Genomic DNA, 101,397 nt, shown 5'->3' with positions numbered 1-101,397 from the left:
TATTCAGAACACAGTAGCCTGCAATTACTGCAGGTTCGAGCCCGGCCCAAGGTTGACTCAGCCTTCCATCCTTTATAAGGTAGGTAAAATGAGGACCCAGATTGTTGGGGGGGCAATAAGTTGACTTTGTAAAAATATACAAATAGAATGAGACTATTGCCTTATACACTGTAAGCCGCTCTGAGTCTTCGGAGAAGGGCGGGGTATAAATGTAAACAAAAACAAAAAAAAAGATGGTCATTCACTTTTTTCATAAATTAAGTCTCTCACCTACAATTTGGCTAAGCTATCAAATCATAAAATTGTGTGTTTGTTCGTTTGACCAGAAATTAGCAGCAGTTCAGAAATAGATTGAGAGCCACATAGAAACCTGTCATAGGCTCTAGGTCAGTGATGGAGAACCTTTTTTTCCTCGGGCGCCAAAAAGCGAGTATGCGTGCATTATAGTGCACTAGCGCATGCCCACACCCATAATGTAATGCCCCCGCATGCCCAGCTCCCCTGCACATGTGCGCACAATCCCCAATGCTGTCCCGTCCCCCCACCCACGCAGGTGCATGCGACCCCCCCGCTCCTCCACCCCCGCATATGTGACCCCCCCTGTGCCCCTTTTAGGTCTAGCAGGCCTCCCTGAAGCCTTTGGTAGGCCCATTTTTCGCCCTCTGTAGACTCTGGAGGGTCTGGAGGCTTTCCTGGAGCCTCCAGGAGGGCAAAAACACCCACCCAGCCCTCTGGAGGCCATAAACAGCCCACTTCCAGACTTCTGGTAGGCCTGTTTTTCACCCTCCCAGAGCCTTTGCATGAGCCCTGTACTTACTTGAAATCCAAAATGGGCCATGTGGAGACTCCTGGGAGGTGAGGGGCAGCGTGGCCATGTATGCGCATCTCCTGCATGCGTGGCAGAGGCTCAAAAATCAGCTGGCTAGCAGGAGGTGTATATGCACAGTGGAGCTGATCTAGGGTAATGGCTCGCATGCCGGCAGAAATAGTTCCATGTGCCACCTAATAATAATAATAATAATAATAATAATAATAATATTTTAATTTGTATACCGCCCTTCTCCCGAAGGACTCCGGGCGGTGAACAGGCAGATAAAATACAAATACATACAATAATTAAAAACATCCCTTAAAAAACTAATTTAAATGCCCAAATGTTAAAAAACATACTCCCCCATAAAATCACAAAATTTTAAAAACCCATCCAATAAAGATAAAAATCAGGCTAGTCCAGCCATACGAAATAAATAAGTTTTAAGTTCGCGGCGAAAGGTCCTAAGGTCAGGTAATTGTCGAAGTCCGAGGGGAAGTTCGTTCCACAGGGTCGGAGCCCCCACAGAGAAGGCCTTCCCCCTGGGGGCCGCCAGTCGACACTGTTTGGCTGACGGCACCCTGAGGAGTCCCTCTCTGTGGGAACGTACCGGACGATGGGAGATAGAGGCCGGCAGTAGACGGTCCCGTAGATGTGTGCCATAGGTTCCCCGTCATGGCTCTAGATTGTTCATCTGGATCTGTAGCAGGAACAGGCACCAGACTGGGATGGATGATCACAAGTATCATCTGAACCATCTAGATATGAATTAGGGGGTTTACAAAATAAAACAACAAGAACAGCAACAAGTATTTCTTTGAAATCAGCAAATCCCCTTTCAGAAATAAGAATTCAGGCACATGCAGTATATGAGTATGACAAAGTAATTTTGTATGTAAAAGAAGAGAAATCAGGAAAAGAAAGAAAGAAAAAGAAGTTATCCAAACTGACAAATGTTGAGTTGACAAAGGGAAAAGTTATCTTCTGGAATTCTTGCATTCCATTTTTTATGAGCTACATGTTTACAACCTACAGAAAGCAAATATTGCAGACATCTCATATCTTCAACGCAATCATATGATAATTATTGAACTTAATGTTTCTGCCCTTGGAAACAGAATCTGTTTGATGCTTGTATATGACAGACCAGTCTTGGTGATGATAAGCCATGTTTAGATCTTGTCAGAAAGCTTCATGTTTTTCTATCTCTTTTTTTCCCTTTCAAATAGCTCATAACAATAACTTTTCCATTCTGCATAGTATCCTGTTGAGCAAAAAGAAACAAATTTCTAAAAGAGTACTTATTTCACTCATTCTTATTTCACTCTATTCAATCTTGTGTTCAGGTGATAGTACTTTCTAAAACAACTTACAATTTCAATCTATTCAAAAAGATTCTAGAAGTAGTGGAAAATAGAGGAGTTCTTGCTGTTGCTTCTGTTGCCTTATGACAATGGTAATAGGAGTGGACTCCCTCTTCTCCAGGGGCAGAGAATATTAAGCATCCCAACACAAGAAACTGTCTGATGCAGGGGTCTCCAACCTTGGCAACTTTAAGACTTGTGGACTTCAATTCCCAGAGTTCCTCAGCCAGCAAAGTCCACAAGTCTTAAAGTTGCCAAGGTTGGAGACCCCTGGTCTGATGAACAGTTCCGTAACTAAACGACAGTGTAAGCCAGGACACTGGCTACTACATCACATGGGCACTCCAATTAACTAGAATTAGTTTAATAATACAAAATCAGCTGAGAAGCAGTAGGAAAAAATAGCAGAGAAGCAGAAGGGACTAAGTGGACATTATGAATATCTGTGACGCTCGGGTGCCACACTATCTCATGAGCTTCACAAGTATTCGTAATATTCAGTTAGGCCCTTCTGTCCACCCACCGTTTGTGCCTTTTCCAAGGCCCATGTATTTCCTTCCAGAGACACCCTGACCTTAGAAAGCATGATAAATGTGTTAGTATTTAATGCAAGATCTTTGTCAAGCTTTTAAAGGGAATAAGATGGTGGATAAATACCTGTTCCTAACTATAGAACTTGCAGCTGTTTCCTTCAATTCTACCTTAAAGAAATTAGTCAATATGACCTGCCCCTGACTTGTGTATTTGTGTGTCCAGTGCCTGAATTGTGTGTGAGAATAATCTTCCTCCTTCTTTTGTCTGCCTATAGATACAACAGCAAGGTCAGTTCAAGGATAGTTAAGTGAAAGAAATCTTTTTTGCAATATTTAAATGTTTCCCAGGTAAAATCAGGTATTTCCATGACACAGTTCTATTTCTATCACCTGTCTATCATCTATTGTCTGTCTGTCTGTCTGTCTGTCTGTCTTTCTGTCTGTCTATCATATCTATCTATCTATCTATCTATCTGTCTGTCTGTCTGTCTGTCTGTCTGTCTGTCCGTCCATCCATCCATATCTATCTATCTATCTATCTATCTATCTATCTATCTATCTATCTATCTATCTATCTCTATCTAATCTAATCTAATCTATCATCTACTATATTTGCAAGCATTTTACCAAAATGTAGGAAAAGTTGAATAAGTTTTGAATAAGCCCTTGTGTCATCTAAATGTTATCTAAAGCACTTAGCTATCAGGATCTGAGGATTTCCCAAGAGTTAAATTGAGTTGAGGCTGTAAACTAAGATTTGTCAAACTTAAAAACAAAATAGAATTCCCAAATATTTGTTAAAACTTGATGTCAGACTTATTTTTATTGCTATGGGTTTTTCCTAAGTTTCCCAGGGTTTGGTTTGACTTTTTATACAGTCTTTAGCAGGGGTGAAATCCAGCAGGTTCTGACAGGTTCTGGAGAACCAGTAGCAGAAATTTTGAGCAGTTCGGAGAACCGGCAAATACCACCTCTGGCTGGCTCCAGAGTGGGGTGGGAATGGAGACTTTGCAATATCCATCCCCTGCCATGTCCACCAAGCCACGCCCACCAAGCCACACCATGCCCACCAAGCAACACCCACAGAACCGGTAGTAAAAAAAATTGGATTTCACCACTGGTTTTTAGTCCCTAAAGCTTATTTTACCTACATTTGGGAAAGATGACAAAGTAGGAAAAACATGCCAAACATTATTTCTGGATTCTTTCCAACCAGTTTGTGTTTGTCTGAATCTGCCCATTGGGAAGTATAGGATGGGTTGGGTACCCTCCCTTGTGGATCTGATTATGGAAAAAGAGAGGGGAGAGAAGAGAAGGAAGCTTAGAAAAGAACAGTTGCCACATTAAGGATGAATAAGGAGTATTTTTCCTGAAATGTTTTTCTTCCCAGCCTGATGCAGCCCACTTTCAAATTCAATCTTCCTTCTTCCCTTTCTGTATGATTTAAAAACATTTATTATACTGGTGGATAGAAGCACAACACTATCAACATAATTTCTTTCCAACATCCCATTGATTGGAAAGAGTAAAAAAGGAGTTTATTGTGTAAAGGGAAACATAGGGGAAATAAAGGAATGTTAGTATGGAGAAATCTAGATAAAATGACACAACTTCCGATAAAACCAATTCAGTCGGTCTCTTTAAGTTTTAGCACATGTTAATTGCAGAGAGGATTCTTGGAGAGCTATCATCTGGTTTTCCTACTTAGATGTTCATAGTTAAACTTCCTTTTCCTTCCTTTTTTAACTAACAATTTTGTAATGTTTGGTTTTTCTAATAATTATGTAGTTACTCTGCCTCAAGACCATTCTAATTGTCCTCCTCTAGAACTGTTTCTAGTTTTCATTTTTGCAACTGTAGGAAGTTAGCACCCACCCCTCTCCTAGAAGAATGAAATATTTTAGGAAATATTAAAAAGGCAGAATATTATATTTCCCTGGATGAGAAAAGGAGAAACCTGTTTTAAAGACAAAGCAGCTCCCTGCAGCTTCCTGCCTCCCCCCCACCTTTGTCAATGGCCATCATCTGCAACACAATAGGACCCATCTAGCAACAGAAACTCACCACATGGTAAGACTCAAGCAAGTCTTTGTAGATTGAGAGACAATCTACAAAGTTAACTAAGACCCCTAGACCACCTGGCAGTTTGACAACCAATCAGGATACATTTCTTTATACAGGAACAGGAAACACTAAGGTGGGGCCCAACAGAGGGTATAAACTCAGGCACTCTCAGCATCTTCCACTCTTCTTTTCTTTTTGGTTCTTCACCCAACACCTTGAAGCATGTGATCGCCTTTCCTATTCAGGAACTCAAGCCATGTGACTCCTGTCCACCATTAAACCATCTTTCCAAGCAGTTTCCATGTTTCCAGTGTCTTTTTCCTCATTTGGAACTGAACCCAGAAGGATATTTCTTCCAACAAAACATTGAAAGCAAAGCTGGATAAAATATTCCAACTGCACAAAGAATGAGAGCATCAGCCATTTTTAGTCTCTTTCCTAATAATCCCTAACAAGAATTTTCCTTTTACATAATGTCTGTAAGCCGCATCTGTGGTTTCTTCAAGTAATCCTGTGCAGTCCCAAGACTTCATTCCAGTTACATGATGCCAGCTTATCAGCGTAGGAAAAAAGTCCCCCAACTTATTTATATAATTATGTGATTCATCTATGAAACTCTTTTAGGAAAATAGTTTTGTCAGTTTTGATTGTTTCCCTTTTGATCCCTCCCCACACAAGTATTTTCATAAAATTTGGCCAAAGATTATTATCATGAATGCTGTGTAATAAAGAGCTGCTGTTGTGTCAAAAAGATATCTAGAGAACCCCAATATGGACAAAGCCAACAACACAATTTAAGAAGTAGTTGACCATTACAACCATAGCAACAATAGCATGGAATTAATAGCCAGCTGAAAAGTAAACAAATATGCAGCCATTTTAACCTCTGTAAGAAAGTTCCGTAACTGGGATGTTACCCATTCTTCAAAAATCCCTTTGACGTGTCTTATATTATAATCATAATGTAAACCTGTCTGAGATTCTGGATTTGAGATACACAGTTTTTGAACTGCCTTGTATTTTGTATGTTACATGTTCTATCCTTACACAGGAAGTGGATACATTACTGTCATAGAATGGGAACACATATAATAAATACTTAACTTTTTTACTAGGTCCAAATAATGTTTTAAATTTCCAGTTCTTTTATAATCTCAATATTGGGGGCTTTCCCCCTAAAATCTAATTCTGCTCTTCTGAAAGTGAACTCCAGTAACTTTGTAGGTAAGTTCTAATCCAAAGACTTTATGTGCACAATATTGTTAAGTTGTTAAATCTCTCCATAACTTCTCATGATGTTGTCTGAAAACAGTATTTTCTTGTCTGTTTCTACTCATACATGTGATTGTTTATTATCCCTATCATAATAGCTGAACAAAGGGGCTGGAAAAGCTGAACTTGCTGATAGCTGCTGTGATAGAATTAATATTTGGGCCCTTTTCAAGGTTTTATTCATAAAACTATATCCCTTTTCATCCATGTAATCCAGTATTAAAATCAATTCGTCTCTGGATCCTACTGCAGTAACTCAGACTATTACGATTGAAAGATGCTAGTTCCTGTTTTTAGTGAAGCTTAAATGCAGCTCATATTTTTCTTGTCTTCTCCTCACTCAGCTGTTTTTCTACATGCAGAGAGAGAGATACTTTTAGCAAGAGAAAAATATTCAAAATATGCAATATATGCATATTCAAAATACAGTCCCTTTTTGTCAGAAATGATCCATTGCACTAAGGATAATGGCAATGTCCTTGAGCATTGTCTCTCAAGTGTCTCTTGCCAGAGAATGTGAGTGTATGTGTTTATATGCCACACGCACACACATGTATATGTGCATGCATATGCATATGCATATTTTAGGTTTTTTGTTTTCGATCAAACCTAATTTCTGGAAGCTACCTGGACACATCTCTGCAGTGTTCTTGGCAAGGTTTTCAGGAGTGACTTGCCATTGCTGCTTTCTAGGGCTGAGATAAAGTGACTGGCCTTGTGGCTTTAGATCTAAGGCAAGCCTAGAACTCATGCTGTCCTGATTTCTAGCCAGATAACCTTTAAACTTTTTTCAAAAAAAAAATCTTCTATTGCTTTTTAAAAAATAATGGCAAAAAATGGAGAGAAAAACAAAACACAAAGGTAAAAATATATACATTCCAAACCTTAGACCAGGGGTGTCCAAACTTGGTCCCTTTAAGACTTGTGGACTTCAACTCCCAGAGTTCCTCAGCCAGCTTTGCTGGCTGAGGGACTCTGGGAGTTGAAGTCCACAAGTCTTAAAGGGACCAAGTTTGGACACCCCTGCCTTAGACCATATTCCCATATGAAAGGATCCAGCTAAGTTATCAGAATATGGTTAAATCAATACCATAAAACAGTTTTACAGTCATAATTTGAATGTTTAATATTACGGTATCTTGGTTAAAAAAAAGCCTCCCATCAATCACAAGAGACTCTCCATTTTAAATAATTTTTTTGTTTTGTTTAGGGTCTTCTGATAGTTGTTGTGCAGCTGGAAATCTAACGGGTGAACTATTTTCCTGAGTGGAAGGAGCTGGTTTAGTGAAATGCCTGCCCTTGTTGCCCCATTGAGCAATTGGGGAAGATGGGAAAACTCTTGTCTGAATCTTCTTTCCAATGAAATTGGGGAGACACCAATACAGGAATATACTGCCAGATTGTATTACTTGTTGAAATGAACAATATAAATTCCTCACCATTTTTCAACACATAGCACTTGTCAGAATCAATAAAACAATTATTAGGCGCCTTCCCAAATCAAGATGGCAGTTGTGATTGCATGACTGAAGTCTCACCTCTTTTAACTTGCATCACATTCTCAACCAATATATTAAAAAAAAGGAACAAAGCTTTGATAGGTATAATCACCATCTTGACTTTTTCTCTGACACCCTATGGACACACATCTTCAAAACAGAACAAAACTTCTAAACCTAAGAGCCATAGAATTCTATAGACAGGTTGATCTATATCCTTCTTATCTGCACTTTGTCTATCTTAAATATCATTGTTCCGAACAAATCAACGTATACTACTTTTAAAGAGATTTTTTTTCCAATTTTTTGCTTACTTCACTAAATGACACTGAGAAATTTCACAACATATTGCCACATTGTGTTTGTGTAAAAATAGGAGTGATCTGGCCAACACCATTGTTTCAGGTTAGTAGGACTTCTATAAAGTATAAAAGAACCAGATTAGGGCAGCTAAATGTTTAACTAAGAGTTTACTTTCAGGTGGACGTCAGCAAAGATAAAATAACCATGACCGTACTCTTTTGCCTAAATAGAGTTGATTGCATTGTTTAGACATGTTAGACCATGCAGTTGTAAATACCAGAGTGGACAACTTGAAATTATTTGCTTTGGACATTTATGGATGAAAAATTTACCTTTTCTGATCAATGATTAATTACCATTAATTGGAAAGAATCATATAAAACTTTGTGCTATTAATTGCCCTATAATTAGAGTTACTCCTGACTAAATTGTTCCTTTGATCCACCCTTATTAAATTTTGAGGTTATTCTTCATGTAAATGCTAGAGAACCTGACCATTCCATAAAAATATTGCATATTAATCAGATTTGGATCTGGTTAATATTTGGATGGAAGACCACCAGGAGATACTATAATTGCAGGTTAGATTGAGAAGATTTTTTAAAAAATCCTAAAGAAGGCCAACGACATGCTATTTCCATATTGTTGTCAAGAAAACAATATGAAGTCATAATGAAGTCACCAGAGATTAAGCTATCATAACAAGAACAAATAATTACCTTTGTCATGTGAAGAATCAAAAGGGATTGATTCATACTGAATAGAATCACTTCAGTGCTAGGCCTGTTGCTACACACCTTATATTTAGGTCATATCTGCAGCACCACACACTAGAGAACCCCCTCTTGGAGAGATTATCTTGGATTAGCAGTGGTGGAGTTAGAACAATGTCTGTGAAGATTCTCATTCACCCAAATCATGGTTGCCCCAAAGGTGCTTTTTCAAGAGGCAACTGGACTTCCTTGTTTTTCTTTGAATATATTTTGCTTCTCATCCAAGAAGCTTCTTCAGCTCTGACTGGATTCCATTCCCCTCCATCCAGTCAGAGCTGAAGAAGCTTCTTGGACGAGAAGCGAAACATCTTCAAAGAAAAATAAGAAAGTCCAGTTGCCTCTTGAAAAGGCATCTTTGGAGTCAAAATAATAGATTAAACCTAACTTCCCCCATTTTGATTGAATTTTATTGGATGCATACAAAACCTCAGATCCTCAACTGTAGCACTGGACAGCAACAGGTTTACATGAACTTAATTGTGTAGTTGCCATCTTCATCCAGGCCTTTAAAATAGGATGGCATTAATGCTAAAACCTATTTTCAAGTTCTATGTATTCTAGAGGCAAATGTATTCATTACTTGGATGGGAATGTACAAAACAGCTCTGTTTGCCTGCCATATTCAATCATGATATAGTTTTTCCTGATACATATCACAGAAGGTTCTCAATAATTTATTTCCCATCATATGCCCCTCAGGATCTTTGATTGTTAGACCACTGGTCCCGACAGGCCGCATGACAATAATCTGGATCTGGATTCACTTAACGACAGCATGGTTCACTTAATAGCTGCAATGATTTGCTTAACAACTGTGGCAAAAAGATTGTAAAATGGGGGGAAACTCACGTAATGACTGCCTTGCTTAGCAATAGAAATGTTGATTTCAAATGTTGTTGTACCTCAAGGGCTACTTGTATACAGTAGGTAGTAGTTAGTTTACCCTTGGCTCCTTAATTTGTCTTTTTAATTTCATAACCTAATTATTCCAGTGTTATTTAGGCATAAGCCTTTGTTCTTTTTGTAGATGACACAGAATGGAATTCATTGTTATTTTGCCCTGTGGTCACTTTGGCTTGGATACTATCACACAACTCTAAACATAACACCGAGAAAACATACATTGTTTTTTTTATCCTAATCACCCTATTATTTAATTGTTTACCCTTCTAGTTTGTTTTTAGGGTTATCAACTGTCTGCATACTTAGCTGTCATGGATCTGAGGATTCTAATAGATGATAAGCTAAGATGAACCTATATATGAAGAGAGTGGTTTTTAAAATTCTGTACATTCCAGCTTAAGAATTGCACCAGATGTACTCATTCCTGACCTTGCAGATTGCCAAGTATTGGTTCGTGCCCTGATTATTTCACATCTGTATTATTGTAGCAGTTTGTTGGCTGGATTTCCTGCTTTGATTCTTCAAGTACATTGACATACCATTCCACTGAGAAGAAGAAAAACCTCAAGAGAGCAGCTTAGAAAACCACGGTAGATGCATAAGAAGCTTTCCATTGAGCTGAGTTTAAAGGTACAAGTATGGGAAAAAAGAAGTGGGTTTAATCACCAAGGAGGTGAACCAACAAGAAGCCAGTTTCTACAGAAAATCTATTAAGCTAATGTGGAAAAAGAACTTCCCATGGTTATGTCAGTAGTAAGAGGCAGAAAAAGGGAGACATAGGGTTGCTGCTTGAAAAGATGGTAGGATAATACAGAAGGCAGAACATTACAATTCCTCTTTTGCTCTGATCTTCTCTTCAGAGGACTGATATTCAAATAGACCTAAACAGAACAATTGAATATGGAGAAAGTAGCAACCCAGATGTATAAAGAGATGGTGGGGTACATTTTGCTTCCAAGAATGAGTTGAAGTCTTCAGATGTTCTCATCAGTTACATGAGAACCCTGGTGTCCAGGGGCTGAGGGTCAAATCTGTAAAATTGTGGGCATGATATCTGATCAAAGTATACCATTTTTCTACATATATTGTACGTCATCTTGTAGATTTTGAATTCCACACCACCCCTTCCCATTAATGCCCATGTCAGATGATCTTGAATGAGCAGGTAGATGTTATTTCAGAGTTGCTTTCTGTGGGCTTTGAGAAATCACAGAGGATAAAGTTAATGAAGGAGGTTGAACATTCTATCTTTAAATTGGGTATTCAGCTTGATGTGAAAATAGGAACATTTATTTCGAACAATTTTTTGAATATGTATTATTAATATTGACAACAGTGGAATAATATACAGTATCAATGAAAAACACCTTATACCAGTTTTCTTTAAATTCTAATATTTTACAATAACATTTACTTTCCACTGATATTCCCATTGTTGCATATTGATTGTTCCATTTAAATTATTAATCATTCTGTGTCTTGTTTAGTTTCTGAATCATATTTCAGTAACTACTGAAATACATATACAAGTCCTAACAGAAGTAAGATGAATTTCATCAGGGAGAAATGCAAATATTTCATTTGGACCGAAAAAAAACAATGGCCTGAATATAGGATAGGAAAGGACCACACTGGACAGTAATTCATGCAAAATGGACCCAGATCACAAGCTCAACATGAGCCAACAAAAGCAAATGCAATTGCAAGAATGCAAGATGCATCAATAGAAGAATTTTGTCCAGATCAAGAGAGGTCAATTTTACTCTTTATTCTGCACTGATTAAGCCAGACCCACAATATCACATCGAGTTCTGGGCATTGTATTTTAGGAAGAACTTTGATATACTGAAGCACTTGGACCACAGCCAAGAAGATAAGAGGACTGGAAGGAAAAATTATAAAAAAACTGGATGGGGGGGCACCTTGTTAGGCCGTGAGCACCATGGCCCGAATGGGATGGAGCCGCAGCGGTGAAGCAAGCCAAGCCAACTGGAGGCTGGGGGTGGGGGTGGGGGCAGCTTGCTAGGTTGTAGTGCCGTGTTGGATGGAGCTTTGGCAGTGAAGCAAGCCAAGCAAGCTGGAGTCTGGGGATGGTGACGGTGAGGAGGGCAGCTAGCTAGGCTGCAGCGCTACGTGGGATGCAGCCACAGTGGCAAAGCAAGCCAGACAAGCTGGAGGCTGGGGATAGTGGTGGGGGGTGATAGCTAGCTAGGCCGTGACTCGCAGGCTTACTTACCCAGGCAGGCAGATCAGGGCCGCTCATGTGGGCTGCAGGCACCACGTGGGAAGGCAAGCAAGCCACAGAGACTGTGTGGTCAACGCAAGCGAGGAGGCTCACAGTGTGCTATGCCTGGGAGAGGAGATGAGGAGTGAGTGGGTAAGGCGGGGCAAGAGGGTGGGCAGGGCGAGTGGCAAGCGGGCAGGGGAGAGCCAGTGGCAAGCAGGAGGGCAGGGAAGCCAGAGGTGGTATTTGCCAGTTCTTCAAACTACTCAAAATTTCAGCTACCAATTCTCACAAACCAATCCGAACCAGCTGAATACCACCTCTGGATAGGAACTATAAATTAACAATGTCAACTGCATACAAAGAAAATTTATATATGATGACATTTTGCATCAGCAAGATTGGCAAAGATGTTTAAAGATAAGGCGGCTAAATGTTGGAAGTGCAACCAGATACCTGGGTCATATTATCATATGTGGTAGACATGCTCAAAAGCAAAAAAAAAATATTGGACAAAAATACATACATGGCTGGAAAAACTGATAAAGCAGCATATTGATTTAAAGCCAGAAATATTCTTGTTGAGGATTTTACCCGAAAGATATAGTAAGGGGAATGCATATTTAATTATCCATATATTAACTGCAGCTAGAATTGTATTTGCACAAAATCGGAAAAATGAAGAGATCCCCACAGATGACAATGTGATCAGGAAAATATTAGAATGTGCAGAAATGAATAGATTAACGCTAGCAATTAAGGAGAAAGAACAAACTGAATATTATATGACATGGGACTTATTTTATCAATGGTTAGATAATAAATAAGGAAGTTAGAAACAGGGAAACAAAAGAAAAAGATTAGTGAAATGAAGATATGTTAAGAGAGTGAAGAAAGTATTATGATTATTATGTTTAATATTATCATTTTAATATTATAGAATTAATGTTAATGTAATGAATTTTGTTGTAAATCTTGAGTATCATTTTACAAAGATATTAGTCTGCTAATCTCAAGTTTATCTCAGAGCCTCATGTTTCATATCCTGACTGTGATTTAGGCAAGCTTGGTCCAGCTGTTTTGATACTGCAAGATACCCAGTGGCTACAAATTGTGTAAGTAATCTGGACATGTCATGGTGCTACAGATTCTTTTTATAACACTGGATTTATAACTGGATTTCTTTGAAGTTCACTGGTTAAGCTCAGTGACACATCTCAATTGTCTAAATTGTAATGAATCATGGAATGGCATACATCGACTTGATCACTAGGTGGCACAACATAATCATTTACTAATATTAGGAAGGAGGATGCTTCATTTTTACAAATCGGTATCCAAGTATGTTTTTATATTATCTATCTAACACTAGAGATACCTCCTGGTGATATAGCTATGGCCTACTATATTTTATATATCAAGGAGATAATTTGGTTTGTGGATTGAAGGCTGGACGACAGCAGTTAAAATACAGGCTGGCCTCTAAAGAGAAGCATCAGTTTTCTGAATTATAATATTCTGAGTATAAAGTAACTTTATACCCTTTCCTTTCTTTTCCTTTCCCTTCTTTTTCCTTCCCTTCCCTTTTTAAGAGGCAATTTTATTCTCAGTCAAGAACTGCTCAAGTTTTTCAAGGTTCTTGAGAAAAACTGATTTGCATATAGATACCTATCACTTATTTTTTCATCATTTGAGTGCTAGGCTAAATACTGTTGAAACTATTGGTCATTATCTATAGTTGATTTATATTCAAATTGCACATCAAATCAGTTCAGCTATTCATCATATGATGCATCTATATAAGCTTTGAACCATAAAGGTGGGAAATTGGTGGTTTCTCTAGAATATTACTAAATTATAATTTCCAGCATCTCATTTGGATTTCTCCTCATTAGCCAATGTTGCTAAGTATTCAGCAGCATTGTGAGGATCATGTTTTCCAATCCTACAATATTTATTTAACCTGGATTAAAAATCAGAGCCTTGGTCATTTATTCTTCTTTACTCAGTGTCAGAAGACATCAGCAGGCTCAGGGGCGCTCTAAGGTTTGTAGAACACAAAATGTCTTTTTGTGAGCTCATGAAAAATGTAGGGTAATTCACTAGCTTAAATGGCTTTAAAAGGCAGTTGAGATTATTAGATCTAGATACAGTCTGTTCCCAAGTATCAGCTATTGAGAACTAATTCTAGGAATGACTTCTGGTAGACTTCGTATAAGCATCTGATTAGATAAACATTTAGACCAATCCAGCAAGCAATTGTGAAAGTAACATGGAATGGAGAGTACCATTAACTTCCCGATGAGCATTTGGTTACAATACAAAAGTTACTATCTTGCTGTTGAGGCTATTATCGTCTAATATCCTCTAACCCTCTAATATCCCCTTTGTCTTGTGTGTCACGAATATCTAAGTTTTCCTTAGAAATCTGCCCCATTTTCATATATCCCAGAATACTTCTTCAATTGTAAGGATAATATTTGGGGCATTCTTTTAAGAAAGTTTTTCACAGCCTTCAAAGCAGAATTATATAGGACTTTCCCATATAATTTCCACTGCCAGAGAGTCCATTCATCTTGGTACCAATCTCTTCTTTTACTTCTCCTGTTCTATCCAGCCTGTTTGCAATCCTTGCACTTATATATCCATTGGATCACCTGTTTAGTTTTCCAGGGGTTGTATTTATGTTTATAGTAGACTATAGGATGGAGTGTGTCAGTAGGCTAGGTGTGTGTGGGAGCAAACTGTTACAAAATTATTTTGTATGAGGGGCTATGAAGGGGGTTTCTTATTAATCCTAGGACCAGCACAGATGCACTACATTACAGTCCCTGACACAATGAAACAGTTATTGGATAATTTGGTTTAGATTCAGCATGCAGATATAACAGGAATTTCTGAAAGACATACATGGAAGTGGTTTATATTTTCTTTTACAGGGTCCCTATGGAGCTTAATGAGAAAAAAAGAATAAAACAAATCAGAAAAGGATGTTATTCTAAAAATGCTGTCACATTTAGGCAAATAAAATGTTACCTGCTGGGAAATGATACTGATCAACTTTGTTGTAATATTTTTTTACAAAGCTCTTTTGAGATTTTACACATCAGCATTTTCCTAACTTAATTGATATGCATAGAGAATATAACACAGTGGTTATGAAATATATAAAACTAATGTTTACATTAACAGATGGCTCCCAGACTTTGAATTCCTGATAAATTCAGTTCACATTGATTTTTAAAGAACATTCAGATCACAAAGAGGACGTGTTTTATATTTCATTTTTGTGGAGACAATTGTGAGAGACTTTTCGGGAAACAGAGTAAGCCTGTGATATTTTTCTATGGTGGAAAAATACAAAATTAAATATAATATGTCAAACTAACTGTGAAATTCTGTCGCCTTTAGTATTGTAATAATAATAATAGTAATAATAGAATTTTTATTGGCCAAGTATGATTGGACACACAAGGAATTTGTCTTGGTGCATATGCTCTCAGTGTACATAAAAGAAAAGATACCTTCATCAAGGTACAACATTTACAACACAAATGATGGTCATAGGGTACAATTTAACACTTAATGATACAACACTTAATGATAATCATAGGGTACAAATAAGCAATCAGGAACAATCAATATCAATATAAATCATAAGGATTACCAGCAACAAAGTTACAGTCATACAGTCATAAGTGGAAAGAGTGGTGATGGGAACGATGAGAAGATTAATAGTAGTGCACATTTACTAAATAGTTTGACAATGTTGAGGGAATTATTTGTTTAGCAGAGTGATGGCCTTGGGGAAAAAACTGTTCTTGTGTCTAGTTGTTCTGGTGTGCAGTGCTCTATAGCATCGTTTTGAGGGCAGGAGTTGAAACAGTTTATGTCCAGGATGTGAGGGATCTGTAAATATTTTCACGGCCCTCTTCTTGATTCGTGCAGTATACAGGTCCTCAATGGAAGTTGATAGCAATTATTTTTTCTGCAGTTCTAATTATCCTATGAAGTCTGTGTCTTTCTTGTTGGGTTGCAGAACTGAACCAGACAGTTATAGAGGTGCAAATGACAGACTCATTAATTCCTCTGTAGAACTGGATCAGCAGCTCCTTGGGCAGTTTGAGCTTTCTGAGTTGGTGCACAAAGAACATTCTTTGTTGTCCTTTTTTTATGATGTTTTTGATGTTAGCTGTCCATTTTAGATCTTGCGATATGATAGAACCTAGAAATTTGAAGGTTTCTACTATTGATATTGTGTTGTCTAGTATTGTGAGAGGTGGAAGTATGGAAGGGTTTCTCCTGAAGTCTACCACCATTTCTATGGTTTTGAGTGTGTTCAGTTCCAGATTGTTTCGGTCGCACCACAAGGCTAGTCGTTCGACCTCTCGTCTATATGCAGATTCGTCATTGTCTCGAATGAGACCAATCACTGTTGTGTTATCTGCGAATTTGAGTAGTTTAGCAGATGGATCATTGGAGATGCAGTCATTGGTATACAGAGAGAAGAGAAGTGGGGAGAGCACACAGCCTTGGGGGCCCCCTGTGCTAATTGTACAGGTATCTGATGTGATCCTGCTTAGCTTCACCTGCTGCTTCCTGTTTGTTAGGAAGCTTGTGCTCCACTTACAAGTCTGTTCAGGTACCTGTAGCTGGTTTAGCTTAGTTAGAAGAGTGTCTGGAATGATGGTATTGAATGCTGAACTAAAGTCTACAGAGAGGACCCTTACATAGGTCTTTGGAGATTCAAGATGTTGTAAGATGTAGTGCAAAGCCATATTAACAGCATCATCTGTTGATCTATATGCTCGGTATGCAAATTGCAAGGGGTCTAACAGCGGATCCAGGATGGCTTTCAAGTAGGAAAGCACTAGCCTTTCAAAGGTTTTCATGACTACAGATGTTAAAGCAACTGGTCTGTAGTCATTCAGTTCCTTGATGGTGGGCATCTTCGGCACTGGGATGATGGTAGAGCATTTGAAGCAAGAAGGAACATAGCACATCTCTAGTGATTTACTGAAGATATGGGTGAAGATGGGGGCCAATTGGTCAGCACAGACTTTTAAGCAAGAAGGAGTTATCTTGTCTGGGCCTGGAGCTTTTCCTGGCTTTTGTCTGTGAAATAATTCCTGCACTTCCTTTTCTGTGATCACTAGGGGTTGTGAACCCAATGGGATGGGGTCAGTTGTAGGAGGCTTGGCTGTTGTTGAAGTGTCTGAGATGGGGGTTGTGGAGATAGGTGGCTGTAGTTTCCTTTCAAACCTGCAGTAAAATTCATTCAGGTCATCTGCCAGATGTTGATTACCTTCAGCCTGGGAAGGAGGTTTGCCATAGCCGGTAATATTTTTAAGAGTTGTCTACTCTTAAGAGTTGTCTATGTATTGAGTATTGAGCAAGTATTGCCATGAGATCAGTGTTTTTCTTTAGGTGATGCCTATGGTTTAGCAAAGGATTCCTTGAACAATCCACTCATTTTAAAACACTTTTCTTGACATGTTACTCCTTGTGGAATGTGCTGTCCTGTTTCTTTTTCATCATGCATGTCATGGTACATGTGAACGGTTTTCTGCCTCTGCTTGGGTATTTTCTGAATGACTTCATCCAAATGGCAATGTAAACAAAACTCTGCTGTGTATAACCTATGATTAGAATAAATGATCCAGAATTATGTCTTAACGTGTGCAATTGCAAACTTAGATTGCACCCAGCATTATGCAAACAGACTTCCATTAATGCCAGTAGACAGTTTCTTGTCCTTCCCTTTCTACACCTTGTATTTGCTGCACACATTCCAAGCTACTCACCATCTGCAGATGGTTTGGAGTATAGAAAACTTCCAAACTTTCTGAAGTGGAACCATAGCGCCTGGAGAAGAGAAATTATGGTTTTTTTATTATACCTAGATTCAATGGTGTCCCATGTCAATGTCCAGAACAAACTCATATTTCTTTCTGGAATGTTGCCAAACCCATTCACAGAGCTATTTCAATCCTGGATTTCTGGTCTAGTTTTTTGTTGCAACAGAAATTTGTCCTTTTCCTGGAATAAATTGAAAATCTGATAAAGGTAGATACAGATTTTGATTCATTTACATTGTTTTGATTTTGTTTCTATATATGCAATGCAATTAGCAGGCTGATTCTGTTGTTGTTATTATGTGCTCTGGATTGTATCCATTCACATTTCAATCAAGGCTTTCCTCTTCCTTCTGACATGATTTCATTATTCTAAACAAAAATAATGGATAATCACATGTTAAGTTTTCTCAGTGATGCTCTGTTTGTCATTCTGACAGTTGGATAAATAGCATCTCTAGAATAATCGTCACCTTGCACTTTTCAGATAATAAATGTGCATATTTACATAGCAAACCCTTTCCAACACTAATTGCCGGTCTTGTAATTAAGGATGATGGCATGATGTAACTAGAAAGGGGAGGGGGGATTCTTTGCTTTGGAAAGATAATTTTTTTTTTAATAAGCCCCTATGAGAATTAAAATCAGATATACATTTTTGCTCAGCACAGATGCATTTTATTTATGATTGTTAACTGTGATCTGCCTGTGACAATGTATAGAAGAGGAAGCTAAACTGTATGACTGTAACTTTGTTACTTGTATCCTTACGATTTATATTGATATTGATTGTTTCCTGATTGCCTATTTGTAGCCTATGACTATCATTAAGTGTTGTATCATTAAGTGTTAAATTTGTACCCTATGACTATCATTAAGTGTTGTAAGTGTTATACCTTGATGAAGGTATCTTTTCTTTTATGTACACTGAGAGCGTATGCACCAAGACAAATTCCTTGTGTGTCCAATCATACTTGGCCAATAAAAAAATTCTATTCTATTCTAAACATGTTAGCTTTTTGGGGGGAAAAAACATAGACCTAGTTATCTCAGGAGGTGTTTGAAAGCAGGGGTCTCCAACCTTGGCAACTTTAAGACTTGTGGACTTCAACTCCCTGGGAGTTGAAGTCCACAAGTCTTAAAGTTGCCAAGGTTGGAGACCCCTGTTTTAAAGGCTAACCAATTTATTGTGGCATAAACCAGGTCCCTTCCCAAAGTCACATTTGCAAGAAGGATTTACAGCTAAATGAAATGTCAGCCAGATGCTCTGCAGCTGTGTGGAATGTCAGGAAGATATGTTCTTTAAACTTTGTCCAAAGTGTGCCCAGTGGGCAAATGGATCACTAAAGCTGTTAACTAACCTGCCTCAGAAGACTTCAGAGAAGCTGACAGTTCCTGACTGGCATGCAGTGCTTAACACAGAGATGGGAACAGTTAACTGGCAACAGGACTGAAATACTAATTGATGCATCTGGGAGACCAAGCCAGTGTGAGCTCACTGCAAACCTGAACTTTGAAGATAGCCAACACTTCAGCAAAAAATCCCTATAGCAATCGTTATGAGCAGCATGGTTGAACACATCCGTCTCTGCCAACTTAAGGCTCTCTTAGACTGAGATGTGAAAAAACAGCTCATGAACTCTTCAGAGTTATTTTTAAAAAAAATAATAATAATCACATTAAAATGCTGAAGCTATTTTTCTCTCCCCCCCCCTCCTTTTCCCTCCCAAACATTTGCCTTCTGCAAATGAATGCCAAAAAATGATGCATACTGAAATCAAAGGAAGCAGAAGAACTTCTGTTCATTTATGGCAATTTTCTTACCTTACTTATTGTATTTTTTTATATAAAGGAATGTTTTGGCATTTTAATAGTTCTGTAGTTTGGCTGCAATTTTTGTATTTTTCAGAGGTTTCATGGCAACAAGCATTTGCAAGCTTGGTACTTGGGAGATAACAGGTTTTGAAAAGAAAACACTGCCAGATCTGGCTGTAGAAATCTGTAGGGTGGCAAAGAAATACTGCCCTCCATACCTCGTTCAGATTTCTGAAGCCTTAGTCTGATAGTCCCGATTAAAAATCCGTATCCACATTTGGTGAGAAAAGCATGAGCTCTTCTTGATGCTGAATGATGGTTGAAATGAGGGGTCCTTGGTGCTCTCTGACCTTGGTTGTTTTCCTGCAGATGTTTCATCTAGGTAAGTGCTGGGGGCACTGATGATCCTACCTAGTTAGGGTAATAACTACCATTCCTGTCCTATTGTTTCCTTTCATTATATCCAATTAATATAGTTATTACATACTTATACTTATATATATGCTTTTATATTGTATAGTTATTTCATGCTTATGCTTATATATACTGTGTGACAAAATAAATAAATAAAATAAATAATGAAATAATGAAATACCTGCAAGAAAACAATTAAGCTCAGAGAGCACCAAGTATCCCACATAGGAAGACGGTAGGGAAAATGGCCTAATTAATGCTGCACTCCACTTGAAAGATGCTCTGACAGATGCTTGCTTTTTACATTCCAGATCCCTAGGGCAGGAAAGGCTGGGGATGGGTGATTTTGAGTCAAATAAATGTGTTTATATGGATCACTTCATGTAAAGAAACTGTCTGGTTATCTCTGGTATCAGAGCAAGGCCTTGGCAAAAACATGATTTGGACTGTGCTTATTAGTCAGAAGTGGGTTTCGGCAGGTTGTGACCAGTTCTGGAGAACTGGTAGCGGAAATTCTGAGTAGTTCAGAGAACCAGTAGTAAAAATTCTGACTGGCCCCACCCCCATCTATTCTCTGCCTCCCGAGTCCCAGCTGATCGGGAAGAAATGGAGATTTTACAGTATCCTTCCCCTGCCACCCCCACCAAGCCATGCCCATGAAGCCATGCCACGCCCATCAAGCCACACCCACAGAACCGGTAGCAGAAAAATTTGAAACCCACCACTGCTATTAGTATATAGAAAAGTATACCTGATGGATTTAGGATTGCAATCTATTCGTGTAGGAAAAATCTTGTGGGGAAAAGTTGAGATAACCCTCCTGTTGGAATCCTCATTCCCAGTTCATTCACTGGGCTCCATAGTTTGAAAAAATATGAAGAACAGAACCAAGCATACTGAATATTTAAAGACCAATGCTTAAAGCCTAAATGCCAAATCAGTTTTATTATGGAAGTGCCATGCTATGCCTGCATATGAGTTTCCTCTCTTCAGTTTGGGGAAAAAGAAGAAGGAGGAAGAACACAGTCTATTCTTTCTGTTGACAGCAGGCTGCAGCTTTGAGTGTTGAGGTTCCCAATAAGTCGATAAATGGTTAACTGGAAAGAGATGCTGGTTTCAGCAAAAAACCCCAACCCCATTGTTAAATACAGAAATGTGACTGCAGGATGCTGCAAACAGCTGTAAATGTGGGCTGATTATGGGTGGGTATTAGAATTCTGAATGTGAATTATTTATTTATTTAGCATATGGTATACAATTTCAGGGAAATCTATATATGCTGGATACCAATGCAGCCCCAAGCAAGTTCATCATCATCATCATCATCATCATCATCATCATCATCATCATCATCATTATTATTATTATTATTATTATTATTATTATTATTATTATTTTAATTTTTATACCGCTCTTCTCCCGAAGTACTCAGGGCGATTAACAGCCAGATAAAATAACAATCACATACAACACAATAAAACCAGAATTAAAAAATGTATTCAATTTAGCCTATAATTAAATATAAAATACATAACATCGTAAAACACCAATTAAAATCCTATTAAAACCTATTTTATGCCAGTCCTGCACGGAAGAATAAATACGTCTTCAGCTCGTGGCGAAAGGTCCAGAGGTCAGGAAGTTGATGAAGTCCTGGAGGAAGCTCATTCCAGAGGGTAGATGCCCCCACAGAGAAGGCTCTCCCCCTGGGGGTCGCCAGCCAACATTGTTTGGCTGACGGCACCCTGAGGAGACCCTCTCTGTGGGAGCGCACCGGTCGGTGGGAGGAAAGTGGTAGCAGAAGGCGGTCCCGTAAATATCCCGGTCCTAAGCCATGGAGCACTTTAAAGGTGGTAACCAATTCCTTGAAGTACACCCGGAAGACCACAGGCAGCCAGTGCAGCTTGCGCAGGATAGGTGTTATATGAGAGCCACGAGTGGCTCCTCTATCACCCGCGCAGCTGCATTCTGAACCAACTGGAGCCTCTGGGTGCTCTTCAAGGGAAGCCCCATGTAGAGAGCATTGCAGTAGTCCAGGCGAGAAGTGACGAGGGCATGAGTGACTGTGCATAGGGAATCCCGGTCTAGAAAGGGGCGCAATTGGCGGACCAGGCGTACTGGTAGAAAGTTCTCCTGGAGACGGTCATCAGGCGTTCTTCAAAGGACAACTGCCCATCCAGGAGAACGCCTAAATTGCGCACCCTCTGCATTGGGGCCAATGACTCGCCCCCAACAGTCAGCAGCGGTTGCAGCTGACTGTACCAGGATGCCGGCATCCACAGCCACTCAGTCTTGGAGGGCTTGAGCTTGAGCCTGTTTCTCCCCATCCAGACCCGCACGGCCTCCAGGCACTGAGACAACACTTCGACAGCTTCATTGGGGTGGTCAGGGGTGGAAATGTACAGCTGAGTATCATCAGCGTACAGTTGGTATCTCACCCCAAAACGACTGATGACCTCACCCAGCGGCTTCATATAGATGTTGAACAGGAGAGGCAAGAGAACCGACCCCTGCGGCACCCCACACATGAGGCGCCTAGCGGTCGATCTCTGCACCCCTGCCAACACCGTCTGCAATCGGTCGGAGAGATAGGATGAGAACCACCGAAAAATGGTGCCCCCCACTCCCAAACTCCCCAACTGACGCAGCAGGATACCATGGTCGATGGTATCAAAAGCCGCTGAGAGATCTAAGAGGACCAGGGCAGAGGAATAACCCCTGTCCCGAGCCCTCCAGAGGTCATCCACCAAAGCGACCAAAGCCGTCTCCGTGCTGTACCCGGGCCGAAAACCAGACTGGAATGGGTCTAGATAGACAGATTCATCCAGGTACTGGGGTAACTGACGTGCCACCACACTCTCAACAACCTTCGCTACAAAGCGAAGGTTGGAGACTGGACGATAGTTTCCTAAAACAGCTGGGTCCAGGGAGGGCTTCTTGAGGAGGGGCCTCACCACCGCCTCACCACTGCCTCACCACCGCCTCATACTGATTTTGGTACTTATGTGCCTATCCTTGGTGCATCACACTGCAGTGGGCGAACCAGCTTTACACCGATTAAGTAGCGGCGCTCAGGTTGCTGGCTTTTCAGGCTCCTTCACTGGTCTCGCCTCATCTCGCGTCATGTCGTGATGCCTCATGTGTGGCCAGGTCCAGCACTGGCTACCACTGTCCTCACACACAAACGCAGCTAGGTTTTTCCCACAGAAGTGGCACACGCTTATCTATTTTCAATATTGCATGGTTTTGAATTGCTGTGGGTGGGGGGTGGCAAGAGCTAAGGATCGAGCGATGGGAACTCACTCTTATCTCACAGAGCTGGGCTCAAGCCATTTCTGTCCGGCAGACTGGCGTAGTGTCAGTAAAACTGATGCTTATTGTAGTCTAGCAACAGCAAGGTCTGTTGTAACTTTGAACAGTCACTAAATGAGCAGTCATAAGTTGAAGACTACATGTACAAATAATGGGTCAGAGACCATGTCTTGAATTTTGAAAGTTACAATTATAAAGATTTAACAAGAATATTTTTCTTAGTGAGTATTGTCAACCTCTGACTGCTTTCTGGAATCTGCTGCGGTGGTTATGGAAATCTCATTGGCTCCAGAATGTGATTTCCTCTGAACTGTATTAGATACCTAATATTACATCTCTTAAGCATATGTGAAAATTATTTCTTTGTCCATGACTGATTATATTGGGAGGCTTTTGAATTGTTTTTCTGTAAAATTAGGGCTAAACCTCATGGCCTCACAACCCAAGTTTTTTCCCTAGAAAATAAGAAGTGATAAGAAGGTGTGTTGAGTGCATGGGTGTGTTGAGCCCAGTGGATTTACACCCTTTTCCCTAGAACATCTCTCTCTTCCTATTTTAATAATTGTTGAGGATAACTAACCAGTCATAATGCATTTTTAAATACATCAGTTTTATATAAGTGCCTAGCCCCAAGTAGATGTATTAAACTTCAAACCAGCAGAAACAATTCCATATTTTTGCAGCAGTCATATGCTGCCATTATTGAAGTGAAATTAAAATTTTATTTATTTTGTCAATCATATATAAGATAACAGGTAAAAGTATAAACATAATTTGGATACATGAAAAGAGTAAGTAAAAAAGGAATATTAGGACAGGGATGGTAGGCACACAGGTGCACTTATGCACGCCCCTTACAAAGCTTTCAAAAGCTGACAAAGCTGACTATTCAAAATCACCTTTTTTCCCTTTTGTTCTACATTCTTTTATCCTGGAATATCAAAATATGTTAGTTGTATGCTTTGCAATTAAAGCTATAGCTATAGCACCTAAAAAGGGGCCCCAAGCACACTATAAAATCCAAAGTTTAAAACAATGTTCTGTAGTTGTTCCATTGGCTCAGGAAAGAACGCCTTGTCTTATTGTCTGTGAGTCAGCCTGTCACTGGAAGTTCAAACAAATGAGCAGAAAAGAAGAAAGTGACACATTTATCTAATGCTGCTGCATTTGATCTTGGAAAGATTAAAGCTGGTGTTGTATACATGCTTACTTCAAAATAGATTTTACTGAGCTGGGCTGATTTGTTTTTGCAAACTTGTGCAATAAGATAGCACTATACAGTATGACAGCAAAGGCCAAGTCCCTTATTTCCTTTGTGATTTCCCATCAATCGTCTTTGGGTTCATGAATATAGGTAAACATGACTTGAAAAAAAAAATCATTCTTACGGGGTTAATTGCTTGAAGCATTTTTAGCAGATGGGTTATTTTTTACAAAAGAGAAACAAAGAAAAAGGAAGGCTCCATCGATTTGATGGCAATTACTTTATGTGTAAACATGGAGGAAACCAAAGAATGCTAAATTCTACAGAAACATAGATGGAATTTATTAAAATCCAGCTGTATAGAGTGGGTGATTAAGATATCTCAGCTAACTTTTTGGAGAAAATTGTAAAACTACAATTTGAAGGAATACTTGTCAAGAGCTCAATAAAAAACATAAACCAATCACAATCTTTTCCATAATTTCATTCTCCTTCTACTGCCTTTCCATGTTTCTCTTATGAGATTTATTTCTTCAGATCCTCCAAATCTGCATGTGTGCATGTGTTTATTACTTCCATTTTGGATAAAATTGTGTGGGAGGTCCCCAGTTGAATTTTTTATTAATGGGAAAGAAGGCCACATAGTAAGGAGACTGCGTGGTTTTGTTGAATAGTATTGCTAAGCATTGGCTATACTGGTGAGATTACTGGGCGTTGAAATTCTCTTTTTTACTTCTGTATCACAGAGGTAAAAGATCAGAAATACAAATTTTAAGTTAAATGATTTCTAGAAGATGGGAACCATTTTTTTTTATTTATTGGATTTTTTGTCACGAGCACTTCATTTATAGAAAATAAAATGAATGCATGATACCAATATTAGGAAGCTGGATGGAACAGCTGCAAGTCATTTGAAAATGTAATCAACTTCACCACTGTGAAGAAGAGGCCCCAGAAGTGCTACGAACATGCAGTAGCAACAAAAGGCCTCATTTCTATTGCACAGAAAAAGGAAAGAATTTAAAAACCAAGCAGCAGTCCTGGCTTCTTTCCTGTCAAGGAGATGTTTTGAATCCATTTTTATTGTGCTATGTTCTTGTACAGTATGGGGGCGTGATGGATCAGCGGTTAAAGACACTGAGCTTGTCAGCTGGAGAGCTGACAGACTGGGTTCAAGACCTGAGCTCCACGTAACAGGGTGAGCTCCCATTACTTGCTCTAGCTCCTGCCCACCTAGCAGTTGAAAAGCATGCAAATACAAGTAAATTAATAAGTACCACTTCAATGGGAAGGCAACAGTGTTCCATGAGCCTTTGACTTATAGCCATACTGGCCATATGACCACAGAAAATAACTTTGGACAATGCTGGCTTCCTCGGTTAAGAAACGGAAATGAGCACCGTACCCTAGAATCATTCACAACTGACAGGGAAACCTTTACTTTTTATTATTAACTTTTATTCATTAAATATGAAACTTAGTCAACTGAACATTTAAAAATGTGTCACAAATATGATTGACTGGTGCGATAGGTTGCTGCCAGCATCCTAGGTATCAACCAAGTATCTTCTTAAAATATATGATGTTCCGATTAGCACAGTTTTTTGCAGTTCTGCTGATGTTATTGCAGGAAGCTGCAATTTCTTGATGCAATTTCAAGAAATTATTCATTAATTTTGTCATCTCTTTTTATTGTTCTAATCATCATCAAATAAATTTAGGTCTGTAAAGAAAGATGAAACTGACCAAATTGTGTCAATTTCGCTTCCCATTTTGCCTTGCTACTTTTGAGGGGTTGAGATCTCCTTCAAGATCTGGGCTCCCTTTGTAGCTGTCTGACTGAGCTAATCATGGTCTCAACCTATCTTATCCGGTTGTTGCTATGGGCATAAAATGGAGGCCCCTATGTAAGTCAATTTGTACTTCTGGATTAAAAAAAAAGAGAGAGAAATATAAATCAGTAACAAAAACAATTCTTCCATCAATTTTACTTTTTTCCCAGTGCTCTCATCCTTGCTGGTGTATTTTGTAGCACAAAACACTATGCCTTTCAACAGTACCTCTACACCAGAGGTCTCCAACCTTGGTCCCTTTAAGACTTGTGGACTTCAACTCTTCAGCTTTGCTTTGCTGAGGGACTCTGGGAGTTAAAGTCCACAAGTCTTAAAGGGACCAAGGTTGGAGACCCCTGCTCTACACAGTTTCTGATGAGATTCAGCTATAATTCTGCAAGATGTTGGCAATGACAGAGAAGACATTGGGATATACCGAAACATGTTGCTTTTATTTCTGTGAAATAAAAAGTTAGTCGGCTTAGCCTGAAAATTTGCACCTGAAAATAAAACAAAGGCTCAAACATGCTATGAGAAATACATTCTGGGTAATATCAGGAATTTTATATAACAAAATTATGAGAAAAACTAATAACAATTGCATTAAAAAGTAATATTGACACAGCTTTAAATTAATGCAATATACAATAATTTCATTAGTGTTATATAATTGACAACTTGGTATGCATTATAAATATAACTTATAATTAGCATTATAAATATAACATGAAGTTTCTTTCAAACACGAATTCTAATTTTATGGAGACTTTAATGATTTTTAAATATTAAATACAATAAAAAGAGATTTCTACATCAATCCATCCCTTTGGTATTCCCATTTAGGTTCAAACAAATAATCAAGTATTTTATCTTTGGTTACATTTAGTAACATTGTAAATCAGTTTTCCCAATGTGATTTCCCCCAGAGAAGTTGAATTATCTCTCTCTTCAGTCCTAACCCATTTAGATTGTGCTGGAGATTTCTTTATTTATTTGTCCAATTTATTGGCCGCCCATCTTCCCACAGGGTAATGTTGGGCAGTTTACAATATTAAATGAGATGGTAGGAGTTCTCCAAGAAGAGCTTCAAAATTCTGCGCTAAACAATGGCCCACTTCACAGCCAGTCATTGCGCCTAAGCCTGATGTTCAGTGACAGAAAACCCAAATTAATGGTCAACCAAAACAATAGTTTGGATCCTAGGGAATGTCTTTAAATGCTTAATATTTTCAAGAGTTCCTCACCATAGAAAGCCTACATTGATTTGGGATTATCTTTTTGCAACAGTGAAATAAAAATAATTTTAGCAAATGTTCTAGTATGCATTTCAGTTTAATGTTCATCGTATTGTTTAGTATGTACTGTTTACAATGCCAAGAGAAATAGCTACCATGGCCTGCATAAATGACAACACTGAAGAATATTATGTAAACTAGCGGTCCTCGAATATATAGTTCCCCTCATAGATTTAGACTACAACTCAGACAGACCAGCCTTGCAGAATCTGAATCCTAATATATCTGTAGGGCACAAATTTAGGGAACGCTGGCTTTATTCATTTCCTTTTTTTAAGACAAAACGGACTTCCACCAGCATATCTCAAAAGAAAAAAAAAGAATTGCACTGTATTTGGAGTTATTCTACAAATCCCATATTTTTATAATTACCCTTATGATTCTGCCAAAACTAATTTATTCAAAGCCCTATTGAATTATGCAAGTGTCTCCAGGATTTGCTAAGGCATCTAACTCCATATGTACATGATGTAACGAACACATACTAATTACTGACTCACGTATAACCAAGCCCACTAGCTACTGAAATGGGCTTCCTATTACATTGTCTCCCATCTGCCTCTAAAGTGTTGTAACTTCTAGATCTTGTAATGGATTGACGTTAACTACTGTAATTATTATGTTCTTAACATCACACGTTGCTTGGTTGCTTGTATTTTATGCAGACAACAGAACAATTATGGAATCATGCAATATATAATTTTTTTAAAAAAACGAGGAGTATAAAACATTGAATATTCTTGTAATAAAGCAGTTATGGTGCATAGGCATTCGTCAAAGTCATATCATAAAACTGAATTACATAAGCATGCAGTAATTGCCCTGTGTTCAGCCTTTGGAAATTAAAGCGCATTGCTCAAATACAAGGTAGATATAGTTTGTAGCAACTTGTTTTTGCAAATTACATTTCCCACAAGTGCACTAGAAAACACAAGACCATAGCAGGTCTAAGCAATGCAAGGAACTCTTGTTTGGGAAATTGGTAAGGCTTATCTCAAGTAATTGAAGTACTGAAGCACAGTTGTCCTTTTCCTCTGATAAACAGTTCACATAAAAGAAATGTCAATCTAGGGATATGGGTAAATTATTTGTTTTTCATATTTTTCCCTCTATGAGAATTCCTGTAACACTCTAGTCCAGGGGTGTCAAACTCGCGGTGTCATGTGACGTATCAGAACTATTTCCCCTTCCCTGGTGTGACCAGCACGTGATGCATCCGGTCCAAGGCCCATGAGTTTGACAGTCCTGCTCTAGACTATTTTACTAGACTATTTTATAGTCCTGCTCTAGACTATTTTACCATGTGAGTTTAAGAGTTTAGACCTCTCTACTCTTTGATAACAGAAATTATCACACAAACATACGGTTCTGTTCCTGCCACTTCTAAATTCTGTTTCTGTTGTTTTCAAAATAGTGATTCTGACCACTGCAAAAAGTGGATTTATTTGTCTCTAAAAAGATGCCATGAGGATTTCCTAACTGTCCTGGGTTATAAAGTTCAAAACCCTAAGCAAGGGGTCCCTCAGCATTATTTTCTAATTTAGCACCCCATTGAAACACCCCATGTTGATAGTGGAATCCGTTATTTATTGGATAATAAACAAAATGCAACATCATATTAAGGTATTCTTTAAATCCCATGTTAATATGGTAATTATTCAACTATGAAAGGTATCTTTTACTGAGGTAGGATTGATATTAAAATTTATAACAGTAAATGAATATGCAAAAATGATCCAGATTATCACAAATAATAATCTGCCTGACTATGTAACTGTCGTATTAACATATGTATCTTTTATGGCCAAAGGAATGGAGGTGTTAAAAAAGAAAGGAACAAAATCACACAGTTGTAAACTTACAACATGGACCATTTTGGGGGAGTTGGTTTGATCACATTAATCAAAACATAATTTTCTGGCCTTTTCTTTTTCTTTAATTATGATAATGAATGTTGAAGTTATGAAAGAGTAGATGTGTGTTCACCACATTGAGTTATTTATAAAAATAATAATGGCAGGCTATAATAGATAGATAGATAGATAGATAGATAGATAGATAGATAGATAGATAGATAGATAGATAGAGTAAGTAAGTAAGTAAGTTTTATATAATAAAGTCAAATGTTAAAAGTTCAAAATAAGTCCAATATAAATAATACACAAGGCTTAAGTGTGTGATTAGGTTTTGAATGAAATAAGTTAAAAGTTGTATATAAAATATTCGGAAAAGTGCCCTTTACAAAGATGATATTTTCATGACAGGGGTTAAAGAAAAGTTATTAAAAGGATAAAAAGGGATGAAATGGAACATTATTTTATGAAGTTTAGATCAAGAATTTTGTCAAATTAAAGTGATGAATTACTGTTTCATAAGTCTGAGGTGGAGAAATCAATGCAATTAATTGTATAATATTTCAAGGAGTTTTTAATCTGAGTACATTTGAGTTGATTAAAAAGTCATGTACTGTATTTATTAAAATTATCTTTATATTGTCTATATAAAAGAACTAAGGAGAACAATTCTTAACTGGACTTCGCATAGTTTAGCTTGGTCCTTCTGTATATATTCACAATAGTTCTTAGCTAAAGTTATCTTATAAATATGGTTTATTTTCAGTGCAGTCTCCTGCATGGGTATTGACATAACAGTTTCCTCAATATATACTTGCCAAAGCAAAAACCAAACAATTCATACCTAAATCAATGACTTATGGACTTATGATATGGAGCAGCATGTATGATTACTATATATTTACCTGAAGGCTCTTAATATTTTTTTCTTGGCTAATCATAAAAATAGACTATGAAGATGTGAGGTTCATTTGTAAAACAATTTTTCATGAGGTTATTAGTTTATAGCCATGCCTCAGGAAAGAAATGCTTTTCTAAAGGCCAGAATAGAAAAAAATGCTCATCATGATAATGTTTTAAACTTTTAAATATTATACAAAATGAATGAGCCAATCTAGTCTAGAATAATGTATCCAGGAAGAGAGGAAATATACCCTATTAAAAACCCACTGAATAAACCATGGATGAGGAAGCAAGGCCAGTCAGAAGGTGATTGAAGCCAAGTTTTATTGTCAAAAGAGGGGGAGGTATCAAAAGCTAGTGAGAAAACTGGGTTTTGGTACCTTGCCTACTGAACCAGAAGTGGTGCCTTCTACTTTGCACTATTGTGGACAAGATGAGGGGAGGGTTACTAGAGGAGGAACTTTTTCCTCACAACAGCAAAAGATAGGATGGTGTTGACATCTCAAACAGCCAACCTACCTCTCCATGAAGATGAAGGAATGTGAAGAGGAGGCAGATGCTACATTAAAACCATGCTGAGCTCCATCTGTCCCAACACCAGAACCCCCAGTCTGCTTTCCTGATGGAGATTCAGGAAGTCATTCAGCGTGAAATCAGTGACTCTAATTATTGTGATTCGCAAGGTGCTCTGATAGCCCCATAATAGCTAAACACAGCAAATTATCATCAATGTAGTTCAGTCATGGTTCCTTCTGAAGTTATAGACAAACAGTTTACTTTGGTTTGACTCTATCTTTGGATTTTTTAAAAAAGAATTTTGAATGAATTCAAAAATCAGAGATTCAGTGTGGCTGGCTACAGTGATGAAATCTGAACTGGTTTGCTGGCTGCACATGCGTGCTGTGCGCCAAGCACACGCTGCGCGTGTGTATGTGCACCAAACACCTGTTGCAGTGTGGACCAAACACGCTCTGTATGCGCAGTGCGCGCCAAACACATGCTGCATGTTTAAAAAGCTATTGGTTCGGTTGAACCAGTAGTTAGCTACCGGTTCAGTTGAACCGGTAGTTTAAAAAGCTACTGGTTCGGTTGAACTGGCAGATAAAAAAGCTACGGTCTGATGATCACCTGTGCCGCACCAAAAGGAGGCTTGAGAAGGTAAGTAGAACAGCGAGGGGGGGGGAATCAGTTGTGGCGCACAGTTGAGCAATTTAGCTTCTCTAGAAAACAGGAAATACTAGCAAAGCTAAACTAGCAAAGCTAAACTGCACAGCACAGGTGATCGTCGTATTGTAGCTTTTTTTAGCTACCAGTTCAACCAAACCGGTAGCTTTTTTTTTTTACTAGTGATTCACCCAAACCGGTAGTTTTTATCACTACCAAACCGGAGCAAACCAGTAGCATTTCACCCCAGTTGGCTAGCTTTTGGAGTATTGGCTGTGGTGTTTGTGTCACTGTATATCCACCCATGTACCCTCTGCATTATGAATTCTTTGTACATAAGTATGCATTCATCCTCTTGTGCACTGTAGACTGCACATAAGTTTTTAAACAGAGCCATCTGGTGGGAATCTGAGGCTTCTGGAAGGTGTTAGACTAGATGATTTCCAAATTCCCTTCCAACCATATATTTCTGCGATGCAGGTAGTGGTGCATTCTGCTGCAAAGCTTTTGAAGTTTGTTTGATGGTTGTGGCAGATTTTCTGTAGAAATTCAAGTGTCAAAACTGCTGAGAAAATTGAATTTAGCATGGATGGCAGCCAGCAAGGAGATACTATTTCTCAGAACTGTTATGTCTAGCTTTCTTTCATATAGAAACTACAATCCCACCCCCTTTTTTTGTAGGAGTAGGAAGGGGATGCCACCAGGCCACAAGATAAATTTTCTTTTTTGGGGTAAATATTTAAAGAACCTGACTCTTCAGTCCAATGATCAGTTAATGGCAACAAAAATTTAAGAGTTTTTCGGAATCTATTTATAATTATCTAGATGCTCCCCTTGACTTTTGGACCCTGAAAATATCACATGCTATGTCTGTATAATCCAAAACTGCTTTGGATTCCAGTTTTATGGAAAACATTGTGATACCAGATTTGTAAAAAATAAATAGATCAGGCATCCATGACAAAACTTGCAAATCAAATTATGTTCTGTGCAGGAAACAAAGCACATTTTGTGCATGAACACCTCTGTTGTTTCAATAAACATTCAATAAACATTAATTATATATTGTTAAGGGTTTTTCTATAGGTAAATCACAGACTGAGGGGCCCTTGGTCTCTCTGAGTTTGGTTGTTTTCTTGCAGACTATTCATTACTCAAACTAGGGAACATCATCAGTGCACTGATGATATTTCCTAGTTTGGGTAATGAAATGTCTGCAAGAAAACAGCCAAGCTCAAAGAGCATCAAGGACCCCCTCATTTCAACTCTGAGCTACAAATATTCTGGTTCTATCAGAAATCACAGACTGCTAGAAGGAGCTCAGCATCATTAGAACATAAAAATTCTAGACTAAAATAATGGATGTCATAGACAAGCGAAGAAGAATATGCAGGGGTGAGCTTCAAAAATTTTAGCAAGGGGTTCTCTGCCTGGTTGCTGGGTGGGCATGGCCATGGTGGGCGTGGCCTAGTCAGCTTCCTGCACCACAGCGGGGGGCATTTTTGCCCTCCCTGGGCTCTGGAGGCTTTCCTTGAGCCTCCAGGAGGGCAAAAACGGCCTCCCCAGGCTCCAGGGGCCCTCTGGAGGCTGGAAAGGGGCCATTTCTGGCCTTCCTGAACTTCCGGTCGGCCCATTTTTCACCCTTCCCAAGCCTCTGCATGCGCCCTGCACTTACCTGCATCCAAAATGGACCAGGTGGGGACTCTTAGGAAGGGTGGGGCAGGGTGGGAGGGGCCAGCCAGGAGTGGGATTTGGGGGTTCTCTGAACTGCACAGAATCTTAGCTAGAGGTTCTCCCGAACCCCTGTGAACCTTCAGCAGCCCACCCGTTAGAATGCCTGCAATAAGTAACTTTAGGAAATCAGTTTAAAAGAAAGCTTTACAGTGCAATTCTATCCACAGTCACCCTGCTGAAATCAGTTTACTTCTGACTGATATGAAGAGACTGTATGAATAGTCTTAAAAGTTTTTGGTCTTCCGTTCATCTTCTTCCAGTATCATTGCAACCCTTACCATATATCGTATCAGCTAGCTCTGAAAGTTGGTGCTTTCACTTTCCACTTCAAACAAATTAAACTTTCCTGCTTGGCCGGAAGAAAGTAATTGAATTTATCAATGCTGAATATCTTGCCTTCAATTTTAAGCAAGCTGAAATTTGGAAGCTCATATCTATAGTGAAAGAATGTGAATGGGACTGATGAGTTTTTGACAAATGGCTACTCATAACAATTTATAGAATTTCCCAGTACTTGACATGGAAATACAGCTTCTGAGCAACTTTTCCAACCTATCACAACAGACTGGCTGTTATAATTACCACAAATTAAAAATATAATTGTATACATGCAAACATTGCTCTAGAACTATGGTATAAGGCTGCCCTATTTTTCTGGATTTTCATTTTGTAGGGGAAACTGATGGATTAATTTTAGTTTAGTAGGAATTTATTTTAAAAATACTTTAAATACTAATGATAGGTTTGCTAATAGAGAGTTAAGTAGTTTGAATGTGAAATATTACATTTGCCTACAAAAAATTCTTTTGTCATGTTAATTAGTCTGCTTCTCTTTCTCAAAATCTAAAAATTTAAAATTAAATCCACTTTATAATCAGAAATTCTATAGATTATGTTGTAAGCTTTAGAAATCTATAAGGATTTGTAATTATTAAAAAGAGGTACTCAAGTGACATTGTTATAGTTGGCTTTAAAAAAAAACAGCAACCAGTAAACAAAGTCATTTAGATGTTAGAAAAGTTAGTTTAAGAATATTTATCTGGAAAATGTTAAAGTGGAAACAATTTTTTCTCCATGAAAAGTAAAGATAAACATCTTAAATAACAGAAGAATTCACCATATTTTTTTAAAAATAAAGCCCTTTTCTGTTAACATGTTCTGTTCAACAAGCAACTACCGCCAAAGTCACTTTAACTTTTGGCTTCATTTTAAGGTCTCTCAGTATCTTATCAGAAGCTTGAGTAAACCTCATATCACAATTCATTTGCATCACAATTGCTTACATCAAGAGGGTTTCCATGGGACTCATCAGAATGATACTGAGATCAAGTTTTGCTTAATGGATTACATGGGAGATGAGGAGGGAGCATGAATGCTCATCATCCCTTGTGGACTACCTGGGAATAAAAGGGTGAATTGCCTCTGAGCCCCTACTGAAGTGGTTGGGGAATTCTTCAAGTTGCCAAGGTTGAAAAACACCATCCTAGTGGATTGTTCCCCATTTCTTCACAACATAAATGTAAGCTTTAGCCTTGCAGAAATGATTTTACACAGAGACAAGTATTTTGCTTCAGTATGGCAGGTAAAGTTACATGCAACCTACGGTTGAGTCATATTTTAAAAAATAAAAATGTATTTTGTAGAGATTAAAACATTTTTTTCAAAAAAAATCAGACAATCGAAGTAGATTAGCGCATGACTGGCAGAAGGTAATAGTTATGGTTGATTAGAACTATTCCCTTTACAATTTTGTTTTAGAGGTTCAAGTAATAATAGGTCATTTAAATATAAATGGATTGGACATAGTATTATAAATTCAGGTAGACAATCAGTATCTTAAACTGGGAATATACTATTTATACAATACAGGCTTTGTGTGTACTTAAATTGTGAGATTGAGGGAAATCTGCACTTACTATAAACTGTTCTAAGAATTTTTTTCCATAATCAAACTTGCTTTGTATATACATTTTACTATATAGCAGAGAGAGGTAGAAATAACCTTTAAACTAAAGAATCCAGCATGCTTTTAAATATGAATGAGATATGTCCAAACCAACAGCAAAGCCGAAAAGACATTCATTGTCAGCAGTAACAAATCTAACATTTGTAAATAATACAGTATACAGAATATAGTTTAAAGAACATTTTATGTAAGTGTGCTTTTTTACTATAAATCTTTTTTAATTTTTAAAAAAGTCTATTGTCCATAAATAAGAAAGTGGGAATCAGCATCAGTCCTATTCTATTGCTCCCTTGGCTGTAATACTGAACAGTACAAGGGGTATCAGTTCATATTGCTTATGGAAGACTTATTGGCTGCGGCTTTGCTGTGTTTGTAGATTAGACAGTTTGAGATCTTTGCTGTTGAACTTTTAGCATAATGTGAATACCAATCTCTTTCAAACACAGCTTTAAGTTGCTTAATTATGCTGGTTTTGTTCCCTGTATCTGCATGGTTGATGACAAGACCAGCTCCAGCATTCTGATTAAAATAGGTCCCAACCCAGTCAAAATTACCTATAAAGTAAATGAAAGGACAATTACAGTTATGTAATGATTGGAAAACATTCCTCAAGAACAACTCTTTTTCTTAATTAAACTTCAGCCTGAACACTTTATATTTAATATGAAGGCAGATTGAATTTACTTTCTCCATGAGAATCTCAGCTTCATATGTAAGCAGATTATGTCACCATGGTAATTTTTTTCAAATCTAGTGTTTACTAATAAAACAAGATTTTATATTATATTATATTATATCAATTAGGTTTTCATTCTTCAAATGCTCTATATTTAATCAGTTATTCTCAATTCAAAGCTACAAAGAGTATACAAATAATCAGACTGGAACTGGCTCATTCAATTCTTTACTTACCAATATAAGCAGCTCTTTCAGTCACCACATATTTATTGCGATTTAACTTGAGCAGAGAAGAGTTTTTTGGCTCCTTAATAAAACATGCACTTTCTGATTCAAGATCAAAGAATTTCTGCATTAAATGAAAAAAACCTCACTTAGAGATAGCTAATCTCCACTTTGCTGAAGGAACTTGAAATTTAAACATGCCGACCTATCAGATTTGGAAAAGGGAAAATAAAATCTATAAAAACATTATGAAATAACCTAAATGTAAAGAGGAGTTATGATTGCATTTTGGAAAATTTGCACATTAATAGATAAGCTGATTTTCAAAAGCTTGATACTTTATTGCTAGTTGTGATTATGTAAACAGTAAGTACAGGTAGTTCTTGAGTTATGACAACAATTGAGCCAAAAATTTCTGTTGCTAAGTGAAAGTTTTGGCCCATTTTACCACATTTCCTGCCACAGTTGTTAAGTGAATCATTCAAGTTGTTTAGTTAGTAACATGATTGTTAAGTGAATCTGGCTTCCCCATTGACTTTCTTTGTCAGAAGGTCGCAAAAGGGGATCACATGAGCCCGGGACATTGCAACCGTCATAAATATGAGCAAGTTGCCAAGCGTCTGAATTTTGAATACATGACCATGGGAATGCTGCAATGCTTGTAAGTATGAAAAACAGTCATAAGTTATCTTTTTCACATTGTAACTTTGAACAGTCACTAAATGAACTGTTGTAAGTCGAGGACTCCCTATAATTCATAAAGGCAGTAAGTAGCATGTCCTCAAACTGATACTCTAATTCCCCACTGTTACTTTGATACAGCCAAAGTAAGAAACTGAAAGATTTTCAGTTACAATTCATTGATATTATTAGCTTTATTTTTTTTTCTGGATTAGAGAAGCAAGCAATTTCCTAAACCACAAACAGTTTTTCTAAATCACATTGAAAATCTAACCCAGTTTGTCTGAGATTGGACATAACTTTAGTTTAAATTAGTTTAAAAAGAATCAAATCCTTCCTCTTTAAAATGCAAGAGAAAGCTGTGCTGCACTAATGGGTGCGGGGAATTACAATAGTTCTGTTTAGGACTTTGCTATAGAGGAATCATATTACTGAACTATACATCTGAACAATTTGTTAGATTTTAGGTAAAGTGGAAACAATATTCTGAGATGACTTCATATTATGAAGAAAATTATGAAAAATTCATAGAATCAAAGAATCAACATATACCACAATTGTAGCCATGCTTAACTGGCAAGAGGGGAACCAAACACAATCTGAGCAGAGAATGGGCAGTGAGAATAATATGGAAACCTGAAATAATTTCCCTCGCTTTCCATTATTATATTAAGAGGGAAAAAAACCCATGTTTTATTTTGCTGTGGATTTACATTGGCATTCATATGATTGAGAGTCAACAAGATTGCTAAAGAAATGTACTAGAATATTGTTTTAGCTATATAAACAAACAACACGAGGAATACTTACAACTTTTAAACTACAATCAGAAACATCAGTGCAAATTGCTTTAAGAGATGAAATAAAGTTAAAAGTGAGGGGATTTGTTTCTTTGGAGAAACTTATAAGGAGTCGCACTTTAATATTGCGTAGAATCAGTGCTTCTCGGATCTTTCCATCCAAAAAAGGCCAATACCTATAAAAAAAGCAGCCTATGTTATTCAGTTGTTGTTGTTTTTTAATGAAAAGCCAGGATTTATGATATAAAAACAAAAACAAAACCCTAAACAAGCAGTTCTGAAGTACCATGACTCTCAAACAATCTCTCACATTGAAACAGGTAGATCTTATCAATGTCTTGAGAAACAAAAACGTATAGTAGCATTGTCCAGGTCAAATTGTATGGCTAGACAATGAAGTGGAAGTCCAAGAATGGACAAAAGTTGAGCTAGGAATGTGATAAATGATCCTGGTTGTGTTCGTTAAAGTAGAAGTATTATAGGAGAACTTTCTGTGATCAATCTGGTAATATGATATGGTATTTTTATCTTATTTTTCAGTCACAATTTCAAATAGTATTAGTCAAGGGGTCAAGCACAACGGCATCTTATCAAATTTATTAGGACTTTTAGAATTGGGGATAGTGGTGTTGTTGTTTTTTTTCTTGCATAGAAAAAATTTAGAATTTCTCATGGTTATACTGACTCAGGGATATGAGGGCTGGTTAGATCGCTTTTTCCTTAAGATTTCATGTGCACATAAGAAAACAGTGATTCTGCTAGAAATCATTTTTAATTGAAAGGTCACATTAGGAAATCAAGTTATATGTTTTCCCATTGAAAACTTAACATGTGATAACAAGTCTGAATAAATGATGTATTAAAAATAAACATTGTTGGAAAATTAGGAAATAAATTACATTTTTGATAGTACATGACCAGTTGCTAATCAACATAATAAAATATGCTAGCTACAGAACTGCAAAGAAAGAAAAAAAATTTTTTGCAGGATTTGTGACTGAATCTCAGACGTGCTCAGCAAAATCTACAAAATCTTTAAACCTTTGCAGATTTGCTACTTTTCAGTTTAGTTGGGATTTAACATCTTCTACAGTTTCTAGACAATAAATTATCACAGGAATTCTGGAAACAGAAGTCCAATTACTATTAGAATAAATTAGATTTAGATGTATATTTAGATTTATATGTTGAATTTTGTCCCAGGAATTCCAGGGAATACATAAGATGTTATTTCATTCCATTCTTATAATAAACCTATTAAGTAGGTAGTTGGCTTAAAGTTATCCAGTGAATTTGAATGCTTGAGGGTGGGTTTGAAATTGTTTCTCTTCAATCTTAGTCCTAACATTTTAATCACTCTACAACATAAGCTCCTGAATGTGCTAAACTGGGAAAGAGTTCTTACCAAATGCTTTTCTCAGAAAATACAATGTATTTAAATTAATATAACAATACTTAATGAAGATTTCTGGTGTCTACTCACCTTGTCTCATTTATTATATTAACAATAGGCAGATAATCCATAACAGCTATATATATAAACTGTTCCGCATTATCTACCACACTATAGATTGCATCAGTATCCAAAGTCCTGTCTTTAGGGCATAGGAGTTTTGGAGAATTCTGTGGAGAGAAAGTTAAAAAGATATTAACAGAAATATAGAAGATCTCACTTCAGGGTTTTTTTTTGGTGTGGAATTATAAAATTATTGCACTCACACCTGTAACAAGATGGCCTTTATAACTTTTAATATTTTAATAGTGTTTATCATGTCTTATCCAGTGGTGGGTTTCGAAATTTTTTACTACTGGCTTGGTGGGTGTGGCATGGCTTGGTGGGTGTAGCAGGGGAAGGATCCTGTAAAATCTCCATTCCCACCCCACTCCAGGGGAAGGATACTGTAAAATCTCCATTCCCTCCCCAATCCAGGGGAAAGTTACTACAAAATCCCTATTTCCTCCCAATCAGCTGGGAATTGGGAGGCAGAGAATAGATGGGGATGGGGCCAGTCAGAATTTTTACTACTTGTTCTCCGAACGACTCAAAATTTCCATTTCTCCAGAACTGCTCAGAACCTGCTGAAACACACCTCTGGTCTTATCGATATATTTTATGTTACTTATATGCTACCGTGAAAGTATTTCTGTTATGAAAAGCAGGATATAATTGTTATCTCTGATTTCTCTAATACGGGTGTTGGTTGAATTCATAATTATTCTGCATTAAATAAATAATGCAGAAGTTATTTAAATCATGTAGTTGCTAATTTCATCATTTGCTGTAATGGAGTCTTGAATATAATTAAAAATATTTGTTTGCAACTACAAAATTCATAATTTTCTCCGGATAAATTGGGGATACTCCAGAGTAAATGCTGGAAGGGCAGGAATGAAAAAAACTGAAGATAATTCCATTTGTGTGACCAGACAGGTTCTTGTGTTATTTAATTCATTTCTAATTGAAATCAAAAGATTCTGGGGGAGTTCACATCAGAGTAAAATAAAAATAAATTTAAAAATAAAAAAAATTAAAAAGACTTCAGTAATACCATTAGCCAAAAATACTTAATGGTATGGTATAAGGCAAAAATATAATTTTCTATTAATTATGCTTTAGTTGTAGTGCAAGATTTATTATGTTGCAGCTTCTGTCTTCTGGACACCTGGCTCCCATCTGTATGACATTTAGGAAATTACTAAAAATTCGTTGTTCTTCCAGGTCTTGGCGTAGGGCAATAGGGAGCACCATAATTATACACATGAGTTTGCACACAGAGAAATACTTTAAAATCCATCTTTCCCTTTTAAAGACGGGAAGAAGTTTCAAATCAGCAATGACCTTAGGTATCAAATACTTCTATGGCTTTTGTCCTTGAACAATGTCTGTAACTGAACAAGAATTAAAAAGGAATAGAAATATTACATATCGATGTTCATCAGGGCAGCTTTCAGACGCTCAATACATTCCCTGATAGGTGTCTGACCTGAGTTTCAAACTTGGAGGGATTCACCTGTGCCTTGGTTAAGCTGAAATAGAATCTTTCCTTTCAATTGCAGGCTACCTTCAACAAATTTATGGGAGTTTTCTAATAATACCGCTTGTTATTGAGATAAAGGTACCACACAATAATATCCAACATTTTCCCTTATGATCACCTGGAGGGCCAATATTAGGATTACAAGATAAAATTACACTTTAGGTTGCAGCCAAGAAAGACTGTTTTGCAAAGAAAAGGATTTAGCTGTTGTTTGTATTTTGGCTAAAATACAATTGATTAGCATCATGAGTAGCCCGATCAATATAATAGTACCTTGGCTTCTAAATCTTATAATTTAAGTATCTATTAAGGAAAGAAATATTTTAAGGCTGTAACTAAGGTAAGAAATATTTTAAAGGCAAAGAAAGAGGAAAGAGAAGGGGAAAAATGTAGTATTCACTTATAATTACAAAAAAAAATATCAGTAACAGAACTGTGTTTGATTTGGTTAATGTATTTTTTCTTAGAACAAAGATACTATTTTCTGCCTTTCATAGGCCCAAAAGATTTCAAAGGAGGGCTGCTATATTATACCAAGACAGTTCCTTGCTTTACTAATAAGGCATATATTAGATGTATCTGCACCTCCTTAGAATCACATCTTCTCCTTTAAGTTCATTTTTATTCCTTATTGCTGCCATAATTTTTCTGGGTAAAAGGAAATCATTGAAAAGTAGACTCTGAGGACATCCCATATCGTATACCAACAAACTTCCTTCTCACACATAAAGGTGCAGGACTTCACTACAGGAATATGTTGCTTCCTGCTAACAATGTTTACATGCTAATGGCATCTATAAGGGTAATGGCATCACATAAGTGTGGTTAAGAAGTTTGGTGTATAAATAAATAAATTTATTGCACTACTGGGTTTGCAAATATTGAGTATGTTAGGGATATAATTTTCAGGGGGAGCAATTCAGGTATCAGCTAAAAATTATCTAAAAACAAGAACCAAAATACTCACTGAGACAAAGATTTCTGACTTGGTTTCATTCAACTTAAGAGACAGTTTATTTTTAGTGCCATACACTGCATACAGTCTTTTAGACCAAGTGGGTGGAACTTTGCTCTTGGATTTCAAGGAACTGTACAAGGCAAATATCCTTTGTAAATCTAAAACCAGGCAACTGCAGTTGTATACGATGATGCCAAGCTCCTTCATCTGTGAAATCAAAGTATGTATTACTAGGCACATTGTCTATTATAAGAGCTTCAAATGACAGGTTGATGTGATTATTAGATGTTCTTTTGCTGCAATATATTTGAAAAATATACGCATATGTTGAGCACCTCAGTCTAAACTGGAATCCTGTTGTTTTCTCTTCCTTTGCATTTATTTGTTGGTGCTAAAAATAATCAGTAATAAATAGCAAAAAGAATAAGATAAGTTTTCGTATTATAACAAATAGCTTGTAAGCAGGTAGTAAATTTATCCTGAGAAGGACAGAGCTTCAGCACTTACCTATTTTATATTTTAATTTAAATTATTTTATAATAAAAATTGACACAGTGAATATACAATAAAAGTTTTAAATAATTGCACAATTCCAATTCCTTAAAAACTATTCATTTATAAAATTTTCATTGGTTCACATTTGCAGGTCAACATAGCACACTATGTTTCTAGCATCAACGTCATTCATTCTGTATTAAACATGACGCTCTGCACATACTGTATGTTCCACTAACTCTTATAAATCTCAACTAGCATGTCAAATCTGCAAGGAAGGCAGCTCTAATGCCAAAGAAAGAGCAATGCATGATAAGGAATAGACAGTCCTAAAACTCAGATTCTGATCCCTCCAGGTAGGACAAGATGATTGGGAAAGAGCTAAGCAAAATATGAGTACAGCACATCATCTCAGGGGTGCTTTGAGACGTTTGAGAAGTTTGAAATTATGCACTCCTGAATAAATTATTTGCTTTCAATATTAAACATATATGCAAAAATGACGATTCTTCTTCTTTGACAATCTTATCCCTTCAGAAGCTGAATATATTCATTAGGCTAATTTTAATTCACATACGGAATCATTCATATGGAACCACATGAGCCACAGTGGCACAGTAGTTAGAGTGCAGTACTGCAGGCTGCTTTTGCTGCCTGCTGTCTGCAATTTGGCAGTTCAAATCTCATCAGGCTCAAAGTTGACTCAGCCTTCCATCCTTCCGAGGTAGGTAAAATGAAGGTCCAAAATTGTTGGGGACAATATGCTGACTCTATAAACCGCTTAGAGAGGGCTGTAAAGTACTGTAAAGCAATATATAAGTCTAAGCACTATTGCTATTGCTCTTTCTTATAGCTATTATTTTTTACAACTATGAAAAAAGTAGTTAAATTTTATAACATATGAAAGCACCTGTCATATCTTATGCAGGCTCTTTATATACATGAGTTTATCCTTCTTTTGAAAGAACAGCACTAATCTGTTCTTTTAGAATCAAAACTATTTTTACTGGTCATCTTGAGCAGGGCTTAGAAATTAATTTTCCCAAGGGGGCACATGAGAAACTGGGACTGTTGTGGAGGGCTGCCAATGCTGACACCCCACCCCTGCTGCCAAGACCCTGCCAATGTTGCCAACACCCTATCCACCCAATGCCAATAATGCCCTATCCTCCACGACAAATGCCTGTCACTTCAGGCTGGACTGGGACAGCCTGCAGGCAGATGTGGCCTGCGGGCCATAAAATGTCTGACTTATAGGAAACATTTTTTTTTATAGTCTTGCTAAAGAATAGAAGCCAGCAACAAAATCAAGACTCAACAATGCCCATAAAAATACATCGGATTAAACATACATAGGGTTCCCTTTTTGACATTTTTAAAAGCCCAAACTCACTTTTGCATTTAAGAATTTGACTGAGACATAAAACACAACACACAAAGTACACATAGAAACAAAACCATGGCTAAACACAGAGTATCAGAGTTTAATTAGTGATTTCCTGACTAGTTTAGTAGTTAACCTGAATAGCAGATCAAGATTACGGAGAATCTAATAACAGACATCTGTTATTAGTAAACTAGAGATTTTGAGGCAAGATCAAATTCAAGTCTCTTCTGAAAGCTCAAAATCTGATCTAATTTGATTTATTTGTAAACTAAATTTACAATTTATTCGATGTCTGGGAACCATCTGTTGTAGCCTCATTCCCTGAGATACACTGAGATACAATCGCTAACCATGTTTGTCTTTGTCTCTGTGGCAGCCTGACAGATGTAGTGATTTCATCTGAAGGACATTTGATCAAATAATTCTATCAAAGCAGATATGTGAAATTGCATGGCATGATGAGACATACTTATATATCCATCTAAAAAGGCCATATATTTCATCCACTTGTCTGACCCTTCAGTCAGTGTTCTTCTGCATTGCAGCCATTTGGATTATCACCACCTTAATAGTTAGAACTTGTTGCGTCTGATGCTTTACTGCAGGCAAGGGATAGATCATTTTGCTTTTCGCAGACATGTGCTGAACAGAAGCTTGCACAAGCCTAATACATTCCCTATGTCATCCAGAAGATGTGGGAAAACAGGATACTTTTGCCTGATGACTTGTGGTGCAAAAAAGAAAAGCAGTAGTGGAATAAGACCAGGATTCCGTTACACTCAGTTTCTGTCTCTCTTTATCTCTGGTGTCATTTGGGCCTGTAACTGAGTTGCTTCAAACAATCAATTATTTAGAAAATAGATGTTGGGGGAAAATCAGTGGTGGGTTGCTCCCGGTTCGCTCCGGTTCTGGAGACTTAGTAGTAAAAACCTGCTGGCGTTCGTAGAACTGGTAGTAATGGCTGGCTGGCCACGCCCCCGAACCAGTTCCCCGATTATCAGAGGTTTTTTGTTTTTGTTTTTTACTTTTAAAAGCATCTTTTCTTCAGCCAAAAAAAGGCTTTTAAAAGTAAAAAAAAAAAACCTCTGATGATCGCGTGGCTGAGCAGGGATCATCAGAACCCTTTAAAAGTTTTTTTTAAAAAAAACAGTCGAAGAGGTTGTTAAAACAAAAGGTTTTAAAAGGCTCCTCTGGCGATCCCAGCTGAGTTAGAGGTTCTGGGCTGTGATTAAGCAACTTCAGCTGGGATCGTCAGAGGAGCCTTTTGAAATCTTTTTTTCCTCTGGCCCACCCAATCCCCCCTCCTCACTTACCGCATTACAGCTTCTTTCAGGCTGGCAAAGCCATGCTTTACATCAGTTGCATCAGCTAGCAACTGAATTTGCCTGCCTGGAATCCATCTCCTCAGTGAGCAACTGCTTTGCTGGCTGAGGAACTCTGAGAATTGAAGTCCACAAACCTTAAAGTTACTAAGGTTGGATACCCCTGATCTAAAAAATATAAATAATTAAAATAATAAAATAAAATATTTGTGCAGTTTTCTGAGATTTGGTGTGTTTCTGTAGTGTTTCACTCTAACTACATAAATAAACAAAATCTCACAAAGCTATATGTGGCATTTTGTGTGTGTGTGTGAGAGAGTCAGTTGTGTTGTGTTGTGTGTGTGTAAAGTGTGAAAGTTGGTTTTTGAGCTTTTTGTGGCTGTGTGAGGTTCCTGCTTGTTGCAGGGGCCATTTTGGGTGAAGTGCAGCTGCTTTTACATTGTGTGAGTCTGTTGTGTTGTGTTGTGTTGTGTTGTGTGTGTGTAAAGTGTGAAAGTTGGTTTTTGAGCTTTCTGTGGCTGTTTGAGGTTCCTGCTTGTTGCAGGGGCCATTTTCAGTGAAGTGCAGCTGCTTTTACATTGTGTGTGAGTCGTGTTGTGTTGTGTGTGTGTGTCCTTTCGCAAGGACTTGGAGGCAGCTCCTCTGAGGAAAAGAGGAGGCAGCGAAGCTCTGGCTGTCCCCCGGGAGAAATTGCCCTGTCTCTGCAGCATTGGTCATGTGACTGAGTGGGCGTGGCCAACTTGATGTCACTCACAGCAAGGTGCCGCCCCATCTTGCCCTGAGTGACTTCAAGTTGGCGATGCCCACTCAGTCACATGAACACCAAGCCATGCCCACCAAATAAGCCACACCCACAGAACCGGTAATAAAAAAAATTGGAACCCACACCGGGGGAGAAAATGACATCATTGATTGTTGACCATAAACCTATAAACCTGCTGCATTGCACTCAGACTTAATTATTCTGCATAAAGACTATTAATTGCAGAGGATTCTTTAATCAAATTTCCTACCAGCAGTATGAAGAAGAAATAGAAGGACTATTGGAGGAAAAACGCTTTGTATCCAAGTTATATGCCTCTTGAGGATCTAACTGCTGAAGGTGTTATACATGGGAAAATAATGTACACACTGGTACATGGGCAACTGAAACTGAGCCTACTAAAGCTAATAATACTAATAATAGTAGTAGAGGTTGCCATATAGACTATTGTATCATATTACTTTATCTAATTTTAGAAGATTCAGTTAAGAACAGCACAATTTCCGGAGTTATGTCATGAAATGAAATAATTAACCATAATATAAATGATCCACATATACATAACAAGTTAATTATGATTTTTAAAAGAATTTATTTTGCAGTTTAAAGAACTAATACCTGCCCCAGTGAACTCCAATCTAAACTGGCACTTCCAATGTACACATGTTGCTTATCCACAATCCAGAATGATGACTGCAAATGACCATCATTATAAGCAGTTAAATTTACATATATCACTTCTGCACCTAAACAAAATAAAAAATATAACAATTAGAACATGTAATTAAATCATCCTCTCTTAAAGATAATGATTACATAAAGTCACATAGAGCTCAGTGAGACATAGTTCAAAATATCTGAGGCTGAATTTGTTTTAAAAGTAGACTGGCAAAAGTTACAGAATTGTAATTACCCATCTGCAGACTTTCACAGATTAAAATGTGTCTAGAAAATGTTTCTCAATTCATTGTATTCATTTGGATTATGAAAATGGCCTTGAGTTAGTAATTAAGTATTGACTGACACATGGAAGAAGATTATGCTAGGGTAAACAGAGCACTTTGAATTCTTGTAAATGAAGTTTTTCTCATACAATAGTCTTGCCACATTTTTTGAATTTTACAAAAGATAGCATTCTTCAATTTATAACCCTTTTTCTCCTCTGTTTTCTTCTTACCATAAAAAAAGCTGCCCAGGAAGAAAAAGATGGAATAACTGTCCAATATTTTGATTTATAAAGCTAGGACCCCACTGATCCAAACGTATACTGTATCATATCATTACTATACTACAATGTACTGCACACTAAGTATGGTCTTGGAAGACCCTGACAAAAAGTGGCTAAATGGAAAAAAGTTATAGTACATTCCAAACAAAGAAAGAATGAAAAAACAGCTATATCAAAGGTTTTAGGATATAGCACAAGATAGGGTTTTTTTTAGAAGCCTGACAGTGCAAATGATTTATGTTCTTTCTGAGATGAATGAAAATAGTTTTTTGTTTTTGGTCATACATTAAAAGGAAAACATTTCTAGCTTTTCAATGAGATTTTTTTAACTTTAAAAAAGTATTCCTTTATTTTCAAAATGCCACAGCGCAGATTAAAATAAGCAACTGCACAACACGCTGTCAGTGTTATTTAAAATATGGAATAATGGAATGTTATCTACCAGAGGAACACAATTGTTCCTGAAACCCCTCTAAAGGAGGGAGGCATGTCTTCCAAGTCAAGATGGAGCAATCGCGGCTTGATGGCCATAAGCAATCCAGCTGGAATCAAGTGCAGCATTTATGCCACTCCCATTTTTGTCATGCACCCAATAACAAATGTTGCAAAAATGCTCTTTTTTGCCTTAACCAATTGCTTTCTCTAGGCTGAGACACTTAAGAGTGCTACTAAATGTAGAAAAATGAACCTGTTTAAACACTGCTAACAGCCTTTATTAACAATGATAATATTACAGAGCGGCAAAGTATTGTTATTTTTCTGCTCTTATAGCATCCGTGGATTGCTGTCTGGTGGCTTCATTTAGGGTAACCCAGTCCCAGAGAGAGAAAGAATTAAAAGCTCCAGAGAGATGAACTGGGCTGAGCACTGAGGCTTTAGCTGATTCAGAAAGATCTTCCACATGAAAGGAAGCCAGCAGAGGAGCTATAAGATGTTAAAGGAAACTGACTGGTTATTTTGGCAAGCAGTGAGCGGAGTTGACAGAAGAACTGTAACTGTGCTATTATTCCAGCTTGCAGATCTGTAGCTTCCAAAAGAAAATGCTAAGAAGTTCAGTTGTAAGGAAGCTGCAGCAGCCCAGCCAAACCAGTCCTGCTATCTGATGATTAGTGGTAATGCCGTGTGGTGGCAAGGAGAGAAGATATTCTTGACCCAATGGTGACATTAATCTGAAAAGGTTTGTGTGCAGGTGGAGGAGGAACCTAAATTCCCACACCGTCCAGTCCTCTTGTTCAATTTAGCGATGAGAAACAGAGGCCATTTAGAAGGAACGGGACTGGGAGACGTGGGAAAACTAGAGAAAAATACTAGAGATTGCATTGCAGTGGCAAACACTCCTATATGATTTATCTTAGAACTTGGGATAGGAAAAGCTTAAATGGAGGCAAGAAATAGGGGTGGGGGAGAAAACAGAAAACCATATCCTGTCACCTTCCTTTGCTAAGGAATAGCTGTTTATTTCTTGTGAAAACATTCAAGAGTAAAGCAATTGGCTGAGCAGATAACAAGATACTACTTTAGTAAAACTGCCAGGATGTTTAATTTATATTTTACCGATAAAAAAATAAAGAGAGAGTAATATAGATCTATTTCAAGTTATTTAGCTCTCATCAGCTAGCCATACACTTTCTGGGATTCAAACCCAGGCTACTTGCATATTAGGTAGATGTATTAACCTCTAAGCCATGGGCTCTCCTTGCTTTGTCAGCTATACCAGGGGGGAGATTAAATGTTTTCCAGTGAAACCGGTCTATTAGGGAAACCTGGTCTACCCAAATATGGGACAGAGCATACTGCTTTAGCTTTTGCCTTTCAGCCCCAATCCAGGAGCCTTTGCAGGTAGTCATTTTCGCAATAAACTACTTTTTGTGTTAAATTTATATTTTACCGACAAAGAAATAAAGGGAGATTAGTATAGATCTATTTCAAGCTATTTAGCTCTCATCAGCTAGCCATACCAGAAGTACAGGAAGAAGGCTAGAAAGATGCAGCTGAGGGGGTCAGAGCTTTAACAGTGCTGAAATGTCTATGGAGCTGAAGAAGCTTCTTGGATGAGAAGCGAAACATCTTCAAAGAAAAAACAGAAAGTCCAGTTGCCTCTTGAAAAAGCACCTTGGGACAGTACTGAAATATATTTGTTTATGTATTTATTTATTTATTTAAACAATTTATACAGCACATCATCTCATAGCAGTGACTCTAATAAAAGAACACGGAGCAGAAATAATTCAGTATGTTACTTCGGGCTTACATCATCCAAAAAAGTATTCACAAAACAGCCCAACAATGATTTCCCCTTCAGATATCAAAGTATCTTTCCTTTTTTCATTTCTTTGTTGAGCTCTACATTCCATGTTGGAATCTTCTATGCCAGGATTGTCCCAAGATAGACCCCAAATATTGACCCTACTTTCCCAGCCAATAATAACCTTTCTTAGTAAGATAAAGAATTCCTAGACTGGTTACTATCCATGCCACCTGCAGCATTTCCTGTTAAAAGTAAAGATAGGTTTATTTCATCCATGCGTATGCCAATCTGTTAGCTAGGATCTCTAAAGACCATCAACAAGCAAGCCAAAAAACAATTGCCTATTTCCTGCCAACTACAAGGTACATACAAGGTACCAATACATACTTGAGATTGTTTTAACTCTAGAGATTAAGAATATATGTTGATGCTGTTGAGGTATGTTGTAAATGTGGTTTCCAGAAAACTGACTCAAAGTATGATGATGAAACTGTTTTGTGTGTGCAACTAATTGATAATTGTAACTTTTGATATGCTGATAGACCTTCCGGTGCTCCTTTTGAAATATTAAAGAGGATTAAGGTTTATGAAGATTTAGTGAATTATTTCCTTATTTTGGCCCCACTGTGGGCCAAAATAAAATGGGACTGGGGACCATAGACAGGTCACACCTGGCCTTAGTTGTAATAAAAAGAAAAATTAAATCAGAATGAAAATTTTGTGAGGTGTAGAAGTATTACTTTCTTTTTAATGTATTATTTATCTCACTACAGACAAATAATTCACTATAGTAAAGTTTGTATACTTTGTATAATTTGATCCCAAATTATATTTAATTGGTAGTTGTGTATCACTAATTTCAAATAAACTTTGTGAAAAAAGAAGGTGAGATATTTTAAGTAGAAATGACAGTTCTCAGAGAAAAAGAATTCATTGTTTGTTAGGAGCCAAATTATTTAAAAAAGAGATGCAACTGCAATGAGAAGAGCCTTTTTATTTGGATGTGTTCCAATGGCTCAAAGATCGTATCTCCAGACATTTTAAGCTTCACTTTTAGTATTTTTGTCAAAGGCCTGGAGATGTTCCAGAGATTCCATTAATGCACTCTTTGCACTCAAATAGGGTAAGCATAAAAATAGAATGCTCATATTAACAACATAAAGCTATTTTATTATTCATCCAATTTTTAAACTGAAAATTATTTTTATGTTATCCAAGACTATATTTAAAATAGTTTAATTTCTAGTAATACATTCTATTTAAAGAAAACCCACTGCTCTGTGTCTCCTCACTGCTTTTTCATTTATTCAGAGCTGTGAATAGTTCTTTCTCCCTCTAACTTTTTTTTCTTTTTTATACACACACAAACACAAAACACTACATTTTCAAAACAGAACCAAGCCTTGGAGGTCTTCTAGTCTAACCCCCTAATCAAGCAGGAAATTCTATACCATTTCATATTTGGCTTCCGTATTTTTATTGTTTAATACAATCACTGTTATTTTTCTTTATATTTTTATTGAAATATAGTGATATGTTTCAGGAGGTCACTGTTTATAACATATATATTATTACAAAGTACATATTCAGTAATTTTTCTTTTTCTTGTTGATTTTGTTAGTACTCTAATGGTCAAGTCAAATAGGGCAATTACTTAACCCAACAAACAAATAGAATAGAAGAATAGAATTTTATTGGCCAAGTGTGATTGGACACACAAGGAATTTGTCTTGGTGCATATGCTCTCAGTGTACATAAAAGAAAAGATACGTTCATCAAGGTACAACATTTACAACACAATTGATGATAATATATCAATATAAATCATAAGGATTGCCAGCAACAAGTTATAGTCATACAGTCATAAGTGGAAAGAGATTGGTGATGGGAACTATGAAACGATTAATTAAATTAATTAAATTAAATTAATTACTGCAGATTCAGTAAATAGTCTGACAGTGTTGAGGGAATTATTTGTTTAGCAGAGTGATGGCCTTCGGGAAAAAACTGTTCTTGTGTCTAGTTGTTCTGGTGTGCAGTGCTCTATAGCGTCGTTTTGAGGGTAGGAGTTGAAACAGTTTATGTCCAGGATGCGAGGATCTGCAAATATTTTCACGGCCCTCTTCTTGATTCGTGCAGTATACAGGTCCTCAATGGAAGGCAAGTTGGTAGCAATTATTTTTTCTGCAGTTCTAATTATCCTCTGAAGTCTGTGTTTTTCTTGTTGGGTTGCAGAACCGAACCAGACAGTTATAGAGGTGCAAATGACAGACTCAATAATTCCTCTGTAGAATTGGATCAGCAGCTCCTTGGGCAGTTTGAGCTTACTGAGTTGGCGCAGAAAGAACATTCTTTGTTGTCCTTTTTAATGATGTTTTGATGTTAGCTGTCCATTTGAGATCTTGCGATATGATAGAACCCAGAAATTTGAAGGTTTCTACTGTTGATACTGTGTTGTCAAGTATTGTGAGAGGTGGAAGTATGGAAGGGTTTTTCCTAAAGTCTACCACCATTTCTACGGTTTTGAGTGTGTTCAGTTCCAGATTGTTTTGGTTGCACCACAAGGCTAGTCGTTCGACCTCTCGTCTATATGCGGATTCGTCATTGTCTCGAATGAGACCAATCACTGTTGTATCATCTGCGAACTTCAGTAGCTTAACAGATGGATCATTGGAGATGCAGTCATTGGTATACAGAGAGAAGAGAAGTGGGGAGAGCACACAGCCTTGGGGGGCCCCTGTGCTAATTGTACGGGTATTTGATGTGATCTTGCTTAGCTTCACCTGCTGCTTCCTGTTTGTTAGGAAGCTTGTGATCCACTTACAAGTCTGTTCCGGTACCTGTAGCTGGTTTAGCTTAGTTAGAAGAATGTCTGGAATGATGGTATTGAATGCTGAACTAAAGTCTACAAAAAGGACCCTTGCATAGGTCTTTGGAGACTCAAGATGTTGTAGGATGTAGTGCAGAGCCATATTAACAGCATCATCTGTTGATCTATTTGCTCGGTATGCAAATTGCAAGGGGTCTAAAAGCGGATTCGTGATGGTTTTCAGGTAGGAAAGCACTAGCCTTTCAAAGGTTTTCATGACTACAGATGTTAGAGCAACTGGTCTGTAGTCATTCAGTTCCTTGATGGTGGGCTTCTTTGGCACTGGGATGATGGTAGAGCGTTTGAAGCAAGAAGGAACATAGCACATCTCTAGTGATTTATTGAAAATATGGGTGAAGATGGGGGCCAATTGGTCAGCACAGACTTTTAAGCAAGAAGGAGTTATCTTGTCTGGGCCTGGCGCTTTTCCTGGCTTTTGTCTGTGAAATAGGTCCTGCACTTCCTTTTCTGTGATCACTAGGGGTTGTGAACCCAATGAAATGGGGTCAGTTGTAGGAGGCTTGGCTGTTGTTGGTGTGTCTGAGATGGGGGTTGTGGAGATAGGTGGCTGTAGTTTCCTTTCAAACCTTTTACAACTTCAGAGTTTTCTCTTTTGTACCAGTATTTCATAAACTCTTATATGTGAATGCCATTTAAATGTGTGTGTGTATATGTGTAAACATATGGTTGTTGCTGTTTTTCTCAGTATTTATATTACTTAGTTGCAAAGTCCACTTGTTTTGCATTGCACTCACCTTAACTAGTCCTAATCCAATTTAACACTAAGATGAGAAATAAGCCTTTTTAAGATATTATAATTCTATAAAGTCAATATGGAAGCTGTATACGTGCCATTTGTCCTTTTCCAAATGCCAGTATACAGTAGTATTAATACCTATAGGAAAGAGGCTTTCACTGGATAAATTGAACATGCTAAAGCTCCAATACAATCTGGGATTTTATTAGCACAGGAATCCTGTTCTTATGAAGCTCTCCCAGTGTAAAATTCTGCACAGGAAGTTTTATTATATACATATCTTCTATATAAAACACCATTCTAGATCCTGGGTGGCCTCATTTAATAATTTCATGTACTGTATCTGTTCATGTGACAGGGCAGAACCTCATTGTGTAAACACAATGAATTAAGATATTTCTTCTATCAACTTCTAGAATGGACAGACACACTGAAAGCTTCAGAAATATAAACATTTATACCTCTGTGGTCTTAGCAAAGAAAGGCTTTTTTGGGGACTCATTTCAAACGGGTATACAATAGGGGTGAAATCTACTTACCTTGCCTACCGGTTTGGAAGGGCGTGCGCTTTGTGTGCTCCACCCGTACGCACAAGCAGAGCAAGCATGCACACACAAAGTCTTCTGCGCAGGCGCAGGGGGTCAAAAACAGGTTACCTCCTGGTTAAAACTAGGAAGTAATGACATCCAGGCAGGTGGTTGGAGCCTTGTGCTGCCGCAGCTACTGGTTCACTGAACCACATGCCGCCACCGCTACCAGAGCCGGTTCACCTGAACCGGAGCAAACCAGTAGCATTTCACCCCGGTATATAACAAGCCATAAATTATCAGGTTCCATAGTTAAAGAAAGTGTTCCAATGGTTTGGATTTATTTAATAGCTGCATAGTGAAATTCAAATTTTAAAAAAATAGATTCCATATCTCTCCTCAACTATTCATACAGGTCAATTTACATTGTCCATATGTTTGAGTATCAGCAACTTAACATTTTCTAATATTGACCTACTTTCCAGCACCACAGTATATCTCTGCAATCATAGGAAAATTAATGCTTTCTATATTTTTTCTTGTGTGCTACGTTTCCTTTATCTACCTCATTATACTAAGTCAGATAATCAATAAGCATTTTGCAAGTATTTATGCTGAAAGATGAATATGGCATGTCCTACTGAGAATTAAAGCTGTATAATATATCTTTATCTCTCTCACACATACAATATACTTCCCAGTTTAGACTTAACATTTGCATGGTAGATTTTTATTTTTTGTTTTCCCTTCATCCTTTATGGTGATAACCTACTTCTGATTAATATATATACATCATTCTATTCCCTTTAGCAGTTAGCAGAATTTTCACAGTGCAGAAATGGAGCAAGAACTAAGAAACCACAAGAATTAAGGCATGACATAAGACATGGACAAGAAGTATTGAAATATCTAGTTTACACTATAATTCACTCCACCTTAATACAGATACCTTACAACGGACAGTTTAAGTATCCACTGTTTTCTACCAGCATCTGCATGTCTTAAAATCTTATCTATTCATCTTCTAATCTTGAATAAACACTGTCTTAAGGTACCTAAATTCATCTACTCGCTTTAAGTCTTCACATTTATACACAACATATACAGTGAGTCACTACATTTTCCTGTCAGATACAATTGATTATCTGAAGCATTACCTCTGGGCTATACTCTCCATTGTCTCATATAATCTATTCTAAATTTGCTGTGATTTATTTGGGCATCCTCTGCATACAAAAGTACTCTACACAGACATTGACATATCTCTAATGTCACCACAAGTGTTCCATTATGCATTTCTCCGTAAATGCCTAAATCATATATAAGTATTATCACACACATTACTTCCTGTTCAATGCTGAGCCTGTTCTGAACCATTCCATTTACTCTGGGGCAAGTTTACTTCCATCATTTATTGCTTTTATTCACTTTTATCATTAGTTTTCTCCAACACAATGTTCCTTCTCACATTACTGTGTTTTTGAATAACCTCCTAAAAAGTGGAAGTCTGGTCTGCAAATCCCTTGCCCAAAAGATATCATAGCTTCCAAATGTTATGAGACATTTAACAGAGGATCCTATAAATATTTTAGGTTAATTGTATGGTGCTGTCTGATACATTTGAATAGGTTTGCTTTATAATTTGGCATTTCTTTTTCATCCTTCCCCATTTCAGTTACAACTGAACAACGAGAGAGCTTGAAACAGAATCTGCAGGGCATACATTCCATATGTCTTACATTTGTGTTTAAGAACTCACCATGCAGATCTGCAACTTTGAAATACTCTTACTGGCACTTGGTAAAAGGATAGAGAAAACTTTACAGTAGCAGCATGAAATAAAATGAAAAGCCCACTACTCTAATGCAGCTCAGGTAGATTTCAGGTTGCTTGTTCATTTAATAGGACTTTCCACCACCACCCTTCATTTATGCATACTGGCAGATTAATGGCGCCAAATCACTTAACAAGTCTATGAAAGACCTGGGAGTAAAATCAAAGTTTACAGCCAAGTACAGATACAATTCACTGGATCTCATTGAATCTATAAGCGTCAACATTCAAATATAGAAGCTCCATGGGAACTTAAGGGAGATTTTCCAATTTTTCTTTTCCAAATTTCTTTTTCTTTTATTTATGCATGTCTAAATTTCCATGTTATTTTCTCATTCTAGGATAACTTACCACCATTCTGTTGGCCATCTCATCACAGCATCTGGTTTCACACCTCCCTGCAAAGTGAATGAGAAAATGAGCCTGATTTTGATGTGAATTACAAAAAAGTTCTTGAATGGGAGTTTTTTTTAAAAAAAACTTTTACCTCCCACCTCCCAAATAGATGCAGTGCATCTAACCTTAGGCTTCAGAATATATGCTAACAATAAAAGCTCTGAACTTGTTTTTCTCCCTGAATTATTTGGTTAATGAAACTTCGTATAAAAATTAGCTTACATTCCCATAGAGCATCTTGAATAATTGAATGTTGACACGATAATGGTTTAAAGTATTGGTGAGTTGAATGTTGATGAATGTGTTATCTTCACTAGGTGACACAGTAGACTCTTTTAGTGCCTGACATGGACGCAGTAAATGATGAGAGTAAATTATGAGTTACATAAAGGCATAAAAATCCTATTAAAATAGTAACAAGGTAAAGATATAGAGAGATAACTGCAGTGTTTCTACGTTTCTGTAAATGCAGTAGGAAGAATAGAGATAGGTTATTAGAAGGAGAAATCTGCACCTGATTAAAAATTATGGAAATTTTAAACGGCTTATACATTATTTTTCCTATTAATAAACATTACCATTCTTAAAAATTCTCCATAAAACAGATTACAATTTAGGCAAATTCCATCAATGTTCCCCTTGCTAGCCTTGCATTTTAAAGAAATTATATTAGTTACAATAGCAATTGTAAAATAAATACATGGGAAAAAAGAAAAATTAGGGTTTCAATTTTTGAATTTTTTAACTATTTATTTAGTAATGTAGTTATATTATTTAATTATAGTATATGAAATGTATCCTTTATCACACTAGCAATACAAGACCATTTATTTTTTATTGATTGCCACTTCAAGCAGACAGGCTGCATCCTGAGAATGTAAGAAGCACTAGATTTGGCTAACTTCTTAATATTTTTTCATATGCCACAGTTATACAAATAAAAATATTTTTCTCTAAAGAAAATAAACGTATAGATTTGATTTATTTGGCTCAAAAAAATTTATTTCAGAAAAAAACTGGTTTGTTAAATACTACAATCTTCTAGGTCTTCTATACTGTATAAACACTTTACCAATAAAATAATTAAATTGTATTGTAAATGGTGACTATCCAATTTTGCTTCATCCATCAATTACAATATGAAAATTTATTATTTGACAGAACTGAAACAAATAAAATACTGTAGTGCATAGAACAAATATTTCAATAACGTTGAAGACTTCATCATCTTATGTATAAATTGGCAAAAAAATTCTGAAATCTATATAATCTATATAAATCTATATAAAAATTATATTTGGATTCTGTAGTAAACAGTTACATTTTATTTATACATATTGTAGGACTTATATATTATTAATTGCTGTATCACACAGAGACAGAAAAATGTTCAGGTGCTCTCATCATACTAATAGATGTTTATTTTCCAATATGCAGAGAACTTAATTTCAATTATTTTTTTAAAGCTTATTAATACAAAATTGTATTATGAATGTCTCCTCCCAGAGTGTGCCATATTAAAATATATGGTTTATGAAGTATATTTCCATTTGACTTGATTGTGCTCTGTTTTAAAATCATCACAATTCAAAATTAAGTAACACCGAGAGACATACTTAACTCTACCACCATAAACATATATAGCTGTCATATATGCCTGATGTCCAATGTAGGAAACTTGTGATATTGCAGGAAAAAAATGAGTTCATTTGTAAGTTTGTTCTTTGTTTTCTATCAGCATCATTGTAAAGATTTATATATTGAACAACAGTGTTTTCTGTTTTAATATGGATTGGCATAATTTGAACAAAGTGAAACCATTTACGCAATATAAAATACTTAATCATGTTCAACTTTTACACAGAACTAAATGAAAATTGAAAATGCTTGACTTTACAAGGCTTAATCCAGCAATGGTTTTGCATACCATATCAACAACAATATGTGTGACATAAGCAATAGAGCTTTATCAGTAATAAGACCAAAAAAAAGTTCATCCCTTACCCTTTTTTTCCAAGTCATTTAATAATTTGGAGTTCTTGTGAAGAATATCACTCACTAATTTGATTTCAATATTTTGGGACAATAATTCTTCCAATTTTTCAAAAATTTGCTGCCCCTATAAGGAAAAGATTTATTTATTTATTTACGTAAAACATTGATATGGTCACCCATTTTAAACCAAATTTTGGGAAGTTCACAACCCAAAAATAAAAACAATGTATAAACATGGAATTAAAACAAAAAAGGCTAGGTGCTACATCCTTCCATGCATGCCATAACAAGTTCATTCTATGCCAACCTCAGCAGTTGGTGGAAAACCTAGGTGTTAAGTGCTTTTCAGAAGGTTAAGGATGTGTGGAACTTCTAGACCTCAGGTGGAAGAATCTCCATTGGCAGAGGCTGCCATAGAAAAGGCACACTTCCTAAATCCTATAAGATGGCAGCATTTAAAGGAAGGGACCACTGGGATGAGCAGGGATTACATTATATATAAAATCAATGTGTTTATGGAACCTGGGAAGCTTAAAGGAACTCAAGAGAACAATTGACTGCAGAGGAATTTATTTCTGAATGGTTTTCATATACACAAAAAGAGATTTAATATAGATAAAAAGGTAATTGGGAGTTGAAAAAAGATAAAATGGACTCTGAAACTGAATTGTATACAAATTGTATACAAACTTTTGTTCAGATTTGAAATGGAGGAACAGCAAGTTAAACAGTGCGTGATACTATACTTCTATGTTGGAAGTACAAAAGGGCTTCTGTAGTGAAAGGATCAGCCAATGACATCACCATTGCCTGGGGGATGCCCAGATGGGTCTCCTTTCATGTTCCCATTAGGTTGCTCGCTGAAGTCTTACCCATCTATCTACTCACAGTCATCTGCTTTAAAACTGTTGAGTTGGCAGGAGCTGGAGTGAGTGATGGGAGCTTACCCCGCCACATGGCAGCAACCAGGTCTCCAACACAAGTCTACTGATTGTCAGATCAGCACCCTAACCATATGAGCCACTGTGCTCCCCAGTGCATGATAAAATGGGCTAAGAATTTTGGTTATAATATAAAGAGATGAATCAATTGGGAGAAAAAAACAGTTAAAAGGACTGAAATGCACATTGTGTTACAATTTAAGAGGGAATTTTTACTAAATGACCGTTGGCATATGACACCAGAGAAATAAGTTAAGGTGTATAAAGATAGTTCTAATCACTCTTGGCAATGTGGAAAATATGAAGGATCATTTTAACATGCATGGTAGACTTGTGAAAAACAAAAAATATTGGATACAAATAAATATAATGATGCAATGAATTTTAAAGACTCACTTTCAAAGGAATCAGAATAATTTATACTTGGATTTATGGATAACCAATAAGAAAAGATTTATGGAAGATTAGTTTTGTATATGGTAATTGCAATAAGACCACTATATGCAGAAAACTGGAAAAATATTGAAATGCCCACAATAGTAGAATGGATTGTAAAGATGATGGAACATGTGTAAGTGGCAAAATTGACCTACAGTAATTAGGGATATGACAATTATATCTTTATTAAAAGGACTGGAAACCTTTTATGGATGTTTTATGAAAATGAAAAAAAAAATATATGGTTGTGTGTGGATTTGCTGATTAAAAATGGTTGATTATGGGAAGAAGAGAATTATATAATTTTAATCAGGAAAGAAAAAGATGAATTTGTTTCAACAGCTGTAAGTTTATATATATATTCTTTTCGTTTTTCTTCTATCTATATTTCCTTTCATGCTTTTCTTACTTTTTCACCTCACCTCATTTTTCCTGTTCTTTAATCTTTATAATATTTCATATTTCTCTTTAAATTACTTACGGTTACTTACGGGACCGCCTGCTGCTACCGAATACCTCTCACCGACCCGTGCGCTCTCACAGAGAGGGACTCCTCAGGGTGCCGTCGGCGCGACAGTGTCGTCTGGCGACACCCAGGGGAAGGGCCTTCTCTGTGGGGGCTCCCGCCCTCTGGAACGAGCTCCCCCCAGGACTTCGTCAACTTCCGGACCTCCGAACCTTTCGCCGCGAGCTCAAAACTTACTTATTTATCTGCGCTGGACTGGGTTAGTTTTTTAAGTTATGGGTTTTTAATGGTGATTTTATAGTTTAGGGTTTTATATCGGTCGTTTGACCGTTTTTAGTTTTAAATTGGCCGGTTAAATATTTCATTTTAAATGTATTTTAAATTTATTGTGTACCTATGTGTTTTAATAAGGCTGTACACCGCCCTGAGTCCTTCAGGAGAAGGGCGGTCTAGAAATCTAATAAATAAATAAATAAATAAATAAATAAATCTATGAAACAATTTTTAATAAACATTACTTTTTTTAAAAAAAAAACAATGCCACTGGGTCTGTGTGTATGTATGGAGGTGTAAAATATACTGGGTTATATGATAGTGTTTCTATAAAACTTTAAAACTATTGTCTGGAAAAAGGATTTGAAGCTTACAAAGTCATGTAGGTAGTATCAAGGAGAATGATATCTCACATTCCCCTTAAATAAGAACACCGTGCAAGATGTCTAATTTTAAGCCAAAAAGTTAAAATAGTTGGAAGCCTTTACACTATTACAAAAATCAGTGAGCAATTTTCAAAAGCAGTTAGATGCTAAATTTTGACAGCATCTTTGGCATGGGGATTGCAAATTAAATTACCGTATATACTCGAGTATAAGCCGAGTTTTTCAGCACGTTTTTTGTGCTGAAAAACGTCCCCTCGGCTTATACTCGGGTCTATACGGCTTATACTCGAGTTTTTTTTTTAAAGCCCCTCGGCTTATACTCGAGTATATACGGCTTATACTCGAGTTTTTTTTTTCTTTTTTTCACATTTTACCGGACGGCGCGGGGAAGCCCTGCCGGTGCAGTGAGAGGGCGGGGCGGGGGAGCCGCCAGCCTTCTCAGCTGAGGGAGGGAGGGTTTCCCCAACCGGTAGGTGCCTCATTTCCCACCCTCGGCTTATACTCGAGTCCCCAGTTTACCCCAGTTTTTGGGGTAAAATTGGGGACCTCGGCTTATACTCGGATCGGCTTATATTCGAGTATATACGGTACTTCTAAAATTCATCTTATGTACTCTGACTTTTTAAAAGAATTGCAAGGTAGGATAATATTGCAAGCTTCTGATTACATTAAGTTGCTAATCAGCATTTTAGAAAATGCACTGACAGAAACTTGAATTTTGTGGTGATTCCTCTACTAAATGCAAAAAAAGGTTTGATACAATACAAATTACATTTTTTGAGCATGCCTGTAAGTTGTTAAGGTCTTAGTGAGGAGAAGCAAGCTTTCTCCCCAACAAAACATAGTGGCTTTGTATTTGAAAGTCATCTGACTCTAAAGAAGCACTGTCTGTAATTCTAGACCCAGCCATGCATGACGCAACACACAAGTGAAATGAGCTTGTACATGTAGTCCTTGATTTATGACCACAATTGATCCTCACATTTCCATTGCTAAGCAAGACAGTTGTTAAATGATATAAACAGATAACTGAAAATTCCCACGAATTATTGGATGTCAGAGTTCCAGGAAAGATAATTTTCTATTAAATGAATATAATTATAGCTTTATACACAGATACAAAGAGAGATCCCCTTAGTATGGGGATGGACAGATACTGAGGTTTTTTTCTATTTAAATTGTGATTTCTGTAAAAAGATTTAAGTTTCTAGATATCCATCTTTCACCATGAGGTATAATTTAATAACTTTTTAATGGAATCTAAATCTCAAAATCCATTATGTGCACAGCTATGTTATCATTTGATCTTGCCAATATTTTGGCAGGGGCTTGGTTGTTTTTTTACCAAAAAATCAGTTTTTGCAACAGCAAAGGCTGCAAAAACTGAATTTTTTCAAGGCCTGTTTGGCCGATTTTGTGATAATTTAGTCTCTGTTTATATGAAAAATTGACAAATTGGAATTATACCAATTTAAAAATTGCAGGTAAATCCTTTTTAAGAGTATTGGAGCAAAAAGTAATATTAATGTTTGGGATCACCATAATTGTTCCTTATAACAAGTATTGATATGCTAAATATGCTAAATGCGAGAGTGTGAAATAAACAAACATTCAGTTAAAACAGCTTTTGACTTCACAGTTCAAATCTGTATTGTTAGCAATTCCTAAATCTCTAAATCACTTGTTATATTGAAAAGTATTTTAGAAGAGTCTAAGCTTCCAAATTCCTGAATCCGTTTGCATTGAGGTAGGCTGTAAATATAGTTTTTTAAAACAAACAATCCTACTGAATTTCTGATAGACAGTTGAACAATATTAGATAGATATTTGTAATTTATAGGAATTTTGAATTATGAAGTAGGAATATCTTAGTTTAATAAATTTGTGATCTTGTATTTAAAGAATATTAATTACATTGCTTATAGCCTGGAGATTAATTCACAAAATATATTTTTTCATGAATTATATGAATGCTTTTATAAAAAAAATAGACAATAAAATTTTCTTCACATTACTATGAGACTTCACAAACAGCACAAAAATTATATTTGCCATATATTAGAAATACTTTTTATTTTAACCATAATAAAAAAAATTAGGATTGTTTAAAATTGCTGTGATAAACTAACATATTACTAAAGAACAAACAGAAAGGAATTTGACTAACAAAATGGGCACTTGTTTATCCTTTATTGTAACTTTCCCATTCTCATTGAATAACAATTTCCAGAATCCCAGCTGGCATCATTGCAATCCGACAGCCAGGAGAGTGTCAGGACAGTTTATTAGAATATGAAAACTAATTTAGTAATTTTGAAAGAGGTTTCTTTAAAAAGAATTTTATTTTTTGTCTAAATACATATGAAAATATCATTATAATAAAACATGAAAAAGTCCATGATCAAGTTAGGAAACTCTTTATAATCTGGAATCACCATTTTCAGTATTAAACTTATACGATCTGAAATATTATTACTTATTCTGAAAGGCTATTCTACAGGCAACTGCTTCAATCTCACAATGAGAATAACCTGAAATTATTTTCTTATTTAAATAAAACCTGAAGGATTCAGACTCAGGCAAGATTGAACGGTAAAACTGTAAACCAAGCAGACAATAAGACTTGAAAAATTTTTAAAATGTACCTGCCATGAAGTTGGATGACTGTGACTGAGGTTCCATTGGGAAGACACTATGTCAACAGATGCTTTAGCCATACTAAGTAAATTCATCCACCCCTGGAAAAGAGACAAATGGGATGGTGCACTGTCTGAATAGTTTATGCCTTCAGGAATATTTTCCACAAGAACAACTCTGAGAAGACACAAAGAAAACACAAGACAGCTTATCAAATGTTCCCATTTTAGAAATGCATCAGCTCTCTGGGGCTTTCTTTATGGTAGGTGGAGTGGTGGTGAAATCTTCAATCTCTGCCTGTCAAGCACTAGGGAAATCAGGAGATCCAGGCAGTTCAAATCAGTATAAAGATTTATTGCAAGTTTAAGCTCTTTACAAGAATCTGATCAACTGGCGGTCAAGGGAAATGAGCGGGAGATCAGAGAGGCATTCCTAGTAGGCTGGACTTAGATCTCTTGTGGGTGTTCAAGGACTCGTGCCTTATAACACCTTTGACCTTTCCCTCAGGTTCAGCCTGGTCATCTGTTACACTGCCTTAACTGAAGATTTGGGGCTTGGATGGGAGGGGGGGAATTGTGGTACGTTACTCTGCACATACTTGTATCTCTGCTAGCTTCCTTCTTTGTTATGCTAATTGTTCCCAAATTAGCATTAATGATTACAAATGCTATCTGCTTTAAGTTTTAATTATGTTTAGGATTATAGAGAACAGTAAGTCAGACATATTAGAATCTATATTTGCTTTCAGTTAGTATAGTGCTGCCTAACTTAAATGATAGTTTGACTCTCTAACATCTCAAGACACAACCCTTTACCAATCTTGCTACGCTTTCTACTAAAAGCAGGTGTTACGTGGAGTGTTAATATTTTAATTCACAAATATTTTATGTGATCTTTCATTTAATCTTTATCCTCAAGAAAATTAAATTCAGTGTTTCTATAGAAGCAAAGAAACTTGGCCATTGATTTATTTATAGCTTAATAATTCTTTGAATTGAATAATTCTTATCTTTAATTGTGAAAATTACCAGGCATCCAATGAAAAGGTGCTGCTTTTTATTTATTATTTCATTACTTTTCATCTGATAGTTCATCCATAATTTACATGGGTTGGTGTTAAATACAAGAATGTGACATGAACTCCCAGTTAACAGTATATTAATATTAAAACATTTTAAAATTGATTTTATTTTTTAAAGCCAAATAACTTAGATTTCAAAAATGTTGAAGTTTTATTTATCTGGTTGAAAATAAAATCTAAAATATATTGAAGTATAATTTCTAAAGAGATTCTGCCACTCAATCCATATAGCATTGAGTTAGACCAATTGTTTGAGCTCTAGCTTCCAAGGTTGACCATCTCCCAGAATAAGATTTAAAAAGCAATGACATAACAATAGAAACAAAAAGCACAGGGTCAAGTTTTGTATAATATTTTCACTAAGAGACAAAAAATATTTTTGCATCACAAGAAATTTTGTTGTAATGAATTTGTTTCTGGTTAAGTGGTAATGGATTAAGAATGCAAATTTCTTTGGGGGGACTAAATATTGATGATTAAAAATCAAAACACTGACCTGTCTGTACTACACATTGCAAGGAAGATAAATATGAGCAATAAAAAAGACAATCAGGTCAAGAGCATCTATGCTGCAGAACATACTAAAATGATATATTAACTTATACCGAAACTGACAAAGTATCATCGACAGGTTTTGGTCCTTGATAAGGAAAATACAGAGTGAGCACGAATTATAAATAAATGGTGAGCATTACAACAAGTAGATGAATGTCTATACTTTGTTGGAATGTTTATTAAAATATTATTAATGAAAAATTTAAGATGTACAAATATTGGTAAAGGGATATGGGTAATATGTGGTCTGTTATGATGGATGAGTGTTTATGAGAAAGAGTGAAAATGGTTCTGTATGACAATATGCTTCTCCCAGTACATTATATGGGAGTGAGAGCTGAATATATCAGGAAAAACATAAAAACAAATTGAATGTAGAACAAAAAATGTATTTGTTGTAAATGTATTCTAAGCATGTAAATGTATTTAAATGTACTTAAAAAGTGTTAACAAAAAAGTGAGGGATAGCAACAGCAAGCGAGCGAGAGAAAGAAAAAACTATGAATGGTTACTAAATGCGTGAAATGACAAATACAATAGAAATACGTTGAGGTGCTTTGGTCATATTAAGAGAATGAATGAGAATCCTGTCCAAAATCAGTTGAGAGGATGGGGAAAACTGAAAATGTGAGAAGTTGATGAAGTTAATGAAGAAAATATGATCTATGGAGTAGTTGCAGCATAGGTATGCTGCAAGCAATGACGGCTTTCAAGGACAGAGAAATATAATGAGATACAGTATATAGTGAATGTGTTGGTGTAAATTAGATTATGCTGCTTCTTTTTCTTATCTCAGATCTTTAATTTCTTTGGCTCAGTATTTTTTTTACCCTTTTCTGCACTCTCTCTACATTGTTTACCCCAAATGGAATACGTGATAGATATTTATCCAGTATCACCTTGATCTAGAAGCCTGTGTAGAGAGAGGAACAAGCTTATAGGGTAGGAAAAAGCCAGGAATAAAGAAGAAAATACATTTTTAGTATCTAGTTTTGTATACCCATCAATTCTAAAGTAACAAAAGAAGAAAAATATGCCCAAATTTCAATCTCTCTGCCCTTCAAGTGTAATACCGTAATTCTCCCACAGCATTAATCTACAGTAGGAAAGAGAAATGAATTCCATATCTACTGAGCCTACTTGATTCTTTTTTGCTGTGCTTTTTCAAATCTATTTAAGAATATTAAGGTTTAGAAGGATTATGGGCAAATAGCAGTCTATGATCAAAGAACCTTCCTATTAAGGGATTGCCTTACCTAATATGGTTTGGTGAGGACATCAAGACAGGATCTGCTAAAGGTCCTTCCTTGACAAGAGAAGCTGGACCAGAAGGCCAGTCACATTCCCCAAGAGGTGTATTTGGACTTCTTAATTCTAACTCTAAGGAATTTTTCCTTTTATAAGCAGAATTTTGATGCCTATGTGTATTAGGGAGCCATTATAAATTTTAAATAATACTATGCATTTTAAATGAGTTTCAACTGAAATAATTTTTTTGATGACAATAAAACAATACTGTGAGGATTAGGTGTTCAGCAGAGCAATGGCACAAGGAAAAAAAATGTCCCTGTGTCTAGTTGTTTTGGCATGCAATGCCCTAAAGCAGTGCCCTGAGGGGAGGAGTTGAACTTGTACCGATGGCGGCATTTGATACTTGATTAGGACCTGTGCAAATGGCAACTCTGTAGGCTTTATGGTCCTGAAGACTATCACTGCAATTTATGAAAGCCATTTGCAAGACATTGTTCAAAATATTGGTCATTAGCTACTCATGCAGGGGGTAATGGCAGAGTTTTGCGTGGCTTACTGTACCTCCTGGCTTGGGAGAATGAGGTGGAGTTTACTGCTGTTGCTTCTAAAACAAGGGAGGGGAGGGTTGCACTGAGAAGGGTCTTTGGGATAGTTCATTTGGTATCAGTGAACTGCTGAGTGTGAGAGTAAAAAGTGGGTGAGTAGGTAGAGATATATGTGGATGAATAGATGGATATGTCTGTATGTATTCAGAAGTTATTTGACATTACTGAGAATATATGTACACTAATTAAGAAAACATTTTAAACATTCTGAATCCTTATCAAATATAAGAACAAGACAAGGAACACGAACACATTTTATCATGTATTACTGAAATAGAAATATGTGAACCTGAATGAAAAGTCTATTGTCAATGTACAGAAAAACATCTTTTTGCATAATAAAAAGGTGATGAGTCATGAGTGAATGCTAATGTATATCATTTAAAGAAAACAAATCTTTATAAGCCATATGGTTATTTGTTGCTTCCTAATGCCCAGAATGTCATAGGTATCTATGGTTACTCATCTCCTTTGTTACCTAACATGTGAAGGTGCATCAGTCCAACAAACAGTAAAATGAACAGCTCAAATACAGGTAAAATTCCAACATACAGCAAGACAGAGGACTACAACGTAAAACAAGAGAAGATAAAAGGGGAAAACTACAATTTATAAAATGTGTTTGGGAATACCTATAAAAGAATGCTTCTGTATTACAGTGAATATTTCTGTAACACAATTGCCAAATTTCATATTATTTTTAATCAAGGCTTTCCCCCTTCTGTGTATATACATGGAATCCATTGATGTGCAAGAATTATTTGGACTGCTAGTTTTCTCTTCTGAAATCCAGCTAAAATTCATATACTTTTAACAGGGCAGTTGTGTGTTTGCCTGACATAAAAATGGTTGGGATAATTGTATATTTGCCTGTATATGTGTATGTAGATATGTGCATGTATAAAAATAAATAAATAAATATAATATGATATTCTTCAGATATGAAAAAATGTGGTCTATGCATAGCTCTCAATATAATGCTCGCTTGCAGAATACTAGCACAAAATGCATGCTTTTTTGTGAAGCTCTTGGTGCCCTCTGAGTTTGGTTGTTTGCTTGCAGAGATTATCAATAAGGTAGAATAAGATGGCGCCGCCCTGCTGATCGGGGGAGCAGCGACGGGCCTTTTCGGGCTCTGTCCGGATCTGGGGGGGGCCTTAGTGACATCTTGGGCCCCCGCCCTGATGGAGGAAGATCTAGCCACCCGAAAGAGGGGTGGCTGGGCGCTGTGCGACTCCGAGGGGCGTTGGGAGGAGCCCCGGAGTCACGGCGCCTTGTGGGTAATCCTGGCGGCCTGCCGAGCCGCCACCAGCCTTTTCGGCGTTTTGGCGGCGGCGGCGGCGGTGGGGGGGGCGTTGGTATCGCGGACCCCCTGGACCCCTGCCTGGAGGACTCGGGCAATTCGAGGATGGGTTTTGGAGCTGGGCGTCTTCGGGGGCGATGGGAGGAGCCCCGGAGGGGCTGCACCCCAATGAAGATCTGGAGGGCCGCCCGGGCTCCATCGGCCTCTTCGAACTCTCAGCGGCGGCGGCCTGGTTCTCTTCGTCGGGCGTTGGCGCCGGTGGAACCCCGGGACTGCTGGCGGGACTTGGCGACTGGTGCCCCCTCCCGGATGGTGGGGATTTCAGTGGCCTGCTTGCGGTGGCGATGGGGCTTTCCCGGCGGCGATGGCCGGGCGGAGGCGGTAGGCGGCGGTGGCCTGCCCCGGTGCTTTGAGGCGGCGGATGGCCCGGTAGGCCCAAGGTGGTTTGTGGCCTTGCCCTAGTGGTGTGGATATCTGGTGGTGCCTGAGGAAGGCCAACGGGCCCAACGGATACCCCTCCATTATTTAACATCTTTAAATAACATCTTTATCATCGTTCCTCCCCCCCTTCTTCCATAGTCCACCCCTGGTTGCTTGTATGGGGTGGTGAATTGACTGAGTCAGCGGTTTGGTCATCTACCGCACATGGATTACCTCTAACTGTTTCCCATCAGGACAGACTGGTCATGGTCACTTTACCATCTGCTTTGTCATCTCTATCATCTTGACCAGCCCAGGATGGGCCTTTTGCTGGACCTTCTCAGTGATGCGAACATTTACTGCGGCTGACCTACTTGCCCTGCGAGATGCCCCTCTCGCGGGTTTGGCCCTCCAGATTATCGAGGGCCCACCTTGAGGACGGGCTTTGGAGTCCCGAGAGGTGGCATCACGAAAATAGGGGGCTTGGGGGTTTTTTAATTAGTTGTTTTAATAGATTGTTTAAGGGGAGTTTTAAGGGGGATTTTAAGGGTTGGGAGGGGGGGAGGGATTTGACGGGTAGAGGAGAGAACCCATCGGGGAGGGATCCAGCCCCTGTGCTTGTTTGCGACATTGTTACATCTGGTCTGAAGGCAGGGGGGGAGGGTTCTGTTCCAGGACTAGAGGGCTGTCCAATCTGTACGGTAAGTGGAGAGGCAGATATGGCGGAGGGGGCGATCGAGTGTTGGGAGCACGTGCTCGATGTTTGACGGCGATCACGTGCTCCGGCCCCTCAGTCCCTACCCGTTCCTCAGGCGCCATGATCCTCAGAGCCTGGATCTTGATTGATGTTATGTAATGCCGGTCCGTGGCTAATAAAGCCCCTGATTTGCGATCTTATTCAGGGGAGTCCGCGGACCTTATGGGCATTACGGAGACCTGGTTTGGTCCGGAGGGGTTTCCCTCGTTGAGCTGTGCCCTCAGGTTTCCGAGCATTTCATCAGCCGAGGCCCAAGGTAGGGGTGGGGGTGGCGGTTGTCATTAAGGAAGATCTAGAACCGAGGAGGCCACTGTTCCTCAGATTGCGGTTGTGAATCCCTCTATGTGAGGTGGGGCCATAGGAATCAGTTGGGCTTGTTGATCGCGTACCTGGCTCCTTGCTGCGTGACCACAGCCCTGCCCGAGCTGTTGGAGGTACTTGCCTCTGTGGCGGTTGAGACCCCAGACTTATAGTCATGGGGATTTCAACTGCCATCGGCTGGCTTGCTATCGACTGCAGCTCGGGAGTTCCAGGCTTCCATGACGGCCTTGGACCTGATTCGGGTAAATGATGGCCCCACGCACATGGGGGGAGGCACACTGGACCTGATTTATATCTCTGGTCAGTGGTTAAATGATCTGGAATTAGATGATTTAGTAACAGAACCGATGTCATGGTCCGATCATTTTCTCCTTCGACTAGACTTCCGAACCGCCATCCACCATCGCAGGGAGACGGAACCTATACGGTGGTTCCATCCCAGGCGCCTGATGGACCCTGAGAGGTTCCGGACGGAGCTTGGGCCATTCCCTGAGGATCTGGCCCACGGCACGACTGAGGAACTAGTTGCGGCCTGGGAGCGGGCCGCGGCTGGGGCCTTGGACTGTGTCGTGCCTTTGCGACCTCTGACCCGGCGCAGATCTCATTTGGCCCCTTGGTTCTCCGAGGGGCTGAGGGAGATAAAACGCCGGAGAAGACGCCTAGAGAGCACCTGGAGGTCCAGCCGTTCCGAAGCTGATCGGACACTAGTTAGGTCCTATTCTAGGACCTACCTAGTGGCAATGAGGGAGGCGAGGCACTCATATGCCTCCACCCTCATTGCGTCGGCAGATAACCGCCCGGCCGCCCTGTTTCGGGTGACCCGCTCCCTCCTTCATCAGGAGGTGCGGGATGACCCGTTGCAGGGACGTGCTGAGGAGTTTAGTGGTTATCTATACGATAAAATCGCTCAGCTCCGGGATGGTCTGGACCGAAATTGGGATGATCCAAGCGAGGGAGAGGAGACACGTCTTGTTGAGTCCATTTGGGATGAGTTTGACCCTGTGGCTCCCAAGGACGTGGACAGGTTGTTGGGGAGACTTCACGCCACTACATGTTTACTGGACCCGTGTCCTTCCTGGCTGGTACTGGCCACTCAGGAGGTGACACGAGGCTGGCTCCAGGAGATTATCAACGCTTCTTTGTTGGAAGGGGTTTTCCCTGCCGCCTTGAAAGAGGCGGTGGTGAGACCCCTCCTCAAGAAGCCCTCCCTGGACCCAGCTATTTTGGGTAATTATCGTCCAGTCTCCAACCTTCGCTTTGTTGCGAAGGTTGTAGAGTGTGCTGTGGTGCGACAGCTACCCCAATACCTGGATGAAGCCGTCTATCTAGACCCGTTCCAGTCCGGCTTCCGACCCGGGTACAGCACGGAGACAGCTTTGGTCGCATTGGTGGATGATCTCTGGAGGGCCAGGGACAGGGGCTATTCCTCTGCCCTGGTCCTATTAGATCTCTCAGCGGCTTTTGATACCATCGACCATGGTATCCTGCTGCGCCGGTTGGGGGGATTGGGAGTGGGAGGCACCGTGTATTGGTGGTTCTCCTCCTATCTCTCTGACCGGTCGCAGACGGTGTTGACAGGGGTCGATTCTCTCGCCCCTTCTGTTCAACATCTATATGAAGCCGTTGGGTGAGATCATCAGTGGCTTTGGGGTGAGATACCAGCTGTACGCTGATGACACCCAGCTGTACTTCTCCACCCCAGGCCACCCCAATGAAGCTGTTGAAGTGCTGTCCCGGTGTGTGGAAGCCGTACGGGTCTGGATGGGGAGAAACAGGCTCAAGCTTAATCCCTCCAAGACGGAGTGGCTGTGGATGCCGGCACCCCGATTCAGTCAGCTGCAGCCGCGGCTGACTGTTGGAGGCGAGTTATTGGCCCCAAAGGATAGGGTGCGCAACTTAGGTGTCCTCCTGGATGAACGGCTGTCGTTTGAAGATCATTTGACGGCCGTCTCCAGGGGGGCCTTCCACCAGGTTCGCCTGGTTCGGCAGTTGCGCCCCTTCCTTGATCGGGATGCCTTGTGCACAGTCACTCATGCGCTCGTTACCTCTCGCTTGGATTATTGTAATGCTCTCTACATGGGGCTCCCCTTGAAGTGCACTCGGAGGCTTCAGTTAGTTCAGAATGCAGCTGCGCGGGTGATAGAAGGAGCTCCGCGTAGCTCCCATATAACACCGCTCCTGCGCAGACTGCACTGGCTACCTGTGGCCTTTCGAGTGCACTTTAAGATGTTGGTTACTACCTTTAAAGCGCTCCATGGCTTAGGGCCTGGGTACTTGCGGGACCGCCTGCTGTTACCACATGCCTCCCACCGACCCGTACGCTCTCACAGAGAGGGACTTCTCAGGGTGCCGTCCGCCAAGCAATGTCGGCTGGCGGCCCCCAGGGGAAGGGCCTTCTCTGTGGGGGCTCCCACCCTCTGGAACGAACTTCCCCCGGGTTTACGCCAAATACCTGACCTTCGGACATTCCGTCGCGAACTGAAGACACATCTTTTTATTCGCGCGGGGCTGGCTTAAATTGATTTTAACAAATTTTTAAATTCTTAGAAATTAATTTTAAATGGGGTTTTTTAGCTTATTATATATTTTACTTCTCAGGCCAATTTTAAAATAAGTTTTTTAACTGCATTTTAAATTTGTATATTGTACCGTCTGTTTTATTCTTGCCTGTACACCGCCCTGAGTCCTTCGGGAGAAGGGCGGTATAGAAATCAAATAAATAAATAAATAAATAAAAATAGATGATTATGTTACCTAGGCAGATAATGAAACATCTGCAACCTTCGCTATTGGTTTGGAACTGTGAGTGCGCGTGTGAGAGCACTTGCTTTGCTCACTCATGGTGCTTCTGCGCATGCACAGAACCTTCTGCACATGCACAGAGCGTTCGTGATGACGTCCGAGTGGGCGGGCGCAGCATCCCGCCGCTGCCACTACTGGTTTGCCTGAACCGGGGTGAGCCGGTAGAATACCACCACTGATCTGCAAGTAAATAACCTAACTCACGAGGGCACCAAAGATTCCACAGTACAACTTTGATCTACTGATATTCTCTTTTATTGCATGGTTTATTGTTTTAAACAAAAGGTGGGTGCTTCATTAAAAATGCCCCTTTTCATAGAAAAGGAAGGAGAAAAAATATGCAAATACCAAATTTATATGTAGTGCAAGAAGATAATTTGAATTAACCAATAAAAGAACACATAAACATGCATTTATAATTTAAAAAGAAAAAGATAGGAAGAAAATTTTAAAAAAACTAAAAAACTAAAAAATATTCTTGCCCACATTTCAAAGTATAGGCACTAGATTTTATGTTACTTTATTATCTATTAATTTAAACACATGAAATCTAATTTCAGCTCACATGAATATTAGTGCACATTGCTTTTTATGGTTGTTGTGAATGATAATGTTTATCTTACTTATCTATATATTTATTTCTCTATAAAAATGCTAAACTACCCGTCATTCAGTAAAAAATTCAGAACAGAATACATACTATAAAAATACAATATCAGTTATCTTATAAAATATTACAAGGTAAGAAGCATAAAATAACCAAAACATCTCAACAAATGATGTAATAAAAGTTACAAAAATGAGGATGCAAACTTTGACATAATACATAATGCAGAACACCTGCTAGCCCTTATTTACAAAGTTTATAAAAAATCTGAACAAGTAAAAGGCTCTATGATTAAATGGATACAGAATTTAAATCAGTAACAGATATACTATATATAACGATGGAAATTTCAATGGAAGAATGTTAAATTCACTTCAAATTTTACTCTTAGAGAAAAGTGGAGGTTTAATCATTAGTTTATTAAATACCAGTCTTGTCTACTAATTGTTTACCAAAATTGACAATGTATTCTCTAAAAATTGCTGAAAATGTAATGAGCAGTTGGATCATTTTATCATATCTGATATCAATACTACTGGAAAAGATCCTCCCTAGAAATAAAATAAATCTTAAAAGCCAAATTTCCTTTTTAACCTGCAATTTTTTTTATTAAATGTTACTAACCATACATTTCTTTAATGTATACTGAGTTACCTTTGTATATGCTAACTGCCCAAAATCTTATACCCTTTTTATTAGAAAAGCTGTTTGATCCCCTCAGAGGAATGATTAGCCTAGTTGTGAGAGTATGTTTCAATGTCCAGGATAACTATGTACTTCAAAAGTAAATCTGACACAGAGTTCAGCTCAAGCTGAAAACATTCTCGGCAGTGGTAGGATTCAAAATTTGTTACTACCGGTTCTGTGGGTGAGGATTGGTGGGCGTGGCTTGGTGGGCGTGGCAGGGGAAGGATACTGTAAAATCTCCATCCCCTCCCCACTCCAAGGGAAGGTTACTGCAAAATCCTCATTTCTTCCCAATCAGCTGGAACTCAAAAGGCAGAAAATAGATGGGGGCGGGGCCAGCCAGAGATGGTGTTTATCGGTTCCCCAAACTACTCAGAATTTCCACTGGTCAGAACCAGTCAGTGAATTGGTCAGAACCTGCTGAATACCACCTCTGATTCTCGGACTATAATTTGAAACATAGATTTGTACTGCAACCAAAATTGAATTACTCTATGTAGAGAGGCTACATTTAACTTCATGGAATATTCAAATTAGAGTTGATTTTCAGTATGGGTTTAATTAATTATAGCTGATAACTTCAGACAGTGATTTATACTGTACTGATTGAAGTTCTTGATATTTATTCTCAACTCAAGCTTGTAATTCATCTTCTTTTAAAGAGATGTAATGCATTTTAATTATTTATAAGTAATTAATTATAACTCAGACTTTTTAGATCTATGACATTTTAGTTTCTTTATATTTAACTCTTATTTCTTATTTATACTTTCTCTAAAACGGGTTCCCAAACCCTGGTCCATGGACCGACACCAGGCTGCAGGATATCAGAAACTGGGCCATGTAAACAAGCAAAGCCCCATCCGTGGGATGCAGGCAGCACACAAGACCATACTTCCTCCAGTCCGCAGAAAAACCTCTCTCTACGGAACTGGTCCCTGGTGCCCAAAAGGTTGGAGAATACTGCTCTTCTCAAACACACACACACACACTCTTACATATAAATGAGATGACTTTTTCCGGTTATGCCATTTTCCTCTTTTCTTTTTAGTTATTTTGTTATAGTGTTCTATGACTCTTTTGCATCTGTATTGCTTAGATAAATAAGTTTTTAAAAAATCTGGTTTGCATTGATTTACAAAATGTACCGGCCACCCATTTTAAATATATAATTTCGGGTGGCTAACACACCAGTACAGTACAACATTTTTGTATCAATTCAATTTCTTCAGTTCATTTGGAAAGATCTTTTCTATTTCACAACAAAGAAGCGATCTCGATTACCCTAATACAAAAGCATCATTTCAGTGATAGATGTTCAAAATCTTCTCAGTCATATTGTAGCAACACCAACAATAGTGAACAATGTTTGCCTTCATAGGGGCTTTCCAGTCCTTATATCTATTTTCAACTACCAACTTATTTCTAGAATGACAGGCTCAACTTCTGCAACTTCTGATCTTATTTGAATTTGTTTTTGTATATGCATCTTGTCCAGGACTCTCCCAATGGATTCTTCCCTATAGGGTTGGGAGAACATTGCAACTGTTGTCAAACCCAGAGTGTCTGGAACAAAATGGAAAGGGCCTAAACTTATAAATGTACTATAACTTCTAGCAAAGAATTTCTGTCAAAACCTTCAAATTAATTCTCATTAATCATTCATTTGGATGTTAATGAACAATGCTACACTGGCCATTATCTCAATAGACAAGGTGAATCATTCTTGTATTCTACGTTCCTCACCGTCAATTTGGGCAATTGCATATTTCCAGAAGCATTAATCTCATGGCTTTTAGTGTGCAAGCACTGGCAACAATATTTTCTTATCATTTAGGTCAAGCCTGACAGGGAGTCCCCAGTAGTGATTGCACTGCAATGTCACCCAGTCTCTATTCCAACACTGTGTGCTCCACACATTTGTTTATACTTGAGGACAACATAAAACATAACAAATATTCCAATTTGTTCTCTTCCACAAAGATACTGAAAGCAAGCATTAAAAATGCCTGTTTTATGTAAGTTTTGTTCGTATTGACTATTCTATGTTGCACACAGTCACTTCTCATGAGATGGCTAGCTACTGTATATAAATTTTAGTAATTAATAAATAGATAAATAAAACAAGACACAGAGAGACTAATCATAGAGCCAAGGTCAAAAGTTTATAAATAAATTACATTCAGCTGCTAATTGCAGAGATCCTGTCCAGCAGTGTAGAACCAAAAAAACCTAGTACTGTATCAAGGAAGGGTTATGGTAAATACACGGTTTGGAGTAGGCAAGATACAGTGTCCTGTATTTTATTTTAATGAACAGCATGTTCCACCTCCTGTAAGTACACATTATTTTTACATTTGTGTAAAGCACAAGGATCAAGAAGAAAAGGTTTTTTTATAGTTTTTCAAGCGGTCAACTGTACATTCCCATTCTAATTCAAAGCTTACTTTGGCACCTTTCTCATTCCAAAGTAGACTCGATTTGCATGGGTTCAAGAAAATAAGGGAGCAGTGGCGATATCAACAACAGCATGCACGATGGGCTGAAGGAGTTCCATTTTTCCTCTATAAGCTTTACTAGAAACATTCTAAACTACATACTGAAAAGACCCAGAAAAATACATTTGAAATCATGGTTAACTATAGAATCACGCCTGCAGGTAAATCACATTTTAAATATGAGCCGTATATTATATTCACCTTTCTTATTCATTTGGATGTTTGTGTTAATATGAGAAAGAAAAATGTGTAATATGACCATGCAATCTGTTCAATTTAAACCCACATTTAAAAATGTTCTCTATTGAGCTTCGGGTTCAAATGTTGTCAAATTAGAGATTATTTCAAAAATCTGACATTCACATTGCTCTTACAAATGAATTGTAATTCACCTTGTTTTTATACCTCTAAAGACAATTTTAAACTTTCTCTCTATAGATACTGTATATATCTTTTGCATCACAGCAGCCATTTATCCCCAAAAAAGAAGCTTTGTTTGTTACCTCTTACCGACAGTTATTTTGACAGTTTTTTTCTGTGAGTCCATATTCATCTTCTCCCACAATATCCACAGCTGAAAATATTAGCGCAACCAGAATCGCAAAGCAGCAAACCAGTGCAAAAATCACGATGCATTTTTGCTGGGACTGAAAAACATTAAGGAGAAGAAATTGATATCAGAATAGTCAAGTTCTTTCCAGTTATTGCAAACACTATATAGTTTAGTCTAAAAATAGTTTGCTTCGATCTAAAATTGCTCAAATTTGTATCACACACATCAAAAAGGGCAAAGCATTGTCTTTTTCATTTTGACTATTTTACCACAGCCATGTTAATGGTTCTTTTTTTTTTTTTTTTTACTATACATCATGTATGCCACGATATGGACAAAATACTTTAACCTTTTGTCAATTATCCTAACTTTAAAGAAAAATACTCAATAGTGTGAAGAACTGACACAAACACAAACCCCCTACACTTTCAGGTTATTTTGAAAAAAACATAATAAATAATAGCCATAGGATGCATAAAGAATGGCTCTCATTCCATACTAAAATTCAAAGCATATCTGCCTTGGAGGGATGGGCTATTATTGCCTTACAGCTTATCATTATTGAGAACTCCACCCACTCATGAATAGAATAGAATAGAATAGAATTTTTATTGGCCAAGTGTAATTGGACACACAAGGAATTTGTCTTGGTGCATATGCTCTCAGTGTACATAAAAGAGAACTTTGGTAAGAAATTGAGGGCTGCCCACCTGAAGGAATTTAAACTTTTTTGAGAGAGAGAGAGGGAGGGAGAGGGAGAGAGGGAGGGAGAGAAAGAGAGAGAGAGAGAGAAGCACTGATGTGTACAGTATCTGTTGCCATGCAACAGCTTCCATTTTTCTTTTACTCACCGTTTACATTTCTAAGAATCATAATTATATGTCCTAAAACCTACTGGTGAAAGATCTTATATTCTAATTCATATCAAAACTAATAAATAATAGCATAGCTGCTGCATAGTAAACTATGCAATTTCTTCAAAAAAAAGTCCAAATCATTTTATTATATAAGCACAAAATTACACAAAATGGCGATGAAAAGCATTTTATTTTTTTCCAACAGGAAATTAACATCTCAATCCGTCCGAATCAAATTTTAGGCAAACATATGTACCCAAAACATGCATGTTAGAATTCACATCAAGAAGTTGGTCAGTCTGTCCGTTAAATAATAAATAAATGGCCAATTAATCCAGACCAGTATCTCTTGCACTCACTGGGACAGATCTGAGTAAAAGAGTATTAGGATCCATAGACTCAGTCTTAATTCCTTCTATCAGAATGATCCATTCAAAGAAATCCTGGGGAAGCAATCTCAGCCATTTCTCACATCATAGCAGAGTCCAAGGAATTCCAGAAATGACTAACAATCAAATAAACTTGATAATGATGAATATTGTCATCACCACATTGTATGCCATCTAATCTAAAGAGCCGAGTGGCGCAGTGGTTAGAGTGCAGTACTGCAGGCTACTTCAGCTGACTACTAGCTGCAGTTTGTTTGACAGTTCAAATCTCACTGGCTCAAGGTTGACTCAGCCTTCCATTCATCCAAGGTGGGTAAAACGAGGACCCAGGTTGTTGGGGGCAATTTGCTGACTCTGTAAACCGCTTACAGAGGGCTGTAAAAGCACTGTGAAGCGGTATATAAGCTAAGTGCTATTGCTATTGCTAATCAGCCAGCAGGATGGAGAATGATGCCATCATTTGGCCACCCTTTGACTAAATGGCCAATGTCAAGAAAATAGGTTAAACTCAGCACTAGCCTCAGCAACCGAAGAGATCCATTCAGTCTTGTAACTTGGAAAGCAACCTACCTTAGATGCTGGGAGAATTACAGTGATAGCCACAGGCCACAAAAGAAAAAAAAATCTCTATGCTCAAAGGGACGAGTCCAGATTATTTTGGGCAGCAGTGCCCAAACCCCACAATCTCCAACAATGATGCAGCTTGATTTCCAGAAAGCAAACAAACTGAAAGCCTCTCCTGGGAACCTCTCATGGGAACCTGGAATCTCTCATGGAAACCCACTGCAGCAACGAAAAACTGTCACAAGAATCTCCCAGAGTTTGGAACCAATACCCTAAAAAAATACCAGATAACAAAACATAACTTGCAAAACAAACCAGCCAAAATAATAATAAAAAACCCTTCGTAATTTAATATAACCTAAATAAAAACAGTCCCTTTCACTAAAACCAGCTAACCTCCATGATGCCATCTTAAAAATTAAACAGTGTAGTAGACACAATAATCTTATGTACTCTTCCTGAAATCCGATAAAAGGAAAGAATTAGATAATATAGAAGCTGGTTTGAAAATAGGTTCTAGCCCCACCTTTGATATAAAGCCAGCTGGGTGACCTTAGGCCAGTTATTCTCTCTCAGCTTTGGGAAGAAGGAAATGACAAATCATTTCGCAAAAAGCATTGCCTAGAAACCTGCAGAATATTGTCTAGTCCAGGCAGTCACCAGAAGTCAATACTGACTTGAAGATGCATATATAAGTATATTGACGAATCTCTAGACAACTATTCCAGTGGGTTCATGTTAGTGCAAATAATACTGGAGACAAAACAAAAACCATTAAATCTCCATGCTGAAATATATTCTTTTGGATTTAGATTTAAAATTTTATAATCAGCTTAGATGGCTTCCTTCCTTTTGTTCAACCATGAATCAATTACTTGTTCTTCCAGCTCTTAATGATAATTTCTATTTTAAATATAAATTCTTCATCCCACATAAGTCACCAATTCTAGTTTCTCTAAGATATATATTTGAAATGATTAGACCCCTTAGTCATATTTATGCAGATATATTGAAAATATACAATACTAATGCAACCTTCCCCCATCTGCTATGCTCTTGCGGTATTAGGACTGCCAGCTGGAAACAGAGAAATTGCAATCCTAACACATCAGGAAAGATCTAGCTTGGAAGAGGTTGGCCTGATGTATTTATTTTGATAGCATGACAGAAGTCATAATAAATTATACTGCAAACGAACTTGGATTGTTTTTCAAATGCACACCACACATTTCCTCCTCTATAGCTAAGCGTTATCTGTAGAGAAAACTGCCATCTGGGTACTGAAATATATGTTAATTTCTTTCTTTCAACCTCAGTTCTCTAAAGCTATCTAGCTCTTATTCAAAGCAGAAATGGCAAGACTGAATACTGCTTTTGGGAATCAAGTCACTGAATTGAAATGAACTGGAATGCGCTACTTCATATCAGAAGAGCAGATGATCTTCTACTGCGAACAAAAAAACACAGCAAAATAGAGTAATAATCATGGTTAACAAAAGGATGTCAAAATTAATACTCAAATATTAACCCCCCAAAATGACAGAATGGTGTCAATTCAAGTCCAAAGCAACTTGGTGACGCAAGACAATGTTCCAACCATAGATATGAAGCAAACAGAAGAGGAACAATTCTATGCTAATTCGCAGCACTATGTCAGCACAACACCAGAAAGAAAAAAGACAACGTGCTAATTGTGGCAGACTGGAATGCTTAATCGGAAAGGAAAATATCAACTGAAATAAAGCAGGCGACAAACAAATGGTTTTGCCAATTAAATTCAATATTTATAACAAATGCCTTCTTTGAACAACCTAAAACAACTACTGTAATGAAAAATGCTGGTTAGGAAAAATAAAAATTGTAATTAAAATTTCTGGAAGAAATATCAACAACCTTAAAAAGCTGTTTATACCACTATGATGGCTGGAAGTGAAGAAAATTGACGGAATTTCTTTTTGAAGATGAAAAGAACAGTGCAAAAGCCAGTCTGCTGCTCAATGGTTTTTAAAAAAACCCACTAAAAATAAAATTATGCCAACAATGGATATAAGCAGAGAAGAAGCATCAGCTTCTTCTCTGCTTATATCCATTGTTGGCATAATTTTATTTTTTTAGGCTCAAAAATTCACAGGGATGGTGATGGTATAGCCATGAAATGAAAAGACATCTGCTACTTGTGAGAAAGATGACAGATCTAGACAAAATATTCAAGTGCAGAGACATCACACTGACAATAACTGCATAAATTAAAACTATATTTTGCCCAATTGGAACATATGGCTGTGAAAACTGTACCATCAGAAAGGCCAAATGAAGATAAACTAATGCCTTTGATTTATGGTGCTAGAGAAAAATGGTTGAGAATATCTTGGACCATAGGAACCAAAAGATTACAATACTAAAACAACACAAAACTGGCCTGCCTTCAAGAAGCACTAATAAGGGTACTGATGGTTAAACATTTTAGAATCATAATGCAAAGGCAAAAGACTCAAGAGAAAACTCCAATGCTTGGAGGGTGGGGGTGGAATCAAAGGAAGTTGATTGAAGACAAGGTTTTTAGATACTATCACTGATGACACAAACATGAATTACAAGAAGGAAAGAGTTATTTATTTATTTATTTATTTTGTCACAATGATATATATAAGTATAAGCATGAAATAACTATACGAGTTGGATACGATCAAGGGGAACATTAGGACAGGAACGGTAGGCACGTTGGTGCTCTTATGCATGCCCCTTACAGATCTCTTAGGAATGGGGTGAGGTCAATAGTAGATAGTCTTTGGTTAAAGCTTTGGGGATTTTGGGAAGAGACCACAGAGTCAGGCAGTGCATTCCGGGCATTAACAACTCTGTTACTGAAGTCATATTTTCTGCAGTCAACATTGGAGCAGTTCACATTAAGCTTAAATCTATTGTATGCTCGTGTATTGTTGCGATTGAAGCTGAAGTAGTCTTCAACAGGAAGGACATTGTAACAGATGATTCTATGAGTTAAGCTCAGGTCATGCCGAAAACAGCGGAGCCCTAAATTTTCTAAGCCCAGGATTTCAAGTCTGGTGGCATAAGGTATTTTGTTGTATTCAGAGGAGTGGAGAACTCTTCTTGTAAAATATTTCTGGACACGCTCAATTGTATTAATGTCCGAAATGAGGTGTGGGTTCCAGACAGGCGAGCTGTATTCAAGAATTGGTCTTGCAAATGTTTTGTATGCTCTGATTAGTAGTGTAATATTTCTGGAGAAGAAGCTACGCAAGATTAAGTTTATAACTCTTAAAAGCCTTTTTTGCAATGTAGTTGCAGTGGGCTTTGGCACTTAAATCATTTGATATGAAAACTCCAAGGTCTTTAATGGGGTGAGGGTCATCTACGAGGTAATGTCCATCAAGCTTGTATTTAGTGTTCTGATTCTTTTTTCCATTGTCCATTATTGGCAGACAATCCTTGTGAAATGATATCCATCAGGTTGCAAAGGCTGAAAAGCCACTGAATGACTGAGTAACAACATCATATGAGAGTTTGAGATTTACCTCTGTGTTCCCTAACTTCACTGTTCCATAATAATTATAGCTGAGTGTGCCTGATTTAATATCAGTAACTGCCTGCCATTTAATATTATGTAGTTATAGTGAGTTATTTGACTCTTACCTGTTGAACAGCTGTAACAAATGTATAGTGCTACTGAATGTACTACTGAACATTCATATAAAGTCATTAAAAGCTTGGGTAAGGAACCTGAATCTAAAGTATATTGATAGTAAATTTGAGTAAGAGATTGTGTGGGGTCTTCAGTGCTCTCTAAGCTTGGTTGTTTTCTTCAGATGCTACATTACCAAACTAGATAACATGAACAGTGCTAGAAGGAGTGGGGTAGCCTACTCCCTATATATACTAGTTGTTTATTCTATCAGTGTTGGTGGGAGTATCCCTGATTAATCCTATTGTTTACTGTTAGCTTGTTTTTGTGAGTTGGTAGTTCTTTAACTCGGGTATAGTTTATTACTTGACTGTTGATCTTGATGCTACACTCAGCTCATCTGGGTGTTGATTGCTGGTGAGAAGGTGATTTGGTCTCCCCCCCCTTTTCCCTTTTTGATTGTTTCTTTTAATGGCATGTAGATGTTATTTATGTCTGTTGATGGCTGATTTGTCTGAGTACCAGGCTTTCAAGAATTCTCTAGCATCTTTGGACTTGGCTTGGTCAAGGATGTTCATAGTTTCCTATTTGAAACTATGTTTGTCTTTCCATATGTTGTGAAACTAAGGAGTTTGCATCATGTCTTTTGACTGCTAGTGTTCATAGATGCACTCTGTTAGTCTTCTGCCTGTTTGTCCTGCACAGTGTCTGTTATAATCCTTACACCATAAGTTGTAGATAACTCTTATTTTTTCTTCTGGGGCTACTGGGTCTTTTGGTTTTCTTAGAATGTTTTGGAGGGCTTTAGTTGGTTTGTATGGTACAGTGATGCTGTGTGGCTTTAATAAGCTGTTGGTGTTTTCCAAGATGTTTTTGATGTATAGCAGTGTTATCCTTTTCACAGCTGGTGCTTTCATACTTCTTTTTATGCCTTTTCTGAAATAATCATCTGTAACTTATGAAACTTCCTAAATTGGGCTGAATGCTCAACTTTCAGAAGGCTATTATGAATTACATGCCTTTTTCATTTTTGTTTATTTTCTTTTATACACCAATTCTTCTTTCTGAACTTAAAGGAATTTACAAAATTTCTGTGGTTATTTTTTATTGCTTTTCTACTCTTTTTTTGGTTTTTTTAACTTTGTAAACTGCCCAGAGTCCTAGCAGAGAGATGTGAAACCATATAAATTTAATCAATAAAATATAGAACATAGAATCAAAGGGCTGGAAGGGACCTCAGAAGTTTTCTAGTCCAATCGCTTGCTCAAGGCAGGAGAACTTATAGTAGTATCCTGGTCAAATGGTTCTCCAGCAATGGAGAACTTACAACTCCAGGAGCAAGCTATTCCACTGATTATTGTTTTCACATTGTTTCAGAAAATTTACTTACTTCTAGGTTCTTGAGATCCAACCTAGTTTGAGTTTGAGCAATATTGGCTTGATGGATATACTACAGCAAGGGTCCCCAACCCCCAGACCATGGTCCACATGAGTGGTGGGCGGGCACATGTGCATGCGCAGCTTGACTTCCATGAGCAGCAGGCTGGCGTGCACAGTGGGCCAGTTTGCACACACACCAGCCTACCATTTGTGCAGCCTGGTTCCCCCTCTTGCCAGGCTGCCAAACTGTATAGTTTGGGAACCACTGTAGTACAGTGGTAATAGTAATAAATGTTTCAAAACATTTGGTGCCGCGATAGCTCAGGCTGTTAGAAGCCTGTTATTAGAACACAGCAGCCTGCAATTACTGCAGGTTCAAGCCCGGCCCGAGGTTGACTCAGCCTTCCATCCTTTATAAAGTAGGTAAAATGAGGACCCGGATTGTTGGGGGGGCAATAATTTGACTTTGTAAAATATACAAATAGAATGAGACTATTGCCTTATACACTGTAAGCCGCCCTGAGTCTTCAGAGAAGGGCGGGATATAAATGTAAATAAAAAAATAAAAAAAAAAGTTTTAAAAGAATGTTATGTGCATAAGTGTAAGAAAAGACTTCAACACCATGTGAATTATGATGCTTTTATATATTTCTAAAACATAATATAACTGATTAGTTTTTTTGTTTGGCATATTCGTGTTCAATAAAAACAAAGCAAAGATAAATAGGTATTTAATTGAAATATTATGTCACATAAAAATTGCAATTTGCCTTTCTCTATGTTCTTTCAGGCATATTTTTAATATAAAACTATACTGAGAGCCTCTGCTTTATGTAATTAAAGTTATTGCCTATAATTTAACATAGGTTATAAAATATTCTATATAATTTAACATTAAACCTTTCCCTGCTTTAGATCATGTTCTTTTTGGCCCTAATCACGAATATTGTTTCTGTTTCCCCCTCCCAAGAATGAGATTAAAAGTATTCCCTATCAGGCTTTGAGTTGGTTACCATAGTAACTCCTTGGGTTTTTTTGTTTTGTTTTTTCTTTTCTTTTTCTTTACAGAATTCAGACTTCTACAGTACAAGTTTTATTCCTGCAAGAGGACTGGGAAAACAATAAATAATAAATCTGAAATTGCAGGAAGACTAAAACAACAACATTAAGGAAGAGTGATATTAAGGGATATGTTTGTTTTTAAATCTAGTGTATTGAATTGAAAGTTCATTACACCTAATACTTACATAAGAGAATGGTATCAAATGGTGCAAATTCCATACATATGGGGCTGCTTTTGAATATTGCAACTACATGAGTAGAATAGTACATCTGATCCCCAAAGGTGCCCCCATTGGACTTACAGAAGAGTGTGAAGACCTAGCTCTGCCTGTTAAAAGATGGGAGTCTAAGAATACTATGCAATCCCGGAGAGAACTGAGCCCTCTGTCCTGTTAACCGTTTAGCCATGTTAACTTTTTAACTGTTTTTTTTTTAACTTGTAAGTTTTAATCTTATTTCCTAACTTCATTCTGTGCTTTCTAATCACAGTTTTATATGATGGTTGTTTATAAATCACTTAGATGAGGTGGACCCTGTAGAAATTTGATAAATAAAATACAATAAATACAATAGAAAGGAAATTAATTCCGTTTTGCAGAGGGCAATAGAGAAAATTTAATACACTAGCTGTTTACTATAAAACTACATCTTATTGGATGTCATGTTGAAGAAACAGTAATGCCCATTTGTATTATCTACACATTATCTACACAGATGTTTCTCATATATATATTCTGCTGTCTTGAATAATAATACCCCATTTTATAAATGCTACCTCTATTTTTGTTACTCGGTAGTACAAATTATTCCCAAACATGTTGCTCTCTGCATTTGTGTATTAAGATTGGACCATTTCTGGACTTCTTTGTCACAAGCTTTAATATTTCAAAACACTGTATAAAAGTCATTAAATATATAAATAATATATGAAAGTTTGAATTAATTTGGGATTTTTTTATTAAAAAAAAATATGACAACAAAACATGATCACATTAACTTGGCTTATATTTGGAAGAGATACTAAGGTATACTTGACTTAATAGTATGGTACTCCATTATATGTGTTATTTATATTTTGCCACATTCTATCCAATGAAAGCACTTAAACGCTGCCTATGTCTACATATCCCATCATTTAATACAACAAAGAATGATAATTCACATTTCCCCGCTAATATTCAATAATTTTAATGAATATGTACTGGATATGTTACCAGACATGACAGAATATAGTCACTAAATAAAATAATCACAGACGCACTTGTATAAAATGGACTGTGCAAACAGGAAAAATGAAATCATTCAAATGAAATGAAATAGGAAAAATGAAATCATATGGATTTCATGTGGATAAAGAATAAGTCATGTTGATTTCGAATAAACAATCTGAAGAGCTTAGTTTCTGCCTGAATAACAGGATGGAATATAAACAAATACAAACAAGCTGTTTTCATATCAGAAGCTACAAGCAGGATGTTACAGACCTGACTTTTGAACCAAATCATACCATGCTGTATATCAGCTGATTTATTTAGGCATCTTAATTCCAGAATTATCAAACCACACCTGAAGCCAAACAGTCCAAGGCACAGAAATATATGCTTAAATTTACTGTCCAATTTATTTTTTAAAAAAAATCTGGCAAGTTGCACAATATATCTATTTAGCTAAAAAAAAGATGCCTTAGCTGCTTTTTTATTTCAATTGTGAATAGTAAAATATCATTTTCATATGTGAAATCAAATACGTGCTGCTCACTGTAGCATGTTCCATTTTCCCTAATAGTCTCATGATTTTGATAAACTATTATAATGGTTATAAGGTTTTCAGACAAAAGGCTGTTTGCATAATTTTAAAAATAGGATCAATACTTTTCCAGTTGGGAAAAGCAATGCAACCTGCTCACCAGTCTCTAATCAAAAGAATCAAAAGATGGACAAACATTACCTCCCTAATGAGAGACTTAATGCTGATTTCTGGTTTTGCTGATTTCTAAATGTAGTAAAGTAAAACTGTCCATCTTATTTATTGATTTAGTATACTTTGCTTTATTTCAATTATTAAAGATGTTATAAATGGCAGGCAAATATAACAAACTCATTCAAAGTGATCCAAAAGCAGCAAACAACAAATGCAATCAAACCTTTTGAAGTAAATGTAAATCAGTATTATCTTTGAATACTTGTTTTATTTACAAGCCAATGGCATAAGACTATATTTACCAAAAAACCCCAGATATTTTCCTCAAGCAATCCCCTCAAGGCTTCTGCTAAAATGTATATGATCAGGACCAGAGATGTTTGTTACCAACTTGCTCTGCCTTGCCAACTAAACATTGATAGTGTTACTGATTTTCAGTTGCACCATGCTTTAATTAATTACTCTCTGTTGTTCTCACCAGCAGATTCTACTGCATAGCATTTTGCATTTCAAATAACAACAATTTATGGGGGGAAATATTAAAAGCATCTTACCATTCTGATTCTGTAAATTGCAGCAGTATCAAATGAGCTGTGGCCGCAGTACTATTCACAGGAGCCAGAGATATAAGAAGTACAGAGATGTGTGGAAAATGTATCCATGCAGCTTACATTTCAGTCATTCAATTGCTAGCCATATTCCTTTAAAATTCATCAGCCAATCAGGATATAAAAAGTAGAGCTTGCAACAGAAATCTTTGTTTACACAGCATAGTTAGGAATGGTTGTTTTTAAAAAATGCCTGTGTATCTCCTTCCTGTATAAAAATACAGTGTTGAAGCTTCATCTAAACACTGACTATGCAGTCTACGTGATTACACAAATGTTTGCAACCTATCCAAATCCTGACTTGTAAATAACCTATGACCTCATACATGGGCTGCTCCCATGATTTCTCTAACTAAGCCAGAAAATGGAATAGTTTGCCATAGGCAAAATATGCAGTTATATAATAATAGGAGATAATGATTTTTTTACCCTATGCTTCTTTTTAAAATTACATTTAAACATGAGGACAAATAGCAATTAGGTGACTCTGACACTTAAGAAAATAATAAATGATTAGAATACTCATAATTCAGTATAATTCCTTTCACTTCGAAATATAAAATTAACTAGTTAATTTCCAAAAGGTTTTATGACATTTAGTCATAAATGAGGACCCAGATTGTTGGAAGGCAATAAGTTGACTTTGTATATAATATACAAATGGATGAAGACTATTGCTTAACATAGTGTAAGCCGCCTTGAGTCTTCGGAGAAGGGTGGGATATAAATGCAAATAAAATAAAATAAAATAAAATAAAATAAAATAGCCTGTTCAAATAAAAAAGACAGAATGCAAAACAATACCTTGTAGGAGAGTCTGTCTTTGAAGAGAGAGAGAGAGAGAGAGAGAGAGAGAGAGAGAGAGAGAGCGCATCTAAGGAAAGGAGTCTATGTAAAAGAGCTACTCCATATACTTTTTGCATCTCAGAAACAACAAACCTTCTCCCCCCCAAAAAAACCCCACATTTCCCCAAAACCAAGGTTTTAAAACATATAAGAGACGCACTGAACTATTAATTCACTCTAAATTGGTCACTTCTCTTATTCTCTAGAATTCCTCTCTTCCAAATGCTGTTATTTTCTACTTAGTTCTAAATAAGAAATAATTAGCTTCATATTCATCATTCCAAGAAAGTCTTCATAGCAATGTGTCTACCAAAACTGTTCTGGTTGCCCTCAGTATCCCAACATAAATTCAAAAGACAATAAAAACAACCACAATGGCTTGTCATCATGTTTCCCCATTTCATAATAGAAAATACCTGCAACAATGATATATCATTTCTTTTCTGCTCTTTCTATATTTACCCATTCACAACCATTCTATCTCTTAACAAAATGAAGTTCACATCCCATTTTCCTCCGCATCTCCCAGGCTCCAAATGGCTATCATTTTTCTTCAGGTCTGGTAGCATGTTTTTGAAGCTTGTCTCTTTCTACATTTAGAGGTTACTCTCTGCCTCCCCCAATTCAGCTGCTAGATCAACATGCAAACATGGTTCCATAATTGATAGTGGTTTTTACACTTGGAACTTCCTTTGATAGCTTCTAGGATTCTGAAGAAGTAGCACTCACCTTCTCTGGAAGCTCAAGCAAAGGACCCCTTAAAAGCAAAACCATGAAGACATGCAATTTTTTAAACAACAGACTAGAACTACATGGCTTTGCTATTTTACTAATAACAACCAAACATTTGTTAAGCACAGTGTGTTAAATTTGTTCAAAACCAAAAACAATAAACCATGTGGTCAGACAAATGTGCATGCACCAAGATCCCAGAAGGGCTACCACAACTATTGTTTGCTTCCGCATTGGACTAGAAAGCTTTTTAATTTTTTGTCCTTATCATTCAGCACAAAAGCATGGACACACTTCAAATGTTTACAATTCTTCTTAGGAGTAGCAGAAGAAAAAAATCTTAAAGGAACTATTTCCCTTTTAAAAGGTTTAACTATTTCAAATTTTAATATTTCCCCCTTGCTTTCTATGCTAAAAGAAGCATCTTTGATGAAACAAATATTCATCACATGGTATGTGCTGAAAATTGCATTCGGATGCTTCAGTGGCTCCAGTAAACAAGGATGTACTCTGATGAATTCTTTCCAGTGGCTCCAGAATAACATTACCTGAAGCTATAATATTGGAATAAGAGAAAAGTTAAATATATGATTTTGTTCAAAGGGCCAAAGTGCTGCTCTTGCAGAACAAAGTGACAAAATAACAGCACTTGGTAGTACCACTTATTTAGATCCATTTCAGACTGATTTTTGGTCTTATTCCAGGACATACAGTATAGAACTTATTATCTGCAGTATGAGAAGAAGAAGCATTAACTTGCTGGTCTTGGGCATCTCAGCATGATTAAACATGAAAATTAAGACTGTGAGTTAAAAATAGATTTCTGTGATTGCTTCACTTTTTTCTGAAGAGTAGTTCCAGAAGTCCATTTTCAGAAGTCAATGGTGAAAAAATATTTCCTTCTTATAGAATCTATATTAATGCAACTTCCCTTGGTGCTACTGAACTAGGTTCAGTTCTGTCACCATTATATTAGGTATAATTAGTAGGGAGGATAACAGTTTTTCTTCCTTGATTTAAAAAAAAAACAAATTTCCTGAATTGATGCTGAAATTCATTATGAGCTAGTGAAAATACATTTTATTTCAGTCAGTACAGGACAGAGATAAAGTATCTGTCAAGTTCAAAGTGTGATTTTGCTGTGGCAGCCATTTTCGCTTCTCAGCTTGCCACAAAACCAAGGGAGGAGGGAAGACTAGGTTTGGAACGCTAATTCTAGGCAACAACAAAAAAAGTTCACGTGGGAAACAAAGTCATCTTTGGTTCACCAATCAGATCGTCCATGAAGACCTGGGCCGTTTCTAAAACAATATCCAGATAACTAATTGGACGTGAACTGCACTAGTGGGGAGGAGGGGGAGAACTTTTCTTTAACAAAACAAAAACTGCAGGAATTAAGTAGAGCTAGTTTTGCTTTCATGCTACGCTGAAATGATGTACTCAATAAAGCTTTGCATTAAAGGATTGGATCATCTTGTCAGTGCTTGCTGTGTTGGGTTCATCAGTCAGTACTTGGCAGTATCTCTGTTAACTGGGGAAATATCTTGCCTTGATTATGAGTTAGCCTAACCCTTAAGAGGGACATTTATAGGCAGAGGATGTTAATATCCCCAAATATCTTTTTTTCTAACGTTGCTTGGTTCCTCAAGTGCACCTATTGCTTGAAGATATAGATTTAATTACAAGTATTCAGATTCTGCTGACTTATAAATTAGAACATTGCTCTCTGTTCTACATGAAGACTTGAAGACTATTCAGAAACTGTTTCTAGTATAGAATGGTATTATTTATCTGATGCACACAGATACAAATGCATATACACACAAAAGCAAACACACAGACGTAACAGGAAGAAGCCAATACAAAATTCTGAAACATGCAAACTGTTTATTTCTGGATATAAATTAAGATACTTATTTTGATATGTAAAGTTACATGTAAACTTTGCTATCAGCAAAGACATGCTTTGTTGATAGTAAGATATTGGAAAAGGATGATTTAAATTAGCTTTTCTGTGACTTCCAAAGTTACCTAAACTTGCCTAAGAGAATAGGCATATTTTTAACTCAAAAGAATTACCATCTTTAACCACAGCAAAATGGAATGGCATTGAACAGTGAAAGGCATTGAAACAAAACAGGTACTGTGTTTCCCCAAAATTAAGACCCTGTCTTATATTTTTTTGAACCCTGAAATAAGCACTTGGCCATATTGCCATGTGCTCAAAAGCCCAATTGGACTTATTATCAGGGGATATTTTAGGGTAGTGATCACTGGTCAGATAACAGAATAATTAGCAGCAGCTCAAGCAAACAAAAACAGAATTGCAGAAAGGCTAGTCTCGTTTCTGTACATAAGAGACAAAGCAAATAACACAAACCGTATAAGCTTTTTAAAATAAAGAAAGAAATGAATGGCAACCTGCCAAGAGGTCAACTCAGCAATATGCATTCAATCAATCAACCAGCATAAATGAATTAACTCCCTTTTCTCTATTCATTAAAGGATTTGTTTTGTTTATTCTTTATGTGTACCCTCTAGTGGCAACTAAGGAGAATAAAAGAATACAATCCGTTGCATAAATTCTAGCAAGGCTTTCTTTTATTACACAGCCCTAATTATCTCTGGTAAGACATTTTAAATACATAAATATGGTAGAATAACAGAGTTGGAGGGGATCATGGAGATCTTCTAATCCAAGCCCCTACTCAAGCAGGAGACCCTATAGCAGAGGTGTCAAACGATTTCATTGAAGGCCGCATCAGGGTTGTGTTTGATCTCAGCGTAACCAGAGTAGCCGTAGCCAGCTTGTCACTTGTGTGATTAAATGCCACTTTTGCTAGTAGTTTGTTCTGCTAGCACTCTGCCAGCGAAAACGGAGCTCATGAGGGCCGTGCATGCCCCCCCCCCAGGTCCATTTTCAGCTGTGACAGCATCCTGCAGCCCTCTGCCAGTAAAAACAAAGCTCATGAGGGCTGCAAGAGGCCATCGCAGCCGAAAACAGAGCCTGGGACGCATGGCCCTCTCAAACTCTGTTTTCATTGGCAGAGGCACTGCAGGCTGGTCTTTCACTGTTTCCAGGGCAGCATCCATCCTGCGGGCCTTGAGTTTGACACCCCTACCCTATACCTTTTCAGACAAATGTCCAATCTCTTCTTTAGAATCTCCAGTGATGCAACTTCCACAATTTCTGGAGGTAAGCAGTTCTACTAGTTAATTGTTCTCACTGTCAGAAAATTTCTCCTTAATTCTAGATTTGTTCTTTTCTTGATTAGTTTCCATCCATTGGTCCTTGCCTTGCTTTTAGGTGCTTTGGTGAACAGAATGAAAAATCAATCTTATTGGGTGATGGTAAAAGAGCTCTGAAGAATTTGTTTCCCTTAGATCATAGGCATACTTTTGTTTCCATTGTAGTCAGTTAGAACAATTAATCAGTGGAACAACTTGCCTGCAGAAGTTGTAAATGCCCCAACACTGGAAATTTTTAAGAAGATGTTGGATAACCATTTTTCTGAAATGGTGTAGGGTTTCCTGCCTGGGCAGGGAGTTGGACTAGAAGGCCTCCAAGGTCCCTTCCAACGTTGTTGTTGTTGTTGTTGTTATTAAAGCAGGGCAGCCCATACTTATAAAGACACCATATAATATCCAACTCATACTGATAATAAGGATTATGGGGATAGATATCTCTGCAGGATTCAGGTCCCCAGTCCCTTCAGGAGCCAAACTAAAATGGTCATGAAAGGTGATGCTCAGGAAAGGAGGGGGATCCAGAGTGACCTGAGCTAATCAGCATAACAAGAAAGATCCCAGCTCTTGACTATGTGATCAGATAAATCAACAAAGAGGCATTCTAGATTATTTCTACAACACAGCTTGCATTATGAGAAGATGAAAATACAATTTTAAAACTGAAACAGTCAAGGGAAAGTCAAGAATGCCTGTTTGATGTTCTGGAGCAACATGATGAAGATATGCTCTTTTAAAGCCATTGGTGGAATTTTATTTATTTTATTTATTTATTTATTGTTTGAATTTATATACCGCCCTATCTCCCAAAGGACTCAGGGCGGTTCACAGGCATATAAAAACATCAATATACAAATTAAAACAATCATTAAAAAACTTATTCTACTGCCCAATTAATTAAAAATAAAAATATAGATATTAAAATCAATTTAAAAAACCCCTCTAAATTTAAAATCTAAAAAACTAAGCCAGTCCTGCACAGATGAATAAATGTGTCTTAAGCTCGCGACGGAAGGTTCGAAGGTCCGGAAGTTGACGGAGTCCTGGGGGGAGTTCGTTCCAGAGGGCGGGAGCCCCCACAGAGAAGGCCCTTCCCCTGGGCGTCGCCAGACGACACTGCCTAGCTGACGGCACCCTGAGGAGTCCCTCTCTGTGAGAGCGCACGGGTCGGTGAGAGGTATCTGGTCGCAGTAGGCGGTCCCGTAGGTAACCCGGCCCTATGCCATGGAGCGCTTTAAAGGTGGTCACCAAAACCTTGAAGCGCACCCGGAAAGCCACAGGTAGCCAGTGCAGACTGCGCAGGATAGGTGTTATACGGGAGCCACGAGGGGCTCCATCTATCACCCGCGCAGCCGCGTTCTGGACTAACTGTAGCCTCCGGATGCCCTTCAAGGGAGCCCCATGTGAGGCGTTGCAGTAATCCAGGCGAGACGTCACGAGGGCGTGAGTGACCGTGCATAGGGCTTCCCGGTCCAGAAAGGGGCGCAACTGGCGCACCAGGCGAACCTGGTAGAACGCTCTCCTGGAGACGGCTGTCAAATGATCTTCTAGAGACAGCCGTTCATCCAGGAGGACGCCTAAATTGCGCACCCTCTCCATCGGGGCCAATGACTCGCCACCGATGGTCAGCTGCGGATTCAGCTGACTGTACCGGGACGCCGGCATCCACAGCCACTCTGTCTTGGAGGGATTGAGCTTGAGCCTGTTTCTCCCCATCCAGACCCGTACGGCCTCCAGACACCGGGACAGCACTTCGATGGCTTCGTTGGGGTGGTCCGGTGTGGAAAAGTACAGCTGGGTGTCATCCGCGTACAGCTGGTACCTCACACCGAACCCACTGATGATCTCACCCAGCGGCTTCATATAGATGTTGAACAGAAGGGGCGAGAGGATCGATCCCTGCGGCACCCCACAAGTGAGGCGCCTCGGGGCCGACCTCTGCCCCCCTGTCAACACCGACTGCGACCGGTCGGAGAGATAGGAGGAGAACCACCGATAAACGGTGCCTCCCACTCCCAATCCCTCTAACCAGCGCAGCAGGATACCATGGTCGATGGTATCGAAAGCCGCTGAGAGGTCTAATAGGACCAGGGCAGAGGAACAACCCCTATCCCTGGCCCTCCAGAGATCATCCACCAACGCGACCAAAGCCGTCTCCGTGCTGTAACCGGGTCGGAAACCGGACTGGAACGGGTCTAGATAGACAGTTTCATCCAGGTGCAAGGGAAACTGATATGCCACCATACTCTCTACAACCTTCGCCGTGAAGCGAAGGTTGGAGACCGGACGATAATTACCTAAAACAGCCGGGTCCAGGGAAGGCTTCTTGAGGAGGGGCCTCACCACCGCCTCTTTCAAGGCGGCCGGAAAGACACCCTCCACCAAAGAAGCGCTCGTAATCGCCTGGAGCCAGCCTCGTGTCACCTCCTGCGTGGCCAGCACCAACCAGGAGGGGCACGGGTCCAGTAAACACGTGGTGGCATTCAGCCTCCCCAACAACCTGTCCATGTCCTCGGGAGCGACAGGGTCAAACTCATCCCATAAAGTGTCACCAAGACCACCCTCAGCCGTCTCACCCGTATCACCGCAGTCTTGGTCCAAACCATCCCGAAGCTGAACGATTTTATCGTATAGATAACCGTTAAACTCCTCAGCACGTCCCTGTAACGGGTCATCCCGCTCCCCCTGGTGTAGGAGGGAGCGGGTCACCCGAAACAGGGCGGCTGGGCGGTTATCTGCCGATGCAATGAGGGAGGAGGCGTAGCTACGCCTCGCCTCCCTCATTGCCACTAGGTAAGCCCTAGTATAGGACTTCACTAGTGTCCGATCAGCTTCTGAACGGCTAGACCTCCAGGAACTCTCTAGGCGTCTTCTCCGGCGCTTCATCCCTCTCAGCTCCTCAGAGAACCAAGGAGCCGGTTGGGACCTGCGCCGGGTCAGAGGCCGCAAAGGCACGACCCGGTCTAAGGCCCCCGCCGCGGCCCGTTCCCAGGCCGCAACAAGTTCCTCAGCCGAGCCGTGAGCCAGACCCTCAGGAAATGGCCCAAGCTCCGTCCGGAACCCTCCGGGTCCATCAGGCGCCTGGGACGGAACCAACGTGTCGGCTCCGTCTCCCTGCGGCGGTGAATGGCGGTCAGAAAGTCCAGGCGAAGAAGAGAGTGATCTGACCATGACAAAGGTTCAATGACTATTTCCTTTAAGTCCAGATCTCTCAACCACTGACCAGAGACAAAAATCAGGTCCAGGGTGCCACCCCCAATGTGAGTAGGGCCATCAATTACTTGGGTCAGGTCCAAGGCCGTCATGGAAGCCATGAACTCCCGAGCTGCCGTCGATGACGAGCCGGACGATGGCAGTTAAAGTCCCCATGACTAAAAGTCTGGGGTCTCAACTGCCACCCGGCCAGCACCTCCAGGAGCTCGGGCAGGGCAGCTGTCACGCAGCAAGGAGCCAGGTACGTGATCAGCAAACCCATCTGGCACCTATGGCCCCATCTCACAAGAGGATTCGCACCCGGCAATCTGAGGTACAGTGGTCTCCCTCGGCTCTAGACTTTCTCTAATCACAACCGCCACCCCCCCACCCCTACCCTGGGCCTCGGCTGATGGAATGCACGGAAACCCGCGGGCACATCTCAACAAGGGCACACCCCTTCCGTGCCCAGCCAGGTTTCCGTGCGCCTATAAGGTCCATAGCGCCCCTGAATAAGGTCGTATACTAGGGGGGCCTTATTAACTACGGACCGTGCGTTGCATAACATCAGCCGAAGGCCCAGGCTCTGGGGGTCTTGACCATCCGGGGAACGGGAAAAGGACGGGGGATCGGGGCGCGCGACCGCTTGCAAACATCGGGTGCGCGCCCCCCCAAAACGATATGATCCTCCCCTTCCGCCATATCTGCCCCTCTCACTTACCGTGGGAATCAGGCCGCCCTCACCAACAGGAACGCAATCTCCCCCCCTAACCTCCGAACCTATTAAAAAACCGTCACGAGCAAGCGCAAGGACTGGCTCCCCTCCCGACGGGCTACCCCCAACGCCCGCCTTAACCCTCCCACCCCTTAAAAAAGCCCTATCTAAAAACCCCCACAGGCTCTTTTTTTTCGCATGCCACCTCTGTGGGTCCCAAGACCCGTCATTGAGGCCGGCCCTTGATAATGCGGCGGGCCATTCCTGCGAGGCGGGGGCACCTCGCAGGCGCAAGAGTTCCAAGGCAGAATATCGCATAAATAAATAAGTTAAAAGCATACACAGGAGAGAGCAGACGACGTGAAGTAGCAAAGTAATGTCTGGGGTGGCAAGGTGTAATGCCAAGTCCGAGTGGATACCCATCTGCCAAATGTCTTCAGATGGTGGCTGGCTTAAAGCTGATACAAGATGGTATAAGTCGCAGATGCAGTCTGGTAGTAAAAAGTTATTGTGGCTCTGCAAAAAGCTCAGTCCTAAAATCCGTCCTAATAGGGGTGGTATTCATCTCCCCCGTTCGTGGCGTCACCGATATTTCCAGAGTGGATGTTTCCTCATAAGATGTTGCTGAGTAGGGCCCCAATACCCATTCGGTCTCCAATCAACTTCCCGGACAGTCCCAAAAATGGCCATCAGCCAGCCATATAAGGTGCAAGGTGACAAATGCAGCTGGCCCATGATTGCAGATGACAATGCAACTCCCAGTCCGAGAAGAAGCAGGCCCCGCTAGGCCTAACCAGGCCAAACTGGGCCAGGACACCTCCGGTGGGGGCCACAAGAGGGATCTATCACAGCCCTTCACCCTAGGCCCTAGAGCCTAGGCCCCTCCGCCAAGTCCAAAGGCCGAATAATAAAATGGCCGCCGTTCGCAGCCCCGCCCTTCCCGGCTTCGGTCCCGGCAGCCGTGGGTCCAAGGAGGTCCCAAGACCCCTCTCACGGCTGCTCAGATGGTGCTACACCTAACCGGGGGGCGCAGGCTGCTCGGCAGACCGCCTGGGCGTCGCCATCCCCCACTTCACCAGGTCGTCGTCCTCCCGATCTCCCGGTTATGCAGCCATCTTGCGCATGCGCAGAATTTAAGGATTAAGTTCCTTAACTTAAGCCTAATTAGCTACTGCAAGAAGATTGCATAGACTCACTGCAAACAACAGCAGCCAGACATAGCAGCAATAATCATGCTTTGGAAGATTTGCAAGAAATACCCTTTGCTCTCAAGCAAGAACTGATGGGACTGCAAAACAGAGAAAATAATAGAAAATGAAGTCCTTTGGGATGTTAGAGGACTGTCACACAATACTCCATATTTAACAATTGTCTATAAGAAAAACAAACAATGTCTGAAGAGTGGACATTTCAGTACCAGGAGGCAACCGTATAGAAGAGAAAGTGTATAATATGTATAGATTGCAGTGGTGGCTTTCAAAAAATTTTACTACCTGTTCTGTGGGTGTGACTTGGTGAGGGTGGCATGGCTTGGTGGGCATGGCAGGGGAAGGATAGTGTAAAATCACCATTCCCTCCCCACTCCAGGGGAAGGTTACTGCAAAACCACCATTTCCTCCTGATCAGCTAGTATTCTGGAGGCAGAGAACAGATGGGGGCAGGGCCAATTGGAGGTGGTATTTACCGGTTCTTCAAACTACTCAAAATTTCAGCTACCAGTTCTCCAGAACTGGTCAGAACCTGCTGAAACCCACCTCTGATAGATTGCATAGGATATCATTAATAAGGGGAAAAAACAATCAAGCTTAAAAGAAGTCCCCAAAAATGTAGACTGTTTATGTTGAAAATGTTTAAAAAATGATTTGGAAGTACAGTAAATGAAAAGGTCTAAAGAAGGAGTATTGGCACAGTGAACAGAATTAAAAATAAGGATGATGACATGATTTGGAATGAAACAAGTGGGGAAATATTGGAAGGACTATTTCAGAGATTTGCATGGAGTAATAGTGATACATTAAAAGAGTAGAAATGAAATGAATGTTATAAATGTTCATATCCAAGATAAATAGGAAGTTGTAAGTATGACCAGACAAGTTGAAAAATGATTCAAACTGCAGATGTGGATGCTGTAATCTGAAAAATATTAAAATATGGATGTGGGTTACTTTTGGAGTGCTTGTTCAGTTGTTTAATATATGTGAAGACTGTATTTATTGTTGCTGATTGAAAAGAAAATGCCATTACTGTTTCTTTATAAGAGAAAGGTTACAAGAGTTAATATAAAACTACAGGGAGATTAGTTTGTCAAGTGTGCTTGAAAAGTGTCAGCCCTCCCAGACAAACAAGAAAGGAAACACAACCAAATGAGCTTAATTCTACTTTGTTGTTAGACCACAATGACAGAATCTTGCAAGCTTGAAAGTACAAATCTCTTCCTGTCTGATCAATTAGGGTGGATCCCTCTTAAGTTTCTTTCTCTAATCATTAACCGTGGATTCTTCCCCCTCTTTTCTGATTGTTCCCTAGGCAGCATTTCTTCCCCTCATCCCCTCAGTCTCTCATTCCCCCATAAATTACAGGAAAATTATAAGCAGTAGACTGATATGAGAGATGACAATGAACAAAGTTCAGCAGGAGCTTGATACTGATTAGGTAGTGTACCAATTTTTGCCCTTCAACTGATTACTTGAAAATGTATAAAAGTGAGAGATAACATTTACTATAAACTTGTTGGTTTAGAAAAAGTCATAAGACAGATGGGCCTTGCACTATAAAATAATTTGCACAAATCTGAAGTTGAAGATTCCTGAATATTGTAAATATGGAGATAGGAGTAAAGAATCATGAGAATATATAGAACTAGACAAGCCATACTCTGTTGGGCCATCATTTCAGAGATCTACCTAAACAGAGAAACTGGATGATCCAGGGGTGGGCAAAAAAGCAGTGGGAGCGAGAGCAATTTCAAACTTTCTGCCAGTTTCTCCATTGAATTTCCTTGAGGGAAGCTTACAGGGAACATTGGAAAACTTCCTTCCTTCCTTCCTTTCCTTCTTCCCTCCCTTTCTTCCTTTCATCCTTCCTTCTTTCTATGGGATTGTTTGGTGGGGAAGGGAGTGAGGCAATCTACAAATGGCTGGGAAACTGTCACACAACATTGAAAATGAGGATCACATAATCACAGCAGCAGTCCAGCAGCGCTGAAGCAATCAACACTTTTCCAAATTTCATTCCCTCAGAATTAATGTGCCCCAGAATTCTGTAAATTAACCCATCTTAGATAACTTTGTTGACAAAGTTATGCCCTACGATGCACCATTTTGCCCATTTACAGGTTACAGACATGAGAATTTTAACAGTACAAATGTCAGGGTTCCAAGGAACACCCCCAACGAAATAAAGCTCTGAGGCTTGAGGTTCCTCAAAGTTCCAATTTATTAGAGATGTCATGTTGGCACAGCTGGGAAAACCCAAAATTGAAAGCTTCCAGGTTTTTCACACCCATTTGACAGTTCACAGCCCTGCCCCACCCCCACAAGTTCATCACATTGTCCAATCAACTCTTCACACTCAATTGGATACAATCTTCAGGCAGTCTACATCAGACAAAGGCAAAAGTCCTTGAATATGGAATGTTGTTATGACTAACTTTCTACTGCTCCAACAAGAACCCCCTCCCAACTTCCCCAGCTAAAATATGTGGCAGTTAAGAAGCAAAAAGAAAATTGCCTTCCAAAACTGACAACAATTTGGTTTCAGAAAAAAAATTATCCTGTAATCTACAACTTCTACACTGCAAATACATATGGACTACAAATCTTGCTCAGGGCAAAGCAATAGATGCAATTTACATAGACTTCTGTAAAGCCTTTGATTCAGTAGTACATGACAAACTACCTCTAAAACTAAAATACAGCATCTCCAGACCCCTCCATAATTGGATAACTGTGTTCCTGTCAAACAGGCAACAAGTGGTCAAAATAGGCAGCACCCTATCAAATCCTGCACCTGTTGATAGCGATGTCCCCCAAGGCAGTGTTCTAGGACCAACACTCTTCATATTATACATAAAAGACCTTTGTGATCATATTATAAGTAACTGCATTCTTTTCGCCGATGACGTTAAACTATTTAACACTACCAACAATGCTACTACCCTTCAAAAAGACCTTGACTTTGTGTCGGAATGGTCAAAAAATTGGCAACTCCAAATCTCAACCAACAAATGCTCTGTCTTACACATTGGCAAAAAGAATCAGAACACAAAATACAAGGTAAGTGGACATGACCTTGTAGATGACCCTTCTGTCAAGGACCTTGGAGTACTCATGTCAAATGATCTAAGTGCCAAAGCCCACTGTAACTTTAACACTGTAACACTGTAATACTGTAATATGTGTCCCATCTCAGACACACCAACAACAGCCAAGCCTCCTACAACTAACCCCATTTCATTGGGTTCACAACCCCTAGTGATCACAGAAAAGGAAGTGCAGGACCTATTTCACAGGCAAAAGCCAGGAAAAGCTCCAGGCCCAGACAAGATAACTCCTTCTTGCTTAAAAGTCTGTGCTGACCAATTGGCCCCCATCTTCACCCATATTTTCAATAAATCACTAGAGATGTGTTATGTTCCTTCTTGCTTTAAATGCTCTACCATCATCCCAGTGCCGAAGAAGCCCACCATCAAGGAACTGAATGACTACAGACCAGTTGCTTTAACATCTGTAGTCATGAAAACCTTTGAAAGGCTAGTGCTTTCCTACCTGAAAACCATCACGGATCCGCTGTTAGACCCCTTGCAATTTGCATACCGAGCAAATAGATCAACAGATGATGCTGTTAATATGGCTCTGCACTACATCCTACAACATCTTGAGTCTCCAAAGACCTATGCAAGGGTCCTTTTTGTAGACTTTAGTTCAGCATTCAATACCATCATTCCAGACATTCTTCTAACTAAGCTAAACCAGCTACAGGTACCGGAACAGGCTTGTAAGTGGATCACAAGCTTCCTAACAAACAGGAAGCAGCAGGTGAAGCTAAGCAAGATCACATCAAATACCTTTACAATCAGCACAGGACCCCACCCCCCAAGGCTGTGTGCTCTTCCCACTTCTCTTCTCTCTGTATACCAATGACTGCATCTCCAATGATCCATCTGTTAAGCTACTGAAGTTTGCAGAGGACACAACAGTGATCTGTCTCATTCGAGACAATGACGAATCCGCATATAGACAAGAGGTCGAACGACTAGCCTTGTGGTGCAACCAAAACAATCTGGAACTAAATACACTCAAAACCGTAGAAATGGTGGTAGACTTTAAGAAAAACCCTTCCATACTTCCACCTCTCACAATACTTGACAACACAGTCTCAACAGTAGAAACCTTCAAATTTCTAGGTTCTATCATATCGCAGGATCTAAAATGGACAGCTAACATTAACATCATTAAAAAAGGACAACAAAGAATGTTCTTTCTGCGCCAACTCAGTAAGCTCAAACTGCCCAAGGAGCTGCTGATTCAGTTCTACAGAGGAATTATTGAGTCTGTCATTTGCACCTCTATAACTGTCTGGTTCGGTTCTGCAACCCAACAAGAAAAACACAGACTTCAGAGGATAATTAGAACTGCAGAAAAAATAATTGCTACCAACCTGCCTTCCATTGAGGACCTGTATACTGCACGAATCAAGAAGAGGGCCGTGAAAATATTTGCAGATCCCTCACATCCTGGACATAAACTGTTTCAACTCCTACCCTCAAAACGACGCTATAGAGCACTGCACACCAGAACAACTAGACACAAGAACAGTTTTTTCCCGAAGGCCATCACTCTGCTAAACAAATAATTCCATCAACACTGTCAGACTATTTACTGAATCTGCACTACTATTAATCGTCTCATAGTTCCCATCACCAATCGCTTTCCACTTATGACTGTATGACTATAACTTGTTGCTGGCGATCCTTAGATTTATATTGATATATTGACCATCAATTGTGTTGTAAATGTTGTACCTTGATGAACATATCTTTTCTTTTATGTACACTGAGAGCATATGCACCAAGACAAATTCCTTGTGTGTCCAATCACACTTGGCCAATAAAATTCTATTCTATTCTATTCTATTCTAACAACATCACCAAAAAGGCATTAAGAGTTGTAAACCTAATCTTGCGTAGCTTCTTCTCCAGTAAGATTACACTACTAACCAGAGCATCCAAAACGTTTGCTAGACCAATTCTCAAATGCAGCTCATTTGTCTGGAACCCACACTGCATATTGGACATTAATACAATTGAGCACATCCACAAGAAGAGTCCTTCACTTCTGCTCGCAACAAAATACCTTATGCCACCAGACT

The 101,397-nt window shown here is 38.4% G+C and overlaps 1 protein-coding gene across 1 annotated transcript; it reads right to left on the bottom strand.

Annotated features, from left to right (window-relative positions):
• Positions 1-34,809: 34,809 nt before the first annotated feature.
• Positions 34,810-86,444, bottom strand: PLD5 (phospholipase D family member 5). Its single transcript, XM_058165684.1, has 10 exons — positions 86,244-86,444; positions 75,832-75,968; positions 62,443-62,611; positions 57,303-57,417; positions 46,059-46,186; positions 41,483-41,680; positions 38,961-39,100; positions 37,488-37,653; positions 36,006-36,120; positions 34,810-35,647 (listed from the first exon to the last, which is right to left on the bottom strand). Exons 1-10 carry the CDS (start codon positions 86,244-86,246, stop codon positions 35,415-35,417), a joined length of 1,404 nt encoding a protein of 467 aa, XP_058021667.1. The 5' UTR covers positions 86,247-86,444; the 3' UTR covers positions 34,810-35,414.
• Between the last annotated feature and the right edge of the window lie 14,953 nt (positions 86,445-101,397).

Source organism: Ahaetulla prasina, chromosome 1, assembly GCF_028640845.1.
Source record: "Ahaetulla prasina isolate Xishuangbanna chromosome 1, ASM2864084v1, whole genome shotgun sequence".
NCBI classification, from domain to species: domain Eukaryota; kingdom Metazoa; phylum Chordata; class Lepidosauria; order Squamata; family Colubridae; genus Ahaetulla; species Ahaetulla prasina.
Note: the sequence above shows the minus strand (reverse complement) of the source record. Positions and strands in the feature narration are given on the sequence as shown.

Coding starts and splice junctions, on each gene's coding strand:
- PLD5 (XM_058165684.1), bottom strand. Junction 37,654..38,960: donor AATATAATAAATGAGACAAG/GTGAGTAGACAC, acceptor CTTTTTTTATAG/GTATTGGCCTTTTTTGGATG. Junction 35,648..36,005: donor TGAAAGAGCTGCTTATATTG/GTAAGTAAAGAA, acceptor TTTACTTTATAG/GTAATTTTGACTGGGTTGGG.